This window comes from Pseudophryne corroboree, chromosome 6 (genome assembly GCF_028390025.1).
Source record: "Pseudophryne corroboree isolate aPseCor3 chromosome 6, aPseCor3.hap2, whole genome shotgun sequence".
NCBI lineage: Eukaryota > Metazoa > Chordata > Amphibia > Anura > Myobatrachidae > Pseudophryne > Pseudophryne corroboree.
Window position 1 is genome coordinate 752,642,159 of NC_086449.1, and position 132,096 is coordinate 752,774,254.

General features: G+C 47.6%; 1 protein-coding gene across 1 annotated transcript; it reads right to left on the reverse strand.

Annotated features, from left to right (window-relative positions):
• Nucleotides 1–21,073: 21,073 nt before the first annotated feature.
• On the reverse strand, nucleotides 21,074–96,106 carry DELE1 (DAP3 binding cell death enhancer 1). The gene is made up of 12 exons (XM_063928546.1): nucleotides 95,999–96,106; nucleotides 75,626–75,734; nucleotides 52,933–53,056; nucleotides 52,315–52,456; nucleotides 48,553–48,723; nucleotides 48,379–48,467; nucleotides 48,040–48,142; nucleotides 40,221–40,366; nucleotides 39,137–39,283; nucleotides 36,019–36,111; nucleotides 34,736–34,895; nucleotides 21,074–25,574 (listed from the first exon to the last, which is right to left on the reverse strand). The coding sequence occupies exons 1-12, from the start codon at nucleotides 96,027–96,029 to the stop codon at nucleotides 25,330–25,332; spliced, it is 1,560 nt and encodes a 519-aa protein (XP_063784616.1). The 5' UTR covers nucleotides 96,030–96,106; the 3' UTR covers nucleotides 21,074–25,329.
• Between the last annotated feature and the right edge of the window lie 35,990 nt (nucleotides 96,107–132,096).

The window sequence follows — 132,096 nt, forward strand, 5'->3', positions numbered from 1 at the left end:
GAATATCTATTCTAATAAAAATGATTTTAGCTTACATACATTGAATCATAATTATTTGTTGCAATGTCCTACAACTTTATAACAAGTATCAAATGAATCTACACATTAATCTGGTTGCTTTAATAGTAAATATGACAGGTCTATCTTGCTTCGTTCAAATAATACACATACATGACATTACTTCATGATATCATTTTAAATCATCATGATTTCTGACGCTTGATATTATTATAGTTATGTACTGTATGAAATAAGTGTCGAATCCATCTCTGTGGCATGTCCGTGTAAATGCATGTTACCATATATTGCTGTGCTCGCTGCGCGTATTTGCAAGTATAGCAACTCATATGTGTGTAGTTTGTATGTTCTTTTTATGCAATATTTTTGACTTCGACAATGTCCTAAAGCAGTTCCTCATGGGAGGGTACGCACTCTAGCGGGCACAAGAACCCGGCGTCCAAAGGAAGCATCCTGGGAGGCACATGTATCGAAGGCATAGAACCTTATGAGCGTGTTCACTGAGGACCACGTAGCTGCCTTGCACAATTGTTCAAGGGTCGCACCACGTCGGGCCGCCCAAGAAAGTCCAACCGACCGAGTAGAATGGGCCTTGATAGTTGCAGGAACTGGACGACCAGCCTGTACATAAGCATGTGCAATCACCATTCCAATCTATCTGGCCAGAGTCTGCTTGTGAGCAGGCCAGCCACGTTTGTGAAAACCAAATAGTACAATAGAAACTGTTCTCTTCACATAAACACGGAGAGCCCATACCACATCCAAAGACCGCTCTCTGGAAGACAATTCAGGAGAGACAAAGGCCGGAACCACAATCTCCTGATTAAGGTGGAAAGCAGACACCACCTTAGGTAGGTACCCGGGACGTGTTCTAAGAACTGCCCTGTCACAGTAAAAAATCAGATAGGGGGACCTTCAAGACAAGGCATCCAAATCCGACGCCCGTCTAGCAGAGGAAATAGCCAGTAGAAACAATCCCTTAAGAGAAAGCCACTTAAGGTCTGCTGATTCAAGAGGATCAAACGGAGACCCTTGTAATGCCTCCAGAACCACCATCAAATCCCAAGGAGCCACAGGCGGGACATAAGGAGGTTGACTCAGTAACGCACCCTGAGTGAATGTATGAACATTAGGTAGAGTCGCAATTTTTCTCTGGAACCAAACCGACAAGGCAGAAATATGAACCTTGATGGAGGTCAGACGAAGGCCCAAGTCCAGGCCCTGTTGTAGGAAGGCCAAAAGTTTGGCCGTACTAAACTTGTAAGCGTCATGATTGTTAGATGTGCACCAAGCAAAGTAAGAATTCCAGACCCTATGATAAATCCGGGCAGAAGCCGGTTTCCGTGCCTTCAACATAGTCTGATTGACCACCTCAGAAAAACCTTTGCCCCTCAGGACCGAAGCTTCAAGAGCCACGCCATCAAAGCCCACCGGGCCAAATCCTGATATACACAAGGGCCCTGAACGAGGAGATCTGAGCGCTGCGGAAGTAGAAGGGGACACTATCAAGAGACCCTGAAGGTCTGAGAACCAATGCCATCTGGGCCACACTGGGGCAATCAGACGCAGCAGTCCTCCTTCTTGCTTGAACTTCCTTATTACACTGGGTAGAAGAGACACTGCAGGGAACACATAGGACAGCAGAAAGTTCCATGGAATTGCCAGTGCGTTCACGAACGCTGCTTGAGGATCCCTTGTTCTTGCTCCGAAGACCGGAACATTGTGATTGTGTCGAGACGCCATCAGGTCCACATCTGGGAGGTCCCACTTGTCCACTAGGAGTTGAAATACTTCTGGATGGAGGCTCCACTCTCCGGCGTGTACGTCCTGACGACTGAAGAAGTCCACTTCCCAGTTTAGGACCCCCGGAATGAACACTGCCGATATGGCCGGTAGATGGCGTTCCGCCCACTGAAGAATCCTTGATCCTTCCCTCATTGCCATGCGGCTTCGAATGCCGCCTTGATGATTTATGTACGCCACTGTGGTGGCGTTGTCCAACTGTACTTGAACAGGTCTGTTCTGTACTAAATGCTGTGCCAAGTTCAGTGCATTGGACACTGTCCGCAGTTTCAGAATGTTTATCGGTCCACCGACCCTGAAGGGAGTGTTGCTCTAACACCGCGCCCCAACCTCTCAGACTGGCATCCGTCGTCAGAAGGACCCAGTTGGAGATTCAGAAGGGACGGACCCCTGCTCAAACGTTGGTCCTGCAGCCACCAACTCAGAGACAGACGGACCTCCGGAGATAAGGAGATCATGTGAGATCTGATCCGGTGAGGCAGGCCGTCCCACTTGGCAAGAATCAGTTTCTGCAGAGGGCGGGAACAGAATTGAGCGTACTCCACCAAGTCGAAAGCCGACACCATGAGACCTAGCACTTGCATTGGTGAGTATATTGACACTTGCGGACGAGATAGGAAGCATCAAATCCTGTCCTGAAGTTTCAGGACCTTCTTCTGAGACAAGAACAACCACTGGTTGTAAGTATCCAACAACGCCCCCATGCTCTGAGCAGGGACCAAGGAAGATTTCTTCCAGTTGATATGCCACCCGTGGGCTTGCAGAAACTGGAGCGTCAAATCCAGATGACGAAGGAGAATTTCTGGGGAATTTGTCAGGATCAACAAGTCAAAAAGAAAGGGAGTGTGTTCAAAGTCCGCGCACAACTGCTTGAAACATGTGTACCCTTCACCTTATTACAAACAGAGTCACAAATATATGTATACTTTATATAGCAGTCCGACTCCTTTTGCCAGGTTTGTTCACAAAGGTGAATTTGGAAGTTCATTCAATTCCAAATGGCAGCGATTCTGCAAAAATGTGTTCCAAACCAGTGCTTGATAGCAGCGGAATGGGAGCCACAATAATAGAAACAATGATAGTGCAGTAGTAAAAACAAAGCTGATGTTTTAATAACAGGTTGCACTTACAGAAATAAAGAATTAAAATCACATAAAAAGGACCCAGTGGCACACAGGAACACAGCACAGAAGCTCACGGACATCCACAGATGGTTTCCAAATGGTAACGACGGCCTCAGTACCGGAATTTGAAGTCGTCCAGTCCACGAGATATCGTGCACAAGAATAGATAGTCCACAGCCACACTTGTGTGCTGTGTTCCTGTGTGCCACTGGGTCCTTTTTATGTGATTTTAATTCTTTATTTCTGTAAGTGCAACCTGTTATTAATACATACTTTCGCCATATACGGTGATAATGTTTTGCCGTCACGTCCATCCCATTCCGCTGCTATCAAGCACTGGTTTGGAACACATTTTTGCAGAATCGCTGCCATTTGGAATTGAATGAACTTCCAAATTCACCTTTGTGAACAAACCTGGCAAAAGGAGTCGGACTGCTATATAAAGCTCAGTATACATATATTTGTGACTCTGTTTGTAATAAGGTGAAGGGTACACATGTTTCAAGCAGTTGTGCGCGGACTTTGAACACACTCGCTTTCTTTTTGTCTGTATCTTTGGAGTATTGGGTGATTACTCTTTGTGTGTTCTTCTGCTGCAAAATACTGTTTGTTAACAGCACACTATTATAACATCAATATTTTATATTAGGATCAACAAGTCGTCCAGATACGGGAGGATCATGACCCCTTGACGGCGGAGTACAGCCGTCATTACCGCCATGACCTTCGTGAAGACTCGCGGAGCCATGGTCAAACCAAAAGGTAAAGCCCGAAATTGATAATGGATGTTGCCCACAGCAAACCTCAGGTACTGCTGATGCGACATTGCAATAGGAATATGCAGATAAGCATCCTATATGTCCAGGGAGACCATATAATCCCTGGGCTCCAAGGTCAGAACAATAGAGCGAAAAGTTTCCATACGAAACTTGGAAACTCTCACAGATTTGTTCAAGGACTTGAGGTTGAGAATGGGCCAAGAGGACCCATTCGGTTTCGGGACTAGGAACAGCGGTGAATAGTACCCCTTGCCTTTCTGAGCCAAAGGCACCTGTACTACCACTCCTGTGTCCAGGAGGGACTGTACCACCAAATGAAGAGTTTTTGCCTTCACCTGATCCGAATCGTTGAGGGGGACGATTCTTGAAGGATATGGCGTAACCTTGAGTGACGACTTCCCGTACCCAGGCGTCGGAAGTGGTCTACAACCATTCCTGGGTAAACCTTAGAAGTCGGCTTCCCATCCTGGGATCCCCCAGAGGGAGGCCCGCCCCGTCATGCAGCAGGCTTGTCAGGTTTGGAAGCTGGCTGACGGGCAGTCCAGGTACGTTTAGGTTTGGGCTTAGTCGTTTTGGAAGTGTAAGCCTGTTTCGGGTATGCCTGACCTTTTGCATTACCTGAAGGGCGAAAGGAAGTACTCTTAACCTTTGGCACCGAAGGAGCAGTACTAGGTAGACACGCTCTTTTAGCAGAAGCTAAGTAAGCCACTATTTTATTGAGGTCCTCTCTAAAAAGAATGTCTCCCTTAAAAGGTAGCACCTCCAGGGTTTTCTTAAAATACAGATCCACCGACCAGGACCGTAACCATAGAATCCGGCGAGCCGTAGTAGAAGCCTTGGCCGCCAAAATACCGGCGTCAGAAGCCGCCTCCTTAATGTAATAAGAGGCTGTAACAATATACGAGAGACATTGTCTAGCATTATCAGAATAGTTGGAAGGCAGCTCCGCTTCCACCTCCTGAGCCCACGCTTCAATAGCTTCTGCAGCCCAAGTAGCTGCAATAGTGGGCCGATGCACAGCTCCTGCTAGGGTGTAAATCGCCTTTAAGCACCCCTCTGTTGGTTCTTTCAGAGAAGTGACGGTAGTTACAGATAGAGCTGAGGAAACCACCAGCCGCGCCACTTGCGAATCCACAGGCGGGGGTGTTTCCCAATTTATACTTAGCTCCGCAGCGAGGGGATAGCGAGCCAGCATTTTCTTGTGAGGTGTGAATTTCTTTCCCGGATTTTCCCAGGATTCCTGACGTATGTCAACTAAATGTTCAGAGTGAGGTAAAAATAAGATTTTACTCACCGGTAAATCTATTTCTCGTAGTCCGTAGTGGATGCTGGGAACTCCGAAAGGACCATGGGGAATAGCGGCTCCGCAGGAGACTGGGCACAACTAAAGAAAGCTTTTAGGTCACCTGGTGTGCACTGGCTCCTCCCACTATGACCCTCCTCCAAGCCTCCGTTAGGACACTGTGCCCGGACGAGCTGACATAATAAGGAAGGATTTTGAATCCCGGGTAAGACTCCTACCAGCCACACCAATCACACCGTATAACTCGTGATACTATACCCAGTTTAACAGTATGAAAACAACTGAGCCTCTCAACAGATGGCTCAACAATAACCCTTTAGTTAACAATAACTATGTACAAGTATTGCAGACAATCCGCACTTGGGATGGGCGCCCAGCATCCACTACGGACTACGAGAAATAGATTTACCGGTGAGTAAAATCTTATTTTCTCTGACGTCCTAGTGGATGCTGGGAACTCCGAAAGGACCATGGGGATTATACCAAAGCTCCCAAACGGGCGGGAGAGTGCGGATGACTCTGCAGCACCGAATGAGAGAACTCAAGGTCCTCCTCAGCCAGGGTATCAAATTTGTAGAATTTTGCAAACGTGTTTGCCCCTGACCAAGTAGCAGCTCGGCAAAGTTGTAAAGCCGAGACCCCTCGGGCAGCCGCCCAAGATGAGCCTACCTTCCTTGTGGAATGGGCTTTTACTGATTTAGGATGCGGCAGTCCAGCCGCAGAATGCGCCAGCTGAATTGTGCTACAAATCCAGCGAGCAATAGTCTGCTTAGAAGCAGGAGCACCCAGTTTGTTGGGTGCATACAGGATAAATAGCGAGTCAGTTTTCCTGACTCTAGCCGTCCTGGAAACATAAATTTTCAAGGCCCTGACTACGTCCAGTAACTTGGAATCCTCCAAGTCCCTAGTAGCCTCAGGCACCACAATAGGTTGGTTCAAGTGAAAAGCTGATACCACCTTAGGGAGAAACTGGGGACGAGTCCTCAATTCCGCCCTATCCATATGGAAAATCAAATAAGGGCTTTTACATGACAAAGCTGCCAATTCTGACACACGCCTGGCTGAAGTCAAGGCCAATAACATGACCACTTTCCACGTGAGATATTTTAGATCCACGGTTTTAAGTGGCTCAAACCAATGTGATTTTAAGAAACTCAACACCACGTTGAGATCCCAAGGAGCCACTGGAGGCACAAACGGGGGCTGAATATGCAGCACTCCTTTCACAAACGTCTGAACTTCAGGTAGTGAAGCTAGTTCTTTCTGGAAGAAATTCGACAGAGCCGAGATCTGTACCTTAATGGAGCCTAATTTCAGGCCCATAGTCACTCCTGCTTGTAGGAAATGCAGAAATCGACCTAGTTGAAATTCCTCTGTTGGGGCCTTTTTGGCCTCACACCAAGCAACATATTTCCGCCATATGCGGTGATAATGCTTTGCAGTTACATCTTTCCTGGCTTTAATCAGCGTAGGAATGACTTCCTCCGGAATGCCCTTTTCCTTCAGGATCCGGCGTTCAACCGCCATGCCGTCAAACGCAGCCGCGGTAAGTCTTGGAAGAGACAGGGCCCCTGCTGCAGCAGGTCCTGTCTGAGCGGCAGAGGCCATGGGTCCTCTGAGATCATCTCTTGAAGTTCCGGGTACCACGCTCGTCTTGGCCAATCCGGAACCACGAGTATTGTTCTTACTCCTCGTTTTCTTATTATTCTCAGTACCCTTGGTATGAGAGGCAGAGGAGGGAACACATAAACTGACTGGTACACCCACGGTGTCACTAGAGCGTCCACAGCTATCGCCTGAGGGTCCCTTGACCTGGCGCAATATCTCTCTAGTTTTTTGTTTAGGCGGGACGCCATCATGTCCACCTGTGGCCGTTCCCATCGATTTACAATCAGCGTGAAGACTTCTGGATGAAGTCCCCACTCTCCCGGGTGGAGGTCGTGCCTGCTGAGAAAGTCTGCTTCCCAGTTGTCCACTCCCGGAATGAACACTGCTGACAGTGCTAGTACGCGATTTTCCGCCCATCGGAGAATCCTTGTGGCTTCTGCCATTGCCATCCTGCTTCTTGTGCCGCCCTGTCGATTTACATGGGCGACTGCCGTGATGTTGTCTGACTGGATCAGTACCGGCTGGTGTAGAAGCAGGGATTTTGCCTGACTTAGGGCATTGTAAATGGCCCTTAGTTCCAGAATATTTATGTGTAGGGAAGTCTCCTGACTCGACCATAGTCCTTGGAAGTTTCTTCCCTGTGTGACTGCCCCCCAGCCTTGAAGGCTGGCATCCGTGGTCACCAGGACCCAGTCCTGTATGCCGAATCTGCGGCCCTCTAGAAGATGAGCACTCTGCAGCCACCACAGCAGAGACACCCTGGTTCTTGGAGACAGGGTTATTAGGCGATGCATCTGAAGATGCGATCCGGACCATTGGTCCAACAGGTCCCACTGAAAGATTCTGGCATGGAACCTGCCGAAAGGAATTGCTTCGTAAGAAGCCACCATCTTTCCCAGGACCCGCGTGCAGTGATGCACCGATACCTGTTTTGGTTTCAGGAGGTCTCTGACTAGAGATGACAGCTCCTTGGCTTTCTCCTCCGGGAGAAACACTTTTTTCTGGACTGTATCCAGAATCATACCCAGGAACAGTAGACGTGTCGTCGGAACCAGCTGTGATTTTGGAATATTCAGAATCCAACCGTGCTGGTGTAGCACCTCCTGAGATAGTGCTACTCCCACCAACAACTGCTCCTTGGACCTCGCCTTTATTAGGAGATCGTCCAAGTACGGGATAATTAAAACTCCCTTTCTTCGAAGGAGTATCATGATTTCCGCCATTACCTTGGTAAACACCCTCGGTGCCGTGGACAGTCCAAACGGCAGCGTCTGGAATTGGTAATGGCAATCCTGTACCACAAATCTGAGGTACTCCTGGTGAGGATAGTAAATGGGGACATGCAGGTAAGCATCCTTGATGTCCAGGGATACCATGTAATCCCCCTCGTCCAGGCTTGCAATAACCGCCCTGAGCGATTCCATCTTGAACTTGAATTTTTTATGTATGTGTTCAAGGATTTCAAATTTAAAATGGGTCATACCAAACCGTCCGGTTTCGGTACCACAAACAGTGTGGAATAGTAACCCCGTCCTTGTTGAAGTAGGGGCACCTTGATTATCACCTGCTGGGAATACAGCTTGTGAATTGCCGCTAGCACAGCCTCCCTGTCTGAAGGAGTAATCGGCAAGGCAGATTTTAGGAACCGGTGGGGTGGAGACGCCTCGAATTCCAGTTTGTACCCTTGAGATACTATTTGCAGGATCCAGGGATCCACCTGTGAGCGAGCCCACTGATCGCTGAAATTTTTGAGGCGGCCCCCCACCGTACCTGGCTCCGCCTGTGGAGCCCCACCGTCATGCGGCGGACTTGGAAGAAGCGGGGGAGGACTTTTGCTCCTGGGAACCTGCTGTTTGTTGCAGCCTTTTTCCCCTACCTCTGCCTCTGGACAGAAAGGACCCGCCTTTTCCACGCCTGTTTTTCTGAGTCCGAAAGGACTGTACCTGATAAAACGGCGCCTTTTTAGGCTGTGAGGGAACATGGGGTAAAAATGCTGACTTCCCAGCAGTTGCTGTGGAAACTAGGTCCGAGAGACCATCCCCAAATAACTCCTCACCCTTATAAGGCAAAACTTCCATGTGCCTTTTTGAATCTGCATCCCCTGTCCACTGGCGAGTCCATAAGCCTCTCCTAGCAGAAATGGACAATGCACTTATTTCAGATGCCAGCCGGCAGATCTCCCTCTGTGCATCTCTCATGTATAAGACTGAGTCTTTTATATGCTCTATGGTTAGCAGAATAGTGTCCCTGTCTAGGGTGTCAATATTTTCTGACAGGGAATCTGACCACGCAGCGGCAGCACTGCACATCCATGCTGACGCAATAGCTAAGTATAATGCCTGAGTGTGTATATACAGACTTCAGGATCGCCTCCTGCTTTCTATCAGCAGGTTCCTTGAGGGCGGCCGTATCCGGAGACGGTAGTGCCACCTTTTTAGACAAACGTGTGAGCGCTTTATCCACCCTAGGGGGTGTCTCCCAACGTGACCTATCCTCTGGCGGGAAAGGGAACGCCATTAGTAACTTCTTAGAGATTACCAATCTTTTATCAGGGAAAGCCCACGCTTCTTCACACACTTCATTTAATTCTTCTGATGGGGGAAAAACTACGGGTAGTTTTTTCTCCCCAAACATAATACCCTTTTTAGTGGTACCTGGGTTTATATCAGAAATTTGTAACACCTCTTTCATTGCTTCAATCATGCAACAAATGGCCTTAGTGGACATTAGACTAGACTCATCGTCGTCGACACTGGTGTCAGTATCCGTGTCGACATCCGCGCCTGCCATCTGAGGTAGCGGGCGTTTTAGAGCCCCCGATGGCCTTTGAGACGTCTGGACAGGCACGAGCTGAGAAGCCGGCTGTCCCGCATTTGGCATGTCGTCAAATTTTTTGTGTAAGGAGTCGACACGTGCACGCAATTCCTTCCATAAGTCCATCCACTCAGGTGTCTGCCCCGCAGGGGGTGACATCCCTTCTATAGGCATCTGCTCCGCCTCCACATCATTATCCTCATCAAACATGTCGACACAGCCGTACCGACACACCGCACACACACAGGGAATGCTCTAACAGAGGACAGGACCCACAAAAGCCCTTTGGGGAGACAGAGTGAGAGTATGCCAGCACACACCAGAGCGCTATATAATGCAGGGACTAACTGAATTATGTCCCCTATAGCTGCTGTTATATATACTGCGCCTAAATTTAGTGCCCCCCCTCTCTTTTTTACCCTTTTCTGTAGTGTAGACTGCAGGGGAGAGCCAGGGAGCTTCCCTCCAGCGGAGCTGTGAGGGAGAAATGGCGCCAGTGTGCTGAAGGAGATAGCTCCGCCCCTTTTTCGCAGACTTTTCTCCCGCTTTTTTATGGATTCTGGCAGGGGTAATTATCACATATATAGGCTCTGGGGCTATATATTGTGGTATTTTTGCCAGCCAAGGTGTTTTTATTGCTGCTCAGGGCGCCCCCCCCTAGCGCCCTGCACCCTCAGTGACCGGAGTGTGAAGTGTGTATGAGGAGCAATGGCGCACAGCTGCAGTGCTGTGCGCTACCTTGGTGAAGACTGATGTCTTCTGCCGCCGATTTTCCGGACCTCTTCTTGCTTCTGGCTCTGTAAGGGGGACGGCGGCGCGGCTCCGGGACCGAACACCAAGGCCAGTTCCATGCGGTCGATCCCTCTGGAGCTAATGGTGTCCAGTAGCCTAAGAAGCCCAAGCTAGCTGCAAGCAGGTAGGTTCGCTTCTTCTCCCCTTAGTCCCTCGCTGCAGTGAGCCTGTTGCCAGCAGGTCTCACTGTAAAATAAAAAACCTAATTATACTTTCTTTTTAGAAGCTCAGGAGAGCCCCTAGTGTGCATCCAACCTCGGCCGGGCACAAAATCTAACTGGGGCTTGGAGGAGGGTCATAGTGGGAGGAGCCAGTGCACACCAGGTGACCTAAAAGCTTTCTTTAGTTGTGCCCAGTCTCCTGCGGAGCCGCTATTCCCCATGGTCCTTTCGGAGTTCCCAGCATCCACTAGGACGTCAGAGAAACTTGTTTAACAACCTTCTGACGTTTAAACCTGTCCGGTTTCTTGGAGGTAGCATCAGGCTCTGGGTCATCAGTAATTTGAAGAATTAGTCTGATAGCCTCCAATAAGTAAGGAACATACACCCATGACACAGATTCCCCATCAGAAGTATCTGGATCAGTATCTGTGGGATCAGTATACACGCCATCCTCATCAGACGAGGTGTCTGGGACATGGGTGGATTGTGAGGAAGTAATGGCCCGATTAGAGGACTCCTTGGTCTTAGGTGAGCGAGAGTTAGATTTCGGTTTTGTGAGTGAGTGGTTCAATTGCTGTAACTGAGTGGACAGGTGATCTGCCCATGGCGGATTAACCATCAGGACAATAATAAGATTTTAAACCTACCGGTAAAACTTTTTCTCCTAGTCCGTAGAGGATGCTGGGGACTCCGTAAGGACCATGGGGAATAGACGGGCTACGCAGGAGACATGGGCACTAAAAAGAAATTTAGATATGGGTGTGCACTGGCTCCTCCCTCTATGCCCCTCCTCCAGACCTCAGTTAGAGAAACTGTGCCCAGAGGAGACGGACAGTACGAGGAAAGGGTTTTTGTAATCTAAGGGCAAGATTCATACCAGCCCACACCATCCACACCGTAAAACATGGAATATACGAACCAGTTAACAGCATGAAACAAAACAGTATCAGTCTGAGACTGATCAAACTGTAACATAACCCTTAAAGAAGCAAAAACGATATACAGTCTTGCAGATGTAGTCCGCACTGGGACGGGCGCCCAGCATCCTCTACGGACTAGGAGAAAAAGATTTACCGGTAGGTTTAAAATCTTATTTTCTCTTACGTCCTAGAGGATGCTGGGGACTCCGTAAGGACCATGGGGATTATACCAAAGCTCCAAAACGGGCAGGAGAGTGCGGATGACTCTGCAGCACCGATTGAGCAAACATGAGGTCCTCATCAGCCAGGGTATCAAACTTGTAGAACTTCGCAAAGGTGTTTGAACCCGACCAAGTAGCAGCTCGGCACAGCTGTAAAGCAGAGACACCTCGGGCAGCCGCCCAAGAAGAGCCCTCCTTCCTAGTGGAATGGGCCTTTACAGAATTTGGTAATGGTAATCCAGCCGTAGAATGAGCCTGCTGAATCGTGTTACAAATCCAGCGAGCAATAGTCTGTTTCGAAGCAGTAGCGCCAACCTTGTTGGCTGCATACAGGACAAACAGTGCCTCTGTTTTCCTAACCCGAGCCGTTCTGGCCACATAAATTTTCAATGTCCTGACCACATCAAGGGACTCAGAATCCTCCAAGTCCCGTGTAGCCACAGGCACCACAATAGGTTGGTTCATATGAAAAGAAGAAACCACCTTGAGGACGAGTCCGCAACTCCGCTCTATCCACATGGAAAATCAGATAGGGGCTTTTGTGAGATAAAGCCGCCAACTCCGACACTCGCCTTGCCGACGCCAACAACATGACCACTTTCCAAGTGAGATATTTAAATTCCACCGTTGTAAGTGGTTCAAACCAGTGAGACTTGAGGAACCGCAACACCACGTTAAGGTCCCAGGGTGCCACTGGAGGTACAAAAGGAGGCTGGATATGCAGCACGCCCTTCACAAAAGTCTGGACTTCTGGGAGAGAAGCCAAATGCCTTCTGAAAGAAAATGGAGAGGGACGAAATCTGAACCTTAATGGAGCCTAATTTTAGGCCCAAATTCACTCCCGTCTGTAGGAAGTGAAGGAAACGGCCCAGATGGAATTCTTCCGGAGGAGCATTCCTGGACTCACACCAAGATACATACTTTCGCCATATACGGTGATAATTTTTTGCCGTCACGTCCTTCCTAGCCTTTATCAGAGTAGGAATGACCTCATCCGGAATGCCCTTTTCCGCTAGGATCCGGCGTTCAACCGCCATACTGTCAAACGCAGCCGCGGTAAGTCTTGGAACAGATAGGGTCTCTGTTGTAACAGATCCTCTCTGAGAGGAAGAGGCCACGGATCTTCTGTGAGCATTTCCTGCAGATCCGGATACCAGGCCCTTCAAGGCCAATCTGGAACAATGAGAATTGTCTGTACTCCTCTTCGTCTTATGATTCGTAATATCTTTGAGATGAGCGGAAGAGGAGGGAACACATAGACCGACCGAAACACCCATGGTGTCACCAGGGCGTCCACCGCCACTGCCTGGGGGTCCCTTGACCTGGCGCAATACTCCGGTAGTTTCTTGTTGAGGCGTGACGCCATCATGTCTATCTGAGGCAGTCCCCACTGACTTGTAATCTCTGCGAAGACTTCCTGATGAAGTCCCCACTCCCCTGGATGTAGATCGTGTCCGCTGAGGAAGTCTGCTTCCCAGTTGTCCACTCCCGGAATGAAGACTGCTGTCAGAGCGCTTACATGATTTTCCGCCCAGCAAAGAATCCTGGTGACTTCTGCCATTGCCACTCTGCTCTTTGTTCCGCCTTGGCGGTTTACATGTGCCACTGCGGTGATGTTGTCTGACTGAATCAGAACCGGTAGGTCGCAAAGCAAATTCTCCGCTTGACGAAGGGCGTTGTATATTGCCCTCAACTCCAGTACGTTGATGTGAAGACAAGCCTCCTGGCTTGACCAGAGACCTTGGAAGTTTTTTCCCTGTGTGACTGCTCCCCAACCCCGGAGGCTCGCGTCCGTGGTTACCAGAACCCAGTCCTGAATGCCGAATCTGCGACCCTCCAGAAGGTGAGCACTCTGCAGCCACCACAGGAGAGATACCCTGGCCCTGGGGGACAGGGTGATCATCTGATGAATCTGTAGATGTGACTCGGACCACTTGTCCAGAAGGTTCCATTGAAAAGGTCTCGCATGGAACCTGCCGAATGGAATGGCCTCGTAAGACGCCACCATCTTTCCCAGAACTCGAGTGCAGTGATGCACCGACACCCTTTTTGGCTTCAATAGGTCCCTGACCAAATTCATGATTTCCTGGGCCTTTTCCATTGGAAGATAAACCCTCTTCTGGTCTGTATCCAGAATCATGACTAAGAAAGGCAAACGAGTCATTGGAACCAACTGTGACTTCGGGATATTGAGAATCCAGCCGTGCTGTTGCAACACCCTCAGGGAGAGTGATACGCTGTTCAGCAACTGTTCTCATGATCTCACTTTTATTAGGAGATCGTCCAAGTACGAGATAATTGTGACACCCTGCTTGCGCAGGAGCACCATCATTTCCGCCATGACCTTGGTGAAAATCCTCGGGGCTGTGGAAAGCCCAAACGGCAACGTCTGAAATTGGTAATGACAATCCTGTACAGCAAATCTCAGGAACGCCTGATGAGGCGGATATATGGGGACATGAAGGTACGCATCCTTTATGTCCAGGGACACCATATAATCCCCCCCTTCCAGGCTGGCAATGACCGCTCTGAGCGATTCCATCTTGAACTTGAACCTTTTTAAGTATAGGTTTAAGGACTTTAAATTCAAAATGGGTCTGACCGAACCGACCGGTTTCGAGACTACAAACAGGGTTGAGTAATACCCCATCCCCTGCTGAAGCAGGGGGACCTTGACCACCACTTGTTGAAGACACAATTTTTGAATTGCATTTAAAACTATCTCCATCTCTGGGGGAGAAGCCGGTAGGGCCGATTTGAAAAACCGGCGAGGAGGCACCTCTTCGAATTCCAGCTTGTAACCCTGGGAAACAATTTCTATTGCCCAGGGATCCACCTGTGAGTGAACCCAGACGTGGCTGAAAAGTCGAAGACGTGCCCCCACTGGGGCGGACTCCCTCAGCGGAGCCCCAGCGGCATGCGGTGGATTTTGTAGAGACCGGGGAGGACTTCTGCTCCTGGGAACTAGCTGTGGTTGGCAGCTTTTTCCCCTTGCCCTTACCTCTGGCAAGAAAGGAAGATCCCCGCACTCTCTTGGCTTTATGCGACCGAAAGGACTGCATCTGATAATGTGGCGTTTTCTTAGGCTGTGAGGAAACATAAGGCAAAAAAGTTAATTTACCTGCCGTAGCTGTGGAAACCAGTTCCGTGAGACCTTCCCCAAACAATTCCTCACCCTTGTAAGGTAAAACCTCCATATGCCTCTTCGAGTCGGCATCACCCGTCCATTGTCGGTCCATAGGGCTCGTCTAGCAGAAATCGCCATAGCGTTGGCTCTGGAACCCAGTAAGCCAACGTCTCTCTGAGCATCTCTCATATATAAGACAGCATCTTTAATATGACCAAGGGTCAATAAAATGGTTTCCTTATCCAGCGTATCTAAATCAGCAGATAAGGTATCTGTCCACGCTGCTACAGCGCTACAAACCCAAGCCGACGCTATCGCCGGTCTGAGTAAGGTACCAGTATGTGTGTAAATAGACTTCAAGGTATTCTCCTGCCTGCGATCAGCAGGATCCTTGAGGGTTGCCGTACCTTGAGATGGCAGCGCTACCTTTTTGGATAAGCGTGTCAACGCTTTGTCCACCCTTGGTGAGGATTCCCACAGTATCCTGTCCTTAGTCGGGAAAGGATACGCCATAAGAATCCTTTTGGGAATCTGCAGTTTCTTGTCTGGAGATTCCCAAGCCTTTTCAAATAATTCGTTCAGCTCATGAGATGGGGGAAAGGTTACCTCAGGTTTCTTTTCCTTATACATGCGCACCCTCGTGTCAGGGACAGATGGTTCATCCGTGATATGCAACACCTCCTTTATTGCAATAATCATATAATAAATACTTTTAGCCAACTTTGGCTGCAACTTTGCATCATCATAGTCGACACTGGAGTCAGAATCCGTGTCGGTATCAGTGTCTACTATTTGGGAAAGTGGGCGCTTTTGAGACCCCGAAGGCCCCTGCGACATAGTGAAAGGCAGGGATTGACTCCCTGTACATTCCCTGGACTCAGCTTTGTCCAACCTTTTGTGCAATAATTTTACATTTGCATTTAAAACATTCCACATATCCAACCAGTCATGTGTCGGCGTTGCCGACGGAGACACCACACTCATTTGCTCCACCTCCTCCCTAGAAGAGCCTTCCGCTTCAGACATGCCGACACACGCGTACCGACACCCCACACACTCAGGGAATTCTCTAACTGGAGACAGTTCCCCCACAAGGCCCTTTGGAGAGACAGAGAGAGAGTATGCCAGCACACACCCAGCGCCAATGACCCTGGCCAAAAATATACCCAGATAGCGCTTTTATTTCATATAAATATATCACTGCGCCAAATTATGTGCCCCCCCTTCTTTAAAACCCTCTGTCACCGTGTTCAGCAGGGGAGAGTCCGGGGAGCCAGCTTCCAACGGTGTGCTGTGGAGAAAATGGCGCTGGTGAGTGCTGAGGATCAAGCTCCACCCCCTCAGCGGCGGGCTTCGGTCCCGCTTGATTTCGTTTAAAAACTGGCGGGGGATCTCAAATATACACTGCAGAGCATATATATGTACTGTTTTGCCAGACCAGAGGTTTAAATTGCTGCCCAGGGCGCCCCCCCCTGCGCCCTGCACCCTTACAGTGTCTGCCGTGTATGTGTTATGTGGGAGCAATGGCGCGCAGCGGTTACCTCAGTGAAGATCTGAAGTCTTCTGCCGCCTCTGAAGTCTTCTATCTTCTCATACTCACCCGGCTTCTATCTTCCGGCTCTGTGAGGACGGCGGCGCGGCTCCGGGACGAACAGCTAGGAGAGACCTGCGTTCCAACTCCCTCTGGAGCTAATGGTGTCCAGTAGCCTAAGAAGCAGGGCCTAGCATTTAAGTAGGTCTGCTTCTCTCCCCTCAGTCCCTCGATGCAGGAAGCCTGTTGCCAGCAGGCTCCCTGAAAATAAAAAACCTAACAAAATACTTTCTTTCAGGGAAACTCAGGAGAGCTCCCTGTAATGCACCCAGTCTCCTCTGGGCACAGTATCAAACTGAGGTCTGGAGGAGGGGCATAGAGGGAGGAGCCAGTGCACACCCATATCTAAAGTTCTTTTTAGTGCCCATGTCTCCTGCGGAGCCCGTCTATTCAACCATGGTCCTTACGGAGTCCCCAGCATCCTCTAGGACGTAAGAGAAATGCGGTTGTACCGGCACGTGAGGTCCCATAGGGGGCGTAAGTCTAGTTACCAGCGTACTTAATAACGTGGAGAAAGTAGCCCAAGGTGGGTCATTATGAACCCCCGTTGCTACGATCCCACTGGGGGATAGGGAACCCCCAGAACCTGAAACCTCTGCTATGTTTTCCTCTAACGTGTTCACAGCATCACCACCACACAATGTGGGATCAGCCACAGCTCTGTCGCCCCTTGTAGCTGACATACCTGTAAGCTCAAATCACGGGCAACTTAGTACAATATCAGCAGTCTAATACCTTAACAAGAATCCCCTGTGCAGTGTATTAGCACAAACAGAGAATTCAAGAGGTATATGGTGACTGAAAATCACAGAGAAAAATACTCAACAAGTATATCCTGTGAAACACCTATATTAAATAATAGCTCTGACGCACTTATCCCCCTCAGGGTACAGAATATAGGGATAGCAATCTGAGTGAGATACACGGAATGGAAGTCACGCAGCAGCTGTATATGCACACACACACAGTCACATGTACAATGCAGAAATTATGACATGCAATAAAACTGCACTGGACTAGCAATACAAAGTAATACTAAGTACAGCTATACAAACAATAGATGTATCAATGCACAGTAAATACTGGATGTATATCACAGGGTACTTGTACTACATAACCCTGACTAAATGCACTGTTTCTTAATTAACACTGTCAACAGACATATAGAATACTTAAGTGTCCTGTAAAATGCACAGCGCTGACAGGCAGGCGGCTTTACTGAGGAGGTTTTGCCCAAACAGTCCCAGGATCAGCTCAGCATGTGAAAATGGCGCCCAAACGCTGACAAGGAGTGAGGGAGATGCAGCCCCAGTGCGGGAACATTTACTCTAAATGGTGCCCAGGGGCTGGGAGAAGGGCTACAGGACAGAGCCTTATCCCCTTGCTGGACTTCACCACCGGGTACTGTGGGCCATATAAAAACGTTTTTTTTTAGTAAAACCGACCTGTGCCCCTGCCCTGGTGGTCTAGTGGGGTTCCTGTACTGCCAGTGTCCACGCCAGCGCGCGGCCCGCATCCCACCAGCCACGCCGGATCGCAGTTTCCAGCGGGTCCCGCCTGGGGGGCCCTCTTACCTCCTCCCTAAGTGCGGCCACGCGATCCTGGAGAGTGCGGTGGTGTGTGTACCACTGCCTGACTGAAGAAAACCGAAGCCTCCGCTGTAAGTACCCGGCAACTAGGACACGGGAGTATACAGCGCAGCTGGGGGAGGTGATGGAGCTGCAGCAGGAGATGTTAGAGTGACATCTAACACTAGCAGTCTCTCTGCTGCAGCCCTTGAAGTCTTCAAAATTCACTTATAAAAGCTCTTCTGCAGCCCTGCCTGTTGTATGCCTGCACTGCATGGCACCAACTACAAAACTGAGCTCCTGTGCACGGAGGCGGGGTTATAGAGGAGGCGGCACTATGCATCCTGGGAACAGTCAAAGCTTTTAGCCTGTTGGTGCCTCGGATCAAGATCCTACTGTACACCCCAATGTTATTCCCTGTGGAACCCAGTGCAACCCGCTGCAGAAAAAAAGTATTTATTTTTAGATAAAATAATTAAGTTTATAAACATGTTCTTTACCTTATTCAATCATAAAAAAAACAGACATTTTTAGAAATAAAAATTGTGTTTTTTTCAGTATTTCTTCTAAACTCCACAATTTTGAATGACCAGAAAATGTTGGGGACTCAGAGATTAAAGTATTAACCCTCTGAGCAGATTTCTGTTATACATACATCCTATATACACAGGGCCGGTTCCGGGGCTTCTTGCGCCCCAGGCGGCATTAGGGGGCGTGGCTTCATACAGGGGGCATGGTCAGTTACACCCCCTGAACTGTAGTAGGATGTGCGGTGCGCGATGTCGTCATCGCGCACCGCACAGCAAAGGTCCTCTCCACGAAGGAAAACTAGACGCTAAGCGTCTAGTTCCCTTCGTGGAGAGGACCTTTGCTGTGCGGTGCGCGATGACGTCAATGCGCACCGCACATCATTACAGTTAGGTCCTCTCCAGGAAGGGAAACTAGACGCGTAGCGTCTAGTTTCCCTTCACAGCGGGCAGCCCACGAAGGGAAACTAGACGCGTAGCGTCTAGTTTCCCTTCACAGGACAGCGGGCGGCACCACAGCAGCAGCGGATCTTGCCATGGTGCGGCGCCCTCCGGATGGCGCCGGCGCCCTCCGGAAGGCGGCGCCCCGGGCAAAAGTCCTGCTTGCCCGTGGCAAGATCCGCTACTGTATATACAGTATAATAGCACACATAGACCAGAAACCGAGAAAAATATTTATGTCTGAGGAGGCTAAAAATAAGATTTCTGTGACACTTAGGAGCAGGAGATAGGAGACATTCCAGGAGCACAATATTTAGATCTGGCACAATTGGACTTTTGTTTTCTAACAATGGCCGATGCTGTAAATAACAAAAACATGAAGAATGCCTAAAACACATTAGCTTGTGGCAACAGATATGACAAACAAGCAAATGAAGGGAAGAGGTAATGAGGGCCGGCTTCCTGTTGGTTTGTGTCTTGTGGTTAATTGCTATGGGAAGAGCGTAGGTTGATATGTCCGGTGCGAGCTTCAAAACAAGAGCAGGCTGGGCTGACGTTTAGAAGTGCACACTTGTGGAATGCTCGTCTTCCTTATCCTGCTCAGGAGAGATTCATCATTTCAAGGGCCTAGAGCAGGACTTCCCAAACTCAATCCTCAAGGAACCCTAACTGTCCAGGTTTTAAGGATAGCCATGCATAAGCACTTGGGACTTCATTAAGTATATCCATGCTTGTGCATCTGTGCACAAGCATGAATATACTTAAAATATGGACTGTATGGGTGTCTTGGGGTCCCAGTTTAGGAAGCCCTGCACTAGAGCTTAACTGGGGTCTAGTACATTTTGCCGGCGCCCAGCACACCGGAGCCGGGATCCCGACCGCCGGCATGCAGGCAGCGGGGTGAGCGCAGAAGAGCCCCTTGCGGGCTTGCTACGTGCGCCACGCTATTTATTCTCCCTCCAGGGGTGTCGTGGACACCCCAAGAGGAATAGTTGTCGGCATGCCGGCTGTCAGGATCCCGGGCCGGTAATGGTGAGCACCGGGATCCCGTCAGCCGGCATATCAAATGCCTCCCATTAATTGGTGCCCTCTTTTAGCATAAACAGATCAGGTAGGTAGTTTTAATTGACCACATTTTGTGTGTGTGTGTGTGTGTGTGTGTGTGTGGGGGGGGGGGGGGGAATTTGATCGCAGCAATAAGATATATACAGAATTTTAAAGGGGGGTACACACGGAGAGATCAGTGTCTAAAATCTAAGCAATCTGACTAGGGCCGCACATCGCTATTGCCGGTGCTAGATTGAGCCTGCATGCAGGCCCAATCTAGCGGGTCGCTCACTTCAGTGCTGTGTGAATGAGCGGCCCCTGTCGTCGCCCCCCCCCCCTCGCTCAGCACACATCGCACTGTGCTGAGCGGGGGGAGAGATGTGTGCTGAGCGGTCCTTGTTAAGATCGCTCAGCACACATCTCTCTTGTCAGTATCCCCCTTAACAGACATTCCTTGATCATCCTCATATGACAGTAAAGTGCCCATGTATTGGTAAGCTGACAACACAGTCCTGCCACATTTGATAGTTCACAGGCACTGATGCCTGGACAGGTGACAAAACTCTGTGGGCTTAGTCTCAGTAAGGATGGATGGATGGGAGAGTAAAGGGACCAGTTGCATAGGGATGTAAATTTGACATCCACTTCTATCAGCTTTGCCATCTTGGCAGGTGCAGACCAGAGTACCAGACGTGGGTAGGCCTGCAGTGGTTGCCAAAGTTTTCTGAATCACGGCGCCTTAGAATATCAGAATTTTGTTTCACTGCACTCCTAGGCCAAAGGTTTCCTATTGAGAAATGTAAAAAAAAATTATTAAATTAAGTCAATTGTGTTTCTAGGTCATCCTTACACTCCGTTATGTGGTGAGGGACAAAATTCACTTCTACTGGCCACATACTTTATAATTGGCAGCCACCAATACTGGTTTTGCCTATTACATTGACCATAAATAATTTGAATTGGTCCTGGACCACCAACCTGAGGCAGCCAGTTTGGGAACCACTGAGTTAGGGAAAGAGAACCCTTCTCTCCCATGAAGTCTAAATGGACCACAGCGCTGTAATATTATGCTGTTTTTCTGTAGATGTATTAGTTGAATGTATTCACAATAAAAATGATATGCATATGATATATAGACTCACTCACTTGTGCATTATTAAAGAAAGACGACACATGATGTGTTGGTGGTAGTGGGGGACTGGAGTATAGATGAGACAGAACATAACTGCTAAGCTAATGGTGACTTTATTGTCAGACATTTCTCAAACACAGCTTTACCATGAAAGAGGGCTCCCAACCTCTACCCTGACACTAGTAACTAATTCCACTGGGACCACTACACTGAGCTCACTGTTGTTGGCTTTAGTTTTTACTATTAGAATGGATCTCAGCTGCAAGACTTCTTTAAGAAGATTTAGGCCCAGATTTATCAAGCCTTGGAGAGTGATAACTAGCACAGTGATAAAGTACCAACTCCTAGCTGTCATTTTTCAAACACAGCCTGTGACATAGAAGTTAAGAGCTGATTGGCTGGTCATTTACCTCCGTGGTATTTATCACTCTCCAAGGCTTGATAAATGGGGGCAATAGTCATCCGAGTCATTAGCAGTAACTACTGGCTCGTAGCGTTCTGTAGTCATCCAGACAGGACCTAAAACTACTACCAGTCTGGCCAGCAAAGTTCCTGTATTGAGCAAGCTGACATTATGTAAAGCACAGCAGTACCATACAGATTACTCCACATTACAGTAGGTCTGGGAGAATAATGGGTGCAAAACCCCAAACACTGTGATGCATCAAACTACATACAGGAGCGGTTATATATAAACTCTAGTTGTAGCATGTAACAACAAAACATGAGAGTATATGTACTTTAGTGCACTACTCATACTGTACTGTATATAGTTCCACTGAAGGACTATGCAGAGCCTCCCGGTGGTCATACAAGGTATATGTCTCTCTATATAATTTTCTCTGGGGAATGAAGCACACGGGGAGTTACAGAGCACGGAACTACTAAACACAATTTAGTGATCCAGGAGACAGCCAATCACACCATTCCTGCCCCGCTACCAAACCCCCAACGCACTGGCACCTGGCAGCTAACATATATACTAGTTTATCCAACTGTCAGCAGTTCCCTTTATATACAGTGTTCAGTGATCATGTGGTGGAAATAAAGCTTGAAAGTTTGTATTGGACGACACGGATACAACATAAAAGTGGCAAATTATATAAAATTATTATAAAAAGGTCACATTTCCATATATTTTAAAAGGAAACAACGAAAGCTAGAAGACCACAGACAGTGTCGGTTCTTATAAAGCTCATCAGAGCTCGCAGGTTTCTCGCAGTGTACTGGAAGTACCCCATTATATGCAGCCTTTCACCTGCATAGTTTCTCTGGACACTTTCCATAAGAGTGCCGCGAGCAATCCTTTCCAATTACTATAGTAATTATATACCCATAATATAAACCGCATAAATAAGTCACTGGTACAGAATGTGTCTATTTTTTAAATGAATACCAAAAAGAAACGTGTAGAATATCAGTAGTGACAGTCATTTGAAAACACAGAGAGGATATTTACAAAGAATACAGGCAGTAAGTGCTAAAAGTGATACACTGCTCATAGCAGAACTACCACGAACAGTTCTCGTATTGTGCGGACCCTTATAGAATATTGCCGAACTGTATCGTACGATGAGTAGTTGTTACACTGATATCGCCCAAATTGAGAAGATGCATAGAAACTAATCATTTTTTCTGCTGCCTTTGGGTGGAAAAATAATCATGCACAGTAATAGAATTACAGATGAATCCTCATACATCTAGCCTCAGTACACCACAAAGAGCGAGATGGCTGGAGTGAGTGAGCCGCCGGGTCCTGTGCAACTCTGCTAACGTCGGGCATCTATTTTTCCTGAAAATGCATCATAGTCGCAAAACAATGTGACTAGAATGCACGGGGAGACTGTACTGTGAAGTGAGGACACTTGTATATTGTGTGTGACTGAGTCTGTATACAGAGCACAACAGAACTTGTATTGGGAAAAAGCTGCGGCTGCTACATTGTAGCACTTCGTGTACAGAGTCAGAGACTCAGTCGCACACAGAGATACAGGTGTCATATCACATTACTCTGCAGTCTCCTCGTACGTCCTAGTCGCAATGTGTTGTGACTAAGACGCATTTTCGGCAAATAAAAGAAGCAAAAAAAAAAAACACCTTATAATAGATGATTCTTACGCGACCCAGCGTGCCAAGAGAAGTTGTTTGCGCGACTGCAGCAAAGATCTATGAGGACCTATCTGTAGATACAACCGAACGGTGTGCTGGATACTTCAGCTGACATTTATCATGTATAACTCATTCCTATAAACAATGTTCTATCCATGGGTCTGCTCTCAGGTGACCGTTAGTGCTGGAGTAAAGCCCCACGCTTAGATCTTGTTTTCAACCGTAAAGCAACAGAAAAAGTGTTCTGCAAACATAGTCCTTTTCCTATAAGGCAATAAAAATGAAGAAAATAATATACAAAATAGGTCTTATTTAGAAAAAGATTACACGGAAAATAGCTTATAATTGTAAATGTGTTACATACAGATGTGTCCACATACACCTAAACGCAAATAGTCCCGATTTGCGCACCATGCGTCCCGGGCAGGTTTTAGTACCAAATTCGTGTCTTATTCGTATCAGTAATATGATAAAAGTACAATGCAGTACCCTGGACACTGACACTGCATGCAGCTGTTGTGAGCGACTCGGACACTAACCTAGGTAAAAAGACAATTGACTGATGACATGTACAAGTGAGCAGCACCCATGCATTGCGTCATGCAGTGTTGTATTTTGCCTGCGACATTATACCAACTCCTCTGCAGCAAAAACACTAATAAGTGCCCGGGACACTAGAAGTGACTTTGAATGCAGCTACAATGCCAACACTAAAGGTGCGTACACACTGTGAGATATTGACTATCTCCGATTTCCCCTGAGCCACCGATACGGACTATCTTTACTTGAGATTTTGACTAAGGCCCAATTTTGACTATACTTTGTACTAGATAGTACACTAGATCAGGCCTGGCCAACCTGTGGCTCTCCAGCTGTTGTAAAACTACAAGTCCCATCATGCCTTACCAAAGTTTTGCTATTAGGGAATGCTAAAACTGTGCAGGGCATGCTGGGATGTGTAGTTTCACAACATCTGGAAAGCCACAGGTTGGCCTGGCCTGCACTAGATAGTCAATATTGACTTGCCTGCACAGTCTATCTTCCCTATACACACAGTGCGATTTGCACTAACCTTCCTTCTAATTTTGACTATATAGACAAAATCGTAAGGTTACATCGCACAGTGTGTATGCACCTTAAGATGGAGATTCAATCAGACGTGGCGTTTACCCACAGCTAAAGAACGCGTGCCCGATTAAATTAGCTCCAGGAACCTTGCGTGCTAAGCCGCAGAGGCAGCCCGCGGAGCTGCGAGGAAAAATCTGTGTTAAAGTGCACACTCCGCATTTTAATGTGGGGTAAACCCATCGATTACAGAACTTTGTGCAAAATCTATTACTTGGTTAACCAATGGTTTACCATAAAGGGAAAATGCAGATTAATTGAATAGCTCTGGATGTGAAATCCAGAGCTATTCCTTGCCTCCTTACGGAACCCCCCTAAGTTCAGAAATAAATACGAAAATTCAGGAATCGCTGTCCAGGAGCGGTGCTATGCGCCTGATTCTCAGTCCGATGGCAACTGTGCGCAATGCTGATGTGCACACACGTGCGTTTGAGGACACATCTGTATAACATAGGGAGAACATTACAAAATTTGGTTTTGATTTTACTGTAAAGCCGATATTCCTTCTGTTCAAAGAATCACCACCGGAGAACACACGTCAGTCAGGAACCGTGATCCCTAGAACATGTGCCACATTCCGTAGTCAGGTGTTCTGAAGGAAAAGCTTTAAACGTAATTACAAGGATGAATACTTTGGTGTCTGTGAAGCGAATATTCCACATACTCATGAATAGGCTGCTTGATGTCCTGAAATATATCCGCATCGCTGCCAGGTAATGGTTTGGCTGCTATATGCCGATTACTTCTAGCTGTGGTACAAAGCAGCACACTGCATCTGTTATACTCACTCTTACCATTCAGCTTTTACAGAGGAGCAGGATTAAGGCACATAATGCACATTGCTTGGCATACAGAGTGCTGCCACCACCATACTCTGACACAGCCCCCTAGTGGGAATACAGTGCAAATGCAACTCACTGGGAGGGATTAGTGTGTCCTTAAAGCCAACGGGGCATTGTTTTGTGTGAGCAGGCAAGAGTCACATCCTCGTGTGTAATGCCACTGAGACAATTCATAGAGATTAGGATATTAGATCAGATCTGAGACACAGAAAAGTGCAAGGATCAAGCTTATCCGTCCTCTCTGTGTGACAGTAAGTGCTTGTGTACGAGAGGATCATCATCCAACTCCGATGGCTCTTAGAGAGGCCAGTTGAGGAGCCATGGCCGTCACATGAATAGGGGGCAGAAGGTAGCTGCCGCTCTCTGCAGGGGACATAATGAACAGGTCCCCGGTGCTCAGGGAGTGGGGTAGGCCCAGGCTGCTTGTGCGATTCGGCTTTGTCCAGATGTTTATTCTCTCCAAAACAGGAAGGCAGGGGCTGGAGGCTGCTGCTCGAAGACTGGCCAGGGGGGAGCTCAGGCCTGTGAAGGAAACACATTAATAGCTTCAATCTACAGGAGACAACAATGGTATAGGAAGAAAGGAAGCAGTGCGGAATACCAGAGCAACAGGAAGAGCCTGGAGGGGGAGACGCAGATCTGCAGAGAGGGGCTTTAAATGACTTTGCCATCAATGCTTAGTAGAAGCTACTTGTTTTTGAAAAGATTGTTATTTTGTTTTTTAAATATATAAAGTGTGGCCATGACTAAACTTCCCCTATTCAGAAGTCTAGCACAAGGATGGTTAACCTTTGGCACTCCAGCTGTTGTTGAACTACACGTCCCAGCATGTGCACTGCTACAGTTTTGCTATTTGGCCATGCTAAAACTGTAGCAGGGCATGCTGGTATGTGTAGTTCAACAGCAGCTGGAGTGCCAAGTTTCCCCATCACTGGTCTAGCGTGATCTAAGACACGTCACCAAATTCAGTAGGGAGACTAATGGGTTGGGTATGGCTGACTGGCACCCCAGGATCCCGCCAGTCACCATACCGACACCGGGATCCCGTGGAGTAGAATGCGGGCGAGCGCAACAAAGCCCCTTGTGGGTTTGTTGCGCTCGTCATGCTGCGGGCTCGGTGGCGAGCGCAGGTTCTATTCCCAGTCTATGGGTGTCGTGGACACCCACGAGTGGGAATAATCCCTGTTAGTAAGCATGCTGACTGTCGGGATTTACAGGGGGCGGGATGTAGCCGGCGGTCTCCTAGTCACATAACTGTATCCCAGACTAATTATGGGAAGCAGGATTACACAGGAAAACACTTAGTGCAAATGTCTCCGGTTAGGAGGAATATGGCGCAGTACTCTGTGAAGATAGCATGAGAGTGGACAAATACATTACAAGACTAAACTGTAATGACTGTATACCTTTATTGTGCTACACAAATGATAACACAGCAATAAAGCATTTGGGGGGGGGGGGGGGGGGGATTCAATTACCAGCGGGGTTTACCATACAGCTATTTGATCTAGCTGCAGGAACCTACTCCTGACAGCCTCCGGAGCTGCGAGGAAATAGTGCTAAATGCAGCTCTCTGCAGTCCACATGCAGGGAAACCCACTGGATTCTGCATTTTACATCAGTGGGTTTCTGCATAGGGAAAAGGCAAATTAATTGAATAGCTATTTCCCGCGCGGCGCAACCAATTAGCTGCAGGGTTGACCCCTCGGCTAACTGAATTCCCCCCTTAATATCAATGTAGTTTAGTACAGTCATTCTGAACATTAGTGTAGTGTAGGCGTTGCCCAACACTGAGTTCACCCAAGCGGAATATGACCTGGCTCAATGTAACTACCATTCTCATGGGCCGGACACTGCATCCTTTTCACAACATTCTGAGCAGTGGAAAGTAACATGTCAGCAGGAATGTTCCATCACAGTTCAGGTAAAATAACTTCACACATAACACGCAATGGGGTAAAGTGAGGCGCATGTCTATCTATAGGAATGTTTATGATGCCAATAACACAGGTGGTCATCATCCTTTTATGCAAATTACTGGCTTCCCAAGCTACAACTGCTCCATATTCCCCTTATCGATGACATTTTTCACTTTGTGGAATCCTGTTTCCTATGTTCTAATTAGTCTCCCTGACAAATTTGGCGACATTCTGGCTGTTAGATATGCAGTATATATACATTGTACAGGTCATACTGAAGCTTGACGCTGAGCATTCTCTAACTGTGGCGCCCTCTGCTGGTTGCACAGAGGAATGGCGCACAGAGATCAGATACTATGGGAGATCTGTTGTGGAAAGTGTGCCTAGTGAACTGACAGTCCAACAATATGGCTGTCTCTATGTAGTATGGGTGGCAGGAGCACTCCACATGGGCTATCAACATTTAATAGCGCCCCTGTATGTGACAAAGCCCTCCCTGCACACTTACATCTGCCGTTACCTAGAGGGAGGAGTGGTGGGAATTCCAGCCCTAATGCAGATGCTGCATTTGTTGCACACCACAGTCTGGGCAGATGTACTTTACCTGCCCAGACCAGGCTGTTGCGAGGACAGTGTTTCCCTGCTCCGTATCCCTGAGGCTGGGGCAGTGAACAGCAGTCAGGATTGTGGGCTCTGTCATCAGGGAATGACCCTATCGAAGGCAATCATTTTCACACAGTGAAGGTTGGGGGATGCAAATTATGAAACGTATGTACTAAGACTTGGAGAGAGATAAAGTGTAAAGAGATAAAGTACCAACCAACTCCTGTCATTTTTGAAACACAGCCTGTACCATGACAGTTAGCAGCTGATTGGCTGGTACTTCATCTCCGTCCACTTTATCTCTCTCCAAGGCTTAGTACATAGATCCCCAAGGCTAAAGCGGTGACACCATGCGGCCTGTCAGAGTGGTGCTACATGGCACAGCTGGAACGCTGCAGCTTAGAAATCGTTAGATGCTCCATATTTAGAGCTTACTCTTCATAGGACAGAGGAGGGAATATTCCTCCTTCACTTTAACCGGTTATGATGGCAGAGACAGAACGGTCATGACCACCAGATGGACACTAGAACTGCTCTTCTGAGACAAGTTCCAGCTGCCTCTGGTCTTCATCATCATCTCCCCCTGAGACACATAGCGGAGAAGAGCAAGGGTAAATATACATAATAATGACAGATTAATAGCCATGGATCACTTGCTAAAATAAGAATTTACTTACCGATAATTCTATTTCTCGTAGTCCGTAGTGGATGCTGGGAACTCCGTAAGGACCATGGGGATTAGCGGCTCCGCAGGAGACTGGGCACAAAAGTAAAGCTTTAGGACTATCTGGTGTGCACTGGCTCCTCCCCCTATGACCCTCCTCCAAGCCTCAGTTAGGACACTGTGCCCGGACGAGCGTACACAATAAGGAAGGATTTTGAATCCGGGTCATACCAGCCACACCAATCACACCGTACAACCTGTGATCTGAATCCAGTTAACAGCATGATAACAGAGGAGCCTCTGAAAGATGGCTCACTACAACAATAACCCGATTTAGTTAACAATAACTATGTACAAGTATTGCAGACAATCCGCACTTGGGATGGGCGCCCAGCATCCACTACGGACTGCGAGAAATAGAATTATCGGTAAGTAAATTCTTATTTTCTCTGACGTCCTAGTGGATGCTGGGAACTCCGTAAGGACCATGGGGATTATACCAAAGCTCCCAAACGGGCGGGAGAGTGCGGATGACTCTGCAGCACCGAATGAGAGAACTCCAGGTCCTCCTCAGCCAGGGTATCAAATTTGTAGAATTTAGCAAACGTGTTTGCCCCTGACCAAGTAGCTGCTCGGCAAAGTTGTAAAGCCGAGACCCCTCGGGCAGCCACCCAAGATGAGCCCACTTTCCGTGTGGAATGGGCTTTTACAGATTTTGGCTGTGGCAGGCCTGCCACAGAATGTGCAAGCTGAATTGTACTACAAATCCAACGAGCAATAGTCTGCTTAGAAGCAGGAGCACCCAGCTTGTTGGGTGCATACAGGATAAACAGCAAGTCAGATTTTCTGACTCCAGCCGTCCTGGAAACATATATTTTCAGGGCCCTGACAACGTCTAGCAACTTGGAGTCCTCCAAGTCCCTAGTAGCCGCAGGCACCACAATAGGTTGGTTCAGGTGAAACGCTGAAACCACCTTAGGGAGAAACCGAGGACGAGTCCTCAATTCCGCCCTGTCCGTATGGAAAATCAGATAAGGGCTTTTACAGAATAAAGCCGCCAATTCTGACACGCGCCTGGCCCAGGCCAGGGCCAACATCTTTAAGTGGTTCAAACCAATGTGACTTTTGGAACCCAAAAACTACATTGAGATCCCAAGGTGCCACTGGAGGCACAAAAGGAGGCTGTATATGCAGTACCCCTTTTACAAACGTCTGCACTTCAGGGACTGAAGCTAGTTCTTTCTGGAAGAAAATTGACAGGGCCGAAATTTTAACCTTAATGGACCCCAATTTCAGGCCCATAGACACTCCTGTTTGCAGGAAATGTAGGAATTGACCCAGTTGAAATTCCTCCGTCGGGCCTTACTGGCCTCGCACCACGCAACATATTTTCGCCAAATGCGGTGATAATGTTTTGCGGTTACAACCTTCCTGGCTTTGATCAGGATAGGGATGACTTCATCCGGAATGCCTTTTTCCTTCAGGATCTGGCGTTCAAACCGCCATGCCGTCAAACGCAGCCGCGGTAAGTCTTGGAACAGACAGGGTCCTTGCTGAAGCAGGTCCCTTCTTAGAGGTAGAGGCCACGGATCCTCCGTGAGCCTCTCTTGAAGTTCCGGGTACCAAGTCCTTCTTGGCCAATCCGGAGCCACGAATATAGTGCTTACTCCTCTCCATCTTATAATTCTCAGTACCTTGGGTATGAGAGGCAGAGGAGGGAACACATACACTGACTGGTACACCCACGGTGTTACCAGAGCGTCTACAGCTATTGCCTGAGGGTCCCTTGACCTGGCGCAATACCTGTCGAGTTTTTTGTTGAGGCGGGACGCCATCATGTCCACCTTTGGTTCATGTGGAAGACTTCTGGGTGAAGTCCCCTTTCTCCCGGGTGGAGGTCGTGTCTGCTGAGGAAGTCTGCTTCCCAGTTGTCCACTCCCGGAATGAATACTGCTGACAGTGCTATCACATGATTTTCCGCCCAGCGAAGAATCCTTGCAGCTTCTGCCATTGACTGCTTCTTGTGCCACCCTGTCTGTTTACGTGGGTGACTGCCGTGATGTTGTCCGACTGGATCAACCCGGCTGACCTTGAAGCAGAGGTCTTGCTAAGCTTAGAGCATTGTAAATGGCTCTTAGCACCAGGATATTTATGTGAAGTGATGTCTCCAGGCTTGACCATAAGCCCTGGAAATTTCTTCCCTGTGTGACTGCTCCCCAGCCTCGCAGGCAGGCATCCGTGGTCACCAGGACCCAGTCCTGAATGCCGAATCTGCGGCCCTCTAGAAGATGAGCACTCTGCAACCACCACAGGAGGGACACCCTTGTCCTTGGTGACCGGGTTATCCGCTGATGCATCTGAAGATGCAACCCTGACCATTTGTCCAGCAGGTCCCACTGGAAAGTTCTTGCGTGGAATCTGCCGAATGGGCTTGCTTCGTAGGAAGCCACCATTTTTCCCAGAACCCTTGTGCATTGATGCACTGAGACTTGGCTCTGTTTTAGGAGGTTCCTGACTAGCTCGGATAACTCCCGGGCTTTCTCCTCCGGGAGAAACACCTTTTTCTGGACTGTGTCCAGAATCATCCCTAGGAACAGAAGACGAATCGTCGGAACCAGCTGCGATTTTGGAATATTGAGAATCCAACCGTGCTGTCGCAACACTACCTGAGATAGTGCTACACCGACCTCCAACTGTTCCCTGGATCTTACCCTTATCAGGAGATCGTCCAAGTAAGGGATAACTAAAACTCCCTTCCTTCGAAGGAGTATCATCATTTCGGCCATTACCTTGGTAAAGACCCGGGGTGCCGTGGACCATCCAACGGCAGCGTCTGAAACTGATAGTGACAGTTCTGTACCACAAACCTGAGGTACCCTTGGTGAGAAGAGTAAATTGGGACATGAAGGTAAGCATCCTTGATGTCCAGAGACACCATGTAGTCCCCTTCTCTTGAATTTGAACCTCTGTATGTAAGTGTTCAAAGATTTTAGATTTAAAATCTGTCTCACCGAGCCGTCCGGCTTCGGTACCACAACAGTGTGGAATAATACCCCTTTCCCTGTTGCAGGAGGGGTACCTTGATTATCACCTGCTGGGAATACAGCTTGTGAATGGCTTCCAAAACTGCCTCCCTGTCTGCTTGTAAAGCCTCAGCGTCATGCTGAGGGCTTGGCAGAGGCGGGAGAGGGCTTCTGTTCCTGGGAACTGGCTGATTTCTGCAGCCTTTTTCCTCTCCCTCTGTCACGGGGCAGAAATGAGGAACCTTTTGCCCACTTGCCCTTATGGGAACGAAAGGACTGCGCCTAATAATACGGCGTCTTCTTATGTTGAGAGGCGACCTGGGGTAAAAACGTGGATTTCCCAGCTGTTGCCGTGGCCACCAGGTCTGAAAGACCGACCCCAAATAACTCCTCCCCTTTTATAAGGCAATACTTCCATATGCCATTTGGAATCCGCATCACCTGACCACTGTCGTGTCCATAACCCTCTTCTGGCAGAAATGGACAGCGCACTTACTCTTGATGCCAGTCGGCAAATATCCCGCTGTGCATCACACATATATAGAAATGCATCTTTTAAATGCTCTATAGGCAATAATATACTGTCCCTATCTAGGGTATCAATATTTTCAGTCAGGGAATCCGACCACGCCAACCCAGCACTGCACATCCAGGCTGAGGCGATTGCTGGTCGCAGTATAACACCAGTATGTTGTGTAAATACATTTTAGGATACCCTCCTGCTTTCTATCAGCAGGATCCTTAAGGGCGGCCATCTCAGGAGAGGGTAGAGCCCCTGTTTTGACAAGCGTGTGAGCGCTTTATCCACCCTAGGGGGTGTTTCCCACGCACCCTAACCTCTGGCGGGAAAGGATATAATGCCAATAACTGTTTAGAAATTATCAGTTTTTTTATCGGGGGAAACCCACGCTTCATCACACACCTCATTTAATTTCTCAGATTCAGGAAAACTACAGGTAGTTTTTCCTCACCGAACATAATACCCCTATTGGTGGTACTCGTATTATCAGAAATGTGTAAAACATTTTTCATTGCCTCAATCATGTAACGTGTGGCCCTACTGGAAGTCATATTTGTCTCTTCACCGTCGACACTGGAGTCAGTATCCGTGTCGGCGTCTGTATTTGCCATCTGAGGTAACGGGCGCTTTAGAGCCCCTGACGGCCTATGAGACGTCTGGACAGGCACAAGCTGAGTAGCCGGCTGTCTCATGTCAATCACTGTCTTTTGTAAAGAGCTGACACTGTCATGTAATTCCTTCCAACAGTTTTCCACTCAGGTGTCGACCCCCTAGGGGGTGACATCCCTATTACAGGCAATTTGCTCCGCCTCCACATCATTTTCCTCCTCATACATGTCGACACAAACGTACCGACACACAGCACACACACAGGGAATGCTCTGATAGAGGACAGGACCCCACTAGCCCTTTGGGGAGACAGAGGGAGAGTTTGCCAGCACACACCAGAGCGCTATATATATACAGGGATAACCTTATATAAGTGTTTTTCCCCTTATAGCTGCTGTATTGTTTATACTGCGCCTAATTAGTGCCCCCCTCTCTTTTTTAACCCTTTCTGTAGTGTAGTGACTGCAGGGGAGAGCCAGGGAGCTTCCCTCCAACGGAGCTGTGAGGGAAAATGGCGCCAGTGTGCTGAGATAGGCTCCGCCCCCTTCTCGGCGGCCTTTTCTCCCGTTTTTCAGTGTAATCTGGCAGGGGTTAAAATTCATCCATATAGCCCTGGGGGCTATATGTGATGTATTTTCGCCAGCCAAGGTGTTTTTATTGCTGCTCAGGGCGCCCCCCCCCCTAGCGCCCTGCACCCTCAGTGACCGAAGTGTGAAGTGTGCTGAGGAGCAATGGCGCACAGCTGCAGTGCTGTGCGCTACCTTGGTGAAGACAGGATGTCTTCTGCCGCCGATTTTCCGGACCTCTTCTTGCTTCTGGCTCTGTAAGGGGGCCGGCGGCGCGGCTCTGGGACCGGACTCCATGGCTGGGCCTGTGTTCGATCCCTCTGGAGCTAATGGTGTCCAGTAGCCTAAGAAGCCCAATCCACTCTGCACGCAGGTGAGTTCGCTTCTTCTCCCCTTAGTCCCTCGATGCAGTGAGCCTGTTGCCAGCAGGTCTCACTGAAAATAAAAAACCTAAAACTAAACCTTTCACTAAGCAGCTCAGGAGAGCCCCTAGTGTGCACCCTTCTCGTTCGGGCACAAAAATCTAACTGAGGCTTGGAGGAGGGTCATAGGGGGAGGAGCCAGTGCACACCAGGTAGTCCTAAAGCTTTACTTTTGTGCCCAGTCTCCTGCGGAGCCGCTAATCCCCATGGTCCTTACGGAGTTCCCAGCATCCACTAGGACGTCAGAGAAATATAACTGATCTTTAACATTGACCTCTTTCCCTCTACACAGAGAAGGTTTATTTACAGGGACCCTATTGTTCCCAGGATCTTCCTGTTTCAGTTGTGGGATACAACACACATGAGAAAATGTATTTAACAAACAAAACACAGTACTTAAACCTGTGTCATTATAGTGAGCCACCAGATTATTTCTTCAACATGTATTACTGTACATGTCTTATTGACTGGTCTGATTAGGTGAACATGCCTAGTGACACACTATGACTACTTCTGATTGGCCGGAGGTCTAGCCGTATACAGTATGTGGTCATCACTATATCTAGGTTTGTTTGCATTGATTGTCATATTGGAAAACTTCATAGTGAGCGAAACACAAGAGTAGTGGATTGCTTCATGTAGCACAGGGATGGGGAACCTTCGGCCCTCCAGCTGTTGTTAAATTACACATCCCAGCATGCCCTGCAACAGTTTTAGCATGACCAAATAGCAAAACTGTAGCAAGGCATGCTGGTATGTGTAGTTCAAACAACAGCTGGAGGGCCGAAGGTTCCCCACCCCTGATCTAGCACATACATGTGTCCTCATACATTTTGCCTCAGTACACTATGCAGCAGAGGTCTGGCGTGAGTCAGCCGCCAACTCTGCTAACGTCCGGTGTCTTTCTTTGCCTGGAAATGTGTCTTGTTCGCATTGCTGTGTGACTAGGACGCACACACAGCTTCTGCTGATTAAAATGATATGCAACATGCCTATATTCTGTTGTGACTGTGGCTGTATCTTCATACGAAATGCTACATTACAGTGATTTTCAGGAAAGCACTGTGATGTAGCGTTTCATATGCAGATACAGCTGCAGTTACACACACAGAATATAGGCACGATGCCGCATATCATTTTAATCAGCATAAACTGCGCATGCGTCCTAATCACTTAGATGTATTTAAATAGAAAAGTTGCACATAGAGACGCTCACCGCTGCTGAGTCACGCCACGGGCTGTCTGACGTGACTGCAGCAAGGATGTAGGAGGACATATCTGTACACACAGGGTGAATCAAGCACTGACAGTAGGAAACTTTAATGCAAGCATTCGGTCCAGGAATGTATGTCCTCACCTTCTGTTTGATCTGTCTGCATCGCTAGTACTTTCTGCTGAGCTTGCTCATGTCCAGATTTTGCAGCCCTTTCATAATGTTTTAACGCATCCCGTCTGCTCGCAGGTACTCCAAATCCCCTTTCATAACACACTCCAAGGTTATACCTACTTTCAACATCCTAAATGAAGATGATGGAAATATATTAAGGAGAGATATTCTCAAAATGGGGAGATTGCCAAGGAAACCAGATTCTCTGTATACTACTACGCAAACCAGCTGCAAGCCTGGACAAGTTAGCCAGTGCATCAACAACTCCACAGCACCAGTCCGTGACACCCCCCAGTGTCTACCTACTTACTGTCGACCTAAAGACCGGATCCCGTCCACCATATGTCGACCTTGTGACCCTGTCAACCTTTTAACTATCAACCACCTCCCGTGACAACCCCCCAAATAGCACACTGCACCAGTCTGTGATACCCCCAAATAGCACACTGCACCAGTCTATGCCCCCTCCTTCCAATAGCACACTGCACCAATCTGTGGCCATTCCTCCACGTAGCATACACATGACTTCTAGCGCTTCCTTCCTTTGCTGGGAGTGAGTAAAACTGGTTCTGGGCAGCTGGGACTCCTCTGCACAGTGCTACCACATTGTGCTATTACAGTAGACAGAGTAGCTCTCTCACGCAGTGGATCCTTGGTGCGGGTTTCTGGCTGTGGCTACTGTAACAGCACAGCGCAACACCACCATGCCTACAAGCAGTAACTGCCTAAGCACATGGTATGCTGTCACTATGAGGTGAAGGCAGCCTGAACTTTTACCAGTACTCATAGTGTTAACATAAGGACAAAGTCTAAATACAGGCTGTGCTGCATACTTGTCATTATACCTTCTTCCTTACATAAACCGCACACAGAGAAGACCATACATGAGTCCACAGATACTTAGTTTCAGCATTTCTTCCAATGTTATTAACGTTATTCTTCTACTGTGATGTCCCTAACAATAGACCCCTCTCTTTATGAAAGTAGTTACGGTAGTGTAAGTCATTTGGGTCTGAGCCATATGTTATGGAGCTAAACTGGACTGCAAGCCAATTCCATTCACTGGCCGTCCATGTTTATAGGAGCAGCCAACCAATAATTACAGCCACAAAGACTTTGGGTCCAGGGACTGTCTGCAGAACCAAACGTACAGTCAGTGTTGTGTGTGGGGCTGACAGCAGTAATGCCCAGCAGAGTGATCGTCCGAATATGCCATCCCTTGTGGCAGGTACCCGGGGGAAATATACACTTACGCCATTCTCTGCTGCCATCCAAAAGTATCTGGCTGCTTTCAGAGGGTCAAAGTGAGATTCTTTACTGTAGTAGACTCCCAAATAGGCCTGAGCCTGCAACGAGAAATGCATATGGATCATTCTATTATCACAGTATTCCAGATTCTGCGCACGGTGTGCTATGAAATATGGCCATGCTACATAGTAATAATAATACATAACAAGAGGAGTAAATGTACGTTCTAATGAGGACAAGTGGAGGTGTTGCCTACAGGAACCAGTCAGATTCTAGCGGTCATTTATCCAATACACTCTATAAAATGATAGCTAGAATCCAATTGGTTGCTATGGGCAAAACCTCCACTTATCCTCTTTAGAAGGTTTGATGCGTCTCCCCCGTAGTGATCAGGACACAGGTTTATTGATCGGATATCATTAGGTATGGCTATTTACCTTATAGGCAAACTAGCCATCTGCCCATGGCATCAAAGATATTGTTTTGTAGTTATTTTTATTACCATTTTAAAATTATTTTCCAGACACCAGGTAAGGGGAGCATGAGAACGTGTGGTGCAGTTACTAGCTTAGGGGGCAATTACTAGCAATGTCTTGGGCAGTATCAGGGTAATGTGTTTCTTATAGCTGGTACGCTGTGTAGACAAGGTAACTTCCAGGATAACCGCTGCGCTACTCCATAGACAATGATGGAAATTACCCATTCCCGGAAATTATTACTGGTAATTAATATGAAGTGACAGGATGTAACCACTTAGCGAATAATAAGTAATAGGTTGGCTGCAATGTTATGAATATTGCTTTGAGCCACAAATTAATAAACTCTGCTGTCTATAAGCAACAGGAGCACTTTTAATGAGACTGTCCACTTTGGACAACTTGTTCATCATCAAATAGTATAAATAGTATACTCCCCCCAACATAGAACAAATGGGGAGTGGTGATCCTTAAGACGACACTGCATGAAGACGAGACCCACCCTGCACTGTGGTAGATCCGGATTAAGCACGGAAGAGGGGGGAGGGTGTATGTCAGGCTGTAGGGTGCAGTGGGGAAAGGACAGAGGCTGCGGAGGAGTGCTGGTTAGTTACATAGACAAACACACGGGCCCCGAAAAGGTTTGTTGCCCAGGGGCCCTCAGAGCTTAATCCGCTCCTGACTGTGGCTCTCAGTATGGTCCATAACCCTGCACTACAGCTCTATTGGAAAGCTGCAGATGGGGTGTAATATGCTTTTATTTGATGCTACAATTAAAGTTATCATGACTCAGTGGTAGCCCGCTGAAGGTTAATAGGTAACCCCTGTAGTGTATGACAAGTTCATTTCTGAAAGACTGGCCAACACACTTCTTTAAAAGGATGAAAGCGATCAAGTCACTTTGATGCACTGGCTTTGCCTGCCTCTTCCAGCCTGAGCATGAAGCTCTGTAACTGTGCTCTCATCCCTACCGCACTTTCTTCCCTTAAAAGTTTTTTGAATGGTCATTTCCTCACCCTTCAAACCTCCTCACTGTTACTCAGCCTGCTGTGTAATGTGTCCGACCCATAATCCCCCTATAACAGCCGATTCAGTGACTGCTATTTGAAAGCAGTATTGTTAGAGCCTGCTTAAGGCCTTTCCTGACACTTCCAATCTGTACCGGGATTTCTCAGTCTCCCTCTATTCCTCGGATATAATCCACACTCTTCTGCATGTGCCTTATCACACCACCACTCTGCTGCCTACTCCCTAATATACATCATCTATTCCTCCTCTCTCTCCAGCATGACCTATCACCCCTGCCACCATCACCTCCTCATCCTCTCTCACCTGCCTCCTGCTCTGTCCCAGCACACTGAGGATTCTTTGCTTAATGCGTCTCACTGATCACTACTACTGCTTATCTCCATTAAGCCTGGTCCCTTTCCTCTTCTTCTCCCCCTCCCAGTACATCCTATCACCAGGATTAGACCCTTCCTAACTCCTTATCTCCCTCCTAGACTACTGCACCCTCTCCCTCCCACACCAGTCCATCTTCCATGCTGCAGCAAGACAGAATTACCTCTCACCATTCTGCTTCTGTCTCCCAGCTCTTCCAATGCCTATAGAATTCTATACAAATCTGCCCCACAGTCTTTCCTTATGGCATCCCCTATACTTTTCTGACATAAACGGTCTATACTCCCTCATGACTTCTCTGCTCTGGCAATGACCAGTGCCTGAAGTCTGCACTGATTACCACATCCCACTCCAACCTCCTCTTCACCTGCGGAACACACTCCGTCATCCAAGACTCTCCACCAGCCTGCAATACTCTTCATCAGGATCAGGGTGCCCCTAGGCACAACAGTAACGGTCACTCCCTACTGCCCAATTCTATTATTTGTTTATAATCCCTCATTTGATGATTGTCAGTTTAATATGATAATAAAACAAGCCATAAGCTATGACTTTTCATTTTTGTTATAGTTATGTATACATATTTACTAAGTTGGAGAGCTTACAGGGATGGTCTGCACATGCCCTACCCGTGTATGGAATGATACAGTGGACAGATTTTGTAGTTCCTGGCAAATTTCAGACTGACCGTAATAGAACAGGCATGCAAGTCCCATCCCAGCAAGAGGCGCCCCTAGGTACTTGCCTCATGTGCCCTATGGGGAATTCATCACTGCTCTTCAAAAACCCACACGTTTATCTAAGCCTTTCTTCCTACCAACTACACCTCCACACCCACATTGTCACTGTCACCTCTTCTTGTCTCAGCCTCAACCCTTCCCATTAATTATAAATCCTCTTGAGCAGTGACCCCTGTTGTCTAACCCCACCTCACCCGTCCGTGTGTCGCTTGCCTCTGGCATGTTGTGACACCTGTTACACACACAGTCTAGTACATCTTCTGCACAGTGTTATGTTTCCTATAAGTGCTGCTGGCATGTCTTTGTCCTATGTCCTACATCCCCACTATACAGTGCTACTGAATTTTGTGGAGCCTTATAAATAAGCCAAAATAACAACAGAAAAAACCTTACATACAGTATGACTACAGTGTCAGTACACACACATAACATAATAGTAGTGATGGTAATTTGGTTTGGTGCCGCAATGGATTTACAGTGTATCTATATACTCCTCTGTCACCCACCTCTTTCACCCCAGCTTCAGCGGCTTCTTGAAGCATTTGTACTGCTGGTTGGGTGTCCTCAGGCTTGGAACCCAGCAGATGGCGGGCATAACGATACTTGGCTTGCTGATGGCCACCTTTGGCAGCCAAGAAATAGTACTCTGCAGCCTGCAGGAATACAGACAATAACGTCAGCAAAACATGCAGAATAGAAGTGCACCAGCTCCCAACGCTCTATTACTAGCTCAAGAAACTAAATCCCTGCACCCGATCAGCATATATTCATTTGGATTATATTACAATATAGGCAGTATAGTTATCATTTTGACAATCACAATGTTGGAAGTCAAAACGTTGACGGTCATAATGTCAACACCTGCAACATGTCGACTACAGAAACGTTATACAGTAGTTTAGGGCTAGGCTTAAATTTGGGTGTAGACATTATTGGGGAGATTCAATTGTTTGAAAAGTCAGTTGGGTGTCTGTTTTTTCCTATCCGAAAAAACAGACACCCAACCGACTTTTCAAACATTTGAATTTCCCCCTATGTAGCTTTTGACACATCCGTACCGACGTTGTGGCTGGCGGCACTGTGGTGTCTATATAATGACAATACATAACAAAACCGCCAGTAGCCATGTTTTACAAATATATATTAAACCCAATCATCCTATAAATGTTACTGTCCTACAGGTGTGTCTTCATACACTGTGGCTCAAGTCATGCCAAATAGCCCCTCTCCGCACGCCATGTCCCGGGGACTGAGTCGCACCGAGAATTCTTCTCACCCAAAATGTGCATCTTGTTTGCATAATGAAAGCTAGAGGTGACAAAACTACATGGCTAGCGTACACGGACCACTTGGCTAGCAGCATTGTCCAAATATCACATTTAATAGGAATTCTGCTCATTTTGACGCAAGTGATTGTCACATGGTTACTTTACTACTGGATGCCGATATAAATGAGAATTGAGCATTTAAATGAGCTAGAACCCAGAGATATCACTAAGACAGTCAATGACAAATAATGAAGTAGCTGTGTGTAACTGACAGGCGCTCTTCAATGTGCATCCTATGGTTCACGTACAGATAGCCTCTTACCTTTGTCATGTCTTTGGTGACGCCTCGTCCCTTCTCATAGCACACGGCTGTGTTGTACTGGGCCTTGCTGTAGCCGGTCTCTGCAGACTCTCGGAAGAAGCGGAAAGCCGCTCTGTAATCTGCTGGGTCCCTGGCACTGATGATACCTGACGAATTGGGGGAGAAGCTAGTTACTTTCTGACCATGGAGACGTCACCCGGTTATTGCCCCGGTCTGATGCATGATTGTAGGGTTGTGAAGTACGTGCTATTTATAGTGTAATATTAGTGTAGGTGATATGTGGATGGAAGGTTTATAGAACAGGTCCTGGATAACAGAAACACAGAGAGTTGCACAATTGAATGTGGCTTTATTTCTGTAAAACTTGGTGTGGGCTAAATAACAGATACCAAAGCAGATCTTTTTTTAAATCGGCCATTTCATTTAACTCACTTACTGCAAGTACATTTTGAAAAACATATATAGAACAGACAGGCCATTCCCTCAAGGGTTAAACTGTTCCTACTTAAGGTGTAAGATGACCAACACAACAGGTGTGCTCTCTGCCCCGCCCCAACCCCCCCCCACAGATAACAATTTGCTAGGCAAGCCTTCCCCAGAACTCCCACCGAACTAAACACCCTCTATGACAGGGGGCAGGAAAGATAGCAGGTGACAAGTCACTGGCAGGGACTGGCCGGGTGATTCATTTAGCTAGTTAAGGGGGTGTGCAGTGGTAACTTCACCTGACCGGGCAGATGCTGCAGAGATCTAAGTTGGGTGCTGGGGGGGGGGGGGGGGGGTCAGTGACGGAGGGAGTGAAGAAACTTCAGACCACCTGTCTCCCACCAGACACACAGGCTTCTCCCACCAGTCACCCGGCTCCAGTGTAGGCAAATATGGACGAGATCGTTCATATTGGCCTGCATGCACAAGCAACAGGGCACCAGCGATGAACGAGCGCGGGGCCGCACATCGTTGTTGCCTCCAAACTGAAAGATATGAACGAGATTGTTCATATCTTTCACTAATATCGCCCAGTGTGTAGGGCCTATTACACCTCATTGTCAGGGCCACACTGATTTACTTGCCGGTCTTTCCTTCATTGCTTAAAACTGCACTTTGCATCCCTATGAAATTACACAACACAGCTGCCTGTAGCAGGTGACAGTTGTATTTCCAGGGGAGGCTCCTAATGACATGACTGCAGGATGTTATTATTGTTTATATGGCACCAACATATTACACAGTGCTGTATAAATAAGATTTTACTTACCGGTAAATCTATTTCTCGTAGTCCGTAGTGGATGCTGGGGACTCCATAAGGACCATGGGGAATAGACGGGCTCCGCAGGAGACAGGGCACTTTAAGAAAGAATTGGGATACTGGTGTGCACTGGCTCCTCCCTCTATGTCCCTCCTCCAGACCTCAGTTAAGGAAACTGTGCCCAGAAGAGCTGACAGTACAAGGAAAGGAATCCAGGGTAAGACTCATACCAGCCACACCAATCACACCGTATAACTCGTGATAAACTTACCCAGTTAACAGTATGAACAACAACAGAGCATCAGATAACCCTGATGCAACCATAACATAACCCTTATTTAAGCAATAACTATATACAAGTATTGCAGAAGAAGTCCGCACTTGGGACGGGCGCCCAGCATCCACTACGGACTACGAGAAATAGATTTACCGGTAAGTAAAATCTTATTTTCTCTAACGTCCTAGTGGATGCTGGGGACTCCGTAAGGACCATGGGGATTATACCAAAGCTCCCAAACGGGCGGGAGAGTGCGGATGACTCTGCAGCACCGAATGAGCAAACACAAGGTCCTCCTCAGCCAGGGTATCAAACTTGTAGAACTTTGCAAAAGTGTTTGAACCTGACCAAGTAGCCGCTCGGCAAAGCTGTAATGCCGAGACCCCTCGGGCAGCCACCCAAGAAGAGCCCACCTTCCTTGTGGAGTGGGCTTTTACTGATTTTGGAAGCGGCAATCCAGCCACAGAATGAGCCTGCTGAATCGTGTTACAGATCCAGCGAGCAATAGTTTGCTTTGAAGCAGGAGCACCCAGCTTGTTGGATGCATACAGGATAAACAGCGACTCAGTTTTCCTGACTCTAGCCGTTCTGGCTACATAAACCTTCAAAGCCCTGACTACATCTAGTAACTCGGAATCCTCCAAGTCACGAGTAGCCACAGGCACCACAATAGGTTGGTTCATATGAAAAGATGACACCACTTTAGGCAGAAATTGCGGACGAGTTCACAATTCTGCCCTGTCCATATGGAAAACCAGATAGGGGCTTTTAGGTGACAAAGCCGCCAATTCTGACACACGCCTAGCCGAAGCCAAGGCTAATAGCATGACCACCTTCCACGTGAGATATTTTAACTCCACGGTTTTAAGTGGCTCAAACCAGTGTGATTTCAGGAAACTCAACACCACGTTAAGATCCCAAGGTGCCACTGGAGGCACAAACGGGGGCTGAATATGCAGCACTCCCTTTACAGACGTCTGAACTTCAGGAAGAGAAGCCAGTTCTTTTTGAAAGAAAATGGATAGGGCCGAAATCTGGACCTTAATGGACCCCAATTTTAGGCCCAAAGTCACTCCCGACTGTAGGAAGTGAAGGAAACGGCCCAGCTGGAATTCCTCTGTAGGGGCATTCCTGGCCTCACACCAAGCAACATATTTTCTCCATATACGGTGATAATGTTTAGCTGTCACGTCCTTCCTAGCCTTTATCAGCGTAGGAATAACCTCATCCAGAATGCCTTTTTCTGCTAGGATCCGGCGTTCAACCGCCATGCCGTCAAACGCAGCCGCGGTAAGTCTTGGAACAGACAGGGCCCCTGTTGCAACAGATCCTGTCTTAGAGGCAGAGGCCATGGGTCCTCTGTGAGCATTTCTTGCAGCTCTGGATACCAAGTCCTTCTTGGCCAATCCGGAACAATGAGTATTGTTCTCACTCCTCTTTTTCTTATGATTCTCAGCACCTTGGGTATGAGAGGAAGAGGAGGAAACACATAAACCGACTGGAACACCCACGGTGTCACTAGTGCGTCTACAGCTATCGCCTGAGGGTCTCTTGACCTGGCGCAATACCTCTGTAGCTTTTTGTTGAGACGGGATGCCATCATGTCCACCTGTGGCAGTTCCCATCGCCTTGCAATCTGCGTGAAGACTTCCTGATGAAGTCCCTACTCTCCCGGGTGGAAGTCGTGCCTGCTGAGGAAGTCTGCTTCCCAGTTGTCCACTCCCGGAATGAACACTGCTCACAGTGCTAGTACGTGATTCTCCGCCCATCGAAGAATTCTGGTGGCTTCCGCCATCGCCACCCTGCTCCTTGTGCCGCCTTGGCGGTTTACATGAGCCACTGCGGTGATGTTGTCTGATTGAATCAGCACCGATTGGTTGCGAAGCAGGGTCTCCGCTTGACTTAGGGCGTTGTATATGGCCCTTAGTTCCAGAATATTGATGTGAAGGCAATTCTCCTGACTTGACCACAGACCCTGAAAATTTCTTCCCTGTGTGACTGCCCCCCACCCTCGGAGGCTTGCATCCGTGGTCACCAGGACCCAGTCCTGAATGCCGAATCTGCGGCCCTCGAGAAGCTGAGCACTCTGCAGCCACCACAGAAGAGACACCCTGGCCCTGGGGGATAGGGTGATCAGCCGATGCATTGTAGATGCGATCCGGACCACTTGTCCAACAGATCCCATTGAAAGGTCCTCGCATGGAACCTGTCGAAGGGAATGGCCTCGTATGACGCCACCATCTTTCCCAGAACTCGCGTGCAGTGATGCACCGACACCTGTTTTGGTTTTAAGAGGTCTCTGACCAGTGTCATGAGTTCCTGAGCCTTCTCCGTCGGGAGAAAAACCTTCTTCTGGTCTGTGTCCAGAATCATGCCCAGGAAGGGCAGACGCGTCGTAGGAATCTGCTGCGACTTTGGAATATTCAGAATCGAGCCGTGCTGTTGTAGCTCTTCCCGAGAGCGTGCTACGCTGATCAGCAACTGCTCTCTGGACCTCGCCTTTATGAGGAGATCGTCCAAGTATGGGATAATTGTGACTCCTTGCTTTCGCAGGAGCACCATCATTTCTGCCATTACCTTGGTAAATATTCTCGGTGCCGTGGACAGACCAAACGGCAACGTCTGGAATTGGTAATGACAATCCTGTACCACAAATCTGAGGTACTCTTGATGAGGTGGATAAATGGGGACATGAAGGTAAGCATCCTTTATGCCTAGAGACACCATAAAATCCCCCTCCTCCAGGCTTTGCGATGACCGCTCTGAGCGATTCCATCTTGAACTTGAACCTTTTCAGGTATATGTTCAGGGATTTTAAATTCAATATGGGTCTGACCGAACCGTCCGGTTTCGGTACCACAAACATTGTCGAATAGTAACCCCTTCCCTGTTGAAGGAGGGGAACCTTTACCACCACCTGCTGGAGATACAATTTGTGAATTGCAGCTAACACTATTTCCCTCTCTATGGGGGAAGCTGGCAGGGCCGATTTGAGGTAACGGTGAGGGGGCATCACTTCGAATTCCAGCTTGTATCCCTGAGACACAATCTCTATAGCCCAGGGATCCACCTGTGAGTGAACTCACCTGTGGCTGAAATTTCGGAGACGCACCCCCACCGGGCCTGGCTCCGCCTGTGGAGCCCCAGCGTCATGCGGTGGATTTAGTGGAAGCCGGGGAGGACTTCTGTTCCTGGGAACTAGCTGTATTGTGCAGCTTCTTTCCTCTACCCCTGCCTCTGGCAAGAAAGGACGCACCTCGGACTTTCTTGCCTTTTTGCGATCGAAAGGACTGCATTTGGTAATATGGTGCTTTCTTAGGTTGTGAGGGAATATATGGCAAAACAATTGACTTTCCAGCCGTAGCTGTGGAGACCAGGTCCGAGAGACCGTCCCCAAACAATTCCTCACCCTTGTAAGGTAAAACCTCCATGTGCCTTTTTGAGTCGGCATCGCCTGTCCATTGCCGAGTCCACAGGACCCTTCTGGCAGAAATCGACATTGCATTTATTCTAGAGCCCAGTAGGCCAATGTCTCTTTGGGCATCTTCTCATATATAGGACAGCGTCTTTTATATGCCCCAGGGTCAGTACTATAGTATCCTTGTCCAAGGTATCAAGTTCCTCAGATAAGGTATCTGTCCATGCTGCTACAGCACTACACATCCAGGCCGACGCAATTGCCGGCCTTAGTAGGGTACCTGAATGTGTATAAATGGACTTCAGGATACCCTCCTGCTTTCTATCCGCAGCATCTTTTAGGGTAGCCGTATCCTGTGACGGCAGGGCTACCCTCTTGGATAAGCGTGTTAAAGCTTTGTCTACCCTAGGGGAGGCTTCCCAGCGTAACCTGTCCGTTGGCGGGAAAGGATACGCCATAAGCATCTATTTGGAAATCTGCAGTTTTCTATCTGGAGATTCCCAAGCCTTTTCACATAACTCAATTAACTCATGTGAAGGGGGAAAGGTCACCTCTTGCCTTTTTCCCCAAACATATAAACCCTCTTGTCAGGGACTGGTGTTTCCTCTGTGATGTGTAACACATCTTTCATTGCTATAATCATGTAGCGGATGGCTTTAGCCATTTTAGGCTGCAACTTTGCATCATCGCCATCGACACTGGAGTCAGAATTCGTGTCGATATCTGTGTCAACAATTTGGGATAGTGGGCGCTTCTGAGATCCTGACGGCCTCTGCGCTGTAGGATCAGGCATGGGTTGAGACCCTGACTGTCCCAAAGCTTCAGCTTTATCCAACCTTTTATGCAAGGAATTAACATTATCATTTAAAACCTTCCACATATCCATCCAATCGGGTGTCGGCGGCGACCCCACATTCATTTGCTCCCGCTCTGCTTCCACATAGCCTTCCTCGTCAAACATGCCGACACAATCGTACCGACACACCACACACACACGGGATGCTCTATTTAAGGACAGAACCCCCACAAGGCCTTTTGGAGAGACAGAGAGAGAGTATGCCAGCACACACCCCAGCGCTATATGACCCAGGAATCACACAGTAACTTAGTGTTAACCCAGTAGCTGCTGTATATACTGTTTTTGCGCCAAATTTATGTGCCCCCCCTCTCTTTTTACCCTCTTTCTATGATTCTGCAGGGGAGAGCCTGGGGAGCTTCCTCTCAGCGGAGCTGTGGAGAGAAAATGGCGCTGGTGAGTGCTGAGGAAGAAGCCCCGCCCCCTCAGCGGCGGGCTTCTGTCCCGCGTTTTGTGTGTAAAATAATGGCGGGGGCTCGTACATATATACAGTGCCCAACTGTATATATGCTGCTTTTTGCCAAGAGGTTCCCAATTGCTGCCCAGGGCGCCCCCCCCTGCGCCCTACAGTGACCGGAGTGTGTGGGTTTAGTGTGGGAGCAATGGCGCACAGCACTGCAGCTGTGCGCCATTGCTCCCACACTAAACCCACACACTACCTCATATGGAGACTGGAGTCTTCTGCCGCCGATTTCGAAGTCTTCTTGCTTCTCACGCCGGCTTCTGTCTTCTGGCTCTGCGAGGGGGACGGCGGCGCGGCTCCGGGATCGGACGACCAAGGGTGCGTTCCTGTGTACGATCCCTCTGGAGCTAATGGTGTCCAGTAGCCTAAGAAGCAGGACCTATCTTCTAGTGAGTAGGGCTGCTTCTCTCCCCTCAGTCCCACGTAGCAGAGAGTCTGTTGCCAGCAGATCTCTCTGAAAATAAAAAATCCTAATAAAATACTTTCTTATTAGCAAGCTCAGGAGAGCCCACTAAGGTGCACCCAGCTCGTCCGGGCACAGATTCAAACTGAGGTCTGGAGGAGGGGCATAGAGGGAGGAGCCAGTGCACACCAGTATCCTAATTCTTTCTTAAAGTGCCCTGTCTCCTGCGGAGCCAGTCTATTCCCCATGGTCCTTACGGAGTCCCCAGCATCCACTAGGACGTTAGAGAAAAGAATGTTTATTCATTTTAAATCAGTCATGCCTCGATGAAGCTTAATCTGTCCCTACAACAAGCAAACAAACGAACGCTCACACTACGTCCAATTTACTCAGAAGCCAATGAACCTATAAGAATGTTTTTAGATCATAGGAGAAATCCCCCCGCCATGTACAATCAGCAAGTGGGGGTTCTGATGCAGCAGAATGAGGGAGGTGGGGAGAGCAGCACAGGGGTTGGCGTATGTGGTGTGGCCTTGCTGAGATGCTAGGTGTCACAGAGCACTTTGGGCAACTTACTGTAGAATTATCCAAACCGACCACCTGTCTCCCACCAGACACACAGGCTTCTCTCTTATTATTAAATGCAGATTCTTTATGAAGTAGTTGATCACATTTCACTGACAAAGAAATGGAAACTATGCGGGTTATTCAAAGTCCGTAGCAGTTTTTGCTAAAACAGCTATGGATAAAATTGCATGCTTGGGGCCGTCCCGCACAGGGCAAGGCCACTCAGCATGTGTAGCGCTGCCCCGCCATGTGATTGCAATTCAATTGCGATCAAGCTGCAGAAACCTCAAAATAGGAGGTAGACAACTGTATGTACAGCCTGGAAACGCAGGTGACATCATCCGGTTGCCCCCAAAACAGCCATGACATGCCTGCGTTTCCCACGCCATTACCCCCCCCCCCCCCCCCCCCCTGCCTTCACCCAAACACAGTGCCCGACCGCCGACAGCCTGTCCATCACTATGCATCATTCCGGGATGCGATCGCATAGTGAAAGCCCACGCATGTGCAATGTGATTGTCTGTCTGCGATTTTTGCAAAACATCGTTCATCACTGAACAAACATCCTAGGATGAGGGATGGCTCTTACCAAATATGTTCAGCACGGTAGGTAAGGTGGTCTCCGTTACATCTACCAGTCGGGAGGCAGCATCCTGCAGAGAGACTCCGATTTCTTCCTTTGTTTCCAGCAGCTGAAATACCAGTAGATCCCTATGTTATAACTTGTTTATTCTTTTCCCCAGCACCAATGCCTCAATCATACTAGAAAATGTACGTAGTATAAAAATTCCCGTCAATAACTGTGAATGTATATAATGCAGGATTCATGAACTAGTCCTTAAAAATGTAAACACACCCGTGACCTGACAAACTGATACGCAGATGACCCCATGTTCACTTTACACTGCGATACAGTCTGCATTATTACCGAATGCGCAGGTCCTGATGACGTCTCTTCTTTGTGGTATGATCCATACAAGGAGCCCACATAAGGTGTCTCTTCAATCTGCGAGGTTCCTGCAGCAGACACAATACAGGTTACCCAGCTGCACGGGAGAGGGTGCAGTGGTAGTGGTTTAATGATGCAGTTATCTCGGTCTACCTTGCTCAGCCCCTTGGTGAAGTAGGCCATTTCCACTAGAGGGAGCTGCAGAGGAGTTCTCCAGAGAAGCATCTGCATCCTGCAGACTAACTTCACCTTGCAGAAGAAGATCATTCCAGGTACACGGCTGGACACTTTTGGGCACAATATTGCTCCTCACAACTATAACAACTTAAAATAAATAAACAGTTAGTATTTAAAGCCAAATTCAAGAGTTTGTGAAACATTTATTTTATCCTACAAAAAAAAAACCTGATGAATCCTAGTCTATTTGTACAGTCCCAATGGTTTCCTTATTCACATCCCACGTTTATTTGTCTTTCCTACATTTCTATTTTCTTTATAACTAATGTAGATAGGGACATGTAGTACCCAACTCTTTTAGATTGTGGCCGACACTTATGCAAAGCAGTTTCATTAACAAGTAGCCAGTGACACCACTGTGTCTGCAGCCTATCCATTTACAGGGAGCCAGTAACACCACTGTGTCTGCAGCCTATCCATTCACAGGGAGCCCAGTGACACCACTGTGTCTGCAGCCTATCCATTCACAGGGAGCCAGTAACACCACTGTGTCTGCAGCCTATCCATTCACAGGGAGCCAGTAACACCACTGTGTCTGCAGCCTATCCATTCACAGGGAGCCAGTAACACCACTGTGTCTGCAGCCTATCCATTCACTGGGAGCCAGTAACACCACTGTGTCTGCACCCTATCCATTCACAGGGAGCCAGTGATACCACTGTGTCTGCAGCCTATCCATTCACAGGGAGCCACTGACACCACTGTGTCTGCAGCCTATCCATTCACAGGGAGCCAGTAACACCACTGTGTCTGCAGCCTATCCATTCACAGGGAGCCACTGACACCACTGTGTCTGCAGCCTATCCATTCACATGGAGCCAGTAACACCACTGTGTCTGCAGCCTATCCATTCACAGGGAGCCCAGTGACACCACTGTGTCTGCAGCCTATCCATTCACAGGGAGCCAGTAACACCACTGTGTCTGCAGCCTATCCATTCACAGGGAGCCCAGTGACACCACTGTGTCTGCAGCCTATCCATTCACAGGGAGCCAGTAACACCACTGTGTCTGCAGCCTATCCATTCACAGGGAGCCAGTAACACCACTGTGTCTGCAGCCTATCCATTCACAGGGAGCCCAGTGACACCACTGTGTCTGCAGCCTATCCATTCACAGGGAGCCAGTAACACCACTGTGTCTGCAGCCTATCCATTCACATGGAGCCACTGACACCACTGTGTCTGCAGCTTATCCATTCACAGGGAGCCAGTAACACCACTGTGTCTGCAGCCTATCCATTCACAGGGAGCCAGTGACACCACTGTGTCTGCAGCCTATCCATTCACAGGGAGCCAGTAACACCACTGTGTCTGCAGCCTATCCATTTACAGGGAGCCAGTGACACCACTGTGTCTGCAGCCTATCCATTCACAGGGAGCCAGTGACACCACTGTGTCTGCAGCCTATCCATTCACAGGGAGCCAGTAACACCACTGTGTCTGCAGCCTATCCATTTACAGGGAGCCAGTGACACCACTGTGTCTGCAGCCTATCCATTCACAGGGAGCCAGTAACACCACTGTGTCTGCAGCCTATCCATTCACAGGGAGCCAGTAACACCACTGTGAATGCAGCCTATCCATTCACAGGGAGCCAGTAACACCACTGTGTCTGCAGCCTATCCATTCACAGGGAGCCAGTAACACCACTGTGTCTGCAGCCTATCCATTTACAGGGAGCCAGTAACACCACTGTGTCTGCAGCCTATCCATTCACAGGGAGCCAGTGACACCACTGTGTCTGCAGCCTATCCAGTCACAGGGAGCCAGTAACACCACTGTGTCTGCAGCCTATCCATTCACATGGAGCCAGTAACACCACTGTGTCTGCAGCCTATCCATTCACATGGAGCCACTGACACCACTGTGAATGCAGCCTATCCATTCACAGGGAGCCAGTAACACCACTGTGTCTGCAGCCTATCCATTCACAGGGAGCCACTGACACCACTGTGTCTGCAGCCTATCCATTCACAGGGAGCCAGTGACACCACTGTGTCTGCAGCCTATCCAGTCACAGGGAGCCAGTAACACCACTGTGTCTGCAGCCTATCCATTCACATGGAGCCACTGACACCACTGTGAATGCAGCCTATCCATTCACAGGGAGCCACTGACACCACTGTGAATGCAGCCTATCCATTTACAGGGAGCCAGTAACACCACTGTGTCTGCAGCCTATACATTCACAGGGAGCCCAGTGACACCACTGAGACTGCAGCCTATCCATTCACAGGGAGCCCAGTGACACCACTATGAATGCAGCCTATCCAGTCACAGGGAGCCAGTGACACCACTGTGAATGCAGCCTATCCAGTCACAGGGAGCCAGTGACACCACTGTGAATGCAGCCTATCCATTCACAGGGAGCCACTGACACCACTGTGAATGCAGCCTATCCATTTACAGGGAGCCAGTGATACCACTGTGTCTGCAGCCTATCCATTCACAGGGAGCCAGTAACACCACTGTGTCTGCAGCCTATCCATTCACAGGGAGCCCAGTGACACCACTGTGTCTGCAGCCTATCCATTCACAGGGAGCCACTGACACCACTGTGTCTGCAGCCTATCCATTCACAGGGAGCCCAGTGACACCACTGAGACTGCAGCCTATCCATTTACAGGGAGCCAGTGACACCACTATGAATGCAGCCTATCCAGCCACAGGGAGCCAGTGACACCACTATGAATGCAGCCTATCCAGTCACAGGGAGCCAGTGACACCACTGTGAATGCAGCCTATCCATTTACAGGGAGCCAGTGACACCACTATGAATGCAGCCTATCCAGTCACAGGGAGCCAGTGACACCACTGAGACTGCAGCCTATTCATTCACAAGGGGCCAGTGGCAACCACGGCGAATGCATTCCATCCAATCCCAAGGAGGCATTGACACCACTGTGATTGCAGCCTATCCATTCAGAGGTTGCCAGTTACAACACTGTGAATGCAGTCCATTCCTTCAGAGGGGTGTCGTACGGTATGCCGGCGCTCGGGCTCCCGGCGAGCAGCATACCGGCGCCTGGAGCCCGACTGCCGGCATACAGACAGCGTGGCGAGTGCAAAGGAGCCCCTTGCGGGCTCGCTGCTCTCGCCACGCTGCGGGCACGGTGGCGCGCTACGCGCGCCACACTATTTTATTCTCCCTCCAGGGGGGTCGTGGACCCCCACGAGGGAGAATAGTTGTCGGTATGCCGAGTGTCGGGATTCCGGCGCTGGTATACTGTGCGCCGGGATCCCGACATTCGGCATACAGAAGACCACTCCTTCAGAGGGAGCCAGTGACACCACTATGAATACAGCCTATCCTTTTACAGGGAGCCAGTGACACCACTGTGAATGCAGTCCATCCATTCAGAGGAAGCCAGAGACACCTAGCTATTCCCAAGGGGCCAGTGACACCAAGCTATTCCCAAGGGGCCAGTGACATCACCCAGGAACCTTACTAAACCTCAGGGAATTGCCAAAAATCCATATTGAATGACTAGGTTACATTTGCCTGCATAACATCTGCCTCTACTGCCGCTCGTTATTTTCCACCTAATCGTATATATACTTCAATAAATTTGCATCATTACTATGGTAAATTAAGAATGTTATTTTGACCTAATTCATTCTAATTAATATAAATGAATCAGAGAAAAACTGTTAAGACTCCTTAAAAATGTACTTACAGGGATTGTTGTGCTGGGAGAGAGAGGAGAGGATCTGTCTTAGGTAAGAGCGTCGGGGGCATCTGTGGTCCTGAGATTTACTGGTAGGGCAATGGAGCGTCACCTGCCGAGCCAAGTGCAGGAAAAACACAGCCGCCGCTCCCTGTGTCACCGGTAGAAAGCAGTAATTACACCAATGCACATTTGTTATGAATACTGGATAGGATAAATTCAGTGCCATTAGGAACGGTATAGAACAAGTCATATCTGTGTTTCTGACAGTGTACAGGGAGACGCAGGTCACAATGAGCAGAGTATACAAAGCCAAGCTCGGCATACAGTACAGTATCTATCCCAGAGCCATTATATGGGCAGTCATGTCTATAAAGTTATGGTATGTAGCCTTATTTACTAGGGCTCTCAATATTACATGGTCTGCCTGCACTAGGTATCGTTTCCTTATAATTACTACAGAAGTGACAGGTGAGAGGAGTCTGACTAAGAATACCAAAGATAATGAGCAAGACGTCCAACTCTGGCCGGGTGATATGATATACAATGCACAACAGCACGTGACTGGCATATTATAACAGCACGTGATTGGCTAATTATAATAATAGCAGTATTGAACTCTCTTACCAGCCCAACAGCGTCCAGCATGGTATACTGGGGCACCTGTCCGGTGCAGAACTGGAAGGTCCCTCTTTTCTTCTGCTCTTGTCCATCCTGACCGCTTTCCGGGCCTGATGACTGGGAGCTGTAACTGAAAGATAGGACGCATGACGACGCATTTCTCTATGAGCAACAGCAGGTAAAATAAAGGCACACTAAAAAAACCTTACAGCAAGCAGCACCACACACATGTATATATCATGTTACATAATGCAAATGCTAATAATCCTTAATTAACTTCTGGCAGTTAAGCATTTTTTAAACTGCTATCCTATCACACTATTAATTGGCTGGATGTGGTGTGCTGTTGATAATCCACACCTGAATATAAATAATAGGATTTTAATACCTACCGGTAAATCCTTTTCTCCTAGTCCATAGAGGATGCTGGGGTCCACTTCAGTACCATGGGGTATAGACCGTTCCGCAGGAGCCATGGGCACTTTAAGACTTTTCAAGGGTGTGAACTGGCTCCTCCCTCTATGCCCCTCCTCCAGACCTCAGTATAGGAACTGTGCCCAGGGAGACGGACATTTCGAGGAAAGGAATTACTTTTAATTTAACGGTGAGATTCATACCAGCTCACACCTCAACCATGCCGCACAATATGGCATTCAACACAACACATGCCAACGGGCATGAACAATCTTTGCAGCAACATGCTGAAAATAACCGTAACACAACACTTGTGTAACTACAAACTAATAACTGCAGGAAACGTACGCACTGGGTCGGGCGCCCAGCATCCTCTACGGACTAGGAGAAAAGGATTTACCGGTAGGTATTAAAATCCTATTTTCTCATATGTCCTAGAAGATGCTGGGGTCCACTTCAGTACCATGGGGTTATACCAAAGCTCCAGTACGGGCGGGAAAGTGCGGATGACCCTGCAGCACCGATTGACCAAACTGTAGGTCCTCATCGGCCAAGGTGTCAAACTTGTAAAACTTAGCAAACGTGTTTGCCCCTGACCAAGTATCTGCTCGGCAAAGTTGTAATGCCGAGACCCCCCGGGCAGCCGCCCAGGATGAGCCCACCTTTCTAGTAGAATAAGCAGTCACCGAATTCGGTACCGGCAATCCTGCCGTAGAATGAACGTGCTGAATCGTACCTCTGATCCAGCGCGCAATAGTCTACTTAGAAGCAGGACACCCAATCTTGTTGGGAGCATACGGGACAAAGAGAGCCTCTGTTTTCCTTGTCCGAGTCGTTCTTGCGACATAGATTCTCAAAGCCCTGACCACATCAAGGGACTTTGAAGCAGCGATGGTGTCAGTAGCTACTGACACCACAATAGGTTGGTGTATATGGAAGAAGAAAACCACCTTTGGAAGAAATTGTTGACAAGTTCGTAACTCAGCCCCATCTTCATGGAAGATCAGGTAAGGGCTCTTGTGAGACAAGGCCCCAACTCAGACACCCTTCTTGCGGATGCCAAGGCCAACAGCATGACCACTTTTCAAGTGAGAAATTTCAACTCCATCTCCTGGAGAGGTTCAAACCAATCCGATTGAAGGAATCGTAACACCACGTTAAGATCCCATGGTGCCACAGGAGGCACAAATGGAGGTTGGATTTGTAGCACCCCTTTCACGAAAGTCTGAACTTCTGGAAGGGAAGCCAATTGTTTCTAAAAGAAAACGGACACAGCCGAAACCTGGCCCTTGATTGAACCCAATTGTAGGTCTGCATCGACACCCGCCTGGAGAAAATGTCCTAACTGAAAACTCTTCCGTTGGAGCCTTCTTGGTTTCACACCAAGACACATATTTTCTCCAAATACGGTGGTAATGTTTAGACGTTACTCCTTTCCTGGCCTGAATAAGAGTGGGAATGACTTCTTTGGGAATACCCTTTCGGCTAGGATCCGGCGCTCAACAGCCATGCCGTCAAACGTAGCCACGGTAAGTCGTGATACACGCACAGCCCCTGTTGTAGCAGGTCCTCGCGAAGAGGAAGAGGCCGAGGATCTTCTATGATCAACTTCTTGAAGATCTGGATTAGGGATGGACATCGATGGTCGATGTTTCCGAACCATCAATGTTTTCGTTTCGATGGTAGTGTTTTTAGCATTTAATGGTGCCCTCCCGATGTTTTTTCACCATCGAATGATAGTCATTCGATGTTCTTCCGATGGTGGCTTGTTTTTTTCTAATTCCAAATAGCTATGCCTCCTCTTGCTGCTGTGTCTATCAGGGAAACTTCCTAAGTCCGTTGGAGGCTGTCTGTTTCAGACATGAGCCTGCTCAGCCAGACCCCTCACCCCCTCCCCTCTCTAGGCTGCTGCTAGGCAACAGGGCCCACTGCAAGCTCTGATTGGCTCTCACTGACTCAGAGAGCCAATCAGATCCCAGACCTTACCCTGCAGCAGCAGAAGCCACAGACACTCGGAGCTCAGGAGGATTCAGAGGAGACAGAGTGACCTCACTGATATTTATATCACTCCAGCTATACACCACCATTGATCAGGGGGAATAATTTAGGAGGGCTATGGACAAAGTCCTTGCTTGAGTATGTTTTGGACTGTGGGAAAAACCAAGAGAAAACACAAAACCATGGAAAGAACATACAAACTCCACACCATAATCATTGGAATTGGTCCCATGTGAGACAGCAAAGCAAACCGTGCACTGAGAAAGTTGCCATCCACATTATTGTAAGAAATTCCCAGCCGGTACGCCGTACCACCGGGTCGTCCACAATACTGCATTCCGCTGGCTTCGTTCTGTGTGAGGGGAGGAGAGCGCAGCGCAGTGCCTCTCCTGCCCCTCAATTCTCTTGGATGCCCAGTCTCACTCTCCAACGGCGGCGGCGCGGTCAATCTGAATAAGGCACCGGTTTACTAGCCAATCAGAGCTTATGGACCGGCAGCCGCGGCTCCTGATTGGCTGCCGGTCCGCGAGCTCTGATTGGCTAACGAACCGGCGCATCGTTTCAGATTGACCCCGCCGCCGTTGGAGAGTGAGACCGGGCATCAAAGAGAATTGAGGGGCAAGAGAGACGCTATGCTACGCTCTCCTCCCCTCACATAGAAGAAACAGCCAGCGGTAAGGGGTGGGGGGCAATGAGCGCACAGTGGGACAATGTATATCTGCCACAGGGGGGCATTGTATATCTGACACAGTGGGGGCATTGTATATCTGACACAGTGGGGGCAATGTATATCTGACACAGTGGGGCATTGCATATCTGGCACTGTGGGGGCATTGTATATCTGGCACAGTGGGGGCAATGTATATCTGGCACTGTGGGGGCAATGTATATCTGGCACTGTGGGGGCAATGTATATCTGGCACTGTGGGGGCATTGTATATCTGACACAGTGGGGGCATTGTATATCTGACACAGTGGGGGCAATGCATATCTGGCACAGTGGGGGCAATGTGTATCTGGCACAGTGGGGGCATTGCATATCTGGCACTGTGGGGGCAATGCATATCTGGCACTGTGGGGGCAATGTGTATCTGGCACTGTGGGGGCAATGCGTATCTGGCACAGTGGGGGCATTGCATATCTGGCACAGTGGGGGCATTGTATATCTGGCACAGTGGGGGCATTGTATATCTGGCACTGTGGGGGCATTGTATATCTGGCACTGTGGGGGCATTGTATATCTGGCACTGTGGGGGCAATGTATATCTGGCACTGTGGGGGCATTGCATATCTGGCACTGTGGGGGCATTGTATATCTGGCACTGTGGGGGCAATGTATATCTGGCACTGTGGGGGCATTGCATATCTGGCACAGTGGGGGCAATGTATATCTGGCACAGTGGGGGCAATGTATCTCTGGCACTGTGGGGGCATTGTATATCTGGCACAGTGGGGGCATTGTATATCTGGCACAGTGGGGGCAATGTTACTTCATCATTGGGCATTGTGTGTGTATATTATATATGTATATTATACACACAATGTCCAGTGATAAAGTAATATGTTGCTCAGAGTCTGGCCCTGCCCCCGATCCCAATTCCCACATTGCAAACGAAAATACAGGCTTTTGCGCATGAACTAGTCATATAAATAGTTTTCACCATCGAATACTTTTGATGTGATGGTTAGTAACCATTGCATCGAAAGTTTCAATGGTAGAACATTGCCATCATATGATGGTTTGCTTTCGATGTCCATCCCTAATCTGGATACCAAGCCCTCCTTGGCCAGTCTGGGACCATGAGGGTCGCTCGAACTCCTGTTCTCCTTATGATTTTGAGAACTTTTGGTATCAGTGCAAGTGGAGGGAAGACATATACCGATCGGAACACCCACTTGAGGGTCTCTCGACCTGGAACAATATCTCTGAAGCTTCTTGTTGAAACGAGATGCCATCATGTCTACTTGAGGAACTCCCCAAAGACCTGTCACCTCTGCGAAGACTTCTTGGTGGAGGCCCCATTCTCATGGATGGAGATCGTGTCTGCTGAGGAAGTCTGCTTCCCAGTTGTCCACTCCCGGAATGAAAATTGCAGACAGAGCTCTTGCATGTCTTTCTGCCCAGCGGAGGAACTTTGTCACCTCTGCCCTTGCCGCTCTGCTTTTCGTTCCGCCCTGACGGTTTATGTACGCGACTGCTGTTACATTGTCCGACTGGATCTGTACGGGTTGATCTTGAAGATGTACCGCTTGTAGAAGGCCGTTGTAAATGGCTCTCAACTCCAGAATGTTTATGTGAAGACAAGTTTCTTGACTTGACCATCTTCCTTGGAAGCTCTCCCCCTGTGTGACTGCTCCCCAGCCTCGGAGACTTGCATCCACGGTCACCAGGATCCAGTCTTGAATCCTGAACCTGCGTCCCTCTAGGAGGTGAGAACTGTGTAGCCACCACAGGAGCTAAATTCTGGCTTTGGATGACAGGATTATCCTCTGATGCATGTGTAGATGGGATCCGGACCACTTGTCCAATAGGTCCCTCTGGAATATTCTGGCATGGAATCGGCCAAACTGTATGGCCTCGTAGGCCGCTACCATATTTCCCAACAACCGAATGCATTGATGAATCGACACTCTTGTTGGTTTCAGAATTTGTTTGACTATTCTCTGGATTTCCAGAGACTTTTCTACTGGAAGAAATACCCTCTGTACTTCTGTGTCCAGTATCATCCCGAGAAAGGACAATCTTGTCGTCGGTTCCAACTGCGACTTTGGAAAATTTATGATCCAACCGTGACGGAGTATTGTCAGGGAGAGTGCAATGTTCTGCATCAACTTTTCCCTGGACCTCACTTTTATCAGGAGATCGTCCAGATAAGGAATTATATGGACTCCTTGCAGTCGAAGGAGGACCATCGTCTCCGCCATTACTTTGGTGAATACCCTCGGTGCCGTGGAGAGTCCGAACGGCAACGTCTGAAACTGGTAATGACAATCCTGTACTGCGAATCTCAGATAAGCTTGATGCGGAGGATAAATGGGAACATGTAAGTAGGCATCTTTTATGTCCACTGACACCATGAATTCCCCCTCCTCCAGACTGGAAATCACTGCCCTCAGAGATTCCATCTTAAACTTGAACCTTTGCAGGTAGAGATTCAGATTTTTCAGGTTTAGAAATGGTCTGACCGAGCCGTCCGGCTTCGGAACTACAGAAGGGTTTTTATTCAAGCCTTTCTCCTTGTTGAGACAAGGGAACCAGGACAATAACTTGATCCTGACACAATCACTGTATTGCTGCTGCTACCACTTCCCTATCCGGTACAGAAGCTGGTAAGGTCGATTCGAAAATACGACCTGGGGAAATGTCATGAAACTCCAGTTTATACCCGTGGGACTCTCTTTGTACGGCCCAGGTGTCTAGGCCAGATTGAATCCAGAACTAACTGGAGAGTTTCAGACGTGCCCCCACCTGAGCAGACTCCAGCAAGGGAGCCCCAGCGTCATGCTGAAGATTTGGCATAAGCAGAGGTTGATTTCTGCTCCTGTGAGACACTGTGGACTTTATTTCCTTTTCCCCTACCTTTACCCACAAAGAAAGGGGGGCCTTTACCTTTTTTTTTTTTTGGGTCGAAAAGATTGCATCTGAGAGTGATATGTCTTTTACGCCGGCGCAGGAGCATTAGGTAAGAATGTCGACTCTACCTGCGTTAGCCGCAGAACTAAAGCATCCAGCCCATCTCCAAATAAGGCCTAACCTTTATACGGGAGAGCCTCCATATTCCTTTTGGAGTCTGCATCAGCATTCCATTGGCTAATCCACAACGCCCCCCGTGCTGAGATTGCCATGGTAGCGTTTCTTGATCCCAAGAGACCAATATCTTTCATGGTTTCTAGCATGTACGCAGCAGCGTCTATGATATGACCTAACGTTAGGAGTATCTCGTCTCCATCTATTGTGTCAATGTCTAATGACAAGTTTTCTGACCACTTTTCAATAGCACTACTCACCCACTCACAGACAATGGTAGGGCTGAGTAGTGTCCCATTGGCCACATCAATAGATCACCTCACGAACTTGCGGTCTGCCGGCTCCTTAAGTGAAGCCATTCCAGGTGCAGGGAGAAACACCTTTTTCCTTTTATGACAGGGCCCTGTCTAAAATGTGGGGTGACTTCCACCTTTTGGAAAAAGGTAAGCTGCCTGAATTCCTTTTGGGAATCTGAAATTTCTTTTCAGGTTAAATCAGACTCCCTCCAAGACTGTTCAACTCATGAGGTGGAGGGAAAATTACATTACTTCTTTACTAAAGTAAACCCTCTTCTGTGGTAAAAGAGGGGGCTTCGTAACTTCTAACACCTCCTTTATAGCTAAAACATGTTTTGAATGCTTTTCGCTAACTTAGGACCTATTCCCCTGGAATCACTAGTGTCGACATAGGAATCAGAGTCCGTGTCGGTATCAGTTTGTACTACTTGTGCAAATTTGTATGTGACCCAGGGGGGTCCCTGTGGATGAAAGGCAGAACTATTAAAAATCACATCTTCAACAGATTATTTTCAGCTTTCTGCATGAGATTCAGTCCAACCTCTTACTGATATGATTCACACTATCACGTAACCTTTCACCCAGTCAGGCTCTTGGTGTCATGTTACAACTCTGTGTCCCTAATATAGCTCCCACAGAGGAAGAGCTCCCTGCCTAAGACATGTCACACACGTGCACAATCACACCACAGACACTCCGAGCTTATAGGGGACAGACCCACAGTAAAATCTGTCAGAGGGACACAGAAATTAATTGCCAGTCCACAACTCAGCGCTTAAATAAAAAATACCTGTGTCATGTCCTTTGTACACAGAGACTTTCCTCTCTCTCTCTCTCTCTATATATAATATATATATATACACATACATACACACACACACACACACACACACACACACATATATTGCCATAATAACACTTTCCCCCCCTCTTTGTACTCTGATACTAAACAGAAACTGAGAGGAGGATCAGCGTTTCTTCCCCTGCTTTTTGCTGGAAGAAAATGGCGCTGAGCAGTGTGCTGGCTGACTGAGGAGGAAGCCCTGCCCCTTTCTCCTCAGAGCTTTTGATACCAATATTTATACTGGCGGGGGTAGGGCTGTGCCTCGGCATCTTATGCCCTCTATTTTTGCCAGTTTCTAGGTTTCATGCTGCCCAGGGCAGCATGATACCTCAGGTAAATCGTGGCGGCAGCACTGCATGATACAGGAGCGTCCACGGATTTCCCGCCCTGTACAGCAGACATTATTGGGAACGTAGCCTTAGGGCGTAACAGTACAATATAGCCAGACAAACACAGTACCTGACAAAAAAACCCTGTGTAAAGTGACTGCAAATGCAGAGCACAAACAGAGGATTTAAGCGGTATGGGGTGACTGAAACACACAGTGAAAAATACAAAATAGTAGATTCTGTGGAACACTATATATTAGACCCTGATGCACTTAGCCCCTCTTAGGGTACAGAATATAGTGATAGCAATATGTGGGAATACACAGAATGGAAACCACACAGCAGCTATAGGCACAAACAGTCACAGGTACAATGCAGAAATTATTACATATAACAATAAAACTACACTGGACTAGTAATACTACATATAGCTATGTACGTATACAGATATAACAATGCACAGTAAACACTGGATGTATATCACAGAATACTTGTACTAAATATTTATATAGTATGCGGCCTACACGACATATAGAATACTCAAGTGTCCTGTAAATGCACAGCGCTGATGATACAGGCGGCTGTACAGAGGAGACAGTGCCCAGCAGTCCCGGAATCAGCACAGCTCTGTGTAATGGCGCCCAAACACTGACAGGGAGTGCAGCCATGCGATCCAGGAGAGAGGTGGCGGAATGTGTGCCTTTGATGACCGGAGTGCCTCCGCTGCAAGTACCCGGCAACCAGGGCGCGGGAGTATGCAGCGCCACTGGGGGAGGTGATGGAACCGCAGCACGATATGTCAGTGACATAGAGCAGCAGCTTCTTTCTTCTCAAAAAAGCTCTTTTTAGGGCTGCTTAGAGCAGCCCATCCTGTTAGCTGCCTGCACTGCAGGCACCAACTTACAAACTGAGCTCCAGTGCCTGGAGGTGGGGCTATAGAGGAGGCGGAGCAGTGCATCCTGGGAACAGTCAAAGCTTTAGCCTGTTGGTGCCTTGGATCAAGATCCAACTCTACACCCCGATGTTATTCCCTGTGGAATACCAGTGTACCCCGCTGCAGAAATACAGAATTTTCTGAAAATATACCTAAGGTTATGGTTTTGAGTCATAGTGACAATACACTGTACAGTATCTGACTTTGCTCTGTGGATGTATTCAATTTCTCAGTCCTCATGTATGGGCATGTTTTATCCACTGTGTTATACAGTCCATAATGATTAACGCACAGGGATCAGAAGTCATGCAATACAAGACTTCCCTCCTATGTCTGGGACTTGCTCATAGTATACAGTTTATGAATTGCTGCAGCTGGCCACTGGAGGCACTGTTCCACAACAATTCATATCTTGGATTTTGTTTTTTAAAGTGTTAGCTGCATGTTAATATATAATATGCAAATAATGGAGCTTATTTAAAATATTCTAAAATAGAAAAAACTTTTACAATAGGTACACTTTCCTTTAATTTCACTAGTTTAACTATTTTAAAGCTATAACCACTTGCCTGGCAGGGTCGCATCAGATACAAACATGCTGCACGTTTTTATCTGACTTGGTGGCACAGGATGCGACCAGTCAGATAGACAGTGTTAGCAGCGGCAGGGAAAAGAAACTGCTGTCAGAGGGACCGGAAGGTCCCTCTGCCTCCTTGCACCCTCCCTCAGCGTTTGGTCAGCACGACAGGGCACCCCCTCTAGCGGCTGCAGACAATAGCAGCCGCTGGGAAAGTGTAATCCAAGCCCCCCATGTGTACCTGGTGGCTACCCCATCAGTTAAACGGAAAGTCGCAATGTTTCTGAAGGTCACTATTTCCGATGTTTGGGAAAAAAAGATTTTTTCTTTCCGAGTATCAAAAAATAATAATATATTTATTTGTTTTACTAAAATTATTTTGGATAACATTAAAATTGATGTTCTTCACGTAATTAAACCACAACAATTTTTGAGCGGTTTTTGAGAAAAAAAATAGTCAGCTAAGTGGTTAAAGCGCACTTGTGAACTACACAATTGAAACAGACAACTTTCGGGATCTGTTTCGCATCCAGGCGGTCAGGATGCCAACAGTCATGTGAAAGACCCCGGAATCCCAACACCCCTCATATCCAACCCATAGATTCAGGGGCTGGGCCTATTTTGATGGGAGGGTGGCCTGTAGCTGCAGCTCTACCAGTCTCATTGTTAATCTGGCCCTGATCTCCCGTTTTAGGTTGTGGTTAATGACCTCAACTTAGATGATTTACTTGCTTTCAGGATTTAGCCCACAAGTTGCAAAGTTCCGACGGAGCCTCGCGTCTAATGTAATCCCCTCCTAAATGAAATACTTTGCTAGTTCGAGGGCTAGTCTTACTTTACTTCAAAGTTCTTTTCAAACAGAAAACGGAAGGCAGATCTGAGGGAAGGGGTTTTTATTCACGCATATGAAGCGGCAAAGGAACACAATCATTAAACAGCACAAAACTCATTTTACAGGAGAATGGGGTGATACCAATAACCATTATTGCTTTTTGATTTATTTGTTACTGCTCATTACATTCCGTGCAGTGTGCAAGAGGTGACCTTTCCTAAGAACATTGGAAAACCATTCACCTACTGCTCTCCTGTCAGGATGATTGGTGAAATGGACTTTCCCCGATGCTCTGAGAGACAGCGTGACTGGCAGTGTGCCAGCCTGGCATATACAGAATGGAAAATCCATAAAGAGACAGATGCTTCTGCAAGTTTCCTAACTGTCACTCTCACACACACACACACACACACAACACTCTGGCTTGCCTTCTATTCTGCAGGCACCACAACCCCCACCCCCCACCCCCCCACCCCTGTAGTTTGGGGAACCCTTTGGCATTTCAAAGACGTGCAAATGCCAGTGAACCCACAAACATACACGCATTACACTTGGGGTGGTGAATGAGAGCTTTTACCTGTGTTTAGGGAGGGTAATGATCTTTGCATCAAAAACAAAGAAATGGAGATCTGGCGACACTAGAAGAAACGGATTCCTAAGTCACCCGCTTTTATATGCATTGTACTCATTAGTGGGTACCAGGCCTCACAACAAGGCTTCATGGAAACTGAATCTGAGAATTTATTACACAGACAGCAGTGACGCGGATATATGGTCCATGTGAGAATACACTGGGGGAATTCAATTCCTTACAAAGTGCCTAGAACACCACTGCAATGTACGGCTGTACACATTATTATCTATTACAGTAGATACCCTGTGCCAATATTCCCTCACACCCATGTTGCTTCAGATTCAGTGTGATCTACCGGCATGTGGGATGTCAGCAGTCAGAATACCGATGCCGGCTTCCCGTTAATTGAAATCCCAACAGGCGGTGGTAATAGTGATTCCCTTTGTCCCCTATCCCTCCCTTCCCACAGCCTAACCCTAACCTCCCCCCGGTGGTGCCTAAACCTAATCCCCGCAGCCTAGCCCTCCCTCCTTAGTGCCTAAACCTAACCTTCCCCCCGGTGGTGCCTAACCCTACCCCCCCCTCCATGCAGCCTAACCCTAACCTCCCCTCCTTCTATTGGTCGGGATTCCGGCTGTCGGAATTCCAGTGTCGGCATACTAACGGCTGTCAGGATTCCGGCGTCAGAATGCTATCGGCATCTTAACTGCATCCCGTTGCTTCACAGCAACCCTGTAACCAGCCATACAAACCCAGATTAATAATTCGCTGTGCAATACCTCTAGGTATCTCTTGCACATGTTGGGGCAAGGGGTGAGCATGTTCAATGTTCACTTATACAACAGGTGGGTCAAACACGGGAGCTGTACATGGGTGCTACCCACCTGAGCTCCTTTCACAGCGCGGTCCCAAGCCCGGCATATTGCCGGGTTTGCGACATCAGCGCTGACGCGTGCGGGGGCGGCTCTTGGAGATCAGATTATCTCCAGGTGCCACCCATCCATAATGCGAACAGGAAACGAGTCGCACTGACCCAGTAACCCGTTCACACCGCACAGCGATAACGGTTGAAACAGTGTCCAACCCTGGTCGCTACCCAAGATATTTCCCCTGGCCTCTTTCAGACAGCACAGCAACCCGGGTTACTGCGCGCTCATGTGTAATAACCCGGGTTACTGCGCGCTCATGTGTAATAACCCGGGTTACTGCGCGCTCACGTGTAATAACCCGGGTTACTGCGCGCTCATGTGTAATAACCCGGGTTGCTGCGCGCTCACGTGTAATAACCCGGGTTGCTGCGCGCTCACGTGTAATAACCCGGGTTACTGCGCGCTCACGTGTAATAACCCGGGTTACTGCGCGCTCACGTGTAATAACCCGGGTTACTGCGCGCTCACGTGTAATAACCCGGGTTACTGCGCGCTCACGTGTAATAACCCGGGTTACTGCGCGCTCACGTGTAATAACCCGGGTTACTGCGCGCTCACGTGTAATTACCCGGGTTGCTGCGCGCTCACGTGTAATAACCCGGGTTCCTGCGCGCTCACGTGTAATAACCCAGGTTACTGCGCGCTCACGTGTAATAACCCGGGTTACTGCGCGCTCACGTGTAATAACCCGGGTTGCTGCGCGCTCACGTGTAATAACCCGGGTTGCTGCGCGCTCACGTGTAATAACCCGGGTTGCTGCGCGCTCACGTGTAATGACCCGGGTTGCTGCGCGCTCACGTGTAATGACCCGGGTTGCTGCGCGCTCACGTGTAATAACCCGGGTTGCTGCGCGCTCACGTGTAATAACCCGGGTTCCTGCGCGCTCACGTGTAATAACCCGGGTTGCTGCGCGCTCACGTGTAATAACCCGGGTTGCTGCGCGCTCACGTGTAATAACCCGGGTTGCTGCGCGCTCACGTGTAATAACCCGGGTTGCTGCGCGCTCACGTGTAATAACCCGGGTTGCTGCGCGCTCACGTGTAATAACCCGGGTTGCTGCGCGCTCACGTGTAATAACCCGGGTTGCTGTGCGCTCACGTGTAATAACCCGGGTTGCTGCGCGCTCACGTGTAATAACCCGGGTTACTGCGCGCTCACGTGTAATAACCCGGGTGACTGCACGCTCATGTGTAATAACCCGTGTTACAAGTTGGCGGTCTGAAAGGGGTATTATTGTTTATTTAATTTGTGTGCATGGGCCCGAAATTGTCACTTTCCTGAAACATTCCTTTATGCATCCGAACATTTTATTTTTATTTTTGCTACTGTTCCTCATGGTTTTTGGTTGCCATTGTAATGTTATGTCAAGATATGTACAATTGCATACAGTACTTGTCATATCTGCCTCCTGCTATGTGTTTTATAATATTCTCCAAGCTTGTTACTCAATTATGTTTTGTATTTATTTTTTAAAAAATTGTTATGCAGAACATACGTCTCATTCCGCATTAGTGGAAGAATTCTGCTCACTTCTGTGGCGGAATGTGTCCTATACTGTTGTGCGCAGAGCTCCCTGCAGAACCGCAGTCATTCAAGCTCAATTCAAAGACTGTAAAACCTACAAAATGCGTGAACTGACAAGTAGCTGTTACACGGAATAGCGCAGCAAAACTGTGACTCTATAACTATCACTGGAAAGCTGCACCTCGGGAACTGCTGGGCGAGATGAACAACGCACGGAAAGCAAATAGAGCGCCATCATTTCACATAATCGACCATTTGTACAGAAATTATATGACAAGATGAGCAGCACAGCTGGCGTAGTGGTTAGCATTATCACCTCACAGCACTGAAGTTATGGGTTTGATCCCTACCAAGCCTCTATGAGGGGGGAATTCAATTGCTTTGTGCACCTGATCTCCCGTCTAAAGTAAAGGGAGATCGTGGGGTGCAATTTAATTGTTATGGTTTTTTTTGTGCTGATCATGCTCAGGCAGGCTGGGTTAAGCTGCATAAAACTAACCAGGCTAAACCTGATCAAAGTGCTGGGCGCAATGCGAAAAGTGCAGTTTAGGCACCCAAACGGGTCACTTTTCACTCAGCACGGGGGGGGGGGGGGGGGGGGGAGAGCAAAAATATCAGCGCCAGTGCAAACAACAATTGATTTTCCCCTGTAACACTGTAGGGGTGCAAGGTGCCTTTTCCTGGGGAATATGGCAGCCCGCAGCAGCTGAGGAACAACACAAGTCCAGTTTCTGGTACAACTGACCCCGGCCAGTTTTATTGAAACAGAAAATAAGACAAACCGCAAAATAAAAATACCTTGCCTGTCCGGCACTAACTAAACATAAGATGTTCCTAACTGTCACTAAACAAAACACAGAGTTCTTCAGTACATACTGTATAGCTTACTTGCATCAGAAAGCGTGTCTCTCACACACAGATCCTGCAGCCTTCCCAGGCAGTCTGCCCATACTAATCAGGTTAGAAGCACTATATCACTCTTACACAGCTGAAACCCTGATTAGCCCTCTGTGAGGCCAAAGACCCGAACTGGGCCCAATGTCTAGAACTCGCCTTATCTCTCTCTCAGAGCCTTTTCCCAGCTTTTACAGCAAACTGAAAAGGTTCAGACAAAACAAAAAGCATTTTTCCTAGAAGTTAACATTTTCTAAAACATGTAAGACAAGAACCTGGGACAAATATACCTGCCCTCAAACACTATCCCAATGTTCTTGTCACATATCCCCCTCCCCTGTTTCGACCTAGGGGCCGGAACACTTGTAGCCCCCAAACAGAAGATGCGAGACAATGCATCTGCGTTGGCCAATTGTGTTCCCGGTCTATGTTCGACAGTAAACTTAAAGTCCTGCAACGCTAGAAACCATCTAGTTACACGAGCATTCTTGCCTCTATTTACATACATCCATTTTAAAGGGGCATGGTCTGTCACTAGTCTGAATTGTCTACCCAAGAGGTAATATCTCAAGGTATCTAGTGCCCACTTAATGGCCAAAGCCTCCTTTTCCACAATGGCATACCTTTTTTCATGCTCATTGAGTTTCCTACTCAAATAAATGATAGGGTGTTCGTCCCCATCTCTGGTTTGGGACAGCACAGCACCTATCCCTACCTCTGAGGCATCTGTCTGTACCACAAATTCTTTTGAAAAATCTGGTGTTATCAACACCGGTTGTGAACACAAAGCCACTTTTAACGCTTGGAACGCCTTTTCTGCATCAGGGTTCCATTTCACCACATTTGACTGCTTCCCTTTGGTAAGGTCTGACAACGGCACCGCTGTGGTCGCAAAATTAGGAATAAACCGTCTATAGTACCCAGTAATTCCCAAAAAAGCCCTTACCTGTTTTTTATTCACTGGACGAGGCCAGTTTTGAATAGCATCAACTTTATTCAATTGGGGCCTAATCAGACCTCTGCCTATGGTGAAGCCCAAGTATTTGACCTCCTCCATTGCGAGGCAGCACTTCTTTGGGTTAGCAGTTAACCCTGCCTCTCTGATTGAGTCCAGTACTGCTTGTACTTTAACCAAATGGGACCCCCAGTCTGTACTGTGAATTACCACATCATCCAAATAGGCAGCTGCATATTTTCTATGGGGCCTCAAAATTTTATCCATCGCCCGTTGAAAGGTTGCTGGAGCCCCATGCAACCCAAAGGGTAACATCTTATACTGGTACAGCCCCTCCGGAACCGAAAAGGCTGTTTTTTCTTTGGCGCTATCAGATAAAGGTATTTGCCAGTAACCTTTGGTCAGGTCCAATGTGGTGAGAAACCTGGCTGTTCCCAGCCTTTCTACAAGCTCATCCACACGGGGCATGGGGTATGCGTCAAACTTGGACACCTCATTTAACTTACGAAAGTCATTACAGAAGCGTATGCTACCGTCGGGCTTCGGGATGAGCACTATGGGACTGGACCACTCACTGTTAGACTCCTCTATGACTCCAAGTTCTAACATGGTTTTAACTTCCTTAGAAATAGCTTCTTGCTGAGCTTCAGGAATCCTATATGGCTTTAAATGAACCCTGACCCCTGGTTCTGTGACAATGTCATGTTTTATTATGGTCGTTCGGCCAGGCAGCTCTGAAAATACCTCCCTATTTTGGATGAGAAATTCTTTAACCTGATTGTTCTGATCAGCTGATAATGTCTCTGACACCTTCACTGCGGGAAGCAACCGGGGTGAAGACACCGAAGGGCAAGGCTCCGCTGACAGAGACAACCTATCTTTCCAGGGTTTGATTAAGTTAACATGGTAGATCTGTTCGGGTTTTCTCTTTCCCGGCTGGTATACTTTGTAATTAACCTCATTCACTTTTTCCCTAATCTCAAATGGACCCTGCCATTTAGCTAGGAATTTGCTTTCCACAGTGGGTACCAAAACAAGAACTCTATCTCCAGGAGCAAATTCCCGTATCTTGGCACTCCGGTTATAGACCCTCTGTTGAGCACTTTGGGCCTGTTCCATGTGCTCTCTGACAACAGGTACCACGGCTGCAATCCTATCCTGCATTTGTGTTACATGCTCAATAACGCTTCTATAAGGAGTGGGCTGTCCTTCCCACGTCTCTTTGGCAATATCCAACAGCCCTCTGGGGTGTCTACCATACAACAAATCAAATGGAGAAAACCCCGTAGAGGACTGAGGGACTTCTCTGATGGCCATTAACAAGTAGGGCAACAAACAATCCCAGTTTTTCCCATCTCTCTCAACAACCTTTTTTAACATACTTTTTAATGTTTTATTAAACCTTTCCACCAACCCGTCAGTTTGGGGATGGTAGATGGACGTCCTGAGGTGAGTGACCTTAAATAACTTGCACAATTCTTTCATGATCCTTGACATAAATGGAGTACCTTGGTCAGTCAAAATTTCTTTTGGTATTCCCACTCTACTAAATACCTGCACCAGCTCCCTAGCTATCGCCTTGGTTGTGATAGTGCGTAAAGGGACAGCCTCAGGATATCGAGTGGCATAGTCCATAATTACCAGGATATACTGATGGCCCCGAGCAGACTTTAACAAGGGCCCCACGAGATCCATGGCTATTCTGTCAAACGGGACCTCTATAATAGGCATGGGAACTAGTGGGCTCCTGAAATGGGGTCTAGGGGCATGATACTGGCATTCAGGACAGGAAGAACAATATTCAGACACTTCTTTATAAACCCCTGGCCAAAAGAACCTTTGTAAAACTCTTTCAGTGGTTTTTTCTGCCCCTAAATGTCCTGCGGTAACGTGACTATGAGCTAAATCTAGTACCGTTCTCCGATAAGGCTGGGGAACTACCAGCTGTTCCACCACATCCTCACCCCTTTTGACAATATGGTACAAGAGCTCATTACAGATGGCCATGTGGGGATACGTAACCCTGTCACCTGGTACCACAGGTTCCCCATTAACAATCTTAACATTCTCTCTAGCCTTTATTAAGGTAGGATCCTTTAACTGTTCAGACGCAAACAGATCCTTCTTTACCTCCAGGTCAGGCACGCTTTCAGTTCTAACTACTATGTCTCTGTTCCCGGCAAGAGGGTCCTCACTGGACTCCCCATCTGTCACTTCCCCAGCCAAACTAGCAAAAGGCAAAGGGACAGAAAGTTCCGAAGACCCACGTACATCCATAAAATCACCGGTATTATCAACTGGTTTTTTACTTCTCACATCTGTTGACAACCGTGATTCCCACAGTTTCCAAAAATGAGGAAAATCCCTCCCTATTATGGCCTCATGCACCAAGGTAGGGACCAGTCCCACTTTAACCCTTGCTGACCCACAACAAGTTTCTATATTCACCTCAGCAGTGGCATAATATTGGGTATCCCCGTGTATGCAAGTTACCCCAATAGGTATTTGCTGGACCTTTAAGGGGTTCACTAACCCAGCTTTCACGAGGGTAACTAAACTTCCTGAATCTAGCAAGGCCTCTACCCGGTTACCTTCTAAGAACACATCACACATTTGTTTTTCCAGCTCAGGTGAAGGTACCACAGTACAGACTAACCTAGCAAAGAAAGACATTCTGCGACATTCAAAGGCAGCATCACATTGCATGGGTTCTTGCGTGACTGGGCAATTGGCAATAACATGACCTGGCATACCACACCTAAAACATTTAACCACACGATTATCAACCCATTTGGGCAGCATAGACCGTTCTAGCCCCATTGGCCTGTTTCCAGGGCCAGTGTTTACAGTCTCTCCAGCCTTGCGTTCTCTTAACCGCCCAGCAACGTTTTCCCACGGAACAGTCTTACCAGTCTTTACTGAAGGGCGCTGTCGAGGACCTATGGGTTGCTGGGTGGTCATCAGTAGTTCCTCTGCTGCCAAATACCTCTCTACCATGTCCACTAATTGGTCAGCAGTACCCGGGTTTCCATGGCTCACCCACTTGCGCAGGACCATGGGCAAAGATCTCAAGTAGCGGTCCATGACGACTCTTTCCACCATCTGGGGACCAGTTAATGTCTCTGGCTGCAGCCATTTTTTTGTTAGCTGAATAAGGTCGTGCATCTGGGAGCGCGGAGGCTTCTCCATGGCGTACAGCCAACGGTGCACCCGTTGTGCTCGTACTGACAGCGTGACTCCCAGGCGTGTCAGGATCTCAGTCTTTAGTTTATCAGAGTCCCGAGCCTCAGCAGGGCTTAAATCAAAGTAAGCTTTTTGGGGCTCAACTGACAGGAAAGGTGCCAGCAGACTGGCCCACTGTGCTTTCGGCCAGTTCTCACGCTCGGCAGTCCTTTCAAACGTGGACAGATAGGCCTCCGCATCATCAGCCTCTGTCATTTTCTGCAGGAAGTGACTGGCCCGTATAGAACTAGAGCTGGTTGGAGCACTGACGGCCACATCTCCAACCCGAGCTGCAAGTCTCTGCACCACTTCTGTTAAGGCCTCTCTATCCTGACGCTGTTGCCTGTAAAGTTCATCAACAACTGCCTGCTGTTGTCTCTTATTTTCCTCCATTGCCACCTGCTGTAGTCTCCAATTTTCCTCCATTGCCACCTGCTGCTGTCGGTTGGCCTCCTGCTGAGCCGCTGTAGCTTGCAGCAAGGCTTTAAGCAGATCCTCCATGTCAACAGATTTTTCAGGCGGCTTTGCAGCTGCTTTCACCCAGGACATATATCAAACCCTCAGGGGTGAGTCTCAGTAACTTCACACTGGGCTGTATCTGCATAAACCACCGTTTTCTGCAGGCCTCACAAAGCTGCTGCTTTCACTTATGCGCAGAACGGCCTGCTCGCATTCTCCACCAAGTTGTAACACTGTAGGGGTGCAAGGTGCCTTTTCCTGGGGAATATGGCAGCCCGCAGCAGCTGAGGAACAACACAAGTCCAGTTTCTGGTACAACTGACCCCGGCCAGTTTTATTGAAACAGAAAATAAAACAAACCCCAAAATAAAAATACCTTGCCTGTCCGGCACTAACTAAACATAAGATGTTCCTAACTGTCACTTAACAAAACACAGAGTTCTTCAGTACATACTGTATAGCTTACTTGCATCAGAAAGCGTGTCTCTCACACACAGATCCTGCAGCCTTCCCAGGCAGTCTGCCCATACTAATCAGGTTAGAAGCACTATATCACTCTTACACAGCTGAAACCCTGATTAGCCCTCTGTGAGGCCAAAGACCCGAACTGGGCCCAATGTCTAGAACTCGCCTTATCTCTCTCTCAGAGCCTTTTCCCAGCTTTTACAGCAAACTGAAAAGGTTCAGACAAAACAAAAAGCATTTTTCCTAGAAGTTAACATTTTCTAAAACATGTAAGACAAGAACCTGGGACAAATATACCTGCCCTCAAACACTATCCCAGTGTTCTTGTCACACCCCCTAGGAGTTGAGCTTGTATGCTCTCTGGGTCTGTGTGGGTTTCCCACTGTGTGTCATCCCACACTCCAAAAACATGCCTATGGGTTAACTGGCTTCAGACAAAAAATAAATAAAAAATATATGAACCCTAGTGTGTATATGTGTCCATGTGATAGGGGATATAGGGGCAGATGTATTAAGCCTGGAGAAGTGATAAACCAGTGATAAGTGGAAGGTGATAACGCATCAGCCAATCAGCTCCTAACTGTCAATTTACATCTTGGAGCTGACTGGCTGGTGCGTTATCACCTTGCACTTATCACTGGTTTATCACTTCTCCAGGCTTAATACATCTGCCCCATAGACTGTAAGCTCCACTGGGGTAGGGGCTGATGTGAATGACGCTGCGTAATGTGTGCGCTATATAAAACTCTGTTAATAAATAAAAATCTGTGTAACTGTTCCCCGTCTAAAAGCACCCAGCCTGTGGTCTCCTGCATTTCACACAACGGTCAGTAACTTATACATGGGTACATTATACCATATGTAAACACTGCTACGGTACTGGAAATACCCTTAATATCATGAGCCATTTTTTCAGTACCTTTGGCAGCCTGCGTTAGTTACGTTGCTATTACTACTGCTCACTATTGAGAGTTGGAGGCTAGCCACGGTTCTATATGACACAGAAAGCTCAAGTAAGATATTTATCCAATAATAAACAAACACTTTTACTGTTCTTTCCGACAATACCGCGCCTCAGTAGGAGGAGGGCACGAATGTTTATTTTAATGAGATTTGGCAACTTTTTAATACCGTATCTGTATTCAGATGCTTTCCGTTTTGTCCTCGCACAGAAAATGTTCTTGATCTCATTCACTGAAATTGGAACGTAAGCATCTGTTACTGTACTAAAATTACATTGTGCAATGGAGCAAGATGCAGCGGCGTATGCCACTTAACACACAGCTCTGAGCTACCCAGCCGTGAAACAAGTGATTGACATTAAAAACAGCTTGGCTTATACACGCCAGCCTGGCAGTGGCACACGGGTGTAAGTGCTAGATCCATTTTTAAACAGGTAAAATAAGACTTAGGTGGTGACTATGAGAAATGTTACCTGCCGGCCCAGCTTGTATAGAAATATAATTCACAATCGGATCCAGCCTATAACACTTTGTTTTTTATTTAATGAGTCAGCCGTTAGCTTGCACAAAGCTCAGGAACTACGTAGGTAAAAGTCACCTACATATAATGCAGCTGCACTTTTATTATTTATAAAAAACGTCACTTTAAGCCAGGGATGGGGAACCTTTGGCCCTCCAGCTGTTGTAGAACTACACATACCAGCATGCTCTGCTACAATTTTGCTACTCAGCCATGCTAAAAATGCTGCAAAGCATGCTGGGATGTGTTCAACAACAGCTGGAGGGCAAAGGTTACCCATCCCTGCATTAAGCCATTTGGAATTAGCATATTTGTTGTAGCACTGGTACTGGAAGATAATGAAAGTGATCAATCAAGGTGATCTATTAAAAAGTAGATCCAAGGCTAGCAATCTATTTGAGAGGTACTGTGTGAGAACAGGAACTGGTCTATACTTGGTTTGCTGATTCAGTCATAATATTTCTTTGCTCAATGCAGGTTCCACAATGGTATTATAAAGTACATCTGACGTCACAGATTTGCCTAAATAGAAGTCAGTTAATTGCAGATTTATGTAAATATAATAATAATTTGGCACTTCCATGATCACCATACAACTAGGAGCAACAAACTAATAGCCCTTTCACACCGCCAAGGCAGTGACACACCCGGGACCTTGTACACTGGTGTGACCCGGCTTTGGCCCCTTTCAGATTCCGCACCTGCTTATGGCTTATTCCCGGGTCAGCGGTCACGCTCCCCAGTCTGACGCTCAGAGATGAGATCTTTGCTAAAGCGTGAACGGGTCCCGGGTCGTATCGATGTTCAACCCGGGTTATTTCTCCTTGCCCCTTTCATACTGCCACAAAAACCCAGGTTGCGGCACGTTCATGTGCAATAACCTGGGTTGTTTTTGGCAGAGTGAAAGGGATATAATAGGATCCTGACCTAAGGTTCTCTCTTTTTAACAGATATCTATTTCCGCATGTCAGAGAATGTGCAGTGTGGGGAATTGTCCTGAGAGCGCACCTCAGGATATAATACAGGAGCTGTTATACACACACACAATGTACATATTACTGTGTGTGTAGGCTGAACACAGCCACAATTATAGAAATTAATCCAATCAAATCAATAGCATCATCACTTGGTATGTTGTGAATGTGGTCGGAAAAGAGGACCACTAGTGGCCGAGGTTTGCGTCATCTTATGGACACAAGGACAACGATAGGTCTGCGTGTAGCCAAACTTAGTTTCTGCAGAAAGGTGCTGGTGTCAAAGGGGGACCGCAGCAATTCTATTAGCCAACCCCCTCTCCCTCCTAAAAACCCAGGGGACGCAGTTTGCCTGCCCAGCTGGTTCTCATTGGGAGCCTAAACACCTGGATATTGCGGCCTCCCGGCACTCTGGCAGCTCAGCAATACTGTAAGTCATCCATCTACATTTTACCTCTCTACACTGCCCATATATTATAAAATCCAGATAGGACCTGATTCAGAGTTGTACGATATTGCACAGCCGCAGGGAAGTGGCTGTGTAATACCATAAAGCTAATATGCAAAAGCAGCAGGAGGGGTCTGGTGTAAATAGACACCTCCTGAATGATTCCGTGATCTGCTGGTGCGTCTCAAGACGCACCATCAGATCACTCTCGTGACCACTGGTCACCTGAGTAACCTTCAGGTTACTCAGATTTCCATCCCAGGTCCGCAGCGGAGGTTAGTAAATTTGCATCGCTAGTCGCAGACATTGACCCCGGCATTCCCATTTTGAGGACGGACCTGGTTGCCGCCCCTTCCCAGCCTCCAAACGCCCTTAGCCTGTCAATTGGACTGGGGCTTAGGAGGCACTGCATGCAAGGACGTAGGACCCGTTCTGCACACACGCAGTGTCCCCACCGTCACCTTGTATGCTAACCATCAGTTTAGCATACAAGTCTGAATTAGGCCCAAATATCAGTAATGTCCATACCAGAAAAATGTACTTCCTTCCAGCACATAAAATGACAATATGGCAAACTAAAGGGGGGTACACACGGGGCGATTCGTGCTCAGTGCGATGCGTGCTAGCTCGATCCTAACTAGACTGCAAAGCTCAATGAGAGCCTTGCGATCTAGCCAGATCTCTGAGCCGGTGATAGCGCGCTCTCTCTATGGGGGTATACTCACGGAGTGATCAGTGCTTAATAATAATAGGCAAATATCACTCCGTAAGCGGATTTCTATTATTAACTGTTACACTTACCCTTTGCTGCCTGCATTCTGCCCCAGTGGAATCAAGGACGAGGGATTTAAAGCTTCAGCCTCCCCATGCACACAGCCCTGGACATTGGCTGCATGGAAGCGGTTCAGGACTGTAACAGAAAGAGAACAACTATCAGTGCGATCATTACACTCAGATGGAGGAAACTGTATCTCTGATGTAACTTAAGACCCCCCCCCCCCATACATCTGCCTGCAGTTTCCCAGATATGACCGGAACTGCCAATCATCAATTATTGCCAACCTGTTGGGGAATAATCTGGGAAATTCTTCATGTTAAAAATCCCTGATCTGCCAATCCTGGACACTTTCAGTTGGGAACCAAAAAAATAAAAAATAAAATAAAAAATAATGATAATAATAATGAAATAAAAAAAAAAAATATCTGTATTTTCAAACTAGTTAAATACTCCCGATTCCCCAACCCAGGAATCGGGGGATCGAGAAATTGTGATAATCCGTTGTTGGTGTATGGGGGCCTTTACTGGCTTGAATGAACAAATGAACCTGAGGAAGTGGCCAGGCACCGTGAAACGCATTGCCGTTTTAAGTCAGAATTTCATTTTTCTTTTATGCGTTCTTTTTCGGCCTGATTTTTTACTTGTGACACTGAGCTTTTTAAATTATTTAGAAATTGTGTATTTTAATATATTCTTCTAGCCATTGTTATCTACAATAGTGAAAACTGTTTTGATATTTTTACATTTCGTTTAGCTATGACAATCGTGAGTTGTATTAAGATGCCATTAACCTATTTAATAAAATCATTGATTATTGATTAGCAATTTTTGTTGGGTCATTCCTTATTTGCCAACTGCAGCCCCAATTTCATGTTTGGGTAAGAGGGTGTTTCACCACTTATGTCTTAAGTACTGACACTCCCTTTACCAGTCCTATATCGCTTGTCTGCCATTTCTGGAAAGTAAGGGACTAGTGTTACATAGCAGCGTCATATTAAAGATCTGCTCTATAAAGTGCCCTTCTCAATGCCAGAGATACTCTCCTGTTTTCAACATAGCATATTTCCTAACTGGTGCATAGGATATGCCATTCTGCTTAACTATTCATGATTCCTTAATATAATAGATACCCTACATGCACAAAATTATAAAAATAAGATTTTACTTACCGATAAATCTATTTCTCGTAGTCCGTAGTGGATGCTGGGGACTCCGTCAGGACCATGGGGATTAGCGGCTCCGCAGGAGACAGGGCACAAAAATAAAGCTTTAGGATCAGGTGGTGTGCACTGGCTCCTCCCCCTATGACCCTCCTCCAAGCCTCAGTTAGGATACTGTGCCCGGACGAGCGTACACAATAAGGAAGGATATTGAATCCCGGGTAAGACTCATACCAGCCACACCAATCACACCGTACAACTTGTGATCTGAACCCAGTTAACAGTATGACAACGTAGGAGCCTCTGAACAGACGGCTCACAACAAGAACAACCCGATTTTTTTTTGTAACAATAACTATGTACAAGTATTGCAGACAATCCGCACTTGGGATGGGCGCCCAGCATCCACTACGGACTACGAGAAATAGATTTATCGGTAAGTAAAATCTTATTTTCTCTAACGTCCTAGTGGATGCTGGGGACTCCGTCAGGACCATGGGGATTATACCAAAGCTCCCAAACGGGCGGGAGAGTGCGGATGACTCTGCAGCACCGAATGAGAGAACTCCAGGTCCTCTTTAGCCAGGGTATCAAATTTGTAGAATTTTACAAACGTGTTCTCCCCCGACCACGTAGCTGCTCGGCAGAGTTGTAATGCCGAGACCCCTCGGGCAGCCGCCCAGGATGAGCCCACCTTCCTTGTGGAATGGGCCTTGACAGATTTAGGCTGTGGCAGGCCTGCCACAGAATGGGCAAGTTGAATTGTGCTACAAATCCAACGAGCAATCGTCTGCTTAGAAGCAGGAGCACCCAGCTTGTTGGGTGCATACAGTATAAACAGCGAGTCAGATTTTCTGACTCCAGCCGTCCTTGAAATATATATTTTCAATGCCCTGACAACGTCCAGCAACTTGGAATCCTCCAAATCGCTAGTAGCCGCAGGCACTACAATAGGCTGGTTCAGGTGAAACGCTGACACCACCTTAGGCAGAAAATGAGGACGCGTCCGCAGTTCTGCCCTGTCCGAATGGAAAATCAGATATGGGCTTTTATACGATAAAGCCGCCAATTCTGACACTCTCCTGGCTGAAGCCAGGGCCAGTAGCATGGTTACCTTCCATGTAAGATATTTCAAATCCGCCGATTTGAGTGGCTCAAACCAATGGGATTTGAGAAAATCCAAAACTACATTAAGGTCCCACGGAGCCACTGGGGGCACAACCAGGGGCTGTATATGTAGTACTCCTTTTACAAAAGTCTGGACTTCAGGAACTGAAGCCAATTCTTTTTGGAAGAAAATCGACAGGGCCGAAATTTGAACCTTAATGGACCCCAACTTGAGGCCCATAGACAATCCTGTTTGCAGGAAATGTAGGAATCGACCCAATTGAAATTCCTCCGTGGGGGCCTTCCTGGCCTCACACCACGCAACATATTTTCTCCAAATACGGTGATAATGTTGTGCAGTCACCTCCTTCCTGGCTTTTACCAGTGTAGGAATGACCTCTTCCGGAATGCCTTTTTCCCTTAGAATTTGGCGTTCAACCGCCATGCCGTCAAACGCAGCCGCAGTAAGTCTTGGAATAGACACGGTCCCTGCTGAAGCAGGTCCCGTCTTAGAGGTAGAGGCCACGGATCTTCCGTGAGCATCTCCTGAAGTTCCGGGTACCAAGTTCTTCTTGGCCAATCCGGAGCCACGAGTATCGTTCTTACTCCCCTTTGCCGTATGATTCTCAGTACTTTTGGTATGAGAGGCAGAGGAGGAAACACATACACTGACTGGAACACCCACGGCGTTACCAGAGCGTCCACAGCTATTGCCTGAGGGTCTCTTGACCTGGCGCAATACCTGTCCAGTTTTTTGTTGAGGCGAGACGCCATCATGTCCACCTTTGGTTTTTCCCAACGGTTCACAATCATGTGGAAGACTTCTGGATGAAGTCCCCACTCTCCCGGGTGTAGATCGTGTCTGCTGAGGAAGTCTGCTTCCCAGTTGTCCACTCCCGGAATGAACACTGCTGACAGTGCTATCACATGATCTTCCGCCCAGCGAAGAATCCTTGCAGCTTCTGCCATTGCTCTCCTGCTTCTTGTGCCGCCCTGTCTGTTTACGTGGGCGACTGCCGTGATGTTGTCCGACTGGATCAACACCGGCTGACCCTGAAGCAGGGGTTTTGCCAGGCTTAGAGCATTGTAAATCGCTCTTAGCTCCAGTATATTTATGTGAAGAGATATCTCCAGGTTTGACCATACTCCCTGGAAGTTTCTTCCCTGTGTGACCGCTCCCCAGCCTCTCAGACTGGCATCCGTGGTCACCAGGACCCAGTCCTGTATGCCGAATCTGCAGCCCTCTAACAGATGAGCACTCTGCAACCACCACAGAAGAGACACCCTTGTCCGTGGCGATAAGGTTATCCGCTGATGCATCTGCAGATGCGATCCGGACCATTTGTCCAGCAGATCCCACTGAAAAGTTCGTGCGTGGAATCTGCCGAATGGAATCGCTTCGTAAGAAGCCACCATCTTTCCCAGGACTCTTGTGCATTGATGCACAGACACTTTTCCTGGTTTTAGGAGGTTCCTGACAAGTTCGGATAACTCCTTGGCTTTCTCCTCCGGAAGAAACACCTTTTTCTGAACCGTGTCCAGAATCATTCCCAGGAACAGCAGACGTGTTGTCGGGGTCAACTGAGATTTTGGAAAATTCAGCATCCACCCGTGTTGTTGCAGCACTACTTGGGTTAGTGCTACTCCGTCCTCCAGCTGTTCTCTGGACCTTGCCCTTATCAGGAGATCGTCCAAGTAAGGGATAATTAATACGCCTCTTCTTCGCAGAAGAATCATCATCATTTCGGCCATTACCTTGGTAAAGACCCGAGGTGCCGTGGACAATCCAAACGGCAGCGTCTGAAACTGATAATGACAGTTTTGCACCACGAACCTGAGGTACCCTTGATGTGAAGGGCAAATTGGGACATGCAGATAAGCATCTTTTATGTCCAGGGACACCATAAAGTCCCCTTCTTCCAGATTCGCTATCACTGCTCTGAGTGACTCCATCTTGAACTTGAATTTTTGTATGTACAGGTTCAAAGATTTCAGATTTAGAATAGGTCTTACCGAGCCGTCCGGCTTCGGTACCACAAATAGTGTGGAGTAATACCCCTTTTCCTGTTGTAGGAGGGGTACCTTGACTATCACCTGCTGAGAAAACAGCTTGTGAATGGCTTCCAATACCGTCGCCCTGTCTGAGGGAGACGTTGGCAAAGCAGACTTTAGGAACCGGCGAGGGGGAGACTTCTCGAATTCCAACCTGTAACCCTGAGATACTACCTGCAGGATCCAGGGGTCCACCTGTGAGCAAGCCCACTGCGCGCTGAAATTCTTGAGTCGACCCCCCACCGCTCCTGAGTCCGCTTGTAAAGCCCCAGCGTCATGCTGAGGGCTTTGCAGAACCCGGGGCGGGCTTCTGTTCCTGGGAAGGAGCTGCTTGCTGCCCTCTCTTACCCTTTCCTCTGCCTCGGGGCAGATATGACTGTCCTTTTGCCCGCTTGTTCTTATAGGACCGAAAGGACTGCGGCTGAAAAGACGGTGTCTTTTTCTGTCGGGAGGGGGTCTGAGGTAAAAAGGTGGATTTTCCGGCAGTTGCCGTGGCCACCAGATCCGATAGACCGACGCCAAATAATTCCTCCCCTTTATACGGCAATACTTCCATATGCCGTTTGGAATCCGCATCACCTGACCACTGTCGCGTCCATAAACTTCTTCTGGCAGATATGGACATCGCACTTACTCTCGATGCCAGAGTGCAAATATCCCTCTGAGCATCTCGCATATAAAGAAAAGCATCCTTTAATTGCTCTAAAGTCAATAAAATACTGTCCCTATCCAGGGTATCAATATTTTCAGTCAGGGAATCCGACCAGACCACCCCAGCACTGCACATCCAGGCTGAGGCGATGGCTGGTCGCAGTATAACACCAGTATGTGTGTATATACTTTTTAAGGTAGTTTCCAGCCTCCTATCAGCTGGATCCTTGAGGGCGGCCGTATCAGGAGACGGTAACGCCACTTGTTTTGATAAGCGTGTGAGCGCCTTATCCACCCTAGGGGGTGTTTCCCAGCGCGCCCTAACCTCTGGCGGGAAAGGGTATAATGCCAATAACTTTTTTGAAATTAGCACTTTTCTATCTGGGTTAACCCACGCTTCATCACATACATCATTCAATTCCTCTGATTCAGGAAAAACTACAGGTAGTTTTTTCACCCCCCACATAATACCCCTTTTTGTGGTACTTGCAGTATCAGAGATATGTAAAGTCTCCTTCATTGCCGTGATCATATAACGTGTGGCCCTACTGGAAAATACGTTTGTTTCTTCACCGTCGACACTAGATTCAGTGTCCGTGTCTGGGTCTGTGTCGACCGACTGAGGTAAAGGGCGTTTTACAGCCCCTGACGGTGTCTGAGACGCCTGGGCAGGTACTAACTGGTTTTCCGGCCGTCTCATGTCGTCAACTGATTTTTGTAATGTGCTGACATTATCACGTAATTCCATAAACAAAGCCATCCATTCCGGTGTCGACTCCCTGGGGGGTGACATCACCATTACCGGCAATTGCTCTGCCTCCACACCAACATCGTCCTCATACATGTCGACACACACGTACCGACACACAGGGAATGCTCTATTGAAGACAGGACCCCACTAGCCCTTTGGGGAGACAGAGGGAGAGTTTGCCAGCACACACCCAAGCGCTATAATATATATGGGAACAACCCTATATAAGTGTTGTATCCTTATAGCAGCTTAAATATAGTAATATCGCCAAAAAAGTGCCCCCCCTCTCTGTTTTACCCTGTTTCTGTAGTGCAGTGCAGGGGAGAGTCCTGGGAGCCTTCCTCACAGCGGAGCTGAGCAGGAAAATGGCGCTGTGTGCTGAGGAGAATAAGCCCCGCCCCCTATTTCGGCGGGCTCTTCTCCCGGAGTTTGTGAGATCTGGCAGGGGTTAAATACATCCATATAGCCTCAAGGGCTATATGTGATGTATTTTTAGCCATAAAAAAGGTATTATACATTGCTGCCCAGGGCGCCCCCCCCCCCAGCGCCCTGCACCCTCAGTGACCGCTGTGTGAAGTGTGCTGACAACAATGGCGCACAGCTGCAGTGCTGTGCGCTACCTCATGAAGACTGAAAAGTCTTCTGCCGCCTGTTTCTGGACCTCTTCAATCTTCGGCATCTGCAAGGGGGGTCGGCGGCGCGGCTCCGGGACCGGACTCCATGGCTGGGCCTGTGTTCGATCCCTCTGGAGCTAATGGTGTCCAGTAGCCTAAGAAGCCAATCCATCCTGCACGCAGGTGAGTTCACTTCTCTCCCCTAAGTCCCTCGATGCAGTGAGCCTGTTGCCAGCAGGACTCACTGAAAATAAAAAACCTAAAAACTTTTTCTAAGCAGCTCTTTAGGAGAGCCACCTAGATTGCACCCTGCTCGGACTGGCACAAAAACCTAACTGAGGCTTGGAGGAGGGTCATAGGGGGAGGAGCCAGTGCACACCACCTGATCCTAAAGCTTTATTTTTGTGCCCTGTCTCCTGCGGAGCCGCTAATCCCCATGGTCCTGACGGAGTCCCCAGCATCCACTAGGACGTTAGAGAAAAGTATTAATTGCATAAACTAAAGTCATCTATGTTAGTGTAATTATATAATGGGGTCTATGCACTAAGCCTTGGAGCTGGAGATAAAGTACCATCCAACTAGCTCCTAAATGTCATTTTTCAAATACAGCCTGTGACATGGCAGTTACGGGGGGTACACACGTAACGATGTTCACTTAGGGGTATATTCAATAACTGTTGGAAGCCGCAGTCTTGTCGGAAAGACGGCAGCTTCCGATAGTTTTAAGTCGGAAGGGGTTCCGACCTATTCATTACGGTCCCATTTAACTCGACTTGAGCCGCCGATCAGCGTGCATTGTCGGAAGCGGGGCCAAACCAGACAGCTTTTAGCCCCATTTCCGACAATCTCAATCAGACTTTAAAAAAAGTCGGATTGAGTTGAGGGAGCTGAGAGCAGGAGACGGGGAGAGCAGGAACCCAATGGCAGCGTCCACCCGGCTCCAGCAAGCAAGGTCCCGCTTGCTGGAGCCGGGTGGACGCCGCTGTAAGCCTCCGCTGCTCACCCCGTCTCCTCCCCACTCAGGCTTGCTGTCGCAGTGCAGCTAGCAAGGCCAAGGAAACTGCGTAGGCAACGCAGTCCTTGGCCTCACCACCCCTAGGAAACGGGGATGATTCAGCTAATTTTCCCAAACACCGCCTGCCCCCCCGTACCTCCCTCCGAACGCCTTTGCCTGGCAATAAGGCAGAGGCATCCGCATCCCTGCAAAGCAATCGCAGGACCCATTCTGCACATGTGAAGAATGGGTCCTGCGTGTGTACAGTTTCCCGACCATCTGAAAACTGCAGTAAGGATTAGTACATAGACCCCAAAGTGAGGAAATTCTGCAGCCATTTTTTTTTTCTTAGTATGAACTAAATGTATTGAAGGAACAGAATTTGGTATAATAGACATTGGTGCATTATAATATCCCAGCTGCACAACTGCAATAATGTAGTTTACAGTTGTTTACCATTTTATATTGTCTCACGTTCACAATTAAGTCATGTTGTAATATATGCTTTACCGTGACCAGCAATGCATTATTACACTGTAGTTTATTATACTGGATAAACGCTATTAGATCAGTACATGAGCTGGCTAAAGATTAATCAGAGTGTGGGTAGAGCAGTGTGCAGCCTGTGTGGCTAGCAGTATGATGCAATACAGAGACTATTCCTGCAGCAGACAAGATGTACTGAGCAGTGTATTATCACTAAACCCCAGCTGCTGACTGCCAATCAGAATAGGGGTTTTCCCAGCTCAGGGGATCGGCTATTAGCTTGTATCTGCCTGTAGTGTAGCTTTCTGGTTTCCTGCAGCGATTTATCAGTGTGCCTTCTCTAAATGACAAGAACTTCACTATTGCTAATACATCATAGGGAATTTTATATAAAATGAATAAAGGACACATTTCCATAATATTATGACGTTGCAGTAACCAGTGCATTCATAGAAATAGGATATTAAATACATTCTCTAATGTAAGGTGCATTACTAGTAGTCTTTATTACACTGTCCCCTTGCAGGTCACACGATGGACCTTAGGAGACCATAGTTTTCCATTTTCACACCAACTGTTTATTGTCTAGAACTGGAGCGGACACACAAACTCCAGTTACAGCTGCACACGACACGCAGGTGACTTTTATTTTATTACTATGGGGCAGCTGTACTAACCATTGGAGAGTGATAAATTACCAGCCAATCAGCACCTAAGGCTTAGTATATCTCCCCCTAGAGGAAGTTACTGAGGGTCTTTCTCATACACTGTGACTACTGCTGGGCATACCCTATACCAGTAATGGGGAACCTTTGGCACTCCAGCTGTTGTTGAACTATACATCCCAGCATGCCCTGCTACAGTTTTAGCATGGCCTAATAGCAAAACTGTAGCAGGGCATGCTGGGATGTGTAGTTCAACAACAGTTGGAGTGCCAAAAGTCCCCCATCACTGTTTATACCATTATCTGGCCAATTGCCCAGATAACTGTAAGGTGTATGCGAGCGACTGATCCAAAAATATTGTTCCGTCAGACATTCCACATCGTCTGTTATATCCGTCCAATGCGATACTTTGAACTGTCAAGTTGGCCCTATGCGAACGATGTATCCCCCCCTCCCCCCATTTTTTTTTAAAAGTGGCAATCATTTACATTACAAAACCAGGTTGATTTTGCAATGCAAGCGATTGCCAGTTAAAAAAAAAAAAATGGAGAATTTTTCCCAACATCTCTCGCCCTATTACTTTCCCCCCATACTGTTCCCAAATGGCCTAATGTGTTGGCTACTGCTGATGTCACATGTAGTATGCACAGGTTGGGGCTGCGTTACGAGCGCAACTAAGCTCCTTGTGGGCTCGCTGCGCGACGCACTGGGTTCGTGGCTCGTCACGGGTTCTATACCCATTATATGGGTTTCATGGACACCCACAAGCGGGAATAGTGCCTGTTCGTCGGCATTTCGTGTGCCGGCATTTCTAGCGTTTGGGATCCCAAGCGCCGGTCAGCTACCCGCATCCCGGTATGCATTACAAAATGCAGGGAATAAATTCAGTATATAATGCAGGCCTGGCCAACCTGTGGCTCTCCAGCTGTTGTGAAACTACAAGTTCCAGCATTCACTGACACAGTTTTGCTAGTAGGGATGCTAAAAATATGCCAGGATGCTGGGAGTGTAGTTTCACAACAGCTGGAGAGCCACAGGTTGGCCAGGCCTGCTATTATGTATAATAGTTCAGGCTATTTGCTAGACATACTTTTAAGGCATGGTATGTTGTGTCTGCATGCAGGACAATGAAAGCAAGAAAATGACAAGCACACACCAATGAAAACCCAGATGACTGCTGTGCATGGCCACACACTGGCATATTTATAATGGGTGCAGTGTGTGCGGTGCACATGGGCCCCCGAGGTCCAGGGGGGCCCACACCGCACCCATTTTTTTTCAATACTTACCTTCCGAAGTGCCGCAATGCCACAGCAGCGGTGCAGGAATGACTGGGAAAAATGGTGCAGCGTCCATTTTCCTAGTGTTTCGCAGATACGCAGTAGGAAAATCACTGGATAAATGCCCGCTGTGCCATTTTCACGGAGTCCTGTGCATGCACACTAGACTCTGGGACAGCGCTAGGGTCCCCTAGTGACCCTAGTGTTCAGAGTCCAGAGCAGTGCCGGCTAGAGAGGAGGGGCCCAGAAGAAGACTGCACACATGCCTCCTCCTCTCTGAAGACGCCCCTGTGGCCGCTCCTACAAAATAATTTTCCATTGAAAAAGTAGCTAGCTACCAACTCTGCAGAACTATTTCCAGGACAGCCACTTAATAACAATTGCACTGTTTTTTAATAGTTATTTTTCTTTTTTTTTTTTCTCCCCTTTGTTTAGTTTTCATTATGATTATTATTATTTTTTATATTTTCTTGACACTGCTAACAAAACATGGCATAGCACGTACACACTTGATTCCTGTGTTTGGTATAAGTAATATGACCATAGGGGAAAGCAGACAATGATAAAAGTATAGTAGCTTATGGCAAGCATACACGATATCACTGTGGATTTTCTCTTTTAAAGTATCATAGTGTTAATTCAATGAAAAACACGTCTTGCGTAAGAGTACACCTAAACAAACACAAGCAGTCACAAATTCTGGGGTTGTCAAACTGACATTGCAACACACCTTTTCCTATCTATGTGAAATAGAAACTCAAAATGTTCTAAATGTTCCCTGCTACTTTATGACCATAAAGAGAAATGTTGGCTGCAAATGCATTAGCTTTAGGCAGAAGATATTAATACCACTTGCAGAATATGCTCACCACCAATGTTTTCTCATTCACAGTCAGGTACCAGAGACACCACCACCTAAGTGGGGGACATGCCAGCTGTCCAATCAGAAGCCTCTTTCATGCCTACACCCTCTTTAACAAATGCTTGGTCCTTTATCCTTCAGTCAACAACAGGGACCAGCCAGCAAGCAGTGGAGGTCACAGGGAAGAAGACCCAAATGTGGGACACTTGCAGATGGAGTAGGCAGCTAACTTGGGGCTATTTTAGAGTACCCTGTTTAGGGGTCCGAAAAGTAGGAATGGACATCGGAAACCTAGCATCAAATGGTGGAAGAGTTAATGACATTGAATAATCCCGTGCAAGTTAGTCATCACCATTTCCAATACATTCGGTAGTAGAACCATAGGGATGATACACGCGTAAGCAAGAGACCCGTGATCATGCCAGCTTGGTAGGGTGTTTCTGCTCCTACTGTACCCCAGACTTGGTCCGTAACCAGGAAACTCTATTAACAGTCTTGAAACAGTCAGCCTTCAACAAACAAGCTATTATGCAGTACAGAGCAGGTTTAAAATAAAAATATATACCATTTCTCAAACATAATTTCAAAAAGTTATCATCAAATGGAAAAAATAGGATTTGAATTACCTACCGGTAAATCCTTTTCTCGTAGTCCGTAGAGGACACTGGGAATCCATTTAGTACCATGGGGTATAGACGGGTCCATTAGGAACCTTGGGCACTTTAAGAAATTGAGAGTGTGCACTGGCTCCTCCCTCTTTGCCCCTTCTACCAGACTAAGTCTAGGAAACTGTGCCCGAGGAGACGGACATACTTTGAGAGAAGGATAGATAAGGAAAGTGGTGAGATTATGAACCAGCACACACAAAACAAGAGGAAAGCCATGCTATCCAAACTTGAAACCAGGAACAGCAACAGCTGAAAAAAAACAACATTACTGAACCAAGTAACAGTGCAGGAAGAACGAAGCACCGGGCGGGCGCCCAGTATCCCCTACGGACTACGAGAATAGGATTTACTAGTAGGTAATTAAAATCCTATTTTCTCTTATGTCCTAGGTGATCCTGGGAATCCATTTGGTACCATGGGGATGTACCAAAGCTCCCAAACCAGGTGGGAGAATGCAGAGCTCCTGCAGAACCGATTGACCAAACTGAAGGTCCTCAGAGGCCAAAGTATTGAACTTGTAAAACTTTGCATATGTGTTAGAACCTGACCAAGTAGCTGCTCGGCAGAGCTGTAAAGTCGAGACACCCCGGGCAGCCGCCCAAGAAGAACCCACCGACTTAGTAGAGTGGGCCCGTACAGATTTTGGAACCGGCAAGCCTGCCGTGGAATAAGCATGCTGGATAGTGAGCCTGATCCAGCGTGCAATTGACTGCTTTGAAGCAGGACACCCAATTTTATTGGGATCATAAAGAACGAACAGCGAGTCCGATTTCCTGTGACGAGCTGTCCTCTTTACATACACCTTCAAAACCCTCACAACAGCAAAAGACTTTGAAGTAGCAGAGGTGTCCGTAACAACCGGCACCACAATAGGTTGGTTGATGTGAAATGCAGACACCACCTTAGGAAGAAATTGCTGACGAGTCCCGAGTTCAGCTCTGTCATCATGGAAAATTAAGTAGGTGCTCTTGTAAGACAACGTCCCCAACTCTGACACACGTCTTGCTGAAGCCAAGGCCAGCAGTGTGACGGTCTTCCGCGTAAGGTACTTTACGTCCACCTCCTGTAACGGTTCAAACCAGTCCGATTGGAGTAAGTGCAGAAACAAATTGAGATCCCAAGGTGCTGTGGGAGGCAAAAATGGAGGTCTTTTAGGGTTCGATGACCACTTAAGGTCTGGTCTATCAACTCTCTTCAGCCATCAGTCAGAATTCTAGACTTAGCAACCAGTTGGAGACCAGGAAATTAAAAGACTACACACAGAATTATGTGTAAACAAGACAGATCAAACTGACCTGCCGGGCCCGTCCTACGGGTTTATTTTATACTTTATGAACAAAGAAAGGATATGTTCCAATAATTTTAGCTAATCGGAATATACCATGTATATCTTGGAACATGCAATACATCAAATGTCATAAAAGATTATAATTAGCAACTAAAGCATCTTTGAATATGTTTTATTGCTTCCAGCTTATCAGCCTTCCAGGCATATAGACAAGATATTCTTTATCACGGTCATATGGTCAGAGGCTCTCTGTTCTGGATGTTCAGACATGTTCTTGGTTGGCTATCTGCCTGACTGGCCTTGAATACATCTTGTGTTGTTCGGCTTGAACAATTCATGCATTTAATATAATTTCTGAGTACATAATTTCTGAATATCTGTGTAGCAATTAAGGATTCATCAACATATTTGATTTGACTAACAGTAAATATCTTAATCAATGCGAAAAATCTTAAATCTATATATATATATATATATATATATATATATATATATATATATATATATATATATATATATATATATATATATATATGGTTGCTATACTGCAAAAGTTTCTTACACTATCAGGTTGGATGTGCAAAACACCCTTCAAGAACGTCTGGACCTCAGGGAGAAAAGTAAATAGACAATGCCGAAATGTGGACTTTAATGTAACCTAGGCGTAGGCCCACATCCACTCCCGATTGCAGAAAAAGCAAGAAACGTCCCAGATGAAATTCCACCGCAGAATATTGTCTGCTTTCACACCAAGAGACATACTTCTTTCATATACAGTGGTAATGTTTAGACGTTACCCTGTTCCTAGCTTGGATCATAGTCGAGATCACCTTGTCAGGGATCCCTCTCCTGGCTAGAATCAGCAGTTCAACTTCCATGCCGTTAAACGTAGCTGTGGTAAGTCTTGATAGACGAACGGGCCCTGTTGCAGAAGATCCTTGCGAAGAGGTAGTGGCCACGGATCTTCGATAAGCATATCGAGAAGATCCGCATACCAGGCCCTTCACGGCCAGTCCGGAGCAATGAGTATTGCTTGAACCTTTTCCCTTTTTATTGTCTTTAGAATTCTTGGGATCAGAGGAAGTGGAGGAAACACGTACACTAGCTCGTAGACCCACGGAGTTGTCAGAGCCTCTACCACCACTGCCTGTGGGTCTCTCGACCTGGAACAATACCGCTTGAGCTTCTTGAGTCGAGAGGCCATCATGTCGATCTGTGGATATCCCCACCGACGTGTCAACCACTGGAACACCTCCGGGTGAAGGCCCCACTCGCCCGGGTGCCGATCCTGCCTGCTAATGAAGTCTGCTTCCCAGTTATCTACTCCCGGAATAAAGACCACGGATAACGCCACGGCGTGTTTCAAGTTCAGTCTGACATTGCTGCTCTGCTTTTCGTTCTGCCCTGTCTGTTTATGTACGTTACCGCTGTCACATTATCCGACTGGACTTGAATGGCCTGATTCCGAAGTAGAGATGAGGCCTGCAGAAAAGAGTTGTAGATAGCCTTGAGTTCCGGGATGTTTATTGGAAGGACGACTTCCTGACTTGACCATCTTCCTTGAAACTGCACCCCCTGGGTGACTGCTCCCCAACCTCTGAGGCTTGCGTCTGTGGTTAGCAGAATCCAATTCTGAATCCCGAACAGACGAGCCAACACAGAAGGGAGATTCTGGCTCTTGGCGACAGACGGATCCTCTGGTGCATGTGAAGATGCGATCCAGACAATTTGTCCAATAGATCTAGCTGGAAGGGCCTTGCATGAAACCTACCGTACTGAAGCGCCTCATAAGAGGCCACCATTTTCCCCAGGAGGCGAATGCAGAGAGGCACCGAGATCCGGGTTGGCTTCAGGATAGCCCGAACCATCGACTGGATTACCATAGCCTTATCCAAGGGAAGGATCACTCAACCGATCCCTGGATGGTGCCTTTATCAGAAGATCGTCCAGGTACGGAATGATGTTCACTCCCAGTTTGCGGAGTAGAAACATCATCTCTGCCATCACTTTGGTGAACACTCTCGGTGCCGTAGAGAGACCAAATGACAGGGCCTGGAACTGGTAGTGACAGTCCTGCAGTGCAAACCGTAGATAAGCCTGATAAGGTGGCCAGATCGGAATGTGAAGGTACGCATCCTTGCTATCCAGAGACACTAGGAATTCCCCCTGCTCCAGACCTGAGATCACTACTCTCAGAGACTCCATTCTTGAATTTAAAAACTTGTAAGTAAGGGGTCAATGACTTGAGGTTCAGAATCTGTCTTACCGAACCGTCCGGTTTCAGTACTACAAACAAGTTGGAATATCCCTTGTTTTGCAGAGGAGGTGGAACTGGAACAATGACCTGAGTCTGTACCAGTTTTTGAATAGCGTCCTGTAAAGTTATACTTGCCTCTTGTGAAACTGGTAAGCCTGATTTGAAGAACCTGTGAGGTCGGAGCTCCTGGAACTCCAGTCTGTAGCCCTGGGAGATAAGATCTATGACCCAGGGATCCTGGCACGAACTTGTCCAGATGTGACTAAAGAATTTTAGTCGGGCAACCACCTGCCAGCTCTGTTCCTGTGAACCGGCATTTGCTGGTTTGCGTGGTTTACCTTTAGCGCCTCTGGTGGCTGTAGAAGAACCTCTGGGTTTGCCCCTAAACTTGACTGTCCGAAAGGACTGTAAATTTGGACCTGAGTAAGCCTTCCTAGCTGGGGGAGCTGCAGAAGGAAGATATGTGAACTTACCCGCAGTAGCTTTGGAGATCCATTTGTCTAGTTCATCTCCAAATAAGGCCTCTCCTGTGAAGGGTAGGCCTTCCACGCCTTTCCTAGAGTCCGAGTCAGCAGTCCACTGGCATAGCCATAAGCCTCTACGTGCCGACACTGCCACAGCAGTGGTGCGTGCATTAAGCAAGACTATTTCTTTTATGACTTCCACCATAAAGTTTGCAGAGTTCTGTATATGTTGCAGAAGTAAAATAATCTCTCCTTGAGGCGAAGTATCTAACCCCTCAATTAGGTTACCTGACCATTTGGCAATGGCTCTTGTAATCCACCCACATGCTATAGTGGGTCCCTGGGCTACCCTAGCAACTGTATACAAGGATTTGAGTGTGGTCTCAATTTTACGGTCAGCCGCGTCTTTTAGGGAGGCTGCACCCGGGACAGGCAATACAATTTTTCGTGACAGAAAGGGAAAAGATGATAGCAGCCTTTTAGGGATTTGAAATTTCCTATCAGGATTTACCCACGGTTCTTCAAACAGGGTATTTAGTTCCTTTGACACAGGAAAAGTGGCTGAGGATTTATTTTTTATATTAAAATAAGATTCCTCACTGTCCTCTGTCACCTTATCAGGGATATGCAGAACTTCTCAGCCTCTATTCCATGTGACAGAGTACCCTCCCCCAACTCCATGTCTGACCCCCTCATCATCAGAGTCAGACTGCAGGATATGGGCCAAAGAACGTTTTTGCAGAAAAATGGCAGGGGACTGAGATGCTGGTTTGGGTACTGAGTCTCTTTTCATAAACTCAGTCACAGATTGTCTTAAGTATTGCGTCTCTTTCTCATTGCGGGACAATTTAGTAGAAATGTTGGAAATCATTCCCCTAATGGAATCCAGCCATGCTGGTTCTGCCCCGCTAGCCTGGGATGGGACACTACACTGAGTACACACTAGTGAACCCCCCTGGAGAAGAGGAACACGGTGCCTTACATGAAACACACTATTTGCCTGACATACTGTAACAGTGACAGCACACACACACACAGGAAAAGGTTAGATGCACAATTAACCCACAAAGAGCCCTTCCAGGGAGACACATAGAGAGTATGGAGCTAGCACACGGCGCCCTTCCCGCTAATGCCAAGCTTAGCCGGGTCGCAGACTAAGTACACTAATAACCGCTCCCCCCCTGCTATGACCCCCTGGTACCGCTGAGTTAATCTGGAGTTTCTCCGGAGAAGCTGCGCGTCAGTCAGCGTTTGTGTCAGCTGCAGATGGAAAATGGCGCTGGTGAGCTGCTGAATCCGCTCATAGTGAAGCCCCGCCCCTCCAATGGCACACAGTCTTCCCGCTCTTTATTATACTGGCTGTTTGTGTCTGAGTGCATAAAATGGAGACAGACTCTTTTTATGGCTTTGTTACCAGTCTGGGTACTGTGGGTTCAGCGTCTGTGTCCTTACACAGTGGGAGACGCATTCCGCCCCGTTGAGAAGCCGTGCATCTCCATACCCTCATGCCGCCATAATGGCCAGCGACCCGCTAACCAGGACGCTGACTTAGTACTCACCACTCTTCTTTCTTCTGGCTCTGTTAGGGGTGGCAGCGTGCTGTGTGAATGTACGCTCGCCGTGGTGGGGCTTGCGAATAGTTCAGTCAGGAGCTAGAGTCCTGTCAGCAGGGAACGGGACCATTAACCCTTCAAGAGGTTGCCCCCCCCCCCCCCCCCAAGTCCCACACAGCAGGCAGGCTGGTGCCATCCAGTCCTGCCTGAAAATAACAAACATATCAAATAAATGCAGAAAACTCTTCAGGAGCTTCCAGAGACGTGACCGGCTCCTCCGGGCACATTTTCTAAACTGAGTCTGGTAGGAGGGGCATAGAGGGAAGAGCCAGCCGATACTATCAAATTCTTAAAGTGCCCAAGGCTCCTAGTTGACCCGTCTATACCCCATGGTACTAAATGGACTCCCAGTATCCCCTAGGACTAAGAGAAAGCACTGCCACGGCAAGAAAACCTTCGGTGATTATGGGACCTTGCCAATCTATGATATCATAAAGGATAATGTAAAAAAAAAAAAAAAAAAAAGTGCTATAAACTCATCACACCCATCCTGACCCTCTCATCCCATTTATACTGGGTGCTAGGGATGGCCATCGACCATCAATGATTTAAAATTATCAATGGTTTATGGCCGATGTTGAATACTTTTGGAATCAGTGGGGGAAGAACCAGATGGTTTCCCACCATCGATGCTGCAGAACCACCCGATGGTTTTTATTAATTTTTTTTTTTTTAAAGGGTGCAGGGACACGGAACATAGCTCCTCCCACCCGACACCCACAAATCCCCACCCCCTTGTTCTGATTGGCCTTGGTACAGTCATTGAAGGAATAGGGATGACCATCGGTTAGTGTAACCATCGATAGCCATCCATTACATAGTTTACTACAATTGAGGGTCACAACCATTTTGCCATCAATGGTAAACATCGATAGAGAACTCCCCGATGCCCATCCCTACTGGGAGCTTGTCTTTAGGTAATACATATGAAATCCCAGCAGACGGGATGCCGGCTGCCACTATATCAACAGCGGCATGATGTCTTCTGGAATCCCAGCAGCGAGTCCGCTCGCCACGCATTGGGCATGGTGGCTTGCTTTGCTCGCCACAGGTTCTATTCCCACCTAGTATTCCAACCTAGTGGGAATAGTGTGCTGGTGTCGGGATTCCATTCGTCGGTAAAATGCTGGATGTCAGGATCCCAATAGCTGGTATATTGACTACATCCTCTCTATAGCACAGGTGGAGTCTCCCGTCTCCAATTTTGAATATCACATTTTTCTGTATTTTGGAATATTTACATACTATAATGACATACCTTGGGAATGGTAAAGTATAAACACAGGATACATATCCTGTGGGTAATTTTATACAATATTTTGAATAAATTTGGGCATGAAACAAGTTTTCTTTATGTTTTCTATACATCTTATACACGGCAGGGGCAAATTCGTTCATCCGGCCAAAACGGTGGCTGCCGCACTTTACGGCAGCGATATCTTGCACAAAAATGTTTGCTACTATAGGGTAGGATGCACTTTTGTGCAAATCGGGCATTCGGCCACCAGGGCGGAGGGTGCGAGATGGGCTGCCGTTGCCGACATGTAAACGCCGTGCCAACAACAATTCGGGCCCTTCGCAGGCAACTGAATTCTCCCCATAGCCTGAAGATAATTTTATACAATATTTTTAATAGTTTTGTGCATGCTGAACCATCAGAAAGTACAGGTGTCACTATCTCAGTTCGCTCAAAAAAATAATAACCTGTATTTCGGAATTTTGAATATGGGAGACTAAGGGGCCTATTTATCACGATCCGCATCCAGGATGCGGATGACAGGTGATAAAATCGCCCAAACTCACACTGCGATAATTGATTACATTGCAGAGATGTATCAATTATCGCATGCAGGGACAGAACTTGTGGTCAAGCTCTATCCCTGTGATGACACTCCGCAGCATCACCGGGGTATTTTTTGTAAAAAATACCACAATGTCCTGCTGCGCATGCGCCGCTCCTGCCGACATCGCCTCTACCGCTCCCGCCCGGTCAACCCCGCTCCCCGTCGTGACTACCCCCATGCGTCGCAGATTCCCCCCAGCAGGATAATATACTCACCTGTCCAGGGAGCCAGTCGGCGCTGCTTCTGCTGGGCTGCCCGGCGCTGGATCCTGTGCGCTGCGGTGACCCCAGGTGCTGTAAAGTGCGCTGCCACTTTGCAGCGTCACTTTACTGCACCGGGGTCACAGCGCAGCACACGGGGGGCCCGGCAGCGCTCACCTGAGCAGTGGACACCGGCTCCCTGGACAGGTGAGTATCTAAGAGGCCTATATATTACCATTATTTTAGTATCACCTGAATCTATTAAAGGGCATTTGGAGCAGTTTTCATGAAAAACTGCTCCAAACCCTTTAATTGTCATTTTTTGAGTTACCCACATCGCATTACCCATACTTATAATGGGAAATGCGATAATGGGAAATGCGATGTGGCCAAATTTACTAAAAAATAAAAATGTTAAAAAAAACTCTGCAGTGTGCCCTGTGATAATCTCGTCAGATCAGGCTGGCGAGATCACAGGGCAGCACTGCAATAAGGAGCTCTGTCCCTGCATGCGATAACGGATACATGCGGTGTAATCAATTATCGCAGTGCAAGTCTGGTCGTCGCCTGTCATCCGTGATAAATAAATCCCTAAACCTGTGATATAACTTGTGTCTTACCACAGATGTTCCTTAAAGTTATAAAAAATAAAGACAGGGATAGATGTACCATGACCTGCCACGGGGATGTAGTTGGCAACTCGATAACTGAATGCCGGCGGTCAGAATACCGGCGCTGGAATCCTGACACCCGACACAATCCCAACAGCCGACATCCCAAATGTAAGAATAGCGGGGGATGACGGGAAGGGAGGGTTAGTATACTTCCGTCCGCTGTCTAAATGTTGGAATGCTGCTATCAGTCATGTGACCACCGGCATTCTAAGCGCCAGTCTCCTGTACCCAACCCCTGCCATGCTGTCAGGGTAGCATCTAGTTTCCCTTCGTGGAGAAGACATTTCCCCTGGTGTTAGCTCTACATTTCCTTGTTTAGCAAATACACAGCATGCACAAAGTATATATTTCAGATTAGTTAACATGTCAACAGAGAACATGGCGACGTGCTCATCGTGTCGACAAGCAACATATTGACATTACTCAAATGTCAAATTGGTTATATCATTGACAAGGAGTTTTTACACCAGTGTCGACATTTCCTCTATGTCAACACAGTGACATTTAACAGATGTCGACTGCATAGGACAGCCCGGCCCTCCCTATTAACTCTATGATATACTGCTGGCTCAACATCTGCAGTGGAACTACAAATTCCAGCGTGTCCTGTCCAGGAAAACTAGAACGCGTCGTTCCACCACAGCTGCGGCCGGTGTATGGGAATGTGAGCATAGGAAGCGTCCCAACAGTCCCTACAATGGCGAATGTGCTCCCATCCTACTCACAAGAGACATCCGCCCCCCCCTGCCAGTGCTGTCACACTCACCCCGGGCCAGGAGACCCTGAATCCGCCACATCCTGACCACCCTCTACGGTCCCGGCCACTTCAACTCTCTTAATGTCAGACCTTACTGGGCATGCGCGAGTGTGGGTGGGCGGCCGGCTTGTCATAGAGTTCAGAAGAACGGGAAAGAACGTCTTCAGGGAACGCGAATGGGAGCGAAGCGGAGCGGTAGTGGAAGCAAGATACTCTGGCGGCCATGTTTGATACTGGCAATTATCTTAGTTTCCCTTAGAAATAATGTTATTTTCATTACACACCTCAGTTATTGTCCCAAATAAGTTAATTAATAATATATGGTATCAGGTCTTTATTTTGCCCCAATAAAAACCAAATGTTTTAGTAGGTTTTATTTAGATGATTACAAAAATATATAAAGGAAATATTACATTAGTACTGTAGTAGGGGAAAAATTATATGAAATCAGTAGAACATATGAGGACCAGGCTGTCCTTTCCCCTAAGGCTGTCCTCGGCCGCCAATAGACGTTTCAATGTTCCAAGTTAGTCATGTCCTAGAAACTGTATTTAATTGGTGAACTCAAGTAAAATAGAAAAATACAAATGGGGCATGACTTGGTGGGAGAGAGGTTTATATGCAGTCACTTCACTTCTCTCTCAGAACCCCTGCGCACTACTCTGTATGTCGCCTGCATACCCCCCAACTGTCCCGATTTCTGCGGGACAGTCCCGCTATTCGGACACGGGGGGTCATTCAGATATGATCGCTGCTGTGCGTCGGGCAGCAAAAGAGGGCATCGTTGGTCAGCGACGGGATGCTGCGAAAAATCCGATCACACGGGCGTTCGCAAGGTGATTGACAGGAGGAAGCCATCTGTGGGTGGTAACTGACCGTTTACTGGGAGTGTCTGGAAAAACGCAGGCGTTCCCAAGCATTTCAGGGAGTGTGTCTGACGTCAGCTCCGGCCCCCGATCAGCCTCTTGTGATCGTACTGTAGGAGTAAGTCCTGGGCTGCGCAGAGACTGCACAAAGTGGATTTTAGCAGCTCGGCGTACTCATAGGATCGCACACTTGCACAGCGAATATACACTCCCCCTAGAGGCGGCAACTATCCGAACGCAGGACAGCATAATTAGTAGCCCAGCGATCAGATCTGAATGACCCCCACTGTCCCACCTGCGGGCCACAGTGTCCTGAGTGCGGGGGGCAGGTTGGGAGAGTCTGTGAACACCATAACTCTGCTCTGCAAAGCAGCCAGTGATCACTGAATAGATGCCGTGCGCATGTGCACATCATCTAACAACAGTGTGTGTGTGTGTGTGTGTGTGGGGGGGGGGGGGGTGAGCCAGGCCCGCGCCCCGAAATGACGATAACGGGAGTCGTGGAGCTATAACCCACCCCTCCACCGAAGGCCCCGACCCTTTATCCAGGTCCTGAAATTGTAGCCTCTAAAGTTAGGAGGTATGCTACTCTCCAGGATCGGCCGGGAGGCTCCAGAAAATTGGCTGGCCCTGTCGGCCCCCCGGGAGGGTTGACAAGTCTCCCAACTTCTCTGCACGACCCCCGGATCCAGCCACCCGGGCCATGTTGTATGATGCTGGTAATCTCAGCATTATATAGCGGAGGCTTGGCTACGATAACATGCCCCGGCCACCACACCCTCTCATTACCACCCCCGTACCCTGTGACATATGACCCTCCACATGGGTTCCCCTGAATGATCCGTCCTGGCTGCAGACAGACAATATAAAGCTTAAACATCCTCTGACGAAATACCGGAATGGTGTAGAAACGCGTTAAGAGGCGGAGCATGAACTTTAATACCCTTGATTCATTTCTTTGATCCTGTCAATCGGTACGATACCTGTGGCTACAACACTTACCAGATGGCTAATTTCTTTACCTGCATGCATCGTGGACCCTGCAGACTGGACACAATGGGGACAATTACCAGGGGAATTCAATACTCTCCCCCTCCAAAGTGTACAACAATAGCAGTAACATCGGGGACAGCTAACACAGCTGGCAACCAGTGAGCAATTACAACGGGACCTGCCTTCTTGCTATCCTTTGAATCTATACAGCGGAGAAGTCCAGCTCACACAGAGGACACCACCTTTGCTATCTTACCGCTTCACTGGAAGAGTGAGACCATTCATTACCATTCCAATGTAAGCCGGTAAGACACTTTATAAATTATTACTATGCTTGTCTGACGACACTGCCACAGGACACTGGAATAAATACGATTAACTATTTATTGTTTTAGGAGGCTTGATCAACCCCTAATCCTAAATAACTTTACACTCCAAAAAGTTAAAGGAGGACTCTTTACATTCTGTATAACCCCTAAAGGGTCAAATAACTTCATTTATTCAATAACTGAATGGCAGGATCTTGTTTGTTTGTTTTTTATGTGAAAGAGGGAAATTTTTATATATAATGGGGGTCATTCCGAGTTGATCGCTCGCTGCCATTTTTCGCACCGCAGCGAACAGGTTACTACTGCGCATGCATATGCATCGCAATGCGCGGGTGCGTCGTACGGGTACAAAGCGAATCGTCGCTGGGCGATGGATTTAATGAAGAATCCATTCGCACAGCCGATCGCAAGGAGATTGACAAGAAGATGGCGTTTATGGGTGTCAAATGTGCGTTTTCAGGGAGTGTTTGGAAAAACGCAGGCGTGTCCAGGCGTTTGCAGGGTGGGTGTCTGACGTCAATTTCCGGGACCAAAAAGACTGAAGTGATCGCAAGGGCTGAGTAAGTCCAGAGCTACTCAGAAACTGCAAAAAACTTTTTCGTCCCGCTCGGCTGCACATGCGATCGCACACTTGCAAAGCGAAAATACACTCCCCCGTGGGCGGCGACTATGCGTTTGCACGGCTGCTAAAAGTAGCTAGCGAGCGATCAACTCGGAATGACCCCCAATATGTAGTTATTAATTGGTTTTATCCATATAACTTACTTAAATTTTCAATACACTGTACTTTTTATGTTTAAGCTTTATATTGTCTGCCTGTCCATCACACAGAATCAGGTCACTGAAGCGCAACTCCAACTACACATCCAGAAAATGGCAGGTTTCCGCCCAGAAACGCCAGCTTTCTGTCAGTCAAACAGCGTCTGCATTGCGATTACGATGTGTACACATTTTCTGTCGCTATTATTACTCGTGCATGCGCAGTCATTCGATAATCGGCCAGATTGCGATTCGCAAAACTTGCAATCCTTCAATAAGTTCCTAAACCTGTTGTCTGGTATTTATCATTTTAAAACCAAGATGTGTGATCATCCAGTTTTTCTGGTTATATGTGTCAATTGTAGCCCTACAGGGCGGACTAATCTTCCAGCAGCAGTATGTAGAGCGCCACTGTCTACTGGTCACAAGAATCCTGTTTACCTAATATGCACAGCTTGTTAATGAAGTGTCCTGTGTACCCTTATCTTAATACAATGTTTTATTACATCTGGGCAAAAAAAGGATAATATCTACATAGGGGCATGTTGCATGTGATCACTTATTTAAGAAAGAAATGTATGCATCACTTCCATTCAATGTCCAGTAATTAATTAATTTCTTCCCCAGTACCCTCCATCTCAATCAATTTCACCTCCAGTATCTTCCATGTGCTTCTGCCCAAGTATACACACATATGCAAATATCATACATGCTGACTTTGACATTCTTCTCTCTGGGTGGTAAATTTACTAAGGTGGGAGTTCTATTTAAGATGGGATGTTGCCCATATCAACCAATCAGATTCCAGGTATTATCTTCTAGAAGGAGTTAGATAAATGAGAAGTAGAAACTGATTGGTTGCTATGGGCAACATCCCATCTTAAATAGAACGCCTATCTTAGTAAATTTACCCCTGGGGTTCTCCAGGAGAGGAGATGCTGCTGGTCACTTTGGGGGGTGGTGTGTACTCTCAAGTCATTAAGCCCCGCAGATCCGCATTGACTGGACGGGACTAAACAATGCAATTCGCAACATTTTAGCCCCGCCCCTTCCATACAGATTTGCAAATCCCATTATTATCTCCCCATCCTGCCAACTTCACTAGGAAGAAACACCCACTCATCTGGGGGTGCTCTACCCGAAAAATTTGAAGTCTCCAGAAGCTTCTGGGAGAGTAGGTATGTATGGAAAAGACATGCCTGCAGTTACTGGTTCAGTTTCCCTTGCCAGCTTAGACACATGCAAAGTCACACTCACTTACCCTCACACATGCAGACACTCACAGGCTCCCCCACATTCAGGGCCACACTTACAGGCTCTCCCGCATGCAGAGCCACACTCACAGGCTCCCCCACATTCAGGGCCACACTCGCAGGCTCTCCCGCATGCAGAGCCACACTCACAGGCTCCCCAACATTCAGGGCCACACTTACAGGCTCTCCCACATTCAGGGTCACACTTACAGGCTCTCCCACATGCAGAGCCACACTCACAGGCTCTCCCACGTGCAGTGCCACACTCACAGGTTCCCCCACATTCAGGGCCACACTCACAGGCTCTCCCACATTCAGGGCCACACTTACAGGCTCTCCCACATTCAGGGCCACACTCACAGGCTCTCCCACATTCAGGGCCACACTTACAGGCTCTCCCACATGCAGGGCCACACTCATAGGCTCTCCCACATGCAGTGCCACACTCACAGGCTATCCCACGTGCAGTGCCACACTCACAGGCTCCCCCACATTCAGGGCCACACTTACAGGCTCTCCCACATGCAAAGCCACACTCACAGGCTCCCCCACATTCAGGGCCACACTCACCGGCTCCCCCACATTCAGGGCCACACTTACAGGCTCTCCCACATGCAGTGCCACACTCACAGGCTCTCCCACGTGCAGTGCCACACTCACAGGCTCTCCCACGTGCAGTGCCACACTCACAGGCTCTCCCACGTGCAGTGCCACACTCACAGGCTCTCCCACGTGCAGTGCCACACTCACAGGCTCCCCCACATTCAGGGCCACACTCACAGGCTCTCCCACATTCAGGGCCACACTCACAGGCTCTCCCACATGCAGTGCCACACTCACAGGCTCTCCCACGTGCAGTGCCACACTCACAGGCTCCCCCACATTCAGGGCCACACTCACAGGCTCTCCCACATGCAGGGCCACACTCACAGTCCCTCCCACATGCAAAGTCACGCTCGCAGGCTTTACCACGTGCAGGGCCACACTTGAAGGCTCACCTACATGCAGGACCACACTGGATTGGCCCCTGGATTGGCAGAGCTGAATGGCTTTAGTGTGGCATAAACTAAAGGCTAAACTAAACTAAGGCACTCCCACATGCAGGACCACACCCACAGGTTCTCCCACATGCAGTGCCACATTCACAGGCTCTCCCACACGCAGAGTCACACTCACAGGCTCTCCTACATGCAGTGTCACACTCGCAGGCTCTCCCACATGCAGTGTCACACTCGCAGGCTCTCCCACATGCAGTGTCACACTCGCAGGCTCTCCCACATGCAGTGTCACACTCGCAGGCTCTCCCACATACAGAGCCACACTCACAGGCTCTCCCACATGCAAGCAGTGGCGTAACTAGGGGTCCGCAGCCACTGCGAGCGCTTGGAGGCGCGCAGGGCTGCAGGGCGCCCTAGCCGCCGCCACTGATTCTGTTTTGGGAAGGAGTGACACGGAGGGCACAGCGCGCGCCTCTCCTGTGTGTCCCTTCTGGGTCTCCGGCGGCAGGTGCGTGTCTGTTTAATGAAGTGCCCGTTCGTGAGCTCTGATTGGCTCACGACCGGCACTTCATTTGAGGGCACATGTGATCCAAATACATGGTCCGCTAATGACGGCACAGCAATTCTGATCGTGGTCATTAGTGTCAGGAATTTCCAGCATAACTGGTCAAGATCCCAAATCTGGAAAGAATTTAATCAGTATTTCTTAGCGGCTTAGCCCCTATACAGCGTCCTGGCAGTTTGGTCAAAAACAGCAGATTGGAGTAATTGCTTTGTGTGCGGTCAGCTTAATCTTCCTTCTTTGTTTCTAATTGTCTGTATTACGCAAAATATCCATCTTCATTGCTGGAGACGGTTCAAATTAACATTGACTACTGCTGACTTCCTAAACCTACTTTGGATCGTTAAAAATAAATAAGATTTTCAGGGCAGTACTATTCCAGTGTGAAATGCATGATTAGTAATTAGTAATCAGTGTGGGGTTACGGGCAGGTAATAAATTATTTAGTTTTGTTCAAATCTAGTTTTCTTCTAGTTCCTGTAGGACTAATAGAAAACTACAAGCGATTTCCATCATGCTAGTGAAATCACATATGAATATATGCACTCGTGAGCACAGTTTAGCTGCATATCATTTATTTTCTGACTTTCTGTCATATTAGTTTATGTGTCCCTGTCATGTGACACGTGACTCTCCTTTATGTGGATGAATGACTCTCATGGAACATGAGCAATATACAGGAGGATAGTGGACAGTGAGGTGGTGATGAGGCAGTACCGTTCGACAAGAGGTAAATGTGGATTAGGAGGCAGTGAAGCTTGAGAGGGATCAATACATGTGAATGGGAATGAAGCAGACAGAGGGCGACTGGATGGAAATTAAACGTGAGAAGGGGCATATAGTTTCAAATAAACACGCTGACTACTTGGGATCTACATTACTTTTAAGAAATATAATTCTTTTAATTTGTACACGAAGGGTCTAAAGGCCTAATTCAGACCTGGTCGCTGCAGCGGCAGCGAACGCAGGATGAAGCCCTGTGCTGTGTGCGCACACGCAGTAGCCGAACTGCACGTGCGCACACATGAGATGCGTAGGCATCTCACTGGTGCGATCGCTTCTGCCTGATTGACAGGCAGAGGCGGTCACAGGGCGTGTCGACGGCGTTGCTGCAGCATTTTTGGGGCAGGGCTGTGGCGGCTGCGTGACATCACACGCAGCCGATGCGGCCAAAAGCATGGTGGGTTGACCGCCTGCGTACGCAGCTAGGCTGCGTAGGCAGGGAGCTACTCGGCAGGTGCAAAAGCATCGCTGCTGTGCAATGCTTTCGCATGTCTGCGCAGGTGGGGGGATAGGACCTGGCATGGGCAAGCGGGGCAGACTAGCCCTGTGCTGGTGGTCCCCCCGCATGCCTAAGATTTTGATCGTACGATCAGGTCTGAATTAGGCCCCAATTCAGAGGTGGGCACAGCCGCAGTAACAACAGCAAAAATCCCAGCCGCATGGCTTCATGCTGAGACGCCCACTGTTGCGTTGCTAATCCACCACTGTGCTTAATAAGACTAGAGATGTGGTTCTAATTTTACAAACCCACCCTCAGGTATTTTGATTTTGGATCTGTGTATTTTGTTAAAAAAATGCTACAAACAACTAAATTCATGTAATTATTAACCACACTAACATTATTTTCCAGTTATTTCCAGTAAATTTTACCACCTCACAGTTCATAATATTGTTTTCACCAATATTGGGCAAAGGCTGCAGCAAGCTGGCTGGTTACTAAGCGACAGAGCAGAGCCGTCTCGAGGCACGTTCAACCAGTGTGGCCGAACGGGGCACTAACTTATAGAGGACGCAGAGCCTGGGCTGCTACCGGCGGGATAGTGTGAGTGACTGGTCCTTGAGCAGCGCCCGCTGCTCGCATATCTGACAGACTGACCGCTCAGCCCTGAATGCTGCTGACTGCCTGTCAGTCAAACAGAAATCCCCTCCTCAAGCGACACCTGCCGCTGGTCACCGCAGGCAGCCCGGCAGCCCAGTGTGGGCCCTCCCACCCACCCTTTATGTTGGATATTAAAAAGGACATGCACAGTTTAGCAAACCAAGCACTTCAGTGATAGAGACTTCCACTTTTGTGACTGAAGTGCTTGGTTTGTTTGGGGCCCCCCACAAGGCAGATAACTGTGCTGTCAATTATCTATACAGTGGCAGGGTGTCATCATCTTTATCATCCTCACCAGCATCAATGTTTACATCAGTACAATGTTAATTCATACCCGCTGGAATCCAATATTACAGAAGTCTCTGTACTTTGACATAATTGACAGTAAAGGTCTTCATCATGGGATTTGTAGTTAATTTTCATGAGCATCATCTTTTCCTCATTTTGAGGAAGTAGCCTCTGACGTTGACCAGGTACCCGACTGTGCTGAAAACTCTTTCTGAGTACACACTGGAGGGTGGGCAGCTTAAGTAATGCAAAGTGAGTTTGTACAAGGGCCTCCAAATTGGCTTTTTTTGTCCTTCGAGTAGACAAAGGGACTCTGTGACATGCCTATTTGTACACTGTAATTAAAATAATCATCCACTATTCTTTGGATGTTGACCACACCAGATGGAGTTAGGGTACAGGCGTCACTAATTTTGGGCAAGTTTTTTAGACACGACCAGATGTCAAAATGTTGTGTTGACTCATCTGCATCCCCAGTGGGTCTTTTGGGAAAGCTGAGGTTTTTTCCTGGCAGCAGCAGTTGCCAGAAAAACTGAAGGAGACGTTGTTGTGTCATATACCACTTGAGCTGACAACTTGCTCACCATGAGCTCTTTGCATCTCTTAAGATCTGGGTCAATTGGAAAGAAAGACACGACATACGACTTAAACCTAGGATCAAGCACAGTCACCAAAATGTTGTGATCCAATTTCAAGATATTGACAACCCTTGGAACCTGGTAAAGTGAACAGGTTTATTACCAAACCAAAAAAGCACACTAATGGACAAAACCATGTTGCACTGCAGGTGGGGCAGATGTAACATGCACAGAGAGAGTTAGATTTGGGTGGGCTGTGTTCAAACTGAAATCTAAATTGCAGTGTAAAAATAAAGCAGCCAGTGTTTACCATGCAGAGAAACAATATAACCCACCCAAATCTAAATCTCTCTGTACATGTTACATCTGCCCCACCTGCAGTGTAACATGGTATTACCCATTAATGTGCTTTTTTTGTTCGCTAACAAACCTGAATAACCCCCTTGATCTACAAGTCCAACATTCTTAGCGGAATCACTTTGTTTAACCTCCTCCTTCAGTTTCTTTAGCTGCTTTTCCAAAAGTCTAATTAGGGGAATCACCTGACTCAAGCTGGCAGTGTCTGAACTCACTTCACATGTGACTACTTTGAATGGTTTCAGCACCTTGCACAACACAGAAAGTTTTCTCCAATGCACTGGCCTAAGGTACATTAATCCCCCTCCTTTCCCAATGTCATAGCTTGTTGTGTAGTTCTGGATGACTTTTTGCTGTTCCTCCATCTGCTAAAGCATGTAAAGTGTGGAATGCCACCTTGTTACTACCTCTTGCTTTAGTTCGTGGCAGGGCAAATTACTATTTTTGCAGGTGCTGCAATCTTCTGCATGCAGCGGCTGAATGGCCCAAACATTTTTAGGGCCACAGACATCATCTCCTGAATGCACCTGCATCTGAATGAGCTGGCATTGTTTGTTAGATGCTGCTGTTGTTCCTGCTTCTGAAGACGAATCACCCACCCAGTGGGCTGTCACAATCATGTAATCTTCAGTTTGCCCAGTTCCGCCTGTCTGCATATCTGTTTTTCAGGAAACCTAGCCTAATTAAGATGGACCATCAGTTGCGCCATTGGAGATTGCACCAGCCTTATGGAGGCTCAGAATGTCTGTCTGAAGATGGCCACCGGTGTCAGTGCAACTGCATCTTTAGACTCAGTCACTTACTGCAACAAGCCTGTATCTGATCACCCCCCACTCCATTCCCAGTCATCACCCAGAAAAACCCACTGAAATTGCATGTATCTGCATCTTTGGGCAAGAAGTACCAATGATAAAAATGCAGCCAAACCTCCAAAAATGCCCTTTTGGAGGTTTGGCCTCTTACCGCATATGTACCAAGCTCTAGAATGCGATACATTCTTGGGCTTTGATGCTGTGGGACTTTCCCCTTGAGAGGGATCCAGTCATCCCTCCCAGCACACCCACGTGGCGCATGCATTACTCTGTGCATGCACAGGAGGGCTCCTGGGTCTTAAACCTGGATGTCCTCCTATTGCAAATGACAGCTCTTACCGAGAGAGCTGTCCTTCGTGATTTTTTTTAAAGTGTTCGGTGTTAGTGATCGCTGTTATGCGTGTGATGAGCGGTGGGATCTATCGCATTTACAATGCGATGCTTGATGCATCCTGCCTTTTGTGTGGATGCATGCGCAAGCTGAAAACATCGCCCGCTTTTGTCAGATGTTGCCACAGCATCCAATTTGGAACCAGGCCAAAAAAGCGTTAGTTAGGAATCATTCATTTTTTTTATATATATGCAAAAGATAATGAAGTATTGCAAACACATTTAGAATAACCTGTGATCATTTTATTATTATTTTTATGGACAATGGACTGAAAATTATATAAGTTCCTTCTCATACGTTTTTTCCTTTGCGTTGCGCTGTCTCTCCCAACCAGTTCTCATTCCTTCCACTTTGTCTGTCTTCACTAATGACCCCAGACTGAGATGTCATTGAGCTCAGGAAAGGAAAACTGGAGGTTGATTGATACCCAATCTGACAGCAATTATCTTGATTATGGGATTCGTGCACGGTTCTGCCACCAGCAGGGGTCTACGTATATGTTCAGGAGGGGAAAGGCTTTCCATTAATTCCAGCAGTATTTTCCCCAGGGTGACATAAAGAAGAGAGCAGACTACTGTCTAAGTCCTGTTGCAGAATGGCAGATATAATAACATATAATAATAGTGATAAATACCATGCCTTAAATGTTTATTGCACACATCCCAGTGATTTAATGTAGAGGACATCCCGTCATAGACTGCTTTGTTACATAGAAAAAAAATAAAACACAGCCCCGCATCGTGTAAAATATTAAACAGAATAAAATTTGAATTCACATACAAAATATATGGCCATATAAATTGTGTTCTTTAAATTCAATACTGATCTTTTTTTTCCCAGGTCTACCTAATGTCTCTCTATCATTTCTTTTTGTGTGTTTTTTTACAAAAGGTAGTCTATACCTGTTTACCCCTTTTGTGAAGGTGTCTTAAGGGGATGTAGTTAGTTATGATCCTGCAGGTGGGATCGTAGCGGTCAGCATACTGAAGCCGGGATCCCAACCGCCAGAATGCCAGCAGGAGGCACAGGGCTATTCCTACTCTTGGGTATCCACGACACACGTAGAGTGGGAATAGAACTTGTGGTGAGCGCAGTGAGCCACCGAGCCCGCAGCGTGGCGAGTGCAGCAAGCCCGTAAGGGGCTTCATTGTTCTCGCCACCCTGCCGGCATTCTGGCGGCCGGGATCCCGAATGCCGGTCACGCGAACCCAATGCATCTTAGGTGTTATTGCATTGTGCACGCAGGGCCATAACTAGGGGTGTGCTAGCAGTATTGCCCCACAGCCACACCGTGCTGGCTAGCATGGTGCTCGTCGCAGTCAGTACCGCTTCCAGTGGCATATTTATAATTTGTGCAGTGTATGCGGTGCACATGGGCCCCTGGGTCCAGGGACCCACACAGCACGCCATGCACCCACTTTTTAACTAGTTTACTCTGCCCCTCCAGCAGCAGCAGCAGCGATGCACATGTTGCCGGGAAAATGGTGCGGTGGACATTTTCCCGGCGTTTCATGTATGCGCAGTAGGAAAATCACACAAAAAATGTCCGCCACACCATTTCCCTGGATGGATGCGCACTTGACTCTGGGACAGCATTAAGGTCTCCTAGTAACCCTAGTGCCCAGAGTCTCTGTGCTGCCAGCTAGAGAGGAGGGGGTCCAGACGGCATCCTCTCTTAATACGCCCCTCAGCACTGCTGTAGTGATGCTCCAGCATACACCCTGTGGTGTGTACAGCCGCAGTGTCGTAATTCCTGGTGCTGGCGGCCCACCGCAGTGTCACAATGGGGAGGCATAGGGTGCAGTGCCCATATTAGTGATCACTAAAGACACTACTCCATGTTGGCCTCTATCATATAATGGGGGAGATGTACTAAGCTTGAAAAGTGATAAATATCACTGTGATAAAGCACCAGCCAATCGGCTCCTAACTGCCATGATCAGGCTGCGTTTGAAAAATGACAGTTAGGAGCAGATTGGCTGTAACTTTATCACTGTGATATTTATCACTTTTCAGGCTTAGTACATCTGGCCCATAATATTTCTGTTTGTATAATTAGAAACTGAAGTTTAATTTGTTTTCTATTTTGTACTGTATATTGATGTGGAGTTAGTACTTACCTTCTGCCTGTTTCTGTTTTGCATGACTTCAATAAAATTTCTTGGTGAGTTAAAAGATTAATACAGTCAAACTTTCAGATAACTACTGCAGACTAGAGATGAGCGGGTTCGGTTCCTCGGAATCCGAACCCGCCCGAACTTCATGTTTTTTTACACGGGTCCGAGCGACTCGGATCTTCCCGCCTTGCTCGGTTAACCCGAGCGCGCCCGAACGTCATCATCCCGCTGTCGGATTCTCGCGAGGCTCGGATTCTATCGCGAGACTCAGATTCTATATAAGGAGCCGCGAGTCGCCGCCATTTTCACACGTGCATTGAGATTCATAGGGAGAGGACGTGGCTGGCGTCCTCTCCGTTTATAGAGAAGAGAGTGAGACAGTAGAGAGAGACACAGTAGTAATTTTGGGGAGCATTAGGAGGAGTACTAGACTAGTTACTTGCTGAAGTGATAGATAGTGTGACTGTATTATCTGACTTGTGGGGGAGACACTGACAGTGGGGAGCAGTTAGAGTCTGAGAGCAGGACTCAGGAGTACATATAACGTACAGTGCACACTTTTGCTGCCAGAGTGCCACACTGCCATTGTGACCACACTGACCACCAGTATAATATATATTGTGATTGTCTGCTTAGGAGTACTACTTGCAAGTTGCTGATAGTGTGACCAGTGACCTGACCACCAGTTTAATAATCACCACCAGTTTAATATATATATATATATATAATTGTATATAATATATATATAATATTGTATACCACCTACCCGTGGTTTTTTTTTTTCTTTCTTCTTTATACATACTACTATAGTAGCTTACTGTAGCAGTCTGCGGTGCTGCTGAGCTGACAGTGTCCAGCAGGTCCGTCATCAGTCATTACATAATAAATATATCTACCTGTCCGGCTGCAGTACTAGTGTGATATAATATATATTGATTTCATCTCATTATCATCCAGTCTATATTAGCAGCAGACACAGTACGGTAGTCCACGGCTGTAGCTACCTCTGTGTCGGCAGTCGCTCGTCCATCCATAATTGTATACCACCTACCCGTGGTTTTTTTTTCTTTCTTCTTTATACATACTACTATAGTAGCTTACTGTAGCAGTCTGCGGTGCTGCTGAGCTGACAGTGTCCAGCAGGTCCGTCATCAGTCATTACATAATAAATATATCTACCTGTCCGGCTGCAGTACTAGTGTGATATAATATATATTGATTTCATCTCATTATCATCCAGTCTATATTAGCAGCAGACACAGTACGGTAGTCCACGGCTGTAGCTACCTCTGTGTCGGCAGTCGCTCGTCCATCCATAATTGTATACCACCTACCCGTGTTTTTTTTCTTTCTTCTTTATACATACTACTATAGTAGCTTACTGTAGCAGTCTGCGGTGCTGCTGAGCTGACAGTGTCCAGCAGGTCCGTCATCAGTCATTACATAATAAATATATCTACCTGTCCGGCTGCAGTACTAGTGTGATATAATATATATTGATTTCATCTCATTATCATCCAGTCTATATTAGCAGCAGACACAGTACGGTAGTCCACGGCTGTAGCTACCTCTGTCGGCAGTCGCTCGTCCATCCATAATTGTATACCACCTACCCGTGGTTTTTTTTTTTCTTTCTTCTTTATACATACTACTATAGTAGCTTACTGTAGCAGTCTGCGGTGCTGCTGAGCTGACAGTGTCCAGCAGGTCCGTCATCAGTCATTACATAATAAATATATCTACCTGTCCGGCTGCAGTACTAGTGTGATATAATATATATTGATTTCTTCTCATTATCATCCAGTCTATATTAGCAGCAGACACAGTACGGTAGTCCACGGCTGTAGCTACCTCTGTGTCGGCAGTCGCTCGTCCATCCATAATTGTATACCACCTACCCGTGGTTTTTTTTTTCTTTCTTCTTTATACATACTACTATAGTAGCTTACTGTAGCAGTCTGCGGTGCTGCTGAGCTGACAGTGTCCAGCAGGTCCGTCATCAGTCATTACATAATAAATATATCTACCTGTCCGGCTGCAGTACTAGTGTGATATAATATATATTGATTTCATCTCATTATCATCCAGTCTATATTAGCAGCAGACACAGTACGGTAGTCCACGGCTGTTGCTACCTCTGTGTCGGCAGTCGCTCGTCCATCCATAATTGTATACCACCTACCCGTGGTTTTTTTTTTCTTTCTTCTTTATACATACTACTATAGTAGCTTACTGTAGCAGTCTGCGGTGCTGCTGAGCTGACAGTGTCCAGCAGGTCCGTCATTAGTCATTACATAATAAATATATCTACCTGTCCGGCTGCAGTACTAGTGTGATATAATATATATTGATTTCATCTCATTATCATCCAGTCTATATTAGCAGCAGACACAGTACGGTAGTCCACGGCTGTAGCTACCTCTGTGTCGGCAGTCGCTCGTCCATCCATAATTGTATACCACCTACCCGTGTTTTTTTTTTTTTCTTTCTTCTTTATACATACTACTATAGTAGCTTACTGTAGCAGTCTGCGGTGCTGCTGAGCTGACAGTGTCCAGCAGGTCCGTCATCAGTCATTACATAATAAATATATCTACCTGTCCGGCTGCAGTACTAGTGTGATATAATATATATTGATTTCATCTCATTATCATCCAGTCTATATTAGCAGCAGACACAGTACGGTAGTCCACGGCTGTAGCTACCTCTGTGTCGGCAGTCGCTGGTCCATCCATAATTGTATACCACCTACCCGTGGTTTTTTTTTTTCTTTCTTGATACATACTACTATAGTAGCTTACTGTAGCAGTCTGCGGTGCTGCTGAGCTGACAGTGTCCAGCAAGTCCGTCATCAGTCATTACATAATAAATATATATACCTGTCCGGCTGCAGTACTAGTGATATTATATATATATATATTAATTTCATCTCATTATCATCCAGTCTATATTAGCAGCAGACACAGTACGGTAGTCCACGGCTGTAGCTACCTCTGTGTCGGCAGTCGCTGGTCCATCCATAAGTATACTAGTATCCATCCATCTCCATTGTTTACCTGAGGTGCCTTTTAGTTGTGCCTATTAAAATATGGAGAACAAAAATGTTGAGGTTCCAAAATTAGGGAAAGATCAAGATCCACTTCCACCTCGTGCTGAAGCTGCTGCCACTAGTCATGGCCGAGACGATGAAATGCCAGCAACGTCGTCTGCCAAAGCCGATGCCCAATGTCATAGTACAGAGCATGTAAAATCCAAAACACCAAATATCAGTAAAAAAAGGACTCCAAAATCTAAAATAAAATTGTCGGTGGAGAAGCGTAAACTTGCCAATATGCCATTTACCACACGGAGTGGCAAGGAACGGCTGAGGCCCTGGCCTATGTTCATGGCTAGTGGTTCAGCTTCACATGAGGATGGAAGCACTCAGCCTCTCGCTAGAAAAATGAAAAGACTCAAGCTGGCAAAAGCACCGCAAAGAACTGTGCGTTCTTCGAAATCCCAAATCCACAAGGAGAGTCCAATTGTGTCGGTTGCGATGCCTGACCTTCCCAACACTGGACGTGAAGAGCATGCGCCTTCCACCATTTGCACGCCCCCTGCAAGTGCTGGAAGGAGCACCCGCAGTCCAGTTCCTGATAGTCAGATTGAAGATGTCAGTGTTGAAGTACACCAGGATGAGGAGGATATGGGTGTTGCTGGCGCTGGGGAGGAAATTGACAAGGAGGATTCTGATGGTGAGGTGGTTTGTTTAAGTCAGGCACCCGGGGAGACACCTGTTGTCCGTGGGAGGAATAGGGCCGTTGACATGCCTGGTGAAAATACCAAAAAAATCAGCTCTTCGGTGTGGAAGTATTTCACCAGAAATGCGGACAACATTTGTCAAGCCGTGTGTTGCCTTTGTCAAGCTGTAATAAGTAGGGGTAAGGACGTTAACCACCTCGGAACATCCTCCCTTATACGTCACCTGCAGCGCATTCATAATAAGTCAGTGACAAGTTCAAAAACTTTGGGCGACAGCGGAAGCAGTCCACTGACCAGTAAATCCCTTCCTCTTGTAACCAAGCTCATGCAAACCACCCCACCAACTCCCTCAGTGTCAATTTCCTCCTTCCCCAGGAATGCCAATAGTCCTGCAGGCCATGTCACTGGCAATTCTGACGAGCCCTCTCCTGCCTGGGATTCCTCCGATGCATCCTTGCGTGTAACGCCTACTGCTGCTGGCGCTGCTGTTGTTGCTGCTGGGAGTCGATGGTCATCCCAGAGGGGAAGTCGTAAGCCCACTTTTACTACTTCCACCAAGCAATTGACTGTCCAACAGTCCTTTGCGAGGAAGATGAAATATCACAGCAGTCATCCTGTTGCAAAGCGGATAACTGAGGCCTTGACAACTATGTTGGTGTTAGACGTGCGTCCGGTATCCGCCCTTAGTTCACAGGGAACTAGACAATTTCTTGAGGTAGTGTGCCCCCGTTACCAAATACCATCTAGGTTCCACTTCTCTAGGCAGGCGATACCGAGAATGTACACGGACGTCAGAAAAAGACTCACCAGTGTCCTAAAAAATGCAGTTGTACCCAATGTCCACTTAACCACGGACATGTGGACAAGTGGAGCAGGGCAGGGTCAGGACTATATGACTGTGACAACCCACTGGGTAGATGTATGGACTCCCGCCGCAAGAACAGCAGCGGCGGCACCAGTAGCAGCATCTCGCCAACTCTTTCCTAGGCAGGCTACGCTTTGTATCACCAGTTTCCAGAATACGCACACAGCTGAAAACCTCTTACGGCAACTGAGGAAGATCATCGCGGAATGGCTTACCCCAATTGGACTCTCCTGTGGATTTGTGGCATCGGACAACGCCAGCAATATTGTGTGTGCATTAAATATGGGCAAATTCCAGCACGTCCCATGTTTTGCACATACCTTGAATTTGGTGGTGCAGAATTTTTTAAAAAACGACAGGGGCGTGCAAGAGATGCTGTCGGTGGCCAAAGAATTGCGGGACACTTTCGGCGTACAGGCACCACGTACAGAAGACTGGAGCACCACCAAAAACGCCTGAACCTGCCCTGCCATCATCTGAAGCAAGAAGTGGTAACGAGGTGGAATTCAACCCTATATATGCTTCAGAGGTTGGAGGAGCAGCAAAAGGCCATTCAAGCCTATACAATTGAGCACGATATAGGAGGTGGAATGTACCTGTCTCAAGCGCAGTGGAGAATGATTTCAACGTTGTGCAAGGTTCTGCAACCTTTTGAACTTGCCACATGTGAAGTCAGTTCAGACACTGCCAGCCTGAGTCAGGTCATTCCCCTCATCAGGCTTTTGCAGAAGAAGCTGGAGGCATTGAAGGAGGAGCTAAAAGGGAGCGATTCCGCTAGGCATGTGGGACTTGTGGATGGAGCCCTTAATTCGCTTAACAAGGATTCACGGGTGGTCAATCTGTTGAAATCAGAGCACTACATTTTGGCCACCGTGCTCGATCCTAGATTTAAAACCTACCTTGGATCTCTCTTTCCGGCAGACACAAGTCTGCTGGGGTTCAAAGACCTGCTGGTGACAAAATTGTCAAGTCAAGCGGAACGTGACCTGTCAACATCTCCTCCTTCACATTCTCCCGCAACTGGGGGTGCGAGGAAAAGGCTCAGAATTCCGAGCCCACCCGCTGGCGGTGATGCAGGGCAGTCTGGAGCGACTGCTGATGCTGACATCTGGTCCGGACTGAAGGACCTGACAACGATTACGGACATGTCGTCTACTGTCACTGCATATGATTCTCTCCCCATTGAAAGAATGGTGGAGGATTATATGAGTGACCGCATCCAAGTAGGCACGTCAGACAGTCCGTACTTATACTGGCAGGAAAAAGAGGCAATTTGGAGGCCCTTGCACAAACTGGCTTTATTCTACCTAAGTTGCCCTCCCACAAGTGTGTACTCCGAAAGAGTGTTTAGTGCCGCCGCTCACCTTGTCAGCAATCGGCGTACGAGGTTACTTCCAGAAAATGTGGAGAAGATGATGTTCATTAAAATGAATTATAATCAATTCCTCCGTGGAGACATTGACCAGCAGCAATTGCCTCCACAAAGTACACAGGGAGCTGAGATGGTGGATTCCAGTGGGGACGAATTGATAATCTGTGAGGAGCGGGATGTACACGGTGATATATCGGAGGATGATGATGAGGTGGACATCTTGCCTCTGTAGAGCCAGTTTGTGCAAGGAGAGATTAATTGCTTCTTTTTCGGTGGGGGTCCAAACCAACCCGTCATTTCAGTCACAGTCGTGTGGCAGACCCTGTCACTGAAATGATGGGTTGGTTAAAGTGTGCATGTCCTGTTTATACAACATAAGGGTGGGTAGGAGGGCCCAAGGACAATTCCATCTTGCACCTCTTTTTTCTTTCATTTTTATTTGCGTCATGTGCTGTTTGGGGAGTGTTTTTTGGAAGGGCCATCCTGCGTGACACTGCAGTGCCACTCCTAGATGGGCCAGGTGTTTGTGTCGGCCACTAGGGTCGCTTAGCTTACACAGCTACCTCATTGCGCCTCTTTTTTTCTTTGCGTCATGTGCTGTTTGGGGAGTGTTTTTTGGAAGGGCCATCCTGCGTGACACTGCAGTGCCACTCCTAGATGGGCCAGGTGTTTGTGTCGGCCACTAGGGTCGCTTATCTTACTCACACAGCTACCTCATTGCGCCTCTTTTTTTCTTTGCGTCATGTGCTGTTTGGGGAGTGTTTTTTGGAAGGGCCATCCTGCGTGATACTGCAGTGCCACTCCTAGATGGGCCAGGTGTTTGTGTCGGCCACTAGGGTCGCTTAGCTTACTCACACAGCTACCTCATTGCGCCTCTTTTTTTCTTTGCGTCATGTGCTGTTTGGGGAGTGTTTTTTGGAATGGCCATCCTGCGTGACACTGCAGTGCCACTCCTAGATGGGCCAGGTGTTTGTGTCGGCCACTAGGGTCGCTTATCTTACTCACACAGCTACCTCATTGCGCCTCTCTTTTTCTTTGCGTCATGTGCTGTTTGGGGAGTGTTTTTTGGAAGGGCCATCCTGCGTGACACTGCAGTGCCACTCCTAGATGGGCCAGGTGTTTGTGTCGGCCACTAGGGTCGCTTATCTTACTCACACAGCTACCTCATTGCGCCTCTTTTTTTCTTTGCGTCATGTGCTGTTTGGGGAGTGTTTTTTGGAAGGGCCATCCTGCGTGACACTGCAGTGCCACTCCTAGATGGGCCAGGTGTTTGTGTCGGCCACTAGGGTCGCTTAGCTTAGTCATCCAGCGACCTCGGTGCAAATTTTAGGACTAAAAATAATATTGTGAGGTGTGAGGTATTCAGAATAGACTGAAAATGAGTGGAAATTATGGTTTTTGAGGTTAATAATACTTTGGGATCAAAATGACCCCCAAATTCTATGATTTAAGCTGTTTTTTAGTGTTTTTTGAAAAAAACACCCGAATCCAAAACACACCCGAATCCGACAAAAATAATTCGGTGAGGTTTTGCCAAAACGCGGTCGAACCCAAAACACGGCCGCGGAACCGAACCCAAAACCAAAACACAAAACCCGAAAAATTTCAAGTGCACATCTCTACTGCAGACTGCATGTTAAAGTCGCTGGGGCCCTTTGCATTAAGAGGGCTAGACTCCCTTGTAAACTCATTGGCGGAATTATGACCTTGACAATATGATAAAGTGGTATTGAACTTTAGGGCTTTCTGTATATTCCAATGGTTTACTATAGGTAGGTACCCCCATTTTCTCCCAAAATTTAAACACATACGGTTAGAATGGCAAAAATGAACTATAGTAAATGCATCCACTGTAAGAATGGCAAAAATTAATGTATGAATGCATGTATGCATCCATGTAGTATGGAATATAGACTGTAAGCTTCACTGGGGCAAGAACTGGTGTCAATAAAATGTCCTCTGTAAAGTTCTGCATAATATGTAAGTCAGTGGCGGAACTAGCCCACAGCGCCGGCATTAAAATGAGTCACACTGACTCATGTTATGCCGCTGCCAGCGCTGCACTGCCCACTGCTAGTGCACCAGAGTCTGCGGTAATGCTGCCACTGCAGTGTTCGACTTCGGGTCCCGGCCTGGAGTGGGAGGAGGAGCCGCGTCTCAGCTCCTATCCCCCAGAGTCAATAATGCTTCCTGTGTGGGACTGGCTGGCCAGAGCGGGAGGAGAGGCCGCTCTCTGAACTCCTCCCCCCATACTCTGTAATGCTGCTGCCTGCCTGTGTAGGACTGCACTACAGGAGGGGAGAGGAGCTGCTGACCGGAGGGGGGAGGAGAGGCCCCTCTCCCAGCTCCTCCCCCCATACCCCGTGATGCTGCTGCCTGCCTGCGTGGACTGCACTACAGGCAGTGTCGGACTGGAGCATGAAGGGCCCACTGGGAGTATGCAGTGGTAGGGGCCCGTGATTAGAGGTGTGGCCAGCCTCCAAAGGGGGTGTGGCCAGCCACCACAGAGGTTTGGCTAACCATTATAGAGTAACTGGTCTGGACTCCTTGATCATTTATATAGTAATTAATGCATGATAATGTGCCAGATTAATGACAGCAATATACTGTAGAGAATACATCATAATCCTGTGCGGTATAAGGTAACATATGTATAATATATAATTCAAGTGCACAGTCTAGAACCTGATCCTTAGAGGAAGAGGGTCCCCCAGGCAGTGGGACCTACCGATGGTTTCCCCTGTACCCCTGTGGGCCAGTCCGAGCCTGACTACAGGAGGGGAGAGGAGCTGCTGACCAGAGGGGGAGGAGAGGCCCCTCTCCCAGCTTCTCCACTTTTATACTTCTACCTGACATCCCAGCCGCCAAAAGTCTATCCATGGGAGGAAAGCAAGGGGCCTGGCCATCTCCAAGTGCAGCAGCACCTGATTGTCCACGCCACAGAGGCCAGGTAGGAGAAACACAATCTAAAGAGCTCTAGTGCTGCTCAGCCTCTCTCTCTCTCTCTCTCTTTCTCTCTCTCGCCCCCCTCTATCTGTCTCTTTCTCCACCTACCCCTCTCTCTCTCCACCCCCTCTCCATCACCCCCATCCCTGTCTTTCTCCACCCCCCCTCTCTCTCCGTCTCCTCCCTTCTCTCCATCTCTGCCCCTCTCTCTCTGTCTCCCCCTCTGTCCGTCTCCTCCCTTCTCTCCATCTCTTCCCTCTGTCTCTCTCTCTCCCTCCATCTCTGCCCCTCTCTCTCTGTCTCCCGCTCTCTCCGTCTCCACCCACCTCTCTCTGTCTCGGCCCCCACTCTCTCTCCGTCTCACTCTCTCTGTTCCCCTGCACCTCTCTTCTGTCCTCTGCACCCCTCTCTGTCCCTCCATCTCTCCCTCAAACTCTCCTCTTCCCTAATATAATTACTCTTCTATCCCTCTCTCTCCGTCACCCCTCTCCACCTCCCTGTCTCCCCCTCTCTGTCTGCCTCTCTCTCCATCTCTGCCCCTTTCTATCTGTCTTCCCCAGGGCCGGATTAATGATGGGGCAGGTGGAGCTGCAGCTCCAGGACCTCCCATGATAATAGGCCCACAGGCTCCCCTGGAGATTGAGAGTATGGACAGGAAAAAATATATTTTTTTCCTGTCACAAGCTACCAAAAGCCATCTGAGGTTCCGTCCATTTACACTACAGGCCCGTGGTCTGACTCATCCATCTGTACTGACCAGCGGGGCGAAGTTCATCAGCTGCACTGCTTCGGGCCAGCAGGATGTGTCAGAGGCAGTAGCGGGCTGAGCATGGGGGTCAGCGTACTGTCTCACCCGCGGAACAATACAGTTTTGACAGGCAGCCTGTGGCCATGCACTACCCACACATTGCTGGCACCAAGAAGGTAGTCGCAGGCAGGACCATAAGGAGGATGCTGCAGCTGGTATGCACCCTGGTGGTGTGTCCTGTCGTGCATCCGTACAGTCATAATCCCTAATGCCAGGCGCCCACTACGATGCATGTTACTCTAGTGGTGCGCCCAGCTTTCTCTCCATGCCCACATACGTTCCCAGCTCTGCCCCCTTGAAGCATGGGGTTCGTGGGAATCATCTACGCTACCTCTACTACCGTGTTACACTAAAGTGCTCTACCCTCCTCCTGAACCGCACACATAGTAGCTGCAGGACCTTGCTCACCCCATATGCTGCAGACACTCTTCCCCAGCTCAGCAGACTGACTGCACCTTACTATATGTGCCAGCTAGGGGGTTATGAGACTGTCTGAATAGCGGGTCACTGGTACCTGGTATAGCTGGTTACTGGTGCGTGGTGAGCTACAGTGCTGGAGAGTCATTATTGGCACATAGACCCATGTCTAATTACCCCAATCCCAATTCAGAGGTCTGCATTAGAGGAGAGGAGCATTAGATTGAGGTTTGCATTGGGGTGGGGGTCATTAGAGTATAGTCTGTATAAGAGGTTAAGGTCATTAGATAGATGTTTGCATTAGGTTGGAGGTGATTAGACAGTGGTCTACATTAGAGGGGGGCGGGGTCATTGGTTATGGATCTACATAAAGGGTGACAGTCATTAGATGTTATACATTAGGGGTGGGGGGTAATTAGACAAGGGCCTGCGTTAGGGTTGAGGGGCGGAAACACTCACAGATGTGTTCCTGCTCATCCTAAACAATATTTGCGGCAACAGCAACTGGTTTTATGCAAATATTGTGCCCGCAAATATGTCCAAGCTCCCATGAACGTGCTGCAGGTTGCCTGAATATTCGCAATTGTGGCAAATTTACACTAGCGACCCGTTCATTGGTAGGATGAGCAGTGACCCATCTGTATATATATATATATATATATATTCAATAGCCACACCCACCTGGAACTGGTCATGCACCCTGTGACGTGATACAGTAGGCCCTTCAAAAAGTTCAGCTCCAGGCCCTCATGGACCTTAATCTGGCACTGGTCTTCCCCTCCCTCTCTCCGTCGCCACCCCTCTCTATCTCCATCTCCGACCCCCACTCTCTCCCTGCGTTTCTCTCTCTCTCTGTTCCCCTGCGCCTCCCTTCCTCTTCACCTCTCTCTCTCGCCCCTTCTCTCCATCTTCCCTCTCTCTCTCCATCTCCCCCTCTCTGTCTCTCTCTCCGTCTCTGCTCCTCTCTCTCCGACCCCCTTCTGTCTCTCTCTGTATCTCTCTTTGTCTCCCTCTCTCCATATCCACTCCTCTCTCTCCCTCCATCTCCTGTTTCTCTCTCTCTCTCTGTTCCACTGCGCCTCTTCCTTCCTCTTCACCCCTCTCTCTCTATTCCCCCGTCTCTCCCTCCCCCTCTCTCCCTCACTATCTCTCCTCTTCCCAAACATAATTCTTCTTCTATCGCTTTAGTAAACTCTTGCAGGGGTGGTATTCATGTGACTGGCGGTCGGGAGATCGACGGTCACATGACCTCCACCAAAATCCTGCCCTCTCACTATCCCGATGGTCGGCATGCGGACCAACAGGGACTATTTCCACTCGTGGGTGTCCACAACACTCATAGAGTGGGAATAGAACCCGTGGCGACCGCAGGTCGCCACCGAGCCCGCAAGGGGCTTGCTGCACTCGCCCCTCCCCGCCGGGATCCCAGCATCGGTATGCTGACCGGTGGTCTCCTGACCGCCGGGCAGCCATACTACACCCTTTTACACTACAGTAGCATTATCTTTCCTCAGCTCTCATGTTAAAGCCGCTTGATTTTTTTTTCTGCCTATCTCCCCCACTGACACTTTCCCTTCATGTCCCAGTGAACCCTTTCATCCCAGTTTACTCCCTTTAATCCTTCCTACAGAGACATCTCATACCCTCTGCTTCTCCTCTTCACCTTCTCCCAGTCACCCTATCCCTGTCACCCTGTCCATCTTCCAATGCCTCACCCTGGCACCCACTGCTTCTCCCTCTCTCACCTTTTTCCTGTCACCCATTGCTTCTCCCTTTCACCAACTCTCCATCTACCTGTCGTCCTCTGCCTCATTTCCATCATCCTCTGCCTCATCGCCATCACCCTTTCCTCATCCACTGTCTTGTGACATATTGTGAATTTGGGGTGGGGTGGAGGAGGGGCGCCCAAAGTATAGTTTTGCACCTGGGCCCACCACTCACAAGTTCTGCCACTGATGTAAGTGAGATGTAAAGACTGTTATTGATAAATAAGTCAGGAAACTATAGCTATAACGTATCTTCTGAAAGGTATCCTTGCAACTAAATCATGTTTCTTATACATATGTGCGGAAATCATACCCTGTTTAATGGACATGGGGCATATATACTAAAAATGTCAGACTCTCCCTGGAAATTAGCATTCCATATTTCTACATACGACTGCAATAGAGAACCTATTTTTGTGGGTGTGCAGTCACCGGGACATGGGTTCCAAACTTAGAATAATAACCCAACATGGCAATCACATTACTTCCACATTTGAACCCACCTATGCAACTGATGACCAAGCATGCACACTGCAATAAAGTTGAGATGAGCATCGCTGTCACTCCAGTAAACAGGAGACAGATCAGTCTCCACCCGGGCTTCCCCATAAAAGGGAAATAGTCAAGTTCCAAACAGTTAAACTTTTTGCATACTCTCTGAATAGAGAACTATGGGGGAATGCTTCAGTGAGGGCTGGTGAACAGGAAAAATGTATCAATGCTTGTAGAGGCTACTAGTTAGAGGCGTATATCTATAATGGGTGCAAGGTGTGGGTGTGGTTCATCAAATCGACAGTGTCTAGGTCGACAATGTTTAGGTCGACCACTATAGGTCGACAGTCACTAGGTCGACATGGATGGAAGGTCGACAGGGTTTCTAGGTCGACATGTGCTAGGTCGACAGGTCTAAAGGTCGACATGAGGAATTTTTTATTTTTGGTGTAGTTTTCTTCGTAGAGTCACCGGGATCCCAAATTAGTGCACCGCGTCCCCTCGCATGGCTCGCTTCGCTCGCCATGCTTCGGACATGGTGCCTTCGCTCCGCTACCGCTTCGCTCGGCACACTTTACTGTTCCAATCGTAGTCCACGTGGATCGTTAAGTATGAAAAAATAAAAAAAAATGTTAAAAACTCATGTCGACCTTTAGACCTGTCGACCTAGCACATGTCGACCTAGAAACCCTGTCGACCTTCCATCCATGTCGACCTAGTGACTGTCAACCTATAGTGGTCGACCTAAACATTGTCGACCTAGACACTGTCGCTCTTCAGACCGGATCCCGCAGGGTGTGTGGTAACAACGAGGCTCACACCGCTCACCCTGAACCCAGTCAGTATACTTACGTCTCTGGAGTACCCATGCTGTTACTACACAGAAATCATTGGGTCATGACCCGGGCGCCATGTTCCAGGAGACCCACAAATGCACAGTATAATCTGGCACAGTGCCAGAATCTACACACAACTACGGCACAGAGATAAGGGGGAGCCTGCACGGAAGCAGGCACACAGGCTTCCTTCTCTCTTAGGGGGACATGTACTAAGCAGTGATAAAAGTGGAGAAGTGAGCCAGTGAAGAAGTTGCCCATGGCAACCAATCACCTGCTCTATATACTTTTATAGTATACAAATTATTAATGTTACGTCAATCCTGATTGGTTGCCATGGGCACCTTCTCCAGTGGCTCACTTCTCCACTTTTATCACTGCTTAGTACATGTCGCCCTTAGTCCGCTTCTGCTTCTAGTCCTGCACTGTAAAGCTCTGGGGTTCTTCCAAACTCCTTGTGCTCTACTAACATAAAAAACTACACTGGGTTATCTGGAGTGCAAGTTTTTTATACCGCTGTGTTCACAACTCTCCCCTCCACTAATGCAAATGCAGCCATTTTGCACCCCAGCAGAAATCTAGGAGCATTTGCACACGGCGAAAAAAAGTTGTATTGGCCCTTTGTGGATAACCTCTACTGGCTGCACAGCTCAGAAAAGCCTCAACAATAATTTAGAACTGTTGAAGAAAAAAATAATTAAGCTCAGGGTAACTTTATTATATTCATCCGTGTACTTACTTTGGCATAGTTTGTTTTTATATCATAAATATTTAAACTAGACCTTCCAAAAGTTTATATGGGATTTTGAGAGCCATGAAAAATCGAGATTACGTATTCTCTAGGAAATATAATATTCATCTTCTGCTCGCACAATGGGAGACTCCAGCCACATTCTGACTTTTACTGTGAAGAGCAAGTACAATACAAACCATTATGCACCAGAGTTCTCTATTCTGTTGCTACAGCAGGAGTTTGAAAACCATCAGATAATCACCACCTCAGGTGTCATTCAGCCATCTTTCTTTCCTCTAAACTGAGAGCAGAAAACCGGTAGGAAAGAAATAATCTGTTGCGTTCAATGGGCTTTTCTGATGTGGAAGGTATTAAATAAAAAATTGCCGTAGTTTAGCCTGTAAAATGAGAAATGAAAATCAATTTTAGAACAAATTTACAGACATGTTTATAATCATGTACAGTACTTCCATTTGTCCAAAATGTTGCTTATATATAATGAATATTAAATGTTTGAGTGTATGTGTATATATATATATATATATATATATGGATGGACAAGGCACTCCAATAAACTTAGTTAGAACAAACGCCGGTGCCTCCGTAAAACAAAGCAATTCTAGAAGAGAAAAACGTGGCACTCACGGCAGATTTCAATAATCACAACCACAACAATGAATTGTAGCAGAGCAACGTTTCAGTGGCACCCCACTGTCGTCAGGCTTTTTTTAAGCCTGACGACAGTGGGGTGCCACTGAAACGTTGCTCTGCTACAATTCATTGTTGTGGTCGTGATTATTTAAATCTGCCGTGAGTGCCTCGTTTTTCTCTTCAATATATATATATAAAACTACTGTATACCTGTAGGTATACAGCTGGAGCCTCGCTCATCTAGCCTTCTCTGCTGCGACAAGATGCACCAAGGTTTGTTAGCATAAACCTTTCATCTATTGTTCTCAGATGCAATACAATACAGAGAGAACAATACAGCAGGGAATTAAATCACTACAGCAGGGAATTAAATCACTACAGCAGGGGATTAAATCACTGGCTCAGTCAATCCTATTAAAGGGATAGATGAGCAGGGCTCCATCTGTAGATAAGAACAAAATTTCTCTCTCTATATATATATACTGTGTATATATATATATATATATATACACAGTTGTGCTCAGAAGTTTACATACCCTAGCAGAATTTGTGATTTTCTTGCCATTTGTCAGAGAATATGAATGATAACTCACAAACTTTTGTTTCACTCATGGTTAGTGGTTGGGTGAAGCCATTTATTGTCAAACAACTGTGTTTACTCTTTTTAAATCATAATGACAACAGAAACTACCCAAATGACCCTGATCAAAAGTTTACATACCCTGGAGATTTTGGCCTGATAACATGCACACAAGTTGACACAAACGTATTTGAATGGCTACTTAAGGTAACCATCCTCACCTGTGATCTGTTTGCTTGTAATCAGTGTGTGTGTGTATAAAAGGTCAGTGAGTTTCTGGACTCCTGAAAGACCCTTGCATCTTTCATCCAGTACTGCACTGACATGTCTGGATTCTGAGTCATGGGGAAAGCAAAAGAATTGTCAAAGGATCTGCGGAAAAAGGTAATTGAACTGTATAAAACAGGAAAGGGATATAAAAAGATATCCAAGCAATTGAGAATGGCAATCAGCAGTGTTCAATCTCTAATTAAGAAGTGGAAAATGAGGGATTCTGTGGAAACCAAATCACGGTCAGGTAGACCAACAAAAATTTCATCCACAACTGCCAGGAAAATTGTTCGGGATGCAAAGAAAAATCCACAAATAACTTCAGCTGAAATACAGGACTCTCTGAAAAAAAGTGGCGTGGTTGTTTCAAGATGCACAATAAGGAGGCATTTGAAGAAAAATGGGCTGCATGGTCGAGTCGCCAGAAGAAAGCCATTACTACGCAAATGCCACAAAGCATCCCGCTTACAATACTCCAAACAGCACAGAGACAAGCCTCAAAACTTTTGGAACAAAGTCATATGGAGTGATGAGACCAAAATTGAACTGTTTGGCCACAACCATAAACGTTACATTTGGAGAGGAGTCAACAAGGCCTATGATGAAAGGTACACCATTCCTACTGTGAAACACGGAGGTGGATCGCTGATGTTTTGGGGATGTGTGAGCTACAAAGGCACTGGAAACTTGGTCAAAATTGATGGCAAGATGAATGCAGCATGTTATCAGAAAATACTGGAGGAAAATTTGCACTCATCAGCCCGGAAGCTGCGCATGGGACGTACTTGGACGTTCCAACATGACAATGATCCAAAACACAAGGCCAAGTCGACCTGTCATTGGCTACAGCAGAATAAAGTGAAGGTTCTGGAGTGGCTATCTCAGTCTCCTGACCTCAATATCATTGAGCCACTCTGGGGAGATCTCAAACGTACAGTTCATGCAACACAGCCCAAGCTACAATTTACAGGAACTGGAGACTTTTTGCCAAGAAGAATGGGCAGCTTTACCATCTGAGAAAATAAAGAGCCTCATCCACAGCTACCACAAAAGACTTCAAGCTGTCATTGATGTTAAAGGGGGCAATACTCGGTATTAAGAACTGGGGTATGTAACTTTGATCAGGGTCATTTGGGTAGTTTCTGTTGTCATTATGATTTAAAAAGAGTAAACACAGTTGTTTGACAATAAATGGCTTCACCCAACCACTAACCATGAGTGAAAGACAAGTTTGTGAGTTATCATTCATATTCTCTGACAAATGGCCAGAAAATCACAAATTCTGCTAGGGTATGTAAACTTATAAGCACAACTGTATATATATATATATATATATATATATATATATATATATTTATTTATTTATTAGACATCTATTTACACAAGACGCCCCCTGAACATTACCATATTATCACACAGCCGCTGCATACAATAACGTATCAGCTACAGTATGTGATCAGCGTACAGTACATCTCTAAATCAGGCACTATCTGTTAAATAAAGCAAGTAATGCATGCAAATGGTCAGGGTCATGTATGCTGTACAGCACCGCTTGCTTATAATTATAAGGCCACAAGATGAGTTCTCAGTGACTTTGAAAGATAGCTGATTGCTGGAGCATGGGTGGCAGAAATATCTGTTGGTAAGACAGCTCACCTTGATGAGGTCTCACAATCAGCAGTGGCACTAGAGATGGGAGAATAGATTACAGAGGCAGAATGGAGAACTGGTGGGAAGATAAATTTTTGTTTTGTCCAGACACAGCGGCATATTTTTTCTGCTGTTTTTCGGAAGATTTTCACATTATCCTTTGATACCGCAACAGATGTCTGTTATTCGGCATGGTGTAAAATATGGTGGGTAATGTACTAACAAGCTGCAGGGAAGCGCCAAGCGATCCTGACGACTGTCCGACTCCCAAGGCATAGTGACAAATATTAATGTTACTCAAGCACCCACACAGCTGGCTCCTATGGCCCAATTTGACCACCCATGATCAGCCTGTGTGAATTGATGGGCTAACTTAAGGACTCAATTTTAAAAGCCTCGTATAAAAACTCACACTTAGGGCTGTATACAATAACTGTCGGAAGCTGCCATCTTGTCGGAAAAACGTCAGCTTCCGACAGAAATAGGTCGGAAGGGGTTCCGACCTATTCAATAGGGGCTAATTCCCGATTTGTCGGAAAACACGTGGATCGGTGGAATAGCCGCCGATCCACGTGCTTCTGTCGGAAATGGGGCCAATCCGGTTTTGGCCCCCTTTCCGCCAAACTCAATCCGACTTGAAAACAAGTCAGATTGAGGTGAGGAGACAAGTGGTGCTGCGGGCCGCGGGTCGAGCAGAGATCGGCTGCCAGCGGGGGGAGCTGGCTGCGGGGGGACATGTCTGCGGCGGCCGGGGGAGGCGCTGCAGACCTTTCTCTGCAGCGCCTCCTCCGGCCGCCGCAGACATGTCCCCACGCAGCCAGCTCCCCCCGCCGGCTGCCGATCTCTGCTCCCCCCGCTGCCCAGCTTACCCCACCGCCATCCCGCTCATGCCCGCCGCCATCTGCACTCCTACAACTCCGACAACTGCATGTCGTAATCGATCCGACTTTTATTGAATATACCCCTTAGAGTATGTGTGACACCATGATTTTCAACATTGGCGTTTGGTATCATTACTCATTAGGGGAGTCTTGCTCTTTCCACTTTCTAATCCAAGTCTGTGACTTGCATCAATTCTCCTCTAACATCATATAACACTGCCCTTACAACATGCATGCCACGTCCCTGACCACAGGGGTAGACAGATCTCTGCCTACTACGAGAACAGTACCAAACTGACATACACAGGCGTTCCTGGACCATTTTCGGGGTGACTGCATGACATCACACGCAGCCGTTCCAATAAAGAAAATGGTGGCAGTGTGGCTGCATACGCAGTCAGATCTGCCACCATCATCTCACATGCTGGGGGCCGCCCAGCACAGGGCAAGGCGCCCAGCATGTGTGAGGCCATTTCCCAATGCGTCCGCAATCTAATTGCGGACGCATCGGAACTAAGGTTGACCCATGGCAGCACAGCCTGACTGTGCTGTCAGGGGGTCGGCTGCCACTTTTTACTTGAATCGGCTGCGTGATGAAAACGGTCCCAGCCCGTCCCCATTCGACCCACCTCAACCCCAATGCCGCGTCGCCGCCCCTCCAATTCCCACCGCTGTCAATCACGTTGCTGTTGCATCTACCGGGGATGTGAACGCAATAAGTGTGGTCGTGCAGCCGTGATGCGGCCACTGCATCGGCAAACTACGCTGCGGGCCGCATCAGCAGCAGGGTCTGAATAACCCCACAGTCTCATTTGCTCCTCCTGTTTCAGCTGATAGCCTTCTTATGAGAATAATATACAATGTTTAATGTATGCATTTATTATGTCTGTTGTGCATGTCCCTGTTTTATGCCTACCCTCACTGCAGAGCACCGTTGTGCCTTACAAATAATTTTTTTTTTTGTCTTTTTTAAATATATTTCTGTAATCTAGTTTGGAAAGCATGTTAAAAAATGCATAATTTGGCAGGTAGTGCTGATGTTAATTAAGTCCAGCAGGGGGCACTGTTAACCTAGGATAGCAAAGAGCATATAAATAAGTTGCCTATGCAAAACCTTTTTTCCCCCTTCTCTTGTAAAGCTGCAATCTGTGCTGTTCTTTTCCATTTTAAACAATTATTTCCCAACGTATTCAGAACTAGAGGGTGGTCATCTTGAACTTTGCATGCTTGGTTGCTGTTCCATGCGATACACCTGTTCTTGTTTGAACTAATGATAGGTGAAAGGCACCACTACCATTTCCCAAATAATAAATTATCCATTAATGAGAAGATGTAGCGGTGGATAGAAATTCTGATCACACTGCGCACAGATATAACAAGAGGAGAGGTGTAGACGTCTGCCATCCGGAGGAACGGGACCCAAGACTGTTAATAAACCTTTATATACTTATGTTTGTAGAAACTGAGGAGGTCATTCAGATCTGATTGCTGCTTAGCGGGCGATCAGATCCGAACTGCGCATGCGTATGCACCGCAATGCGCAGGCGCAACAGACGGCTGCAAAGGGGATTGCTGGTCAGCGACGGGTTTGTGCAAAGGATCCATTCTCATGAGTGTTTGCAAGGAGATTGACAGGGAGAAGGCGTTTGTGGGTGGCAACTGACCATTTTCAGGGAGTGTCTGGAAAAACGCAGGGACCAAGCGTTTGAAAGGAGGGTGTCTGACGTCAAATCCAGTCACGATCAGGCTGAAGTGATGGCAGCGGCTGAGTAAGTCCTGGGATTCGCAGAGACTGCACAAAATCAGTTTCTGCAGCTCTGCTACACATGTGTTCACACATTTGCACAGCGAAAATACCCCCCCCCCCCCCTGTAGGCGGCGACTATCTGATCGCAGGGCTGCAAAAATCGCTGCCTAGCGATCAGATGTGAATTACCCCCTAAGTTTCATTTGATACTACATTTCATCATCCATAGGGCCTAATTCAGACCTGACCGCTGTGCTGCAAATTACACTGTCTTGAGATCAGATAGTCGCCACCCAGTGGGGGTGAAAATTTGCCCCGTGCAAGTGTGCGATTGCATGTGTACGCAGAGCGAATATTCCCCTCAGTCAGCGAACAGCTGCAAAACCGTTCGCATCACACTCACCATCAAATGTTTTTTCCATTCTGTGCAGTCTGTGCGTAGCTCAGTACTTACTCCTCCAGTGCAAAGGAATCAGGCAGATGGGGGCCGGCGCTGATGTCACACACCCGCCCTGAAACCGCTTGGGAACGCCTGCCTTTTTCCAGACACTCCCTGAAAACAGGCAACTACCACTCACAAACGTCCTCTTCCTGTCAATCACCTTGCGAATGGTTCAATAATCGCCTGCTGTGCAAGAGCACACAGCAGCGATCAGGTCTGAATCGGGCCCATTGTTTGGTGTTTTATCAAGGTAAAATGGATATTATGGCAGTATGTGGTTCATCTAGGCATCCATGTCACATTATTTGGTGATCAAAGTGAATTCAGTTTTGCAATAACGACAATTTAATCTGTACTCGTTTACATGCTCCACCCACTAGCAGCATCACATCACTCCTTTTGAAAGGGAGACAAACCTAGATAACTTTGTATACAACTCCAACAGACAGTCAGTGGCAAGATCTATAATGGGTGAAAGATGTGCATGGGCCCCTGGATCCAGGGGGGCCCACACTGCACACCCTGCGGCCCTTTCTTGCATAATTACCCCCCCCCCCGGAATCCCGAGTCAGTGGCAGTTTTGTGCATGCGCAGTAGGAAAATCACCAGGAAAATGGCTGCCGCACCACTTCCCCGGAGACCTGCACATATGCACTAAACTCCTAGTGACCCTAGTGCTCAGAGTCTGTACTCTCCCAGCTAGCGAGGAGGGGGCCAAACAGAGACTGCACATTGGCCCCCTCCTCTCAATACGCCCCTGCCAACATATGTATGTACTGTATCTTACTAGGAGAATTAATATTTCTTTATTATGGGGTCCTACACATGATAATTATAATTTCTAATTGCCGCTGTTTTCAGCAATAAGGAATTAATTAGATGTATTAAAAAATGACCACAGGAACAGGGGCTGCGAAAGGAGTATTGTAGAAGTGAAGTAATCGCTAATGCGACCATTTCTCCTTAAGAGCTACTGCGCATTTGCGGCCTATGACAGTTTAGGGCAGCGGTTCCCAACCTTTATTCTCTCCCGTACAACTTGATTAGGCTTTTCATTTTTGTGTACCCCCTTGTCTCAAAAATCCCCCACCCATCCGTCCTCGCCAGAAAAGTTCTAAATTGATTGAGCAACTTCCATTATATGTATACATTCACTGACCCATAGGTGAGTGAGACAGGCTGTGAAATGTACATGTCTTCTCACCTATAGGAGAATGGGGAATAGCAGTTTGTATAACCCAGGGAGAGTGGTCAGGGGAGGGGACCACAAAAGCATACCTCCCAACTTTTCCTTTCCATACAGAGGGACACACGCGCGGCAAAGCCGCACGCGCTCCCGAAAAAGGGTTGTGGCCTAAGAAAGGGGGCGTGGCTTTGCGGAGGTCCCGCGATCGTGAGCCACGCCCCGTTTTCATCACTGAGGGGGCATACCCAGCGCTCTGTGTACTGCTGGCATGCCCTCTCTCCCATTGTCTATTCACCGCTGCTCTGCTAAGCAGGGCAGCAAGTGCAGGAGCCTCCCAACTGCCCCCCCCCCCCCCCCCCCCACCGCGGGACACTACGGCCCGCGGGTGGGACAGCGGGACAGTCCCCAAAAAACGGGACTGACCCGCGAAAATCGGGACAGTTGGGAGGTATGCAAAATACACACTAACGCACACAGGTGATCACGTCACTATGACAAACTGTATCCTAATCTCACTGTGTACTATTGATAGGAGGTACAGAGATATATTCTCTTCAGCACTATTTGCCCCCACCCTCCTCCATCCCTCAATGAACAGTACACAGTGTTAATAATAGGGTGATACTGTGCTCCAAAAATATACTTATATAGGCTATATCTATTTTGCATTTCTCAACTGTGTACATATTGGCACTCAATATATGTATTACTTGTCAGACTATCAGTGGCAGATAGCATTGTATTTTCTTTCCGCTGGCCTTTCTTCCGTCTTTCAGCCACGGCTGCATGTGCCCTCATGTCCCCGGTGTGCTCAGTCGCAGCGGTGTGACCCGGCGTCCTCCATGCACCACTGCGCATGCACCGGGTCACGCAGACGTCCTTACCGGCTTCGATTTGAAGTACCCCTCTACAGTCTGGCGCATACCCCCGGGGGCAATTAATTAATAGGCACCAAATACCCCCAACAATTAATAAATAGGCCCCAAAAAGTTAAACACTGCTGCAAGAGAGCAGATAATAAGTAGATTCTGCAGGCTATACTGTAGCTGACTGACAGTAAAATACCTGCATCAGTGCCGTAACTAGGTATTTTAGCGCTGTGTGCAAGAAACGGCATTGGCGCCCCCCCCTACGCAAGACAGGAGCAGTGCGCGTCATAGGCGCGCAAAAAATATATAGGGATGTGGCTTCATGGGGAAGGGGCGAGGCCACAAAATAATGCCAATTCATACTACGGTGCACAGTAGTCTCCTCTCCATTATTCAAATTACGCTGCACAATAGCGCCACTACACCAGGTAGAGCCCCTTTTTACACATTACGGCAGACGGCGTGCCCTTTTACACATTACGGCAGACAATTTGACTCATTACATGCCGCTGGCTGTGCGCCCTCAGGGTAACTGCGCTGTGTGCCAGGCACACCTGGCACATAGGTAGTTACGGCACTGACCTGCATTTAGGGACCAGGTAGATGCCGTACTCCTTTATGCCTGTCTTAGGGACATATTTATATAAACTAATTTAGCAGGAAATTTAGCAGTTTTTGGCAGGGCTGTAGAGCGCACTGTGGGGCACTGGTAGTGGATGGTGGAGTGGTCTAAATAGGAGCATGGATACGGTCCCTAGGAAAAAGAGATACAAAAAAAAATTAGCGCGGGGGGGGGCGCTCGGGGGAGGGGCTTGATCTGTGAAGCAGGTCCCCTTTTCCTTGGTCGCTGCCATCTTCCCGAATATCACTGGTGCATGTGCACTAGAGAGCAAAGCCTTTGCTTTCACTGCACTTCGCCATCTTCTTGAAGGTGGAGGAGGAGGGACTGGTTTCCTGGATCAAGCTAAGTATACTCAGGAACAGGGGGAGCAGTGGACCTGGGCACCCACCAGAGCCCCACCAGCAAGCACCGATAATTAGTACCTGCTTCATCTCCTCTTGGTGCCGGTGGTAAGAAGCAAAATATAAGCATCCGCAGGATGTATGTAAGGAGTACCATAGCAGATAGCTGTTGTGTTACTCACGTTTCCCATGACAAACTCAGCAGGTTTCTATGGGAGATGCTATATTGTGATATTTACAATGGCTAATGCCATCTTTAGATGTTAGTAACCTATGGGAATTTGGTTGCTATAGTTGCTAATGGTGCATGCGCAATACATTCTGGCTCGTGCAAGCATGCTCATTACTCGCTCAGATGGATGATATCCCAGGAAAAAAAGATAAACATTATATAGTGCACATCACCTTTTTCAATATTTCATGGGGTCATAGACTAACATAAATTTATAAAACACTTCTCTTAGCCTAAATTGTCTCTTCCAAATATAGACGTTATTCAGGTGCATCAAACAGTCTTTACTCCTGGACGGAAAACAGCCCAGTCTGTAAGGAAAGTTGCTGTAGTATAAAAAAACCAGGAAAGAAGCACCTCTACACGACGCGTTTCGTCCCTGCTGGGTCCTTCCCAAGCCCGGGTTTGATAAAGTATTTTTGCAAATAGGCAATTTTCTGCAATTTTATCATTTAAAGAGGCATTTAAAAAAAAA

Coding starts and splice junctions, on each gene's coding strand:
- DELE1 (XM_063928546.1), bottom strand. CDS start 96,029: ATGTGGCGGATTCAGGGTCTCCTGGCCCGGG. Junction 39,284..40,220: donor TCACCAAAGACATGACAAAG/GTAAGAGGCTAT, acceptor GTATTCCTGCAG/GCTGCAGAGTACTATTTCTT. Junction 36,112..39,136: donor CTGAAGCTGGGGTGAAAGAG/GTGGGTGACAGA, acceptor TTCTCGTTGCAG/GCTCAGGCCTATTTGGGAGT.